General features: G+C 37.9%; 4 protein-coding genes and 1 long non-coding RNA gene across 5 annotated transcripts in view; 3 read left to right on the top strand and 2 right to left on the bottom strand.

Moving 5' to 3' along the window:
• The first annotated feature begins 8913 nt into the window (after positions 1 to 8913).
• Positions 8914 to 17580, top strand: LOC140139334 (chymotrypsin-like protease CTRL-1). Its single transcript, XM_072161114.1, has 7 exons — positions 8914 to 9086; positions 10953 to 11184; positions 11786 to 11899; positions 13639 to 13837; positions 14779 to 15068; positions 16690 to 16826; positions 17240 to 17580. The coding sequence occupies exons 1-7, from the start codon at positions 9060 to 9062 to the stop codon at positions 17429 to 17431; spliced, it is 1191 nt and encodes a 396-aa protein (XP_072017215.1). The 5' UTR covers positions 8914 to 9059; the 3' UTR covers positions 17432 to 17580.
• A 19561-nt stretch (positions 17581 to 37141) lies between these two features.
• LOC140139661 (uncharacterized) lies at positions 37142 to 38197 on the bottom strand. The gene has a single exon (XM_072161363.1). It carries the CDS (start codon positions 38195 to 38197, stop codon positions 37142 to 37144), a length of 1056 nt encoding a protein of 351 aa, XP_072017464.1.
• An 8247-nt stretch (positions 38198 to 46444) lies between these two features.
• On the top strand, positions 46445 to 47983 carry LOC140139660 (uncharacterized). Its single transcript, XM_072161362.1, has one exon. It carries the CDS (start codon positions 46445 to 46447, stop codon positions 47981 to 47983), a length of 1539 nt encoding a protein of 512 aa, XP_072017463.1.
• Positions 47984 to 49053: 1070 nt separating this feature from the next.
• LOC140139658 (uncharacterized) lies at positions 49054 to 139102 on the bottom strand. Its single transcript, XM_072161361.1, has 40 exons — positions 138951 to 139102; positions 134817 to 135020; positions 133562 to 134199; positions 131266 to 131462; positions 128769 to 128888; positions 125531 to 125607; positions 124496 to 124633; positions 121089 to 121168; positions 116898 to 117063; positions 115657 to 115863; positions 112970 to 113131; positions 111109 to 111216; positions 96326 to 96515; positions 95230 to 95304; positions 93428 to 93580; positions 92380 to 92582; positions 91599 to 91753; positions 89592 to 89642; positions 87918 to 88000; positions 83540 to 83620; positions 82683 to 82830; positions 81963 to 82123; positions 80121 to 80214; positions 79332 to 79513; positions 73473 to 73496; positions 70665 to 70700; positions 69474 to 69668; positions 68736 to 68906; positions 68361 to 68534; positions 67619 to 67789; positions 64271 to 64511; positions 61687 to 62304; positions 60095 to 60159; positions 59864 to 59916; positions 58843 to 58923; positions 56127 to 56287; positions 53770 to 53935; positions 52262 to 52406; positions 51250 to 51356; positions 49054 to 50165 (listed from the first exon to the last, which is right to left on the bottom strand). Exons 2-40 carry the CDS (start codon positions 134906 to 134908, stop codon positions 49964 to 49966), a joined length of 6171 nt encoding a protein of 2056 aa, XP_072017462.1. The 5' UTR covers positions 134909 to 135020; positions 138951 to 139102; the 3' UTR covers positions 49054 to 49963.
• Positions 139103 to 140840: 1738 nt separating this feature from the next.
• LOC140139333 (uncharacterized) overlaps positions 140841 to 144179 on the top strand; it is an 8424-nt gene continuing 5085 nt past the window's right edge. The window contains exon 1 of the long non-coding RNA XR_011857085.1: positions 140841 to 141028. This is a non-coding gene — a long non-coding RNA (uncharacterized lncRNA). The remainder of the gene's footprint in view (positions 141029 to 144179) is intronic.

Genomic DNA, 144179 nt, shown 5'->3' with positions numbered 1-144179 from the left:
TAAGGTGATTTTCAGAAATCAACCCTATTAGACCCCTGCATGACCTTGAACTCGAAATCTGTGTACACCCTATAGACACCACCTAATGTTGTTATTTTATCATCATGTTTTATTAAACAAAGTCTGGGGTCGGGCCTATTTTTAGGGTCGGTCGAGTTACGCCAATCAAACAATTTTTAGGCCTTAAATCGGATTTTAAAAACCAGCCCGCCCGCACTTTCAAAGCTGAGGAGGACAAACAAACGATAGTTTTGGCCTATAATTAAAGACCGAATTAAAAAGACTAGTTTGCGTCTGACCTCAGGGCAAAGGCGCGACCTGATTGGTTGCTGACCTGCGCAGTAAAGCAGTTTTGGTCTGGTTGATAAGACGTCACAGGCAAACTTTTTAATTCAGTCTTCAATTATAGTAATTTTCTTTCATTTCTTTCTTCTTTTAATCAAAAAAAAAAATTACATGTTTCCCTCCTTTGGGATAGCGATTGTTACATAAGCGGTTTCAAACTAAATTACAGTACCCCCTCAAAAGGATTATGGGATTTCAAAAATAACATTTTACTATCTAGTTCTCCCGGGCTGTTGTGGGAATACAAAATCTGTACACCATACATATGGAGCCCACCAACCAGGCCTCACATTTCCCAGAATAAGGAATACCGTAAAAACTTGATAGTTAGCATATGTGCTTACTATCGAGCTCTTTTGAAAACATAAAATTGTACCAAAGTCCGGCGCTTTACCAACTGAGCTAATGGGGTTGAGACACACATTTGCAGGTTTACTTGTTCGTATTTAGCTATGTGTATCGATGATTTGCTCAAAACCCTTTACCCTTTTGTGGACGGTGCTCTTCATGTTTGCATGTTTTAATAGTGCTCGATAGTAAGCACATATGCTAACTATCGCGTTTTTAGTGCATTATTTTATCTATTCATTCTTTAGATTATTTGTTTTCTACAGACCTGCCACATGAGAACTTGAAATTGAACCCCAAGTAGATGTTATGCTATCATTCATGTAAAGTATAATATTCAATACGTTACTCACCATTAATACATAATGCTTGTCGTACATTCAAAACAATAATTACAAAGCACATGGATCGCCATCCAGACGATACCATAGTGAAGGTAAATCTCTGTGTTTTATTCCGTGTGTCCCTTGTCCAATTTCTTTCGAAACAGGAACAATCCACCTTGTCGGTAAAACACCAAAGGCTGTGCCATTAGGCTATTCAAATTAAAATCCATACACCCCCTCAGTGTCGTCTGCTCCAAAATGGGCGATTCCAGTTGAAATCCATGCACCCCCTAATGGAGACATGACTTTAATCTCCCACACAGGGGGTGAGAATTTCAAATGGAGTCATCCATTCAGTGTCGTCAGCTCCAAAATGGGCTATTCCTGTTGAAATCCATACACCCCTAATGGAAACATGACTTTAATCTCCCACACAGGGGTAAGAATTTCAAATGGAGTCATCCATTCAGTGTCGTCAGCTCCAAAATGGGCTATTCCTGTTGAAATCCATACACCCCTATAGAAGACATGACTTTCATCTCCCACACAGGAAATATAAATTTCAAATGGAGCCTCACATTCAGTGTCGTCTGCTCCAAAATGGGTTATTCCAGTTGAAATCCATACACCCGCTATAGAAGACATGACCTACCACACACTGAGCACCAATTTCAAATGGAACCACTCATTGAAGTAACTCATTTGAAATTCGCACTCCTTATGTGGACGATTAAGGGTGTAAGGATTTCAACTGGAATCGACGAAAACTCAGGAAATGAGAATAAAAATATAAATATAAATATGGCAGAAACCCTGGGAGTTTATAAATAAGTATAAATTCAGCTTTGTTTATTAGTTATTGGCGAAATTTCCATCAAGATTATCGGAAAAATAGTTGAAAAAGTATTTTAAGCTTTTAAGCGTAGATTTGATTGAAAGGCGAATTAATTCGGATATGAAGTTTTCTGACTCTGCACTGTCTAAGCGGCAGGAAAGTATGCTGGAGGCTTAATGATCGATATATTAAATTGAATACATGAATACAAAACCCACCCAAGTCCATGGGAAGTGATTTTGAGAGAAAAACCTGTGTATCGTTTCAATTCCGTCAGTTAGATTTACCTGGTCAATATGTTAAGTTTTACGTACAAATGAGTGGATTAACCTGTATTAGGTATGACGATTAGCATTTCAGGGACTTCGTGGGGTTCATTTTAAATTTTGGACTTGGGTGGTTTTTTGAATCCTGTACAAAGACTACAATGTTAGAATGAGATTACCACTAGTAAGATAATACAAAATAAAGCACACAGGTATGTATAATGTTGATAAGCATTCTGCCATGTAATATAAACCACACACTTTCTTTTATTAATTTTTTTTTTTTCAAAAGTCACTCTCTAGCAATGAATGTGTTACAAGTGAACTTTTATACATACTGGATCAAATCATGGAATTGGGTGATTCTTTCATACATGTTATTTTTCACATGCTCAATAGACACAGAGAATGAATTTGAGTTGTTTTTTCATACATATGACAGGCCTATGTATAGCAACAATTTCCCATGCTTAACTCAATTTGGCTTAACTCAGTATGGACTTGGGTGGGTTTTGTATTCATATATTCAATTTGAGTCATGCGGTAGCTGTGGCAAACACGTTTTAAAAATAAATAATTGCTAAGATAAGCAACTATACCATGTATACTCTCAGAGAATTTTACTAGGATACATACTACTATTGTGCTAAACTATCAATAAGATCAGAGCATCTTTCGCCCAGGCAGTAGATTTTCACAAAATTCCTACTTATTTGCTATTTCTTACTGTATAACTCTACATAGAGCAACAGTTTGTGTAGACCCTCCAGAACGTCACCAAATTATTTTTTTGCTAAAGACATGTATTTAGATAAATATTGATGATATTTGAGTTGCTAAATTAAGGGGTAGGGGTAGCATTATGGAGCATTTCCCTAGTTCTACTGAGTCAAATTTCACAACCATGGTCTTGTTGGGTAGATATGATCTTGGTTGATTCTCATCCAGTATTCTCTTTTCGGTATATAACCAAATACCTTCAAAATGCTTCTTCTGCCACATATTACATAGCACAATGACGTCACTTACACATGTGCATCGGCTTTACTCAGTGCCCATACCTTGCACTCAGAATTGGGGTCAAAGGTCATTAAGGGGTAAAATCTTACAATTGCCTTATCTCAACATCTGTAAGGGGTGTGGGGCTCAAAATCAGTGACAACAAATCTCATGATCCGGGGAACATTTTACAGGGGTCAAGTCAAAGGTCATGCAGAGGTCATATTTTCGAAATGCATTTTCTGGACATCTGTAAGGGATACGGGGCTCAAACACTTGTGACAAGAAACTTACTGATTAGGGGAACACTTTGGAACGCTGTGTAGGGGTCAGGTCAAATGTTATCTGGGTCAAATCTTATAATTTAATTTTCTGGGCATCTGTAAGGAGTATGGGACTCAAACTCGGTGACAACAAATCTCATGAACAGGGGAACAGTTTGCAGGGGTCAGGTCAAAGGTCATGCAGATATCAAATTTTCGAAATGCATTTTCTGGACATCTGTAAGGGATATGGGGCTCAAACTCTTGTGACAAGAAACTTACTGACCAGGGGAACACTTTGGAACGCTGTGCAGGGGTCAGTTCAAAGGTTATCTGGGTCAAATCTTAGAATTTAATTTTCTGGGCGTCTGTAAGGAGTATGGGACTCAAACTCGGTGACGCCAAACCTCATGACCAGGGGAACATTTTTGGAACATTTTGCAGGGGTCAGATACCTCTAAAACACCAACATGCCCCAGCTAGGTTTGTGGTCTATGACCACCATTTGCCACTAGTTGTCTTTCATTTGTTTCACAGCCAATCATGATGCAGTCATGTCTACAGTAGAATTCATCTGGACCTTTGCAGGACTTAAACCCCATTAAAAGCTATTAAACCAAGATAACACTCATTGAAACAGCTCAACTGATTAAATCGGATCTTCTCTGGTTGTGCACATGTGTCTGTTTTTGCATGTGCGATATCGCAATAAAGCTGATTATAGCTTCAGTTGGGTAACCGATTATAAAGGAAACGGAAGGACACAATGGTATGTGGACCTTTGTTCACGAAATGAGACAATGCCCTGCTTTTTGTTAACCAGTATTCTTGAAAATGAGCAACATAATGATTGTTGACTTAACACAGTTTGGAAATAATTTCTTATTTTTGGTGTTATTTGTCGTTTACATATCCTTCCTAAATAAGTGCGACCCTCTCCAAACACCTAAATTAGCTAAAAATTTAGGACATGTTACAAAACTATATTTTCTAGAATTTCATAGAATAATTTAAATGTAGCTTGTACCGTTTTTTTGTGGCATCCTTCAGAAGTGAGCGGTCCGATACCAATATTTTCGGTCAAATCTCCATTCAATTAACACGGGGAGTTGACTAGCTATGCCTTGCCCTCACTCATATTTTACAAAAGTGCGACCATTTCTGAACATCTAACCTAGCTGTAATTTTAGGTCATGTTAGAGAAATATATAGAATGTTTGCAAAAGCAACTATACTATAACATAACTTGTCTTAAAAAGTAGCTAGACGACAGATCTTATATTCTAATCATACGTTTTTAGACTCTCCTATTTGCTAAATTATCAAGTGTAATCTGGTACCGTCATAGTACCGTAGTTTATTTTGCTTGTTAAGTGCATAACGTGTAGGTTAGATGCTATATAAATTGTTATTGTTATGTGTAACCATATCAATCCGTTACTTATTGTGTGTTATGTTATCTCAATGTTTTACAGTATATAGCATAGATGTTGCCTTTTAAGAAATATTTCACACCCAACTTCTAACAAAATATGCTTAAGTGAAACAAAGTTTCAGCGTAAGAGCATAACGTTGCATGTTTTTATTAACAGCTTTAAGGGAATAATGGTTCTCCCCGAAACTATCATAATAAGCATGATAAATGTGTATAACTATGGTAACTATGGTAACTTTAGAAGAAATAGCCAAAATTCTGCCCGTGGTAATTTTTTCACAATTTGCCGGTTTGTTGCGAATTTGTGATGTTATTAATGTTTAAAATATTGTCTGATATTATTTTTCAAGGTAATTCCTACTCTCAACATTGTCAATAATATTTTTAAAGGCCGATATCTCAATTTCCAATTTTATAATACTATATTTTATATACTCAATATCTTCGCTTAGGAATGTCCGATTTAATTGGAGGAAACGGCGTTGTGGAGCAAAATATCTCTTCATTTAAGATATGTAAAAACCTCAAAATTGATAACCTGCCCAAAAGTGTCTGTTTTTGACATGACACGTCACATATATCATAAAATGTGTGAATAAGTAAGTATGGTAACTTTGTATCAGTTTAAAATTATATTATTTCGACGTTTAATATATTATCTTTTAACCCGGGGCTTTTACATAACAGATGTAATAATTACAACTCGTGTAAACTATTAATTTACATTTCAAAAGTTTATTCAAAAAAGAATGGTTCAAATAAAATGTTCAATTATTTTATCATTGTGCTTCATAGTAAACTGGCCTCAAAAAAAACTTATAATTTTTCACAAGGTCATATCTTAAAATCCTCTCCATAAAATGAACAAAATTGCACACAGGATTACTTCAATACTCTACTCTAAACACATGTCAGTAGCCAAGCAGTTGTCCAACTGAAATCTGTTGGGATGTGAATTTTGGTCCAGAAAGGTGTTCCATGTCAGTGCATTTTGCTGTTGTGTCAGTTGGACAACTGCTTGGTTACTGACATGTGTTTAGAGTAGAGTATTGAAGTAATCCTGTGTACAATTTTTATTCATTTTTATGGAGAGGATTTTAAGATATGACCTTGCGAAAAATTATAAGTTTCTTTTTGAGGCCAGTTTATATTTGAGCGGAATACAATGATAAAACACTAGCGAGAACAATTGATCTACAAACGGAAAGAAACCGTTTTTTACAATATAGATTTGAGATTTGTGAAATGTCACACATTTTAGCGCAGAGCTATCCAATAAGATAATTGAGAATATATAACATAGAACTAATATAATAGAGCTACGTATCGTGAACCAGAACAAGCAAACATTGGCATTATTGGGAATCAATTTAAACAATAGGAAACTGAATATAAACAAAACAGCATGCATACAGAAAGAAAAGTTCCACAATTTTACAATTGAGATTTCGTGATCCTAGGATCCTCTTTTTATGACATTTTTCAGTAGATATCCACAAAAAAAGCTCATTCCCAAAATTTCAGTTGATTCCGATTTTGCGTTTACGAATGCAGACCCATCAAACTGTTTGCCAATTAAGCACCAATGGTTGGCTAATGGTGTTCGATAAGGTAAATCTACACAACTTTATTATTATATTCAAGCTACCTGAAGTATATCGCTTCCGTCATTTGTGATTAACCCATACGTCATCAAATTGGCCATACAATTGAAGAGGTTGGTTCCAAAAGGCTGCTCTATGTAAAATACATTTGAAGATATTCGTACATAGCAATAACCTTGTCAATCTGATAACATTTAACCCCTAGAATAGTTATAACAATCTTTTGGTTATCTTCAAAACTAAACAAATAATTGCAAATCTTTAACCTCCCACGTGCAAAGAAGAATGGAGCTAAATCCAATGGCAGCCATTTATAAACTTTGGATTGGAGAATTTTTAGGGAAGAAAATGATGTTGAAAATAGTTTACAAACAATAAGCTAGAGATACAAACATATCCATTCCAATAGTTAAATGTCATTTAAACTAAATTAAAAATGTTCAAATATACCAGAAAAAACGTGACACGAGGCAGCTATTGGATTTAGCGCCTTTTGGAAACAAACTCTTCTATACATGCTCGTCTTACATGGAGCTATAAGTAGGCTAGTCAAATTAAAAAATCACCCACCGCTAATTGTAACAGAATCCATTTTGCATGCGTACATCTCCCAAAAGCTCACACAAAAACACATCAAAACTCCCCAAAAATCCAAGTAGTGGAACAGTGCCTAATTTACATAAATCCAAGAAGGCCGCTTATGCAGGGGTGAAACATGTTAATGTATTGCTCTCGTCATAACGATTCAGAAAAAGTATAGTTTGACCTATGTCTGATATACATTTCTTGAGTTATATGAGAAAAGGTCAAATGTCAAAATTTGGACACCACAGGGGATAAAATGAGAAATTCTCTGATTTTGATTATAAAAAAATTGTCTCATATTGTTCCGCTTGCAAAAGCATTTAATAAAAAGAATAGTTTGCCATATGTCAGGTGTTTTGTAACCTTGGTAACACGGCAAAGAAGATCAAATTCCATTCAGCCGTGTTGACCTTGACCGATTTTGAGATGTTATCTGTGTGTAACAAAACATCCAAAACAATGCAACTTTTATCATTTTGATTTATTTTTGCCAAAGGAAGAATTTGAGACCGACTGGGTTAAAATTGGAGCATATTTCAATTGTAAACCCCCGTGGACCCAAATATTTGACCTTTGACCTTTTTGCCTATAACTCAAGAACTATATAATCTTTATGATGAGAGCAATACATTGGTATAGTTGTTAACAAGATTTTACCAATTTTGAAATTTCACCCCTGTATACGCAGCCATTTGGGATTTATGCAAATTAGGCACGGGTCCACTTCTTGGATTTTGTGGGACTTTTGATGTGCTATTAATGCTTTTCTGAAATGAATGGTGATAAAATGGATTCTGTTGCAATTAGTGGTGGGTTAACCCTCTATTTTTGTTAGAGGGGGCCTGATGAAAAAAGTGCTGACCAGTTTTATCCTCTGAAGGGGGTCTTTAAAAAAATCACCTTAATTTTCTATCACTATTTTCTATGAGGTTGAAGTACATTTTTCTTTGCCAAAATGGGCCCTGAAAATAATTTTAGGTCCAAGAGGGGGGCCCTGAAAAAATGTGAATTTTTCTTTGACATTAGGCTTCCCCAACAAGTGTTTGTGAATGGTCCCTTATTGAATTTGTCACTAAAGTGAGCGCATTTTTGGCTTATTGTGATACACTACCAGTACTAACACCCTATTCCAGAAAAATACAGCACTATTTTTTGGGATTACAAAAATATATCATCCGGTTTAGCCAAATGAAACATAGCTAAATCCTAATCCTTTAGTTAGTTCTAACTGGCAATGAATGTCAAATTTTAATATTTGGTCAATTTTAGGAAATAAGGGCTAAACACATGCGTTTTAAGGGCATTTTAGTATGCTGTTAAAATCAAGCCCAAAGAGTTGTACAAAGGCTACTTCAAGTTATGCATTCTAATATTTTTTGGAAAACACATTTCTAATCTTTTTCATAACCAATTATCAAAAATAACATAAAATATTAAAACTTATGAGCTAACTCTTATAGTCTTAGCCAATTTTCACGATTTTGAATGCTTAGACTTGTGCCAAGTCTCAGAATTTTGTGACTACACTAACTGTAAGAAAACATGCAAAATTTCCTCTCTTTGTTTTTTGCCAATTTTCCCTCAAATTGCAAAAAGATTTAATGGATTAGGATTTAGTTGTGTTTCATTTGGCAAAATTAAATGTTTTTAAATTCCAAAACATTAGTGCAGTATTTTCTGGAATCAGGAGTATTGCACTTGAATTGCGGGCAAGGTTGTCACGTTCGGATCAGGCAAGCGTTTTGCGTACTGACAAGCACCAATAGTTTTTGACAAAACGGTCAATAGTTTTCTTTAAAAAAAAAACTGGATCACTGGGTGAAGCGTTAACTGTGACGTTACTACACTGTATTAATGTACTACATGTATAACACTACACTAGTATTAATCAGCATTACCGTGCAATTTTCATTTACTCTAAAGAAAATTTTAAAAGTGTTCAATAAAGACAGGACAACGATTAGTGGATCATTCTCACCGGTATACTTGTATCGGTACTTTTAATATCTTGGTAAAAAAGTAAGTCATACAGTGACAATTCCGATCATAGTACATGATGACTTCGACGAACACCACAATGGTAAGTTTTTTCAATATTATAATTATAAGCAATAGCAATTTCAGATCAAAGTGCAAAGTGGGTAATATCCATGAGAGATAAATATTGTGGACTTACCAAAGTATTTCAATGAAGATAAACTTTTCACTAAGTAAGAACACTTCCTACCTGTGTTTTGCATATTTTGTGGTGTTGATGTCTTCTGGACACTTGCATAAGACAATGAAGGTATTGATGAGCTAGCTAGAAACTGCTAGTGTGAAAAACGGAAAGTAAAATCACGGGATCGAGAATCGCTTTCAGGCGCGGTTCACCACACGAATCGCCAATGTATGGCGGAGATTGGGTTGTTTATCTCTCAAACAGACCTTATGTTGATGCGCAGTCCAAGATTGTCGAAATTTAGTGCCATATAGTTAACCAAGCTATGGAAAAAGACAGTAACAAATTTTCAATGTTTTTATATGTTACAACCTTTTACCACGTGAGTCAAATAGAAAAGGTATCCCCAACCATCATGATGGCAAAGTGAGATTAAAAATATTGCTAATGATGTAAATAGAAGATATTCTTTATCTGTAATATTAGGCTAGGCGATCCAGAATTATATAAATACCACATACATAGATCCTTGTTGTTTGATTGGTTAAAATCGTGTCACGTGACATAAAATAGTTGAACTATTTTGAATTGAAATGTTGTTCCCATGGCAGCGGGAAATAGTAGTACTATTCCACGGGCAATAGTAGTACAATTTCCCGTTGCTGTACAATAACCAAACTGTCTCACGGGGCGCACAGCCTTACGCAGAGATGAAGCGCGTCATAGACACCCCAACTCAGTTGTGGCTTGTGTAACATTTCCGAAAATAGTGGGTTTTTTTATGTAGATATTTGCTAAAAAATCAATGTATGAGGTTTATAAAACAAATATTGACTGCCCTTTAGCCGGCAAAACTATTGCTCCTCGTGATCTCAAAACCGTACTAATTTCCCTCAGCTCCGTTCGGGAAAATAGTACGATTTTGAGATCACGAGGAGCAATAGTTTTGACCATTCACCGACTAAAGGGCAGTCAATATTTGTATACCATCCATGAAGAGATCTCAATTGTTTGAGTAGCACAGTACAACTTTGAAATCAACATATTTTTCATTCACAAGGCTCACTATTTGGTAGAAATTTTGGGCTATTATCACGAATGAAGTCTCATTTCAACTTATACTCTATTTCACTACCTCCAGTCAGCGGCACTAGCTTTGAAGTTTAGCGTGCTCTGCGTTAGCTTAGCGTTATTACTTTCGTGTACATATTCGCCACTTTGATCTTGCACTTAAAAGTATGTATTCGCACCAAGCAACGCTAAGCCAAAGCAGAACACGCTGAACTTTAAAGCTAGTGCCGTTGACTGGAGGTAGTGAAATAGAGTACCGATGTCTCCTTGCAAGCCCTAAAACGGTTTATATATTGAAGCCAGATATGAGATACGTGTTGATCTTGTGTATTGTTTTCTGGTTAGACATAATTTCCTAGATTACATGTCTTAAATTATATGTCTTAAAGCCACAGAATAAAGTGACAGATGAGCAAATGAGCGCATACACTGACCAGTAGATACCAGTACGTGGCATATTGGATGACCCAGGGAAAGCTAGCCCATATTTGAAAGACTATCCATGCCTTCAAGTTGAAATAAACATACTCGCCTCATTACCGTCTGGCCATGGTCTGTCCAGCCGTCTGCTAGTCCTTCTGCCTTTAAACTGTGTCTTGAACACATGTCTATTTGCACAAAAACTATTGCCAAAAGTTTGCCAAATAAGACACCCGTTACATAGTCACTGGGTAATATTATAATGCATTGACATAATTGTGATTTGCATTTCAGATGAATGTTGATCTCGAGAGTGGATTCAGTTTCCCGTCAACTATATCCAAACCACCTCCTACACAGGACACCAAAGTGCCACTATCGACAACGCCCGACGATATAGAAAAGCCTATCACCTGTTGCAGCCATAGCGGAAAGAGACTAATTGCAATATCTGCGTTGGTTCTATCAGCTTTACTAGTAGGAATGATTGTAGCGACAGTAGTGACATTTTCTTTGGGAATGCATCGTGAGTATAATTACAATTGTTTGACGTTGTTTGCTCGATGCATGTTTTCAGGAGGACTACGTCAGTCTTAGTTGCTTGAGGCTGCCAATGATTAGCGGCATGCTGCTAATCATGGACCGGACGCGTCATACATCATAGGTTATGAGTAGACCACGGTTCCTGGTTAAACAAAATCTGCGATCAAGATTTTCATAATTTCGTGCACGGAGGAGAAGAACCATTCGACCTGTTGCTCAAATCTGAGATGTGATTCCTCCATTTCGCCTGTTTACGATCAAAATGAATTAAATTTACCGCATTGAATGATATTGGTATATAAATGTTCAATTTGCGTTGATAAATTTCTGGAAATCTGGAAGTCTGTGAGGTCTTCAAGTCAAAATTTCCACCGGTAAAAAGTAATATTTTCGTGGGTACATTCACAAGTTTGTGCCCCCTCGTTCCCAAAACCAGGCTACGCCACTGCAATTCTCGAGGCATAGGTATATTAGCAAGTTCAGTTTCGCTTCCAACATATGATAATATGGCATGGTTCATTGATTTATCTATTACTGTTTCCCTTCTCATGACCGCGATTTTTTTATCGATGAACATGATGAAGGAAGACATATCACCACAGGCGTACATCATTATCATCATCACCAGAACCACGTCACAAACACCACAGAAGAGGATGTCAACAACGACGCGCCTCCACCTGTTCAATCAGGTAGTGGTAAGTATAATTTTAGCATTTATTTGTGTTATTCCATTTGATTATTGAAATCTGTGCATCCCATATGGAAGCCAAGACTTTAATCTTCCACACAACGTAGATTTCGAATGGGATGGGGTTACCTGAATTAGTGAGTCTATTTGAAATCTGCACCCCCTGTGCTTTTCTTTATTTTAATTAAAAAATATATAGAAATATGTTAAACAAGAATATGTTGCATTTTAAATAAAATAGATTTCTTCTTCTTCTTCTTCTTTGAACAAGTTCATCAGAATGTTGATTTCAACTGTGGATTTTGTTCGTTTCTAACAAAATGATGATGTTGTGCTCACATTTTAGTAATGACGTTTCACCACTACGCTAGTGGTGCATTAGACTGGCAAATCAGCACATCTGACTGTTTCCTTTTATGGATAACAGGAAGCACCGTAGAGGGCGTGATGAGTTGGTCAAAGATGTTGTTGATTGCGTAGGGTCGCCCCTCGTCATTGTTTAGAGTGTCACATATCAATTTGTAAGCACTCTTTAGCAAAGTCATAGTTCAGTGAATTTACAACCGTATGACAAAACAGGCGAAATCAGTAACTTTTTGCACAAGATTTGCAATTTAAAGAGAATTGGTCATTGCTCATTCTAGTGTAGCTAGTATATGGCTAATATAAGTGTGCTCTTTCATTTAATGACATAAAATTTGAAAAATATTGTAAGGAGCACTTGAGGTTTTGACTTTTAAAACCTATATTTTGGTCAAAAATGTGCTTGGATAGGTAGTTTTAACAGATTTACCACATTCGCCTTGCTATAAAATTGAATTGCGTTATCTGTTTACTTAATAAAGCGTTTTTAGGGGACGGTTTAGCTTTCTTTCGATATAAAAGAAATTTCTGATTAGATGAAGGGAACACTTGAGGTTTTGGCAAAAACCAATTACAGATGTCTATTTTCCACTAGATCTCACACAGCTCTTATGATGCTATGCACTCAACCGTGTAGTGTAACACAGACTGCGTGGAGACTAGAAGCTATTAGACTCACTGTGCTGGAAATATTTGTGTACTCGGGTGTATCGAGGTGGAAACTCTGCGTAGATGCATTTATAAGAGAATCGTTTTTGTAGTCAAACCTTTTCATAATATGTGTCCTTTTATTTTCTGAGGATCCAAATGGCTTCTTTTAGCCACCTGGTAGTCTTATCGGTTTTACGATCAATGACTTTGGAGTGCTTTGTAGAGGCCACGTGATCACTGATGGCAGATTTGTGAATGTCTGTGACAGAGGATTTGCGATTTTCACGCGTAAATGGTCTGGATTCAAATTTATCCACATCTTTCTGGTGCTCTTTAAGTCGTATACAAAGGGACGGCCAGTTAGGGAGTTTGTTGTTCAAATATGTCAAATCATTTTACAGAATCACAATTGGGAATTGATTCAGAAATGCATAATTTTGCATATTGATGTCACAACACGGGGGCACAACGTTATCGAAAAGGTGGTAAAAACTAGTACAGGGAACCTTAATACGTTGATATTCTTATCTAAGATAAAAATGAACTCGAGTAAATCAGACATCAATGTTGAACTATAGGGACAATCATACAGGCTGTAAAAAAAAAAAAAAAAAAAGACCGCGCAATCGCACTTTGTAATAACCGAAGTGCGATTCAACCGTTGTAAAGAAAATCGCGCTATTTAAAAAAAAACCGCCTAAATCGTACCTTAAAACTTATTAACTTTTACAGGTTTAACATGGGTCGAACTCCAATCAACATCTGGACGAGGAAATATCAGCCCATCAGACACCAGAATTGTCAATGGTGATACTGTGGCAAATGAAGCGGTGTGGCCCTGGGCAGCATACTTGTCTACCTTGAATGGGGAATATTTTTGTGGTGCTACGCTTATCAGTCCACAGTGGGCAGTGACCGCAGCTCATTGTGTGTAAGTCTCATCTCTACTACCGATTCCTGAAAAATATAAAACTAACTTTGTCAATATGTATGCAAAATTGTGTAATTTTACCCTATTTGGGTCAAAAACACAGTGTTTTTGGGATAGAATTTTAGGGGCGTCCCCTAAAGAAGAAAAATTGAGTGAGGGACACAGGAGGACACGTCCCACCCCGTACAGTGGCGTACCGTGGCCGCTCCTACCCCGCCCCTTGAAGCAACAGTCCGAAAAGGTTGACCCAATTTTTTTCCAGCCAGGACGGCTATCGAAAATCTAAAAATTGGGGTTTGGGGGGTGTGGGGGTGGTGGGAGATGAAATTTTTTTCACCAATTTCTTAAAAACGTTCAATTTAACAGGTGTTACACACACCCCTAATTACCGCAACCGCGCCTTGCCGCCCATTAAGTCCCGCCCTTTTTTACTTAGTTCATCTTTTTGCCGCCCCTTTATCTTCCGCCGCCCCTTCTTTTTTGCCGGCCCCTGCTTTTACCCCGGGGGGCTGGCGCCCCCAAAGCCCCCCACAAAAAAAAATACGTGCATGCCGTATAGAAAAAATGACATTAATGTGAATTTCAAATGGGGTTACCTTGGTTACCTGAATATCTTCCTGATGGGGTGTATGGATTACAACACTCTTGAAAACACATCTTTTTCAGGACGCGTAGCTCTTTCAATATACCCATTTTTCACAAAAAGCACCAAATTGCTCAAATTGGGTACTTTTAAGGGCACTTTTGCCCAAATTCGCGCATCGGTCTGTATTGAAAACCCACCCGTACACCAGGAAGAACCCCACGACTTTTTGGGCTTCATTGAGCGCCATCAGATCATGTATTATAATTTTGTCGATTATGAAGATAATTGATTGATTGATGAATATGTTTCGTTGATTTAAGTTAGCTAACAACCTCCTTTTTCCTTTGTTGCACAGGGAAGGAATCGCAGCCACTACGCCACTAAATCTCACCTTCGGACAATTAGACCAAAACGCACCACCCAGCAACACACGCGTAGAAGTAACTACAACCAACATTATCTCACATCCCGATTACAACAGTGTTACCACCAATAACGATATTGCCTTGTTGAAGCTGGGTACCTCCGTAGATATAACGCCCGTTTGTGTTAATTCTAATGTGTTAGAGCAACCTACATTCCGATCTACTGCGACGAATCCGAACCCTTGTTATGTGGTTGGATGGGGTGAAACAAGCTCTGGGGGTAAGTAAGCATGATGTGTGGCTTGATAATTTATATAACAATATTTTTATTATTCACACAATGACAATGATCAACACATTAATAGCGATCAAAATGACCAACACTTATTTTGGTCATTGACGATGTTTAAGGGTATACGATGTATTGTTGGTCGAAGCAGCAGAAAAAAAAAGTTCACATCATCTTGCGAATGGTAGTGAGCTTTAGCAAAAAATGCATTGCTCAATTCATAGCGAGCGTGTAGAAGAATTCCAATATCACAGATATACTTTTGTAGGTCCTGTGGTTCTTGAGTTATGTTGTAAAGAGGGCTGAAACAACAACACTTTTGTAAAACGTACGTAACTCATTAAATTAAGCAAGTTTTCAAAGTATATGATTTGTAGAATGAACTTTTGCAAAACATCAAAGTGTTTTAATAATATATTGATTCAGATAATGAACATCGACCAACAATACCTCGTATACCCTTAAGGGTGCGGTATGAACGTTTGGACAGTATTTATTGTGGGACCTTAGAGCACATCAGACATATCGTTTTGCATTCTGAATACGAAGAATGTCCTTCTGATATAAAATAATTTTGATTTTTTGAAATTCGCAATGTAATACACATTTTATGGCAAATGATTACAAATTGATATTTTTGATATTTAACGGTACTCGAAGTAAACTTTATAAATCTGATGATTTATACTTAAGGTGTAAGTAGGTGGGATGAAAAGCCGACGTTCAATTGAAAATTTTGACCATTAATATTGAAGATATAGATTTTTTCCCAAAACACAAAAACAAATTAGGTCTTTTGGGGGAAAAATCCATATCTTCAATATGAAAGGTCAAAATTTTCAATTGAACGTCGGCTTTTCCTTCCAGCTACATACACTTTAAGAATATGTCATTAGATTTCTAAAATGTACTTCGAGGACTGTTATATATCAAAAATGTGAAAAATATCAAATTTTAATAATTTGTCATAAAATTTGTATTATATCGTGAATTTCAAAAATGAAAATTATTTGATATCAGAAAGACATTCTTCGTATTCAGAATGCAATTGATATGTCTGATGTGCTGTCATGTCCCACAAAAAATACTGTCGAAACGCTCAAAACGCTCATTCCAGATCCCTTAACAAATCAAATAGGAATCACATATGACTTGGAACATGCTTGGAAGGATATTATATACATGTAGTTTAAAGGCCCGCTCAGTGATCCTATAATAACGAAAGTGTAAAAAAACTAATTGTGAATAACTTGCTTAAAAATGTGGATAAATCATTGAAATTGTCATTAGGTATTTCTGAAATTAAACATTTGGTAAAAAAAAATCAAAAAACAAACAAAACAAACAACAAAAAAAACACGAGGAAAACAGCATGTTAACAAAGTTCAATTCAAACATGTAGCTCTAGTAATTTCTCAGAGATATTACAGTCTGATGTCCTAGCAGCTTATTATGTTAGCACATCTATGCTACTAACAAATGTGTAAAACACTGAAGTTTGATGTTTTTACGATTTTACGAATGAGCAAACTGGTCACAGAATTGCATTATATTAAAGTTTTGAACTTTGAAGTTGTTCGTATTCATTTAACTCATAATGTTATAATTTCAGGTCCTTCATCCGGAACCCTACAACAGGTTGCTTCACAATTAGTTAGTAATGCAATATGCAAAGCTGCGTATGGAGCGAGCTATATTACAGACCAAATGATATGTACCGATACAAGCAACAATTCAGGATCATGTCAGGTAAGCTAATTCTCAACGTTTTCCTCAAATATTAACATAAGCAAGATGGCACTTACAGCCATAAAGTACGATCTTATAATATCTTTTGGCATATTTGTAATGTTTACACATGTCCCAACTTGCACCTAAATGGGTATGATAAAATTCCAAGTTAAATGGTCAAAATCAAGCCCGTGTGATTTATTTCACTTTACTTTGTTATTTCAGCTTAATATGGACAGAAAACCTTCCTGACAGTTTTCACGAATATTATTTCATCAATTTTTATAATTTTGGAAAAGAATAACAAAATTAAAATTTGACGGCAATCCTACATTATGATTTTAAGAAATGAAAACTTTAATGTTTATGCCTTTCAAAATGTTCTCCTTGCAATTTGTAATACACATTTCCCAATTGTGTGTGTTCCTCAGGGTGACAGTGGTGGTCCATTGATGTGCCGTAAGAGTACCAGCATCGTCACTGGCAACGGTGACGCGTGGGAGTTGGTCGGAATTACAAGTTACAAATTACTTGGCTGTGCAAATCCGGCATATCCTGATGTTCTGGCGCGAGTCTCTCAATTTCACTCGTGGATTCAGTCAAAGATTGAAAACGACCTGTAAAAGGAAAAAAAGAGTTGATAAGCGGAGAATGCCTATTATTTAAGGAAGCAAAAACCGTGCAACTTCAGCTTTATTTTCCTTTCCGCACAGCAATATTTCTAGAAATTTGGAATGACTTTTTTGATTTGAAATTATCATGCTTGCAGGGTAAAATCTTGTGATACAGATAATTTGAAAGGGCATTTCGTGATCCACAGCCTCACCCCCCCCCACTTTTCTCAAAAAAGTTGAAATTCTTATACCACTGGAAACCTCTGGCTACATAATGTTTAGGTACAAAAAATTTCTTGCAGATTAATTCGTTTAGCAAAAATATCGTAAAATTTGAATTATTATTATAATAACTGTGTGTGTCCGGCTAGCGTTATTTCTTTCTGCAACCATAATGGGCCGCAATGCGATAACACGTAGTACATACATGTAAATTATAGGCCTATGAGGCTAGATATAACACGAGTTTATTACCATTATTATTTCCTCTTACTTAATAAAATAAAAAGAAATCGATAGAATTAAAATTCTACAAAGGTTTACCTGGGGTTCGAACCCACAGCCTATGTATCCATAGTCTAATGCCTACACGACTGTGCTATATGATTCGTTGTGCCAGAAAGGTGTTTGTTTATGATACTTATTGATTACGGAATAAAGTGCATACACACAATATACTATTACTAGTATATTAGTACTAATAAATACGAATATAATCCTAACCCTAACCCTAACTCTAACCCTAACCCTAAACCCTAAACCCTAACCCTAACCCTAACCCTAACCCTAACTCTAACTCTAACCCTAACCCCTAACCCTAACCCTAACCATAAGACCCTAACCCTAACCCTGACAATAATGAACCTTGCCTCGGACGATGCGGTTAGTGATATATTGCGGCCCATTATGGTTGCAGAAAGAAATTAAGCGTCCGGCTATGCGTCCGGCAAAAGCATGTCCTTCGGGTGGTTTTTTCGTACACCAGAACGAAATTACAACACATTGTCAGTGGAGCAGTGTAATGCACATAATCATGCATAACTCTTAAAACGCAAAATCAGAATCAACTGACATTTTGGGAATAAGCTTTTTCATGGATATCTACTGAAAAATGTCATAAAAAGAGGATGCTAGGAACACGAAATACTCCTTTAGCTTGTCTCACCTTAGAAAAGGTATAATTCCGATCCAAACGTTTGAGGTTTTGAACCATTTTCACATGCATTGTTGCTTACTTAAATCATACCCGCGAGAAATGCACTATGCAATAATATAGCCCAACGTAAATCAAACTGGCATTTTCAAGTCATTTATTTCAATTTACATAATAATAATAATAATAATAATAATAATGATGATGATGATGAGTGAAGTGTGTGTGTGTGTATTACTGTGTGTGTCCGGCTATGCGTTTCGCCGCACTTTGATGCATCGATGCGATATTTCGGATATAGAGGTTATCCACTTTACTCATGCGTGACTTCTAACAAAAGGCGCTGATTCCCGTAGTATTCCTCATTCAAACCAATTCAATGCACGACCTCGGAGTTACCTGCATGACTTTGGCGGGCTATTTTGAAGCAGTCATGGTTGCACATGCAGGTACTTCTTTTGAAAGTCCTAAACAAGGTATAGCAGTCGCTGATGGGATATGCAACGTATAGAACACGGATAACCTCTATTGATAGGTACCGGGAAAAGCATGTCCTTCGGTTGGTTTTAAAGGTCATCGGAGGTCAAGGTCAAAGGTCGTGGATTTTGTCCGATCGGGCTCAAACTTGGTGGGTGGAATACTTGATACCAGGAAACATAATGTGCGAAATGAATTTGAGGTAAACCAAGGTCAAATGTCATCACGGAGGGTTCAAATTTTAAACTTTGCCCGAGCGGGCTTAAACTTGGTGGGTGGATAATTGTTTATTATTATTATTTTCAAACACGGTATAGATCATTCTGGGACATCCTGTATCTTAGAACTGTCCTCCATCAAGTCTGGCATTTCATTGTTATAACCCATTATGACATATCCTCATTTAGATCAAATTCTGGCCTCCGTAAGGTCATCATGTGGTTATTGTTAACTATGTGGCGGGACGGCCGATTGCCGAGACGAGAGCGTGAACGTCTCAATGTGTATCTAAATGAAAACCTGGTTAGCTGTAATTTGAATATGAACGTCAGGTGGCCGGGTTGACACCAGTTCCCAAAATGGGAACACGACAAATTTTGTACTGAGGCGTGGGCAAGTTGTGGGGGCAGAACCCCACCTTCGATATTTTTCACAAGCAGAAGTACATCTAAATAATCATCACGTAGTATTCTCTCGATTCCTCAACAATATTTTATTTGCATAACTCCAGACTACAGCATACAAGACTTAGTCACACCCATAACCTATACTTTAGCTTCCTACTCGTACAACTACCTCTGCAGTACTGCAGCAAAAGATGAGAATCAATAGGAAAAATGTGTTAATACAATTTAACATGAAAGGCCTACAAAAATCTAAGTTATTTTGGTACTAAATGAAAAATTGGGCATAGTAGCCCCCTGCTCAGCGCATGCTAATAGTAATGACACTTACGAACGCATGCAAGCATGTATTGGTAAAGTATCATCATAAAATCTATATACACATAATAAAACAATATGATTCCAACAGCATGTGCACTAATCACGTACATAATAAAAATAAACATGACTCACCAAATAAAATCCTCTCTTGTTTATAAAATATATAACTCACCAAAATAACCTCCTCCCAAATACCACAGTATTCCTCAGACTTAGTTGATGTAACTCTAAGGAACACTACTCTATATAGTTAATACTCCACTCAGGATTAACCCCGAACTTCTCACAGGGTCGGCGTTAATCCCTACTTCTCCATGTTGATAATCCACTCAGGATTAACCCCGAACTTCTCGCAGGGTCGGCGTTAATCCCTACTTCTCCATAGTAGTTGATAATCCACTCAGGATTAACCCCGAACTTCTCGCAGGGTCGGCGTTAATCCCTACTTCTCCATATTAGTTGATAATCCACTCAGGATTAACCCCGAACTTCTCACAGGGTCGGCGTTAATCCCTACTTCTCCATATTAGTTGATAATCCACTCAGGATTAACCTCGAACTTCTCGCAGGGTCGGCGTTAATCCCTACTTCTCCATATTAGTTGATAATCCACTCAGGATTAACCCCGAACTTCTCGCAGGGTCGGCGTTAATCCCTACTTCTCCATACTAGTTGATAATCCACTCAGGATTAACCCCGAACTTCTCGCAGGGTCGGCGTTAATCCCTACTTCTCCATATTAGTTGATAATCCTGACTCAGGATTAACCCCGAACTTCTCGCAGGGTCGGCGTTAATCCCTACTTCTCCATATAGTCGATACCTCCTTAGGCATAGAAGTCCTCCTGATGCACTGAAAAACAACATCACGTGCACGGGACCATAACACATGTCGGTTGGAATCAATAATAAAATAAATAATAAATACTACCCATCACTTACCACATCTTTCCGTGAACGCTAAACATTCACATAAAAAGATATATGCATATTTAAATATACTTTTCACACAACACATAGGCCTAAATAAGATTATAGGCCCTGAACATGACAATCTCCTAATAAAAACCTAATTATCTTGAAGTAGCATTTGGGTGTGACTTGTACATAAATACTATAATCTAAATGTTAAAGCCTCTATGATTTGAAACAAATTGTAATTTCGTTACAAGACTACTTTTGGTTGAGGCCTATGTCTGTATATTAGATAATAAGCATGAATAATGTCAACGGTCAGGCAACATTGCAACACATAATATTTGGTGAAATGTGAGAAAGAGAGTGTGAGTATTATTTTCCGAACGAAAATAATACAACGCGACAATATAATGATCCCTATTTAATTATGCACAACATGCCACGTCTAAAATAATTAAATAAATCTAAGATCCGAAAATATAAAACGGGGAACCCCCGTATTGCTGCAATTAGCACATGTACATTGTATATGCACTCCAGTAATGCACCTGTACTGTACACGCACCTTTGACCTCGAAGATAAGGCCAGCCATCACCTTCGCACGTAAGCACCCACACAATGATGGATCCCACATTCAATTACAAATATAAAATAATTCACAACACCAACTAATTCAGCTCTTTCTCACTTCCCACTTTACCTAGAAAGCTGAATTGCACACCATAGTAAGGGCAAAGGTATGCTGTCTGGTTTAGGACCTATGATGATAAAATACTAGAATGAGAAATCCTGAATTTGGAGGTGCATTTGAAACCATGAACGACAAGAAATTTGGATGCAGCGCTATGCACACCGCTTACACGTGCGAAACAACATAGCCAAAATCACTAAACTCATGCATGATGAAAATCATCCAAAACACACTTTAAAATTGATTTCACGATCCCAAAACCACCTCTCCGCGTTCTATACACGATACCTAACTTAATTTGGAACAATTTACTTCCGAAAACATAATAATGCTCTAAAAATAATGAAAATAAAAATACGACAAAGAAAAGCTGTATATATTCACCTGCAGCAAAAGATGAGAATGACACGAGGTCGCCCAGCCGTACGGCGCGCTGGTTGGCTGAGGAGATAATTGATTGGATACGTACGGCGCGCTAATTGGCTGAACGGTTAATTGATTGGATACGTACGCTAATTGGCTGACAGAGATAATTGATTGACTGAAAATTACAAGAAATCCAATTTAAAGGGATACACGCGATTTGGGGATAGGAAAATGAAATGGGAATTACCTAAAAATAATATTATGTGTTGGCTTGATTTACCAATACCGTTTCAACTACATGTATGCACACAACACAGGGTCACTCACAATAGGCAGTTGAACCCTACTGGTAGCGCTGTGTTGTAGCTATAGACGAATCCAACGAGCCAAGTCATGGTCAGGATTTGGTCGGCCATCTTTGGGTAGCCGCTAGCACCAACCTGGTGTTTTGAGCGCCCCATTGTGCAAATAAAAGCCGCCTAACACCTAGAGAAGATGCAAGGACGAGGAGGGTTAATCGTTAATAGAATAATATATACAATAGAGATATTAAATCCCGTCGCATCTATTCATACATAGTCCTTTTGTTCGCAAGTACATCCATTTGTAGCGTTTGATATGGTGTATTAAGGGCTGGGGTATGAACGTTTGCACAGTATTTATTTTGGGACATTAGAGCACATCAGACATATCGAATTGCATTCTGAATACGAAGAATGTCATTCTGATATCAAATAATTTTGATTTTTGAAATTCGCAATTTAATACACATTTTATGGCAAATCATTAAAATTGATATTTTGATATTTAACAGTACTTGAAGTAAACTTTATAAATCTGATGATTTATACTTAAAGTGTATGTAGGTGGGATGAAAAGCCGACGATCAATTGAAAATTTTGATCTTTCGTATTGAAAATTAGGTCTTTTTGGGAAACAAATCCATATCTTCAATATGAAAGGTCAAAATTTTCAGTTGACCGTCGGCTTTTCCTCCCTGCTACATACACTTTAAGAATATATCATTAGATTTATATAATTTACTTCGAGGACTGCTATATATCAAAAATTTGACAAATATCAAATTTTTATAATTTGTCATAAAATTTGCATTATATTGTGATTTTCAAAAAATTAAAATTATTTGATATCAGAAAGAGATGCTTCGTGTTCAGAATGCAATTCGATAGGTCTGAGGTGCTCTCATGTCCCACACAAAATACTGTCGAAACGCAATAAACGCTCATTTTAGATCCCTTAAAGACCCCCCAAAAAAAAAAAAGTGATGATTATTGATCATTTTTATTTTTTCTTCTGTATTTTCGGTGGTTTCCTGAAGCCTGATAATCAAGATATTCTGGTACAAGCACTACAAGCAGGTTGCACTCATCACCTGTGTATGTCTGCAATCACCTGTGTATGTCTACAATACCGCTTTTTTCAAAGATACTTATCGTACAGCTACGAGTGATCAGAATAATATGGCTCAATGCATAGATACCGCGTGTAGTTAATCCGATTATTATGTCACTTCAACAGCGAATAGACCATGTAGAAGCTGTGTGTTTTGCCGAAGGGAACTGTAGGGCCTATTGTGTTGTAAACTTTAATCATTCTTTTGTCTACCTGTGTTTTCGCGGAAGGTGTAAAACGGGTGATGGAATGCAGTTTAAAATTTCCGCCAAGGCCGAATCATTTCACATTTTTGGTGCATTGTAGCCGACGGGGACCCAACTAAAGGCTGCTAGTCAGGTGTAGGAATGCGTGAATTTGGATTCGTCTATATGGGATGAACTAGTTAGCATCATACATCAAGAAGTATAAAAGCTATGATTTTAGTACTTGGCTCTATGTTTCAATTACTTATTCTTTTCCAAATATCTGTCCAAACTCGCCGTGTTATTCCAATGCACATTTTGCTTCACTTTGGTGTCATAAAACCGTCATAGGTACAAATTTAGTACTTTCTGTCAGTCAAGTATGGCTTATTCTCTACATGTCAATCTTTAAATAATTGGCATAGTCCTTATAATAACGGTGGTCCGCCTTGATGAGTAAATGACAGCAAACAGCTGCCTCTCAGTAAAAAAATACCTCAAAACTCGGTCAGTGGAGCTCCGCTCGTACATGTCAATAGCGTCATTATCGATTGGATTAGTCGTCCGTAGCGGACAATTCGGTCGCTCATTGGATTAATATTATCAGGTGGTAATAAATTTGCATTGGACAATAGATTACTATATAATGGTTTAGTACTGCATATATCGATTTAATCTTCACTAAGCGGGTTTATGGCTGTAAAGGTCACGGTGAATTTGCCGTGGACGTAAATGCACTATGTAGCACGGGCCAAATCGCATAATAATACAATAAAACAGGAGATCGGTTTTAATTGTTGTGGAATCGAACAAGAGACCTGTCCCTTTGTCACCTTAGGGGCTGTGCAATAATTATGAGCCCGGGGTGGGGTCGTAAAATTGGGGGAAAACATTTTTGGCGAGCCGAAAGGGGGCAAGCAATTTTGGCAAGCCGACAGGAGGGGGAGGGGGGGGCAAGCGCAACATATATCTAGACCATTTAAGGTTTGCAAATTGGGATCCCAAAAATTTGGCATGTTCGGGGGGCAAAGGTTTTTTTGGCGGGCCGAGAGGGGGGGGGGCAAGCGATTTTTGGCGGCCCGAGGGGGGGGAGCAATTTTGGCGGGCTAGTGTTCGGAAATTTTACCCCCCCGGACTCATAATTATTGCACAGCCCCTTAGAACTGTCCCATATGCAATAAACCAACCGGAACGGTATAACAATTGAAATGCCATCCGTGTATAGAGGCCCTGCATTCTTTTATCGATTGGCTCCAAACAAAGGATTTGAACCAGTGTCCTTCACCGTAGTTATGGCGGAGTGCAGTCCATTCAATCAAATGTAAGTTGTCATCAACATATTTGATCGTAGTGCAGGGTTATGTGTGTGAGACGAACTGTCACGGTAGATTGCAATCATGCTTTTGTTGAATGCATTTGAGTAGTCCGCCATATTTACGGGATGATACGTCACATGCAAGGCCTCTATAGAAATGTACAATTTGGACACACCTCAGTGACCCGATTGCAATATTTGTGGAATATATATAGTATTGGCGAGTTGTCATTTACTTTGCAGAGTTTTTAAACTACATTTTAAAATACAGCAGCATATGCCATGCTGTGTGTGGTAGTATGTAGTGAGACGTAATATGGTGATGGATGTGTGGGCGGGGTGCTTGTTTTAGGGTGCCCTTATCTGCATGATGTATAGGCTTTGTGTAATAGCATCTGTGCGAAGTGGAGTACTTACATTTCATTTCGTGTTATTTTTCTATTAAGTTAGATTTATTGGTAAAGTACAAAGTGTCTGTTAGTTCGTTAAAAACATCAACCAACAATATTAAATTCAATAACAAAGACGTATAAAAGCAGGAACAGTTTCGCCTTCATTGGTCTTCCACATGATAACATGCCTATTGACATTTAACGCCTTAATGCTAAATAATTCCTTTCTAATTTTAATCTTTATCACAAATTACCAAAAAATTATGAAATTATATACGTAATGACCGTCAGGAAAGGCTTCTATCCATTTGAAGCCGAAATAACATGAATAATGAGGTAAAAAATTCAAGGTCATCTTGACCGTTTAACGTGGATTTGTGGCATATTCAAAATTGATCTGTTGTCCAATACAAAAACAGACAATTTGGCTGATTCCAATTAGAGCCAGCTGGGGGACGTGTAAAAATTACACAAATGTCAAAAAATTAGATTGGGAAATATTGTACGAATTGCACGTTAAAAAGCCATCAATTATCCCTCCGAATAATGTAGCCTACATTTTCCTGATTTTTCACCTTGCCTTGTGGCATAATTTTCGTAGAGTGATTAGGTTAAATGTTTGACTGAATGAAATATTCATGCAATATGAAGGTATATGCTGAAATATGCTTTGGAGAAGTCAGTAAGAACCACCGTTTCCACGTTGTTGACCCTGTCAGCACCTTGATGAAGAGTGTGAAGGAGGTTGACCAAGTAGTGGGAAGTTGAGATACCCTTGATGTTACCAAACTGTTGGGGGTCAATTTTGTCTTCGATGTCTTCCAAAATCCACTTCACAACAAATTCTTCACCTATTTTTGACAAAACATCTGTCAAGGAGACAGGTCTAAGTTTATCGACCTTGGGAGGTTTTGTTTTGGGAATCGGGGCAACGATGGCTTTTTTCCACTGTGTGGGGACCACTCTCTCATGATAAGAACAATTCAAAATGTCAGTAACAGGGATACTTAATTCGTATGCGAATTCCTTGATCAACCTTGGGGAAACCCCATCTGGGCCACATGCTCTACTTGCTTTCACTTTAATGAGTTCAGCATACACATCCCATGGGTAGAGCAATGGAGGGGGATCAATGGCCGAGGTCTCAAGATTGCAAAGATCCAAATGTGTCATATGGGAGGAGACCTGCACAAACTGATCATTGATTTTGTTCAACAATTTTGGCAACATGATCATCATCGTCTACCACTGAGACAGGTACGCTGATCGCCTTCAGATTTTGTATTTCCCGCCATGGTCTTGATTTGCTGATGCCACTTCCGTGGATTGGTAGCCTGAAGATTACGAACCCTGTTTGCATAATAGAATTGTTCAGCCCTCTTAATTTTACGTTGTACCTTGTTACGCAGCTTCTTGTACACCTGATTGTTACATGTTGAAAAGGCTAGCTGTCTTTTTTCAAGATTTTTGACTTTATCAGACATCCAGGGTTTATTATTATTATTATTATGAACCTTTACCTTTACTGTGGTTAGAGGGAAGAATGACTCTACAGCACCATGGAGAGACTCATAGAGAGCACCAGCTTTTTGCTGAGTGTTGCTGGCGTTAAGGACATTGGTCCAGTCTTTGTGCTGGATCCAGTTACCAAATTCTCTGATTTGGTGCTCTTTCACGGAACGATATGTCCTTTTGACATTTAAATTTTTGGCTACATTCTCTAATGATACTTATATGGTCACTCTTCCCAAGAGCAGATAATGGAACGGGCTCGTTGTAATGAGCGCCAAGGTTGGTCAGTACAAGGTCCAGAGTGGCTTGACCACGGGTGGGAAACTTGATCAATTGTTTCAAATTACAGTTATAAAGAATGTTGTTGACTTGCATTCTATTAAAGTCACCCATGATTACAAAGCCTACATCAGGATACTTGTTATGAAGTAAGTCTATTGATTCAAGTAAATGGAGTCTGAGAAGATCTTGATTCGGTGAATCGCGCGGAATGTAAACTGCACAAACCATAATGACGGAAACGTCTCTTGGTAGTCGCTTTGGCTGCAGTTGTACCCAGACACATTCCAATCCTCTGGCACTGACACTTCTGAAATTTCTCTGGCTGGAATCTGTGAGTTTACATAAATTGCAACCCTCCTCCTCTAAAGTGGGTATGGGAATTTGAAAAAAGTTCGTATCCATCAATTTTGCACATAAACTCAAAATGTTAAAGAAAAATGTGCTTGCGTCGCCCTTTAAAAAAACACCTTAAAAATGGACCCTTGTGAATTTTTCTTCTAAATTTGGACCATTTTGGGCAAATTTGATTACATCAAAAGTATATTTCCCAACGGTTGACCATTTAGATGATTTTTGTTGATCCCTGGCTAGGGGCATGCGAACATTACAAGGTTGTCTCAAAACAATAAAATTCCGTTATTCAGAATTTTGAGCCGGAAATTGTTAATTTCATTTGTCTTAATTAGTTTTAATTATTGTAAAAATGGGTGATTAAACTGTTCTTTCTGTTGTGATATTTCTATATTGAGCATCGATTTATGATTAAAAAAAACCAAAACTACAGAGTTTACGCCATTATACGCTTTCAGAAGTTTTGCCCGCTAATTTTAGTTCGTCTTCCTTATATACTAAGGCGGGTTACGAATTCCTATGGCTGGTACCAAGTATTTACTCATCCAAAGGTGAGCAACTAATTTTTTTTCCGTCAAATTCGTTATGACCAAATATGGTAAGCGTCATAATCAATCTATTAAGAAGCATATCGCCGACTTCATATTGTAACCCGATACGTACGTCATCAAATCAAGTCATCAAATCAGTCATATTTAGTATAGGCCCACTATTGTACCAATCATGCGTAAAAACACAATTTGATCAGTCCAGACCCAGTCAAACTGTCTGACATGCACCTTAGGTACCTAATGGTCTTCGATAAGGTATAACTACACTACTTTATTATTATATTCAAGCTACCTGAAGTATATCGTTTCCGTCGTACTATGGACCGCAATTCCAATTGCATAGTTCAATAACCTCAATTAAACAATCATAGTGCAAACCTCAAGTTGAAGAGTATGAGTTTTTGTACCCCAATTTTCAGAGGTTATTCAATGGATATACAAATGTATTGGGGTTAAAGAACTGTGCCCTGATAGAGATTATGTTGTGGATCCTAGTGGCATTTGTGATTAACCCGTCCATCATGACACAGTTCCTTAACCCCAATATGCGTGTACATTCATACAATGACCTTTGGTTATTTGGGTACTAAAACTCATACTCTGCAACTTGAGGTCAAAATTGGAACTATATAAGTTCTTTGCATACTGCAGTTACTGTCCGTTTTCCTATACACAATACACAGTGCTCTTACCATTGACGCGTGACCTCTACAAATAGCGTACGTTAGAAGTATGGGGATTTGCCTAGTTAACGTCGCTGTGTGAAAAATAACCGGCCAATATTAAAAGTACTCTTCTAAAATTCTAGAAAATATAGTTTTGTAACATGTCCTAAATTTTTATCTAATTTAGATGTTTGGAAATATGCGTACTTTAGTGTTTTAGTGTATGTTATAAGTAATAGTACATTGCCTAGTTAACGTCGCTGTGTGAAAAATAACCGGCCAATATTAAAAGTACTCTTCTAAAATTCTAGAAAATATAGTTTTGTAACATGTCCTAAAAATATCGTGAAAGTGTCCTTTTCACCTATTTGTCTTAAAGTTGATTGGTTGATAAGGACGCTTATTTTTTTTAGCGATAGTACGTAGTCTTCTTCACAACCGGTTTCTGCCGTTACTAACACTCGTCGATAGCCACATGCAGTATTAGACTCGCTCCCAGTCCTATAATACGTCTATGTCAATCTCCATAGGGATGGGCGATACCAGCTTTTTGGTACCGATTGTCGATCTAGAGCAGTCAGGGGGTGTGGGCCGAATATTTAGAAAAAATAAAATAAAATGAAAAAAAATGGCCGCGGAGCGCGCTTGCCCGACGCAGGGGGTTGTCTAAGGGGGGGTGTTCCCCTCAGAAGTAAGAAACTTGTGCAAAATGAAGATCTAATTGAGTGGTGGACAATTTTGGCACTATTAGGCCTAATAGTGTAACATTTTAGTTGAAAAAGCCGCAAATTTGTAAAATTAATGACGGTCCATGAAACCTTCCGTGGACAAGTTTTCCCTATAAATTGTGTTAACATAGGAAATATGCAAATGTCGAAAGAAGAGCGAAATTGGTCATATGTTTATCCACTACGCTGTCGGAGGACGGATGTTCCCTCTTGAGAAGTTTGAAAAATTTGCAAAATGACGGTCCAATTCAAGCCATTTTGTGCATCATTTTTACACCATTCAAAACAATTGCTAAAAAAAAGGGCCCGAACTCAATTTGCAAAATTCGAGATTCGTAAACATGGTAAAAGCCGTGCATAAATCGCCGGGATGAAGTCGGTAGGAATAATGACTTTGGTGGCAAAATGTGACGGACCCTGCATATCGGCGGGGCCGCACTAGTAATTTTCACATGCTTTTAGGATGCGGACCCGCCTTCAAGCCCAATGCCTAAAATAATCGCAGGCCATTAGGACCTACTTCCAATCGACCCGACTGTGCGGGTTTTTATTAAGCATAGCCCTACTCAATTACGTAAAATTTAACCTTCCTTTTCTCTCCTCCTTTTCTCCCTTTTCTCTTCTCCTTCCCCCTTTCTCTTTTCTTCTCTTCTCTTCTCGCCTTTCCTCTCTTTTTTTTGGGGGGGGGGGGCAGTCGGCGCTCCCCCCTGAATTCGCGCCTGAAATGAGTAGGATGTGTTTGTTCAGGGGATGCGGGGTACGTGTGGCTGTAGGCCTACCACATTAATGAACTAAACTTACTCTTCGTGGGATTACGAATCGTAGTCTTGGGCGGTACGTAACCAAATTCTCAGTGGCACATCGTACCCCTACTCAATTTCCAAACGGCATGCCAAAAATACTTGTTCCCCCCTCTCAGCCAACCAATAGTTGCTTCCCCCCCACGGCCAAAATCTTTTCCCCCTCCCCCATTTACACATGCCAAATTTCTGGGATCCCAATTTGCAAACTTTAAGTAAAGGCCTATTCAGTTATTTGCTCATCCGGACGATCGTAAAAATCATCAAAAGTCAGATTGTGGTACCTTTGTCATTGTCATAGATGTGCTAACATAGCCTGCTAGTGGTTCAGCCGAAAGCCGTGTATTCATGACAAAATAAGGCATTTAAATGAATCTGTAATTGATGTACTGACAGTACATAAATTAGCTATATGTATTTGATTGGGGCTTCAATTTCGTCAATACTGCTGTTTTCTTGCGTTCTTTTTGCCAATCTTTTCATTTCAAAAATACCAAATGAATATTTGGATGACTTATCCTTCACTTTTAAGCAATTTTTACACAACTTTAATTTTTCTTTACACTTGCGCTGGGATCACTGAATAGGCCTTTAAATGGTCTAGATACAGGGTTCAAAAGAAATAACTTCCCCCCCCCCTAAAATTACAAAACATTTCTTTGCATAACTTGACATTTATTTTGTTGATTTGATAATTCAAAAAGCTGTGATCGAACAGAGGAATTGCAAAAACAATATTTTTGGTCAAAAGTAATCACATTTTCTAAAAATGATGCTTTCAGAGAAAGTTGCACATTACCACATTATGTACAAAACGTTTTCAATATTAACGTTAAGGTTGATTTCATTCTTGTTTTTGTCTTTCGCCTTTCTGTCTCTGATCCTTCAGGCACCCATGCAACCATCATTCAGTGCAAAACAAAGATTTGTTGAGCTTAATTTTGGCGTAAAATGAGATTTTCTTTGATGTTTTTAATCAGAAGTTGTTTCAAAATGATAAAATCACTAGGAAGAAGAAATGAACTCTCCATGCATAAATTTGACCAAAAGGGTAAACATTTACCTGTATTGGGTCGGTTGAAGCATCTTGCATTTTGATTTAAAATGATGGCTTTCTTGGATAAAGGTGTAACACTCATGATGTGGCCACAAGAGATTGGCTGCATGCAGTAATTGGCTGGATGCAGACTTCCAACCTCCAATCTTTGTCGGCCATTTCTTAATCTTTGTTGGCCATTTCTTCTTTGTCATGTACGCCTTTATTCAAGAGAGTCGTTGCTATAGATCTTTGCAACTGTTTCAGTCTACCATTTGCAAGTAAATTTTTCATCTCTTCTAGCCAAAAAAACATCACACTACAAACCTTATTTCTACTCCTATAGTGATTTCACCATTTTTGAAACAACGACTGAAAACCCATTCATGTCAAAATTCATGTCAATAAATCATTGGTTTATACTGAAAGATGATTGCATGGGTGACTGAGTAATCGGATACACAAAACTTATGAAAATTAACTAACAATTAAATCAATCAAAACATTGATCATGTTGATATCGAGAACATTTTTGTACATTACATGTATAGATGAGGTGACACGTGTTTACATTTGATACGCCCTCTGTTGGTCTGTGATCAAATCTGTCAGGCAAAAAACACCATAGTTTACATGGAAGAAGTTGATTTTTATTCATTAACTTTGGTTTCAAAGCAAATAATAGAAAAAATGGTATCAATCTTGTTTATAAATGCATCAAGCTATATACATTATATCACACAAAACTTCAAAGGTTTTTAAAAGTTGAGTTTTAAAGAGATTAATGTTGTCTGTCATAGACACTTCTGTGTTATTTTGCCTGCTTTGAAACAACAGAGGGCGGTCTGAATGTAAACATGTGACATCATAGGTCACCTCATCTATAGGTTGTTGAAAAGTGAAACTTTTTCTGAAAGCATCATTTTTGGAAAATGTGATAATTTTTGACCAACAAAAAATGATTTTCAAAAAGAAGAATATTGGGAGGGTAGCAAAACGATTCCTCTATTTACAGGTTTTTAAATTTTTCAAATCAACCAAATGTATGTCAAGTTATGCAAAGAAATGTTTTGTAATTTTAAGGGGGGTTATTTCTTTTGAACCCTTTATATTGTGCAGAGCGCAGCGAGCAGCGTGCATATTTAAGCGTTTCTGTACTGTTTTTCTACGCCTTTTCAGGGCGTTTAATTTAAAAGGTACCCATGAATGTGTGCCCAAAATCGCCACCCCCTCTAGGCTGGCAAATAATTATTGCCCCCCCCCCGCCCCCAATTTTACCCTCCCCAGGGCTTATAATTATTGCACATTACAACAAAATGTTTTCAAATTTTGAGTTGTATTGCGCCATCCAGCGGTTTTGATATGAGAAGCAAAAACGTGCATAACAATGCCCCATAGGATAGAACATACTTCCGGTTGTGGTTATCTCGAGGGGTCAGAGACACAAAGACGTAACTCCATTTTTTGCAAAAATGAGATTTTGGTATTATAATTTTCAGAAAAATGAGCACTTTGCAGTAAACATAAAGACGTAACTCCATTCAAAACCATTTTCATGTCAGCGTAACAAAGACGTATCTCCAATGAATCGCCCTTTTCTGTGTTGTTCATAATTATTGGGCTATAATTAAATAAATGTTAGCTTATTTAAACACTACTTAATATGATCCTTTCATTATTCTATGTAATACAACATGACTATAAGCTAATCAAAATGGATAATTTTCTTTAAACTTGTTTTTCTCAAATGACCAAAATGGAGTTACGTCTTTGTGTCACTAACTCCTAGAATTCAAGTTCTCGTTCACACCCCAGAGGGGAAGCACATCATAAATTTTTGGTGGGTATGTTCCCCTGGAATTTTGAGGTGGTGGGTCTTTGGGAGCTGACGTCGCACAGGTTAAAGAGGTCTTTTGGAGCTGTGAACAGTCAAAATCAAGGGTCTTTCTTGGCTTTATGGTTGTAAATCACCTGAAAAAAACCCCAGAAATGTGAAAATCACCTGAAAAAACCCCAGAAATGTGAGGAATGAGCAATGAACGAAACATGTCTCGGGCATTACATTTTACTGCGGTAATGAGAAAAATGAGCTTTCTTCTGAATCAGAAGACTGATGGGAAAATCTCAGTTTTGATGAGGAAAAGTGAGGGATGAGGCTGTCGATTTGGTGATTGCAATGATATTATTTCTTTTGAGTCAATCCAAAAATCTCAATCCTGTGGAAATATGAATCTTATTTCTAATAAAAGCCATAAACCAAACACATTCCCATTTCCCACATTTAAATTGACCCAACACACCGGGCTCTACACCAATCACCCACAATATGGTATTTTCATAGCAACACTTGTATTACCCCCGGACCGATATAGGGTTAGGTACAATTTGGTTTGGTGGTTTGATTGATAAAGCATAAATAAGTTAATAAATATCTGCATAAACATATATCTGGTATGTGGGTACTTTTTAAGTACTTAAAACGTATTATACCGGGTTATTATAATATTAAGATATTATATGTGAATAATATGAAGCAGTATAGTACATAATATTGCATCAAGGAAGTAATATTTTGGTTTAATAATTTGATGCGAAAATAAATTGACTTTCTAAAGTTCACAAACAACTTGGAAATAAGAAATATTAGAATATTTGTATGTCAAAGTTACAAATTGTAGATATAATTTCAAATATCTCTGTACAAGTAGTATAAAGAATGAGAATAAAAATATATTTATCTTTGTATAATGTTAAAAAGTGTTTAATGAGTACAACATCCAAAATATGGGCAACATCCAAATTTTTGGAGCCTAAGCATCCCCTTTAAAAGTTAAAAACAGGTCAAGACAGGTGTAAATAAATTGGTTGTGTACACTTTTTGAATTTATTTTATTTTAGATCCATTTAGTACCGGTCAGTTGTACTGTTTCAGTCGGGTTTTTAACTGTCATTGTATAAGGAAAAAAAATTGAAAAAAAATGTATATGCAAATCATAGATTTAATTTCTACTTTAAGGTAATCGCGGTGTAAGTTTATAAGAATAAGGTAATCTTTGTATAAGTATAAGACTATGCTTACTATATCAATATATATTAAAAGGTTGCATCTATCATATCGAGCCGTAAGTGTCATTTTCAAATAATATCTATTACAATACAGGTTTAAACTCAATTGATCATAGTTTCAGAAAAGGGTAAAGGTACTTGTTCGCGTCGTTGATTGCCTAAGTAAGTTACAGAATTAGATATTTTCATGGATAATTTAAAGTTATTTAAGGGATGGGGTATGAACGTTTGGATAGTATTTATTGTGGGACATTAGAGCACATCAGATATATCGAATTGCATTCTGAATACGAAGAATGTCCTTCTGATATCAAATAATTTTGATTTTTTGAAATTCGCAATGTAATGTCATTTTATGGCAAATGATTAAAAATTGATATTTTTGATATTTAAAAAGTACTTGAAGTAAACTTTATAAATCTGATGATTTATACTTAAAGTGTATGTAGGTGGGATGAAAAGCCGACGATCAATTGAAAATTTTGACCTTTCGTATTGAAGATATGGATTTTTTTCCAAAACACCAACAAAAATTAGGTCTTTTGGGGAAAAAATCCATATCTTCAATATGAAAGGTCAAAATGTTCAATTGATCGTCGGCTTTTCCTCCCAGCTACATACACTTTAAGAATATATCATTAGATTTATATAATTTACTTCGAGGACTGTTATATATCAAAATGTGAAAAATGTCAAATTTTAATAATTTGTCATAAAATTTGTATTATATCTTGAATTTTAAAAAAAATCAAAATTATTTGATATCAGAAGGTTATTCTTCGTATTCAGAATGCAATTCGATATGTCTGATGTGCCCTCATGTCCCACAAAAATACTGTCGAAACGCTCAAAACGCTCATTCTAGATCCCTTAATTAAGTCTACATTTTCTCATTTGGACCATTCCAGTTGACATCCATGATACTCCCCCAATGGAAGACATGACGTTAATCTCCCACACAGGGAGTGTGAGTTTAAAATGAGATTACCTGAATGGGTGACCCCATTTGAAATCTACACTCCCTGTGTGAGATATTAAGGTCCATGTCTTACATGGGGTGTATTGATTTCAACTGGAATAACCTATTTTCCTGCTGTGAAGGCAATGAAGGTAGATAACATAATAATGATAATTTGTAATTAAATTGAACCTACAACAGTCTAGATAAAAAGCAAATACCACGATAAGCAAAGTCGTTACTTTAAACAATAAATTGTATAATTTCTGTGCAAGAAAAAGACCAAGATAGAGCCATTAAATCTTTTACCAATAATAGATGCAACAATTTACTGTCTCAGTACTCAGTTTGTCCAGTCTACAGTGTCCAATACCAAGATGTTTTGGTGTTCAGAAACGCTGAACATACGACTGGTTATAATAATAATAATAATTTAATCTTATATAGCGCATTACAAGCAAATCTCAATGAGCTTTACAAAGCATATATAAAAGCATAAACACATGGCAACAATATTTAAATATACAGCATTAAGATACGAACTAACATTTTAAAATTAATAAAGAAAATAAGTTGATGTATATTGCACAGTTACGTCAGAGGCGAGCAAAGGAGGACAGTAGCATGTGAAATATACAACAAAAAACATGCAAAACCAAAGCCAAAAGAACACAAGATGCATATTTCACACAAGGAGCAAAACAAAAAAGGCACACACAGAAGCAGCAAATTTGGAAAATGTGAAATAGGCACAAGTGCAAGAGGCAAGAAATTGGAAAACATACAATGCATATTGCACAGAAATGGTATGCTTTAAAGCACAAAAGAACAAAACAACAAACGTGGAATACGCATAGTAGGCTTTGACAGAGGAAATTCATAAATTTAACCTATACAAAAAACATCAAAATCAACTGAATCATTAAAATTAATTACTTGCATGCAAAAATTACATAGTAAAAACTGGTTTTCATAGCGCTTTACAAAAACAAACATAAGAGCGTAAACACATGGCAGCAATATCTAATATACATAATTAAAATACAAACCAGCTTTATAAAAATGACTGAGGTAAAACGTTAGGCATAGGCATGACACAGTCGGTGTTCTTAGCACCTTAACACATTTTCAGTGGCATACACAGGTTAACAGTCAAGTTTTAGCAGTCAAGTTAGCTCAATCGATAAGGCGTTCGACTATGGTGCGAGAGGTGACGGGTTCGAACCCTGGTTGTGCCTAGTACGCTCTCGTGGAAAAATTGAGTTAACTTGAAATTCCCCTGGACAAGGAACTTACTGCGTTTAAATATGTCTCGTTATAACCCGTACGAAACTCGGGGAGCTGATCCTGGTAGCGAAGGTTACATGTGGAATGTCTATGTACAAAACAACCATATTTTTCTAGGCATGAAACATTTGTATTTTCCAATGAAACTGATTTAATAGAGAGCAAAAGCAGTCATTAAATTATTTGGTCTAGTTTTATGAAATTACAAAAATCAGTTTACTATGAATAGTCCTTCTTATAATATACATTTCATCTTGTCAAAACCAAAAGTTATTTACTGACCTGACAGTTTCGACCATCTTGGACGATGATCATCTTCAGAGTGATGTTTTTCTCTCCCACCTTCTGTTTACCAACAGAGGGCGCACCAGCGCCCAGAAGTGGGTCGTATACGTGGCTAAGATAATGGGCCCCCTCGTCTCTGTTCATTGTGTTCGGTGCTCTCTTCCGTATCCAGATGGCTTCTCTTATACGGCGGGCTCCCGAATTACATTCCTTTTCAAGTACTTGAGCGTCTTTCCAGTTAATCACATGATTTTGTTGAACGGCATGGTCCGCGATAGCAGATTTGGACTGTTCGCTAGCCGACTGTTTTCTTGTTTGACGAGTAAATGTTCCTTTACTATGTGCTACTTTCTCAGTTTCTTTTTATGCTCTTTCAATCTTGTTTCAAAACGCCGCCCAGTTTCTCCAACATAAGTATTATCACAATTTGCACAAGGAATTTCATATATGCAGTCTGTGGTACTCATGGGGTCTCTTTTGTCCTTAGGATGCACCAACATTTTTCTTAAAGTGGTGTGTGGGCGTACTGCGGTGGCTATGCCGTGTTTTCTGAAAATGCGAGTGGCTGTTTCTGTCATTTTTTCAACATAAGGTATGATCACAAGTCCTTTGCTTCTTTCCGTGGAATTTTTGTTCTTACTTTGCTTTTTAGCCTGTTTACATTCCATCTTGCGCTTGACATGGTTAAAAGTCCACTCGGGATAGCCACATTTCTTGAGTGCGTGCTTGATTTTTCCTTCTTCTTGTTCTTTGTCCTCCTTTTCTGATACAACACTGTTCATCCTGTCCAAAAGTGTGCGGACCACGCCCAGTTTATGATGAACGGGGTGATGAGAAGCAAAATTTAAATACTGGTCTGTATGTGTGGCTTTCCTGTAGACCAGTAGCTTAACAGAACCATCAGGTTTGCGCACAATCAACGTGTCTAAAAACGGTATGGATCTTTCTTGCTCTTTCTCGAATGTAAATTTGATACTGTCCGTGGGGTCCGTTTGATTGAGGTGTGTGGTGAGATTTTCAACTTGATCTTCCTTTACAATTTCTAAAATATCATCCACATAACGTTTCCAGAGGCGCGGCTTACAGTCTAAAGGCGCTGTGGCTATCGCTTGCTGCTCCAGAAATTCCAAATACAAATTCGCGACAACTGGGGAAACCGGGCTACCCATAGCCGCACCAAATCGCTGCTTGTATATTTTTCCACGAAACAGAAAATATGTGGTGGTAAGTACAAACTTCAGAAGATCAATAATGTCTTCCACCGCGAGTAGAGTCCGTTTGTGCAGAGTCTTATCCTGTTGTAATCTAGCTTTGATGACATTAAGCGATTCGTCGATAGGCGTATTGGTAAAAAGCGAGACGACGTCATGCGAGTTAAAAATTTCTCCTTCCTCTATCATGACTTCTGCTAGACTTTCCGCTAAATCCTTTGAATTGGTGACATGATGTTCAGTTCCTCCCACCAAAGGCGACAGAATGTCCGCTAAGGCTCTCGATGTTTGATAGCCTATGGTCCCTGTATAGTCTACTATCGGTCTCACTTTATTACCGGGTTTGTGTATTTTTGGCGTGCCATAGATACGCGGTATATTCTCCGCCGTAGGAAACAGAAGATCATATTGATATTTTTCAATCTTCTTTTCTTTTTTTCAACTTAGTAAGTATAGCTACCAGTTCTTTTTTGTAGCGTTGAGTGGGATCAGAAGGCAACAGTTCGTATGTGCGCTCATCCGATAACATTGAATGAATTTTGTCCTCATATTCAGCTGTATCCATAAGCACCGTAGCCTTGCCTTTGTCTGCTGGCAGTATAAGTATTGATTCTTCCTTCTTAAGATCTTGGATTGCACCCCGGGGATTGCACGCCTTTCCTCTGCTGAAATGTTCGATTTCGGGGGGCGAGCATTGCGTAAAACACCAGCAATTTCGGATCTGAGAACCGTGGCTTCATTATTGGAAAGCTTATGACACGCTTGTTCAGTCGCTACAATGTATTCCTCGTATGGGATCTTGTTCGGCGCCGGCGAGAAATTCAAACCTTTCGCCAATACACTTTCCTGTGGTTTGGTAAGCTTATGCTTCGATAAATTAATAACCCATTTCTTGAGCTGTTCGCCGTTTAATTCAACATTGTCCGGTGTATTTCGCCGTCCTTTCGAAGTCGGAGCAAGTTGTAATTTTTCCAACTTTTGTTGATGCCGCCATTTTGTTTTGCAAAACTCAGTTTCTGTTTTGCGAGTCACGTGATCGGTCACCTGACCAAACAATGTTTCCGGAAACCGGGAATTTAATTCGGTCTCAAATTTCGTTTTCTGATCTTTAAAACTGTTAATTTTATTGGTGGTGACTCTGATTCTTTCGCGAACAAGCTGTTGTCGTGCGTTGTTCACTATATCTCGTGCTCTAGCGGTGTTGATGGGACATTTTAATCGTAGGCTCGGCGGTGTGATATTCAATTCCTTGCATCGTAATGTAAAGACGAGATGGTTACGATGTCTGGCGATTTTCTTGCCAATATTTTCATAATCACGTACAGTCTTGACATAGTTCTGTCCATAATTCTCACGTATATTCTTGAAGAGGTTCATTAGGTTTGTAGAAACTCATAATATACATTTCATCTTGTCAAAACCAAAAGTTATTTACTGACCTGACAGTTTCGACCATCTTGGACGATGATCATCTTCAGAGTGATCATCGTCCAAGATGGTCGAAACTGTCAGGTCAGTAAATAACTTTTGGTTTTGACAAGATGAAATGTATATTATGAGTTTCTACAAACCTAATGAACCTCTTCAAGAATGAATAGTCCTGATGAATATCTTCAAGAAATCACTATTTTTATAAGCAAGAAAAAAGTGTTTTTTTGGATAATGCCAAATTTTCTGGAACAATTGGGGTAAATTTATGAAGGTTTTGTCCCTCAAACCCCACCACTCTAACCAAATCAACCAACACCCCACCCTAACCTCACCATGCAGCCATGTACTGTCACTATATACTACCTTTGTTTTATAACCACTAAGGCATAGGCCCTAGGACATTTCTTTGTATTAGCTATATAGCCCCTCTCCAAAAGTATTTAATTATATTTTTACTTGCTCAAGTAGCATTCGATGCGAACTTTGTTACATAATTCGATGCGGTTATTTTTTTAAGTGCCTAAAACGGCCTAAAATGAGGCTATAGCGCCCTTTTCAGCCTACTTCCTGTAGCGCACACATTTCATTTTGACGGCTTATTGTGCGCATTTGATTTTTTTTTCACTTACAAAGAAAAAAAGAAGAAAAAAACCCGGAAAATCGCAAAAAAATAATATAAAACACTACTGGAGTAAACATTTAGACATTAGACAACAAACGAGCATAGTGAAAAACTACTGCAGGTTGAAAGGGGGTCATAAATATTCTTGAATATGATTTTTTTGTGTCTGAAATTCCCATTCCAATTTGCAGCGAAAGGGGTATTTTTTCCATTTCAAGACATGGATTTAAAAAAACTGCATTTCGCATTTGACTTTTTGGACCAGGAAACAAACATGTTTTTTTTTTGGCCTTAAGTATGGTCTTTCAAAAATAAAACGTCCATCTGAAACATAGGTGCCACACCACACTCCACTACAACTCGCAACCCTACCCCACCCAATTAATCAAGTAATTAATTAAATATTTATGAGTGGTGACCATCAGTGTTCGAAGTCACCCAGCAAACACAAAACGTTTAAATGTTGGGTTATATAAAGAGTACAAACATTTTAATAACATTCATAAAACATTATTGAAAACTTGATGCAAAACATTGTAGGCCTATATAAAATGTTATTTATACGTTTACAAAATATTTTGCAAAAATGTTTGCCCAAAATATTTTCCAATAATATTTAAAAAACGTTTTCATGACCTTTATATAATCCGACATTTAAATGTTATTAAAACGTTTTGAATCTTTTAGAACATTTTTGTGCTTGCTGGGCACATGGAGTGATTAAATACCATAGAGTACCGAAGTGATGACGTCACAGAAAACCTTTTTTGCATTTCAGCGTTTTGAATACCATGTATCGGTGGAGTATGATGAAAAACATCCACAGTCCAAATTTGGTGGGAATCGGATCATGAGGGCCCGAGATATGGCCGCATGAATACCTAATCCGATTCCCACCAAATTTGGACTGTGGGTGTTTTTCATCATGTTCTACTGAAATATGGTCATGAAAATGCTGAAATGCAAAAAAGATAATTTTATGACGTCACACTTCGGTACTCTATAGAGCCCAATCACTCTATTCATGCTCAGTGGCGTGTGCAGCACATTGAAAGTGTGGGGGGGGCAGGTTGTTCAGTTCCCCAGAATGGAGTCTGATCAGGAGCAATCCGAGCAAATATTGACGTTTTAACGTATTCCCCCCCCAATGACCAACAAAAGTGGGTGGCCATGCCCCCTCCCTTTCCACACGCCACTGTTCATGCTATTTTTAGTATCAAAGTCAAGTTCCCTGATATAACATCTCAGGCCCAGTTCCAGCACTCCATGTATCCGCGGGTACTCATGCTCATCAGAAATTTCACGAAATTAGGGGGTATTTGCAGTTAAAGAAACATGATTTGTGAAATACAATAAAAAGGGGTCATTTTTCATACGCTTGCTCGCAAAAATGAAAAAAATGGTGCTTCATTTACAAACCCCAGTTTCATCACAGTTAATCCTTTTGGCGCACATCTAATACATTAGATCATATAAATTATATATACGATGCATACAACCGCGGGTGCCATGCATTAATTTAATTTATGCATTTCCATCAAAAAGGGGTAGGCCCTATATAAGAAATATTGTTCACATTTAAGTGAAAAAAGGGGATTTGTAGAGGGGCAAAAACTTCTCAAAATCGCTAAAAATAGGGGTGTTTTATCCTGAAAAGTTCTAGAAATGAGATTTAAAAGGTGTGTTTTCAAAGTTCGCCGACAAGCATGAGTACCTGTGGATACATGGAGTATCTCAGGACATCAGAAAGTAACTGTATGTTAAAATTGGCAGCTGGTTTGTGTGGATTGAGGGGAAACGAATCAACTGTGGAGGAGACTACACCTGTGGCAATGAGGGCACCAATCAAATCATCCTCCTGTAAGGTTAGTAGTGCCAATAAACCACATATCAGTTTTGAAATAAAGACAATTTAATGGTATTTCCTTAAGTAGTGGCGTAGCCAGAGGGGTCCAGGGTGAAGGTACCCTCAGAAATTATGGGACTGTTGGCTAATGGCTTCTCTGCTGGCTGTATCAAAAGTATGCTTCTCCGTCCATTTGTGGCGTTTTTGAAAAGCCTGCCTCTTCCAAACGCATTGACAAGTCATTAATAATACAAAGTATAAAATCTGGTCATTTTAAGTTTGTGCCTCCCCCCCCCCCTCTGAACTGAAAACCTGGCTATGCCACTGCTCTGAGGGTAACAGTGGTAAGGACTTCACTACTGACTGTATCAATATGATTGGTCTCCGTCCATTTGTGGTGTTTTTGAAAAGCCTACCTCTTCCAAACAGATCCACTTAAAATGACAAGTCTTTCTAAATAATACAAAGTATGATGTCTGGTCATTTTAAGTGGACCCGTTGATGCATTTGGAAGAGTTTTTTTCAATAACACCACAAATGGATGGAGAACAATCATTTTGATACAACCTGTATAACCTACAATAATTATATGACATTGTGTAATTAAATATGACATTGTTTGGACAAGAGATGCCAGTCACCTGTTTTCATACATTTGTACAGGAAACTTAAATGTGTTAATTTTTATACTACATTCACTTTCTATTCGTGCTTTTCACGTTGCTACCACAAAAATAACAAAATATATTCCTTTTGTGCACAAGGCAATGTAAGGAAATCTAGAATCGCTAATTTAAAAACAAGGCACAGTTCAAAATTGCCAGAGCACAAAATATTAATCGCGGGAAAATGTCCACTTTTACAGAAATACCTCTGTTACTTGACAGATTGCCTGGTGGCTGTCCCCTCCCCCGCCCACTCCTCCGAATCCCTGGTTAACCCTGTATTGTACATAGAGTCACTAGTAGAATAGATATTTTTCTGTCATTGGGGGGAAAAAAAAAAAAAAAATTTCTTGAAGCACTTTTTGGCATCAGAATAAGTTTATGGTACAAATGCCCGTGAAGTGCGCAAAAATGTTGCCATATGTAATCTGGCGCAAAAGTGGGACAAAATGTGCATGAAGAGCATAAAATGAGGTTAATTTGGTCAGAAACCCACATACAGGCATCAACATTGGGGGATGATTGTATGGACCATCCCCCTTATCAAAATATTGGGGAGAGATTTATCACCCTATCTCCTCCTCCCCCCCCAGATTTGTGCCTATGGAGTCACATTATGATTCACACTGGTATCATAATAAACAGTAAACAAATAAAACAATATCAAATGCAAATGTACTATATGTTGCTAATTTTTAATTGGCAAGTAGAAAATTCTTTTAAACAATAAATAATCTATGATATCTTACATTTTTACAATTTGTGAAAACATGTTACAAAATTATATACATACACAATGCAGCATTTATCTGAAGCAGTTTACAGGAAAATGCTATTGCAATTTTCAAAAATACTATCAATAAATGCTGAACACAGGCAAGGTACAAAATCGGAAAGCCCAAGTTGTGAAAATCCACGTACAGCCAGCAAACGCACAAATTTAAATGCAATAAAAATGTTACAAACGTGTTATACAATATCACTAGCCCCGTGCTCAGTGTGTTTTCAACCCAGCTACATACACTTTAAGTACATATCATTAGATTTATACAATTTACTTCAAGGACTGTTAAATTTCAAAAATATCAATTTTTAATCATTTGCCATAAAATGTGTATTATATCACGAATTTCAAAAGATCAAAATTACTTAACATCAGAAGGACAATCCTCATTTTCATAATGCAATTCGATATGTCTGATGTGCTCTCAGGTGCCATAAAAAATATGTGAAAATGACGCTATCCTAACAATATAAACACAGCCAAATTAAAAAGTCGCCACTAGTTCCATCCCCATTTAATCAGAGTCTGCTGAGTTTATGGCAAAATAATTTATATAATAATTTTTTATACACTTTCCTTCTAAGGTTGATACCATATGCTCACGATGATTAAACTTTTGATATCAAATTTGGTATCAACCTTCGAAAGAAAGTGTATAGAAAATTATTATATAAATAATTTTGCCATAAACTCATCAGACTCTGATTAAATGGGGATGGAACTAGTGGCGACTTTTTAATTTGGCTGTGTTTACTATACATCCATGTCAGCTGTTGCTATATTACATTTCACAACTTGATGGACGGATGAAAATGGTCAAACAGGTATTTCAGTACTACAAAAATTAAATTCTACTCGCTCAACTGTCTTTGCAAAATGCACTTGCATGGTTAATAATCAGAGGAGATATCTACACTGCCCACAATGCATTTCTTCCATTTCAATTTTATTTACTGATTTGCTACCAAGGGCAGCATTGGGTTGATAGTTGAGACATCCAGATCTTGCAAAACATGTTTATTTCATGACTATCGAACCATGTTTAGCCAGTCTATTCTCAACATGAAAACAAAGGGAACTTGCACAATTAATCAAAATGTCATTTGATGAACTGAGGTGATGTATCATGTTGCAAAGGATTCTGGGAAGGGTAATATATCTTCTCTGATCGATAATATACAATCTAAATACTATTTTCAAGGTTGACAAGTTTTTAATAAATAATTGTCTAATATTGCTAAATTCCCATTTCTCAATATATTCTAACATCTTTTTACTCTTATTCTTTGCACTGGGCTATTCCAGTTGAAATCCATACACTCCCTATATAATTTGGTTCACTTCAAGTTCGGTAGTGACGTCAATGCTTTTTCGTGATTGCGCCGCAAGCGTGCCGACAAATTGCTTTTGTGTGCGTGAGTGTACACTTTGCGTAATTAACTTGACGCGCGCGATTCACAGCTTATGCTAACGAAATATGCACATACGTCACTACCAAACTTGAGGTGAACCAAATTATAGAAGACATAACCTTATCCTTCACACACTGAATGTGAATTTCACTGGGGTTACCTGAATGGATGATTCCATTTGAATTGTACACCCCCTGTGTGGGAGATTACAGTCAAGCATAAATCTTGCTTTGTTATAATGGTCCATTATGTGGTGACACATTGGGCTATTCCAGTTGAAATCCATACACCCTCTATGGAAGACATGACCTTAATCTTTCACACAGAGAGTGTGAAGTTTAATGGGGTTACCTGAATGTACACTCCCTGTGTGGGAGATTAAGGTCATGTCTTCCATAGGAGGTGTATGGATTTTGACTGGAATAGCCACATATGTGGGGCTTTCATGAGTGCCGCTCTGCGACGACCAACGCTTTGATGCATAATCAGCCAATCAGATTATTGGTTTAATGTTAAGATTGTCAGACTATTGAATCAGCCAATCAGAACGCCACTTCAGTGTTTACGCTGTGTAAGCTCTCAAAATGTAAACAAGTGCCGTTATTCTCTGCCAGCAAGTGTATGTTTTATAAATCTTCTTTCCTTCTGTGCAACCTCCTATCTTCATTCCAATCACATTATTCCCAGACAATCTATTACACAACAAAATCTGTTACACTAGCTACCCTGCTTACATTTGGTGCAGAATGCCTCCTAGGAACAGACTCCAAATCTTCAGGCTCTGTTAACAAGCACCTCCCTCCCTTCCCTCCTTATCACACATATTCACCAGGCAATGTATCACCAGAGAAGATGCAAGGAAGAGGAGGTTGATCCAGCTATCCTCAAACAAAATATGTGTGAGACCGCTTATTCAAAGTAAATGATGAATCACCCTATTTAGCTGCTTAACAATAGAATACTACAATGGGGTTTGAACCCGGCACGGGTGCGATACACGCAAATACTTTTAGGGATAGGTCAGTGATTGCATGTCATCGTACCATGCATACCATACATGCAGGCCCTGCCATCCGATCAGATTTCAGATAAAATATGACTGAGGTTCCATGGCAAATTATAATTTTCGTCGCTTGCTGTCACTTTCAGCCTCTATCATTTGTGATAGAGAATGTTTTCAATTATCGGAATATCTTTATTAGATTTACAGGAAATGACTGGAAAATGCATTAAAAAATAAAATAGAAATGATCAACAATCATTACTTCTCTAAAAAATCCTAAAAATGTCTTCTTTAGAAATTTATATATTAACAAAAAAGCCCGGATTTGGGGGGAAATTGTTACATCACTCGATTTCTTTCTTGTATTATCCACATGTGGTATCCCATCCAAGCAGCAGGTCCTTAATACACACGTTTCATACGTGTGAGACACGTGCTACCCAGCGTCTACAAGCCGATCATCACGTCATGTGACCCCGGGTTACCCATCAGTGTGTCACATGACTAGGTGTTTACCGCTCCACCTCACTTCTGATGAAATCCCATGGATGTGGGATGAAATATCAAGTAAGTCACAATATTTGTTGAGAGAACTGTTTTAAAATCTCTGTTTATCATGGATATACCTCAACAGTTTAACTTCCACAAACGTCTCGAACGCGATTTTGGCCGGATGGCCGTCAACAACGTAAGATCTTTGGAGAAATTAGAGCGAAAATCGGCGAGATTCGCCAACCATCTTCACTATACTTTGCACTGTAAACATCATGATGTCGTCCCGCCGAGTCTCCGAATTAAATCATCGGTGAAAGGCCCCAACGCTGCTCGTATTATTCGTAATACACAACTCATGCTTATGAATGAGAGGATCAGACAAATAATTGCCACCATTTCTTCTATCAAACGTAGTATTTCTGATGTCGACGAACTATTGTTTACCGAGTTACCAGCTGATGTTTACACGGAAGCCAAGATCTGGTGCACGCATGCGCGTGAGGCAACATGGAAAACATGTGAAACTCGTCAACGGAAGAAATTTGCACTTCTTCAAGAACGTTCTAAGTCACGTAAATTGGCTTCCACGTTGACCGCGGTTGATCATGCTGATCAGAAACGGATCAAGGAAAGGTGGGTGGTCAATAAATCTGACCGGTCGTTGAATGACAATGAACTTAGTGTGCTACAAAGAGGTCTGAATTTCAGTGTTGTACCGAGTACGGTACCGACTGCCGAATTCATCACCGGCATTGAAACAGCGTGTCATGTTTTGGGTCCGAACTCTGACACTTCCACCCTGCTTAGATCGGACTGTGTGCGTATCATTAAAGACTGTAAGCTTCCCAAGAGTAACATTTCTAAGGAAGAGAGAGCTGCCCTTCGCGATCTTAAGTCTGATAACTCCATCCTCATACTGCCTGCTGACAAGGGCAGAGCTACGGTAATTCTTAACAAAAAGACCTATTTGGAGAAATCTCAAGAACTTCTGGGTGATTCCAAGACCTACACTCCATTGAAAAGAGATCCTACACCCTCATACAGTAAGAAACTTGTTAGTGTTTTACAATCGTTGAGAGACAGTGGTGCCATTAATGTACCTACTTACCGTAGATTATATCCTACCTCTTCGGATGTTCCGAAATTTTACGGATTGCCTAAGATTCACAAGCCGTCGTGTCCCCTCCGCCCCATTGTTGCCAGTTGTGGGTCAATCACATACAACTCTGCCAAATTTGTTGCGGACCTTCTCGCTCCTTTAGTAGGAAAAACTGAGAGACATTTGAAAAACAGTGCTGATCTTGTTGATAAGCTTTCCAACATCATTGTCAGTGAGGATGAGTGCTTGTTGTCGTACGATGTGACTGCCCTTTTTACGAGCGTGCCCGTCGATGAAAGCTTACGCATCATCCATGATCGCTTAACTAATGACACCTCACTACCGGATCGCACTCAGTTGTCACCTCAACAGATTTCGGACTTGCTTGGTGTGTGTCTTAAGACTACTTACTTCATCCATAACGGCTCTTTCTATTCGCAATGTGAGGGCGCAGCGATGGGCTCCCCGGTTAGCCCCATTATCGCTAACTTATTTATGGAACATTTTGAAGAACTTGCTCTCTCCAGCTTCCCCACCCCCCTCGTGTTTTATGGTCGCTATGTCGACGATACTATGGTGATACTTAAGAGATCGGCCGTTGACAGCTTTACTGAGTGATCACTTGAACTCTATTCACCCAGCGATCAAATTCACTGTGGAACATGAACAAGATCGTCGCATTGCCATGTTGGACACTTTGATCCACAGGAACGAGGATGGTAGTTTATCATTCAGTGTCTATCGCAAGAGTACCCACACTGATCAATACCTCCATTTTGACAGTAATCAACCTCTTCAACATAAGCTTGGGGTCGTACGCACCTTAAAAACATCGCGCCCACACCATCTCTTCTGACAACGAGATTCTGGAGAAAGAACTTAGTCACATTCAACAGTCCCTCTCTGTGTGTGGATATACTAAGCAGGTATGGGACTCGCTCGCGAGCAACAAGATTACTCCCAAACCTAGGAGACCTGACTACACCGCCCCGGTAGGCAGTATAACCCTCCCCTACATACAGGGTGTCACCGAAGGCCTCAGTCGCAAAATACGCAAAGCGGGTGTGCAAGTACATGTTAAGCCCACCAACACAATCAGAAGCATGCTGGTAGCTCCGAAGGACAAACCCAAGAAATGCGACCGTTCTTGTGTAATCTACGGCATCTCATGTAACAACTGTTCTTCCCAGTATGTGGGTGAAACCGAAAGACCCTTGCGTAAGCGACTCACAGAACACAAAAGGCCGTCTTCCCCTGTGGGGGCGCCTTTGAACTCAGAAGGGCATGAATTCAGTTCGGAGAATGTCAAAGTTTTGGACTCAGACTCGCGATGGCTTCAAAGAGGCATCAAGGAAGCCTACTATATAGCCGCCTTGGAACCCGATCTTAACCAGGACAAAGGGAGACACGTGCTACCCAGCGTCTGCAAGCCGATCATCACGTCATGTGACCCCGGGTTACCCAGTGGGTCACATGACTAGGTGTTTACCGCTCCACCTCACTTCTGATGAAATCCCATGGATGTGGGATGAAATATCAAGTAAGTCACAATATTTGTTGAGAGAACTGTTTTAAAATCTCTGTTTATCACACGTTTCATACTTTTCAACAAACTCTATAGAAACATTCGAAATATTTCCAATTCTTGAGTGCAAATCGGTCGACCGTGAGCGGTCTCACATATCACATCAAAGGCTACTGCAAGTAGATGTCTAACTACTTGAGAATAAAGGACTCTGAATAGGTGCAATCGGATTACCTACGGGATTATCTCAAGTACATAATTCCGTTAACCCTCCTCTTCCTTACATCTTCTCTAGTATCACATAACAAAATCTGTTACACTAGCTACCCTGTTTACATTTGGTGTGGAATGTCTCCTTGAATCTTTTGGCTTCATTAACAAGCATTCATTGTCTTCCCCCTTCCTTCATATCACACACACTCCCCCCATCAGAGAATCCATCACATAACAAAATCTGCTACACTAGCTACCCTGCTCACATTTGGTGTGGAATGCCTCCTTGGAATAGACTACAAATCTTTTGGCTTCATTAACAAGCATTCATTTGTCTTATTAAATAAAACCTGCTTCCCCTTCCTTCATAACACACACACTCCCCATCAGAGAATCCATCACATAACAAAATCAGCTACACTAGCTACCCTGCTCACATTTGGTGTGGTATGCCTCCTTGAATCTTTTGGCTTCATTAACAAGCATTCATTTGTCTTCCCCCTTCCTTCATATCACACACACTCCCCCCATCAGACAATCTATCACATAACAAAATCTGCTACACTAGCTACCCTGCTCACATTTGGTGTGGAATGCCTCCTTGGAATAGACTACAAATCTTTTGGCTTCATTAACAAGCATTCATTTGTCTTATTAAATAAAACCTGCTTCCCCCCTTCCTTCATATCACACACACTCCCCATCAGAGAATCCATCACATAACAAAATCAGCTACACTAGCTACCCGGCTCACATTTGGTGTGGTATGCCTCCTTGAAATCGACTCCAAATCTTCAGGTTCTGTTAACAAGCACCTCCCTCAATTCCCTCCTTATCTCACATATTCACCAGGCAATCCATCACATAACAAAATCAGCTACACTAGCTACCCTGCTCACATTTGGTGTTGAATGTCGTCTTGGAACTGACTCCAAATCTTCTGGCTCCATCAGCAGGTGTTTCTTAGTCTTAGGGAATCTTGCTCTCAGTAACTGTCTCTCTAGGGGTGATGGAACTGGTCTGTGTGTCTGTGGGTGCTCCTGGGTGACAAGAACAAATCGCCTGTGAAGAAAAATCAGTATTTGGGTGAATTCCTAATACATTTGGGTGTATTCCTTACACATTTGGGTGTATTCCTTATACATTTGGGTGTATTCCTAGTACATTTGGGTGTATTCCTTATACAATTGGGTGTAATCCTAATACATTTGGGTGTATTCCTGATACATTTGGGCATATTCCTAATACATGTGGGTGTATTCCTTATAAAGTTGGGTGTATTCCTAATACATTTGGGTGTATTCCTAATACATTTGGATGTATTCCTACTACATTTGGGTATATTCCAAATAAAGTGCATGCTGAGCTTCTATTCCATTTGAAATCCATACACCCTTATGGAAGACATGACCTTAATCTTCCACACAGGGGGTAAAGATTTCAAATGGAGTCCCCCATTCATGTATAACCATTTGAAATTCATGCTCCCTTTGTGGAAGATTAAGGTCAAGTCTTCCATAGCGGGTGAATGGATTTCAACCTATTAAATATTACCATACTTATTTAATCCAACTGATGTTAAAATAAATTGAACTAGGGATTGCAGTTCATTCGTGCTTTGAGGAGGGGTGAGTATCCACTACGATAAAAATATTGGACCTGTCTGTCATCTATCGTTTATCCTCATTCTTAGTCCATTAATTATTATTGTGATAACTAAAACTAGTTTTATTTAGGAAAAAATAAGTTACAAAACTTACGGTTATGAAAACTCCCCTTATTCTAAAATGAACGAAACATGTTTACAAATTCAGTTGTGCATTGCGTATTACACACTATGCTTACAACGGCCTACTTTCGCGCAGCTAGTGCGCACATCGACAGCATGTTCCGTAACAACGTGAACCATATCCTCTGCCATGTGATAGACGACATGCAGGAACTAATGAAATTCGGCACTTACAAGCTAAACCACAGCCACTGACTAAGACTGATTCATCTTTGATTCAGTTTACATACCTTGTTTTACTTGGTATAGATTTACTGGTCTGTGTTCTTCTAACTAGTTTAGGTCTAGAGACTGATGAGTCATTTTCAAAGGCTTAAAAGATCTCAGACTGGTTCATCTTTGATTCAGTTTACATACCTTGTTTTACTTGGTATAGATTTACTGGCCTGTGTCCTTCTAACTAGTTTAGGTCTAGAGACTGATGAGTCATTTTCAAAGGCTTGAAAGATCTCTGACTGGTTCATCTTTGATTCAGTTTACATACCTTGTTTTACTTGGTATAGATTTACTGGCCTGTGTTCTTCTAACTAGTTTAGGTCTAGAGACTGAGGAGTCATTTTCAAAGGCTTGAAAGATTTCAGACTGGTTCATCTTTGATTCAGTTTACATACCTTGTTTTACTTGGTATAGATTTACTGGCCTGTGTTCTTCTAACTAGTTTAGGTCTAGAGACTGATGAGTCATTTTCAAAGGCTTGAAAGATCTCTGACTGGTTCATCTTTGATTCAGTTTACATACCTTGTTTTACTTGGTATAGATTTACTGGTCTGTGTTCTTCTAACTAGTTTAGGTCTAGAGACTGATGAGTCATTTTCAAAGGCTTGAAAGATCTCAGACTGGTTCATCTTTGATTCAGTTTACATACCTTGTTTTACTTGGTATAGATTTACTGGTCTGTGTTCTTCTAACTAGTTTAGGTCTAGAGACTGACGAGTCATTTTCAAAGGCTTGAAAGATCTCAGACTGGTTCATCTTTGATTCAGTTTACATACCTTGTTTTACTTGGTATAGATTTACTGGTCTGTGTTCTTCTAACTAGTTTAGGTCTAGAGACTGATGAGTCATTTTCAAAGGCTAGAAAGATCTCAGACTGGTTCATCTTTGATTCAGTTTACATACCTTGTTTTACTTGGTATAGATTTACTAGCCTGTGTTCTTCTAACTAGTTTAGGTCTAGAGACTGATGAGTCATTTTCAAAGGCTAGAAAGATCTCAGACTGGTTCATCTTTGATTCAGTTTACATACCTTGTTTTACTTGGTATAGATTTACTGGTCTGTGTTCTTCTAACTAGTTTAGGTCTCGAGACTGATGAGTCATTTTCAAAGGCTAGAAAGATTTCAGACTGGTTCATCTTTGGTTCAGTTTACATACCTTGTTTTACTTGGTATAGATTTACTGGTCTGTGTTCTTCTAACTAGTTTAGGTCTAGAGACTGATGAGTCATTTTCAAAGGCTTGAAAGATCTCTGACTGGTTCATCTTTGGTTTGTTTTGTTGCTGATTCAGCCGTAATCTGAGGGAGAATCATGGTTAAGACTGTTTTAGTTAAGGTAAAAAAAGGTAAAAAAAGGTTTGCCTCACACACCTTGGATGTCCTCACACCAAGATGAAGACCAAAGGTCTTGGTGAATGGCAGTAGTGCAGAGAAGATAGCTTGCCCTTCCCAGAATCCTTTGCAACATAATACATCACTTCATTTCATCAAATGACAATCCCATTACTTTATACAGGTTTCCTTTGTTTTCATGTTGAGAATAGATTGATATATAGTCAAGAAATAAACATAATTTGCAAGATCTGGATGTGTTCTGTTCACTGATGTACATTTCGTCATTATTGACCTATGTTGCACTAGATAGCAAATCAGTACAGGAAATTAAGATGTGAGAAATGCATTATGGGAAGTGTAAGATATCCTTTCTCGCAGTAGTTACCAAATCTGGAATGAATTTGGGAGATATGGTCTGGATTCTGTTGGATAGCAATATTAAGAAGATTATTAAAATGTATAAAGTGTATTGGATTTTCATTTTTAACAGCTGTGATTTGTGTAATATGATTTCTGAATAGAGAAAATGTTTCCAATGTCTAGTAATTTTTTGTAAATCCATTACTTTTTTTCTTGATATTAAACAAATGCATAAGATATGACTTTTTGCAGGTTTTCCATTAGGCCAAAAAAAAATTGTTTGTTTGTCCACGTCCGACCGACCCTGTACTCTGGTCCCGACCGTGTCTTTTTTTTTTTTTTTTTTTTTATTTGCGTTGAATGTGCTAGTAAAACAGAGGTTAGTATCAATTTAAAGAAAGAAAATGTAAAGAAAATGAACAGTATAACATGCAGAACCATCTCAAGAGTTAAACCAGTAAAGTGCTGTGTGTTTTGACTTATTTACCAGTCTTCAAATTGTCAGTTTCAAGTGCAATATCTGTAAAAAAAAAAAATCTGACCTACCGACCCAACTGTTTCATAAGCCTCTATGGACAAACAAACAATTTATTTTTTTTTGGCCTTACTATGGGAACCCTGTGCTAATGCTGTCTGGCCAACATATTCCTTTAAAATAAATAGATAAGATATCTTACCCTTCCCAGAATCCTTTGCAACATGATGTATCACCTCACTACATCAAATGACACTGAGATTACATGTACTTTGTACAGGTTCCCTTTGTTTTCATGTTGAGAATAGACTGGCTAAACATGGTTCGATAGTCAAGAAATAAACATATTTTGCAAGATCTGGATGTGCTTTGCTCATTGAGGTACTTTTTGCCACTATTGACCCATGTTATACTAGACAGCAAATCAGTACAGAAAACTGAAATGGAAGAAATGCATTGTGGGAAGTGTAAATATCTCTGATAAACACTCACCTGTATGGTTTTTCAGCACCATTTTGTTCCTTGTAAGTTGCACTGGAAGTTTGTCTCATTGAGTTCTTGGAATGCGAACGTTCAAACTGCATTCTACCAGCGGGGGCGCTCTGGGCACGTTGCAGCTGTTTGGATTGATGGGAGGACTGGGACAAGGCAGCTGGAGCTGTAGAGAGATGAAACAACATTTGTAATTGCTTAATTATGTAATCTATTCACAGGAGTGACCAATTAAAATACAGCTTCTAAAAGAGAAGATGAAAGGCTTTTAAAATCTAAATTAACCCTGGAACTACTGTCTTTCATAGAGCATTCCTGATTGGTTCATTATGTGATATATTCATCTGAGTGACCAATTAAAATACAGCTTCTAAAAGAGAAGAAAGAATACTTTTTACTACTATATTTAACCCCATGGAAACTACTGCCTTTCTTACAGCATATCTGATTGGTTAATTACTTGGTCTATTAATCTCAGTGACCAATTAAAATACAGCTTCTAATATGTAAGCTCAATCCTCTTTAATCAAGAGTATACACTTAAAGTTTCAAGCATAAATCTTGCTTTGTGATAATGGTCCATTATGTGATGACACATTGGGTTATTTTGAAATAAGCATTGACATAATTTCCTGAAACTGCTTTAACATTTCCTGAAAATGTATATTTCCCTATACTTTGTACACTGAAGATCCAAGTAAAAATTCCTGAAATCAGGAAATATCCTGACGATTTACATCCCTGTGTACCTGAATGCTTATGGCCACTCAATATGAAGGTGTAAAACAACCAAGAGTGAGCTAGAAATGGAGGCTGAAAAGCGTCATCACATGCGTCAACAAACTCTACAATCACAGATTCTACAATGGGAACAGGTGTACTTTGCAAAAGAGATGGATCAAAGGAATCAAGCCCTGATGAAACAGAGATAAATGACCATGCTAATAATGACATCGATATTTTCAATTCTGTTGGTCCGCAACCATCATTCCCTCACTACTCTACACAAGTAACAGTATCAGGTAGTACAAACGGCCCAGCAAGTACATCACGTCCACCCCGTGCTCCACAACCAGCATTATTCCAGCCCTCTCCACGGGCTGATAGTAGACCTACAAGTGTGCCAGCAAGTACATCACACCCAACAAGTAAACCTGCTCCACCCCATGCTCCAAAACAAGCATTATTCCAGCCCTCTCCACAAGTGCCAAAAGACAAAAGATGGCCAAAGAGAAGGCAGCCAAGAACAGGAAAGAAACTTGCTTTGTTACATTGTGTTAAACCATATTTTAATGTTGATACTTTAAATATTCTTTATAAAATATGATACAACCTCACTTTGATTATTATATCTTAGCATGGTTTGTTCATTTCAAAGAAGATTGTCATAAACTTGATGTAATACAAAAGCGGTGTGCACGAGTGATCTTATGCATTAACTGCTACACTCCATCTGATTATATGTTTTAAGAGCTAAGCTGGCCACAGCTATTAGATATTATTATTTCAAAGCTCTCATGATTTACAAATGTCTTAATGGTCTTGCTCCACAGTATTTAAATAATAAGTTCAATAATGTGCTTGCAAATCATAAACGTGTTACGAGGCAAGCTGCAGCTGGCTTGCTAGCTCTTCCACCTCTTGTTCATGGTACTAACATTTTGTCTTAAATTTTTGTTTAGCTATAGTGGCATTGTTGTGGAACAATATTAACCCACCTATTAGAAATGCTGTTAATGTTCAGTCGTTTAAGATAATGTATAAAAGTAGCCAATTGAAGTAGATTTCATATTCACATGATTTGATGTTTTAAGTTGTATATACATATTATTACATGCATGTATGCACAATGATTGTTTGTATTTCCCAATGTGTTTATAATAACTATGTTTTATACAAGTGTCTTTTAACCCTAACACTCAACCCTGCTTTTTGCTATCACAAGTTAAAGAAGAAACAAAAAAGGAGAGAAGATGAAGAAATAAGTCACTTGGCACCCCTGGGATTAGAACCTTAGACCCCCTCCCCCCGCATGCCAAGCACACGATCACCGACCGGTAGCCACACAGGTTATGCTGCCCAAGGCAGCGATTCCGTGAGCATATAGCATTTAGGGTGATTGCATCATCGCAGACCCAGGCATTCACGCATGCCCAGTGGTTTTCATCATGGTCTTTTATGGTATCTGTGTGTGTTAGGGTTAATATTGTCTTAACTTTGATGACATCCTGAAAATCTTTTTTTTTTAATTATCAAAATTGTTTTTGTTTAATTTACATGCATCTCACAATCTGTTTTTTAGCAAACAAATATGTACAAACGGGACAAATATGCCCAAAACAGGACAGTATGCTAACCTGGTGATGATACCCTGTCCTTTGCATACAACAAGTCATCAGTGCATTGGTGATGTCCAACCATAGATTTGCGTCTCTGCCTCTGACGTAACTCAAGTAGATGTCTTCTCTTTGCAGCACTCTGTGCTCTCTGCTGCTTCTGGATCTTCATAAGGCGATTCCTAGTGGGTAAGGAACAGTAAAATTCAGTGTCGTCTGCTCCAGAATGGGTAAGGAACAGAGATTACAGTCATGTCTTCCATAGGAGGGTGTATGGATTTCAACTGGAATAGCCCATTTTGGAGCAGACAACACTGTGCAATCTGCTGCTTCTGGATCTTCATAAGGCGATTCCTAGTGGGTAAGGAACAGTAAAATTCAGTGTCGTCTGCTCCAGAATGGGTAAGGAACAGAGATTACAGTCATGTCTTCCATAGGAGGGTGTATGGATTTCAACTGGAATAGCCCATTTTGGAGCAGACAACACTGTGCAATCTGCTGCTTCTGGATCTTCATAAGGCGATTCCTAGTGGGTAAGGAACAGTAAAATTCAGTGTCGTCTGCTCCAGAATGGGTAAGGAACAGAGATTACAGTCATGTCTTCCATAGGAGGGTGTATGGATTTCAACTGGAATAGCCCATTTTGGAGCAGACAACACTGTGCAATCTGTTGCTTCTGTATTTTCATAAGACGATTCCTAGCAGGTAAGGAACAGTAAAATTCAGTGTCGTCTGCTCCAAAATGGGCTATTCCAGTTGAAATCCATACACCCCTATGGATGATATGACTTAAATCTCCCACACAGGGAGTGTGAATTTCAAATGGGGTTACCTGAATGAATGACTCTATTTGAAATCTAAACCCCCTGTGTGGAAGATTAAGGTCATGTCTTCCATAGGGGGTGTATGTATTTCAACTAGAATAGCCCAAGACAAGATGTAGGAGTGTAAATTACATTTGAAATTAACACTCCCTGTGTGGGAGATTAAGGTTATGTCTTTCATATGGGGTGTATGGATTTAAACTGGAATAGCCCACTTAATGTTTTGCTTGTTGGACATAAGTCCAAAATATCAATAGCTATATCAAGAACCGCTGAAACAATACTGAGCCTGTTTGTACTCATTTTAATGCATTTTTCATGGTAATTCAAAATATGGCCATTAAAATGTGCAAATCTGAATTATTTAATTTTTAAAGAAAATTTGGAACTAATTGTGTGCAGTTGACACATGTGTGCAGAGCATTAATGCAGATATGTAAACTGGGTATAAGACCAACATGCTGCAATCTGGCTACTAGCCAGACAGCCAAGTGTTTGCACACGGCATGGACCATTTATGGGAGCTCACCAACCTGGTCCACAAATAGCATACATAGGAGAATTTTTAAGGGAGAATCTACAGGCACTTACAATCAAGACAGACAACACATGTACACACTGGTTAGTCTGAACAAGAGAATTGTCTACTGATGAACTGAAAAACTAACTCAACATAAGCAAGATCAGACCTACCAAATGTGTAACAACCAGAAGTAAGAAGAAATAGCACACACTGCTTGTGTGTAGGTAAGCACAAAAGAAATGGTCAAATTCTTTTGTATATGCCTATTGTGATTGTGCAAGCGTGACCTTGTATGCAGATACACTAAGATGCACACTGCAATTTCAGCTTTTCCACCTATATCTATATGAAGAAATCTATGTTTTTGCTAACATGAAACCCTAGAATTGATAATTGAAGTTTAAATGTCATTTAAAAAAATCATAATGACAGCATTTAACCTAAGAAATATAATGTAGGCCTACAATACTACATGTTAACCATGTTGACTATAGAAATCTTACATGCTTTGTCTATTGGTCCATTGTTAAATATCTCTGAACAAGCATCTTTAAAAATGGACTGATGTTTGTAAAAATGGTGTCAAAAATTATTGGAAAGAGCTATCTACTTTGTTTTTTCAGTACTTACTACCAATCACATGTTCATTAGTATGTAAAAGTTTGAAGAACAACATTAGAAAAATACTGCTACTACAGGGGTTAATTTAAGCAGAACCCAAGCTTGTAATCACTGTTAAAGTCAATCTTAAAAAGTGGAATGATCATGGAAATCATCTCCTCTGAGCTCCTGGTGCATTTTTTGTCATCCTAAAGATGTTTATTTTGAACTATATCATTTGTTCATTTCATACGATAGAGTTTTGGCAGAATTTTTTACACTTTTCACATCCAGGGGTGAGTTTTACAAACTTTCATTCACTTTCTTAGGAAACCATTACATAACATTACTCAATATCAAAAACTTCATTCACACAAAAATAGATCCTTACACAACTTAATCTTTGCCTCAGGTATATTGCTGAGAATCTTAGCTTTTACATGATACCCTATTTGTTAGGAATTATCTTCAAATTCTCTTAGAAAATTAAAAATAAGTGAGGCTACATGAGCTCGGTTGTTACGCATTACAGGCCAATATGAGTGCCTCGTTAAGAAATTAAGTGCTAAATAAACAGTTAATTAAGAACTTTATTTTTGTTTTTTGGCTGAAATATATACCTTAATATCTTATTCATAAAAAGAAACAATTAGAATGATGTTAATAATAGTTTAGACTGAATTCTACCAATTAAAAGATCAGTGGTGGGTACACAATGCAATTGGTAGGTCTAATCTTGCTTATGACCAACTGCGGTCTGGGATGTTAACCAATCAAGATAGTTTCCTACCTCTCCAGCATTCTTTCCTGCCAATTGCCTTCTAATTGTAATCCATCATTCTTATAGCATCGCGACAGATCAGCTGGAGTCCTATTATTGAAAACACAAAGGATACAGTGAACAACAGCTAGCATGTGACATGCATGGGTGCTGACATGAGAGCGAGATGGCCGAGCGGTTATGGCATTGCGCTGCCGGCCGGGAGAATACGATTGGCGAGGGTTTGAGTCTTAGGCTTGCCTTAGGTGAAAAGTCACTCCCTCTCCCAAAATGTTTCTAAAGGTCTGAAATCCTGCAATTGCATTCAGTTACACCACATAATGTAATTGTAGAATTTCTTCTCACCCCCATACATTGTTTAGCATATGCGTGTATAGGCAGTGTATGTGTGATGTCTGTGGTTCAGAAAGTCACATAAAGCAGTTGGTCCCGTGTACAGGACGATGTCACCCCTGTGCATGTTAAAGTGTCTGAGCTATTCGAAAAGAGAAGGGGGTCCATCCCCGGTTCTGATACCTGTGCATGTACTCAAGCCTGTAGGTTCAAGAATACAAGATGGGCGTGATACAACTGTACAAAGTTGTCTACCCATAAAATCCTGTAGAATTACATAACAGTATCTAGACAGAATAGAAAGTGACCTTTGACACAGTGTTTGGTCTTCCTGTATGTTTTTTCCCGGGGGAGGGGGGCAGCGAGCCCCAGACAAAAAATGAAAGAAAAAGTGCCCCCTTTCAAAAAAAATGAAAGAGAAAATCTGGAGGGCAAAGGAAAAGAAAAGGGGCAAGGAGTCCCTTTTCCACCAAAACTCACCCCAATCATGGGCAAAAATAGTGTAAAATACAAGATTTTCGCGCAAATTTGACCTCACAGATGAATTCATTAAGTCATTTCCATTCTAAATAATTATGTATAGTTTTATGTACTTTAGACCAACAATTTAGAAGTTATGAGACCCCAAAGTTTCCATAATTCCAGGGTTAAGACCACCCTTAAGTCTATATCCCCATCCTATTTGATGTATACTTACACAGGGAAGCTCAAATACTTTGGAATTCCTTCCATCGCTATATCATCAAACTCCTGTGAAAAGAAAAAATAACATCATTATAATACATTAACAGAAAAATGAATATAAAAATATATTAGCTAATACTAAGTACCTTTTAAGTGTTTAAAAACACTTGCTGTGAGTTCTACTCAGATGATTATTATACATCATCTCCTATGAACAGAGATGAGGGGCACTATGTCATCTTACCTCATCTTGGAATGTAACATGCATCTCAGCACCAGCAGTCTGTGGTCGGCTTCTTCTCTCTCGTCCTACATACAAAAAAAATCCATTTACAACTTTGTTGAGCTAAAATTTCATATTAAGATTTTACCTTTTACTTTTTAATTTGATTCACACACTACATGATCACAGAGTCATGCAAAGTTCTTGGAATGAAATTCTTTCATTTTTTAGATAGCTAAAGAAATTGTTGCATAGCATAACATACATGGATATGAATGAAGCATATACAAAACTTTCACAGCAATATTATTTCTACAATTTGAGAATAAAATGACCAGTATAAAGGCCAACTTGAACAGTCTATTTGCTGCTCAAAGGATTAGCTTTATTCAGGGCTTCACATTTGGCTATTCCAGGTGAAATCCATACACCCCCTATTGAAGACATGACCTTAATCTCCCATATAGGGAATGTAAATTTCAAATGAGGTTACCTGAATGGGTGACTCCATTTGAATTTCACATTCCCTGTGTGGGGGATTAAGGTCATGTCTTCAATAGTGGGTGTATGGATTTCAACTGGAATCATAGCAACAAAAAAAAGTGGCAAATCATCAAAATACACGCTGATCCTAACAACAACAAAAACATCTTTTATACTCATGATAATTTGATCTACTCCAGATTCCAGAAATTAGTAAATAAATTTTGGGATTCAAAAATATTATCTTGTTTTGACAGATGAAATATGACACTGTCAGGCAGGACTGGAAAAACCTCCAGTGTACTTGTGGCCCTTGAATATGTTTAAAACACACTTTAAACATGTTCAATCCTAATCCTTTAGTTCAACCCAACTGGGACTAAAGGTTAAGATTCTATATTCCATAATGTTTGGGAAATAAGTGGCAAAAACACCTGTATTTTGCATATTTTCTTACAATAACCGTCACTGCATTTGCAGACTTTGCACACATCTAAGCATTTAAAATTATGCATATTGTCTAAAATGACCCTCTACACTGGGTTTCAGAGAAGAACGGCACTGCCTTGCTCAGATTGACGCGAGCGCCCAGTTAATGAGCGACATATACGCCGAGCTCTGTGTTCACTTCAAGGGCGCCGATCTTCGCAGACCAACGATTTGATGCACAATCGGCCAATCACATTATCGGTCTGTTGCTATGATTGTCAGACAATTGATTCAGCCAATCAGAACCCCACTTCAGTGTTTACGCTCTGCAAGCCCTCAAAATGTAAACAAATGCCGTTCTTCTCTGACAAAAACTTTAATTCACTCTTTGCTTTTATTTCAATAATTGATGATGACAGAAAATAAGCACATTTGCATAGAATGAAATTAGATGAAAATCCGTATTAGATTGCTCCAGCATTCCCACAAAGACCCTAAAATACCATGATTAAGATCTGGGTTTTTTTTCAATATGGAATTGTAAGTTTTATTTCCAAGTAGATCAAACTAAAGGATTGAGCTTTGTTCCATCTGGCAAAACAAGATAATATTTTATCATTTATTTATACATAATAATTTTTAAAAAATCAGTTCGCTATTATTCTGGAATCGGAAGTAATTTAATTTTGAGGATTTCCTACCTTCAGCAGTGTTAGGTCTGGCAAGTCTGCCAAACCACTCTGGTGAAACCGGCAACCCAACCTCACTAGCAATCATCTCTCCCTCCAACCCGCTCATCCTCCCTTGTAATAACTCCGCTTCAACATCACCCAGCACGCTTCCTAGTACACTCCTATTTCCCGCTCGCGATGACATCACACGGCCCGTCGCCTGCGACACCGATCTCATAAACGGTGAATCTGTTCTTGATGTCGCACTCCCTATATGTTCTACTCTACCATTTCTACTCAGCATGACCTCAAAGTTTGGTTGTTCGTACAGGCCAAGATCTATTTCCTCCAGTGGATAATAATCTTGATCTATGTCCCCACCTAAGTATGGAGTTCTATAACTACTCCCCGACAACGTAGACAGCGCAGATTGCGCCCTCATTCCACGACTGGATGATCGTTGGCTTTCTAGAAGCATATCTCGTTCTGTGTGATGAGACACGGCACTTGGGATCCTCACGTCATCATCGTTCATCTCATCGTCAACAACAGAGTCGTCATATATAGAAGCTGATTGGGCCCTATGTGACCCATATTTCTCTATAATAGCAGCTCTAGAAATAGTCTTAGCTATGGAGGATGATCCACCTACAATAAACACAGCCATGCAAGCATGCAATTAGTGCATTGGGCTATTCCAGTTGAAATCCATACACCCCCTATGGAAGACTTGACCTTAATCTTCCACAGGAATGTGAATTTCAACTTGAGTTACCTAAATGGGTGACTCTATTTGAAATCCACACCCCCTGTGCAGGAGATTAAGGTCATGCCTTCCACAGGAGTGTATGGATTTCAACTGGAATAGCCCAACGTGGTATAAGACACAGCAAGCCATACTGTTTGAAATCTTTGTTGAATAAGAAACATCTTCCATGCAATGAAATTCAGACAGTAAAAGAATTGGTACAATTACCGAATAGGGTGCAACTTGCTAGAATTGAGTCCAGTCCTCGTTTACGGAGTTTAGGGTTAGGGTTTAGGGTTGGGGTAAGGCAGTCTTGTAATAAGACTAGTAGAGTTGCACCCTATTCGGCAATCGCTCCAAAGAATTAAGGTACCAGTCATTTTCAGCCCTGTATATCCTAAACAAAGACAGTTTTTAATATCATAATCAGAACCATTAGCCAATAGTTGCATCATTTAGCTCTGGATTTATCAATCGTTGAAATCGGGCAAGAAATAAAGATGTGATGATCCAAAATCCCAAGGAAGATACAAATTTAAAAATCACGGATTGCTCAATTGGATGCCCTATTGATTTGTACACAAAGCATTCTCGAACAAGAGAATTAGTGCCATGCTTTCCATTGATTAGAATATTAAAGTGCAACTTTTGATTTTGTTCCTTCCTTGGGTTTTCGATCACTGTTTCTTTCATTATCAACAAATTTCAACAAATGAGGTCTGAAATCAGAGCTAAAGGGTACAAGTAATGGCTGCTCGTTTTAATATTGACATATTTCTGTGTGTTTCTACTGGGGAGCGGTTGGCAGGTAATGTGGTTTAGTTTAGAGTGTTACCGGTTAATGTGCTCAGTGGAAACAGATCGGTTCAGAGTGATGCGGTGTGGACACCCGGCAAACGTGATCCACCTCATGAGGTAGACCATGTGGTGTGACACCCGGTATTTCTGTCAGTGGAAACACAACAGTTAACGGTTGCTGGGTGTTGAAGATCTTTTATGTACATTTTATGTATCACATTGTGACCTTAAAAGCAGTTTGGGGGTCTGGAAAATATTTTCAGTACTTCCGGTACACACCAGATCCCTTATTTTAAGCATCAGTAGAAACGTGCTGGTTGTTGCCTGAATCGGATTGTGGGTTACCAAGTAATACCGGGTAAAAATACAGAATGCTTGGTGTAAACACGCAGTTTGTCTTTGTTTAGGATGTACAGTGGTGAATATAACTGGTACCTTATTCTTTTGCAGTCTGTAAAAGCAATAAGTTTACCATCTACAGCCACAGCACACCATGCTTTTTAAAATCACTTAGTCTGTAAACACTTTTCTAACATTTTTTTTAAAGAAAGTGATCAGTAGCTGTAGACAGGTCTTACACTTCCCACAATGCACTGCTTCCATTTCAATTTTCTGTACTGATTTGATGTCTAATGCAACATGGGTTGATAGTGATTAAAGGTACCGCAATGCACATCCAGATCTTGCAAATTATGTTTATTTTAAGAATACCCACCCATGTTTAGCCAGTCTATTCTCAACTTAAAAATAAATGGAACCTACGCAAAGTAATAGAAGTGTCAATTGATGGTCTGAGGCGATGCATCATGTTGCAAAGGATTCTGGGAAGGTAAGACAACTTCTCTGAGGTTGTCAAGCAAAACATTTTTATTTCTCTTTCTTTTTCCTTGTTTTCATTTTACAAGGTAATTTAGTTTGAAAAAATTTTTGCCTGCTAAAAGCATCAAATTTTGCCAGTTACGATGAAGGCGCCAACTAATCAATCACAGGCTGTGGGGAGTTGATCGTCACACACAAACTACTATTTTTCATATCTGGCTGCAATTATAGCAATACAAAGAGACAAACCTCTGCTTATATCATGTGCTGATGATTGAGTTGATCCCGGTCTAGATAGACCCTTTAACTCTACTTCCATTTCATCTCCATCATCATCAACATCATCTCCCGTTTCCTCTTTGACTCCATCTGTTTGGGGTGGTATCTCTTCACCTGCTTCATTGACACCATCTGTCTTCTCAGGGTCTTCTTCTTTGGTCATGTCGGCTGTCGTAGCATCACCAGCAGCAGGTGTCATGGTAGCAGAATCCTAAGATAGTAAAAGACAAGTTTTGTATCGGAGAGAAGTTATTCATTGGTAGAACATAAACTGGTGCATTCACCTTCAGAGCCTATTTCACCCATATTAAGATGAGCACTCCCATTATAATTTCCCTCTGAAGGTGGCTTGGGAAACTGTCACCGGATTCAAATCCCTTCTCAAAACATACCTTTTCTCATGATGTTGCTTTTGTTTGTTTTGTTTTTATTTTCTGTGTTTCTGCGCTTTGTATCCTCTGGCATTAGATGCATTATAAATGCTGTGTTACTTACCTCAAACTGCATATTCTCTCCTCGGCTTGGACTAGACATCAAAATTTGTCTCTGAGGTCTCTGGACTTTGGACCAAACTAGATTATGTGGGAGGCAGGAGCCATATAGTTCCTGTGGAACCTAAAACGGCTCCTGGTATGTGTCAACCAGTCTGAACCAGGAGACACTTTTTGGCAGAAAAGTGGCTCCTGGCTGTTGACCTCCATAACTTGTACCCATCATTTCAACACCTTGACATTATTCAACAGTGCCCATTTGGAACTAAACGTCCCCTTAATTTGATAAACAAGCTTAATTTATAAGTTTTGATTCTCAGTAAGCAGAAATATCTGGTACCATTGGTAAGTGCCACTTTGGTAACAAATGATAGAAGTTTGAATTGGATTGACCCCTCGTAGACTTGAAGTGGCCCCTGGTTTGCATGCAATCCCTGTGAACCAGGAGCTGCTTTGGGTAAAAAGTGCCTCCTGGTTTACATTATTTTTTTTACTCATTTATCAACTTACTTCCTTGTTTTCATCTTCATCTGCTTTTGCCCCATCCTCCTCCTGTTCTTCTTCTTCTTCCTCCTGATCTTTTGCAGTCTTCTTCTTTGACTTTGAAAATCCACCAAATATGGATTGTCGCTGTCCTGATGCCTTCTTAGATGCATCTTTATTAGCCTTAATCGTTGGCCCTGGTTTCACACCTTTCCTGACATCAGGTAGCTTTGGTAGCGGTTTGATATCAAGTTTAGTGGTATTAAGTTTAGGTTTTGGTTTCTCCTGGTTGGCGACATCCTCTTTAGAAGCAGTCTTTTTGATTGGTTCTGATGTCTTTGGTTCCTTTGATTTTGTTTTAGATGGTTTCTGTGTTGGCTGTGGTATTGAAGACATAATGAAATATATCTTTGAACAAGTTCATTAGGATTTTTGATGTTAACTGTGAATTTTGTTTTTTATGAACAATTCCATCTAAAAACGAAGGTGATTGGGAGGACTCTTAAGTCATTGATCGTGAAGCCGATAAGACTACCAGGTGGCTGAAAGAAGCCATTTGGATCCGCAGAAAAGGACATGACACTCTAAACAAGGAAGAGGGGGCCTACGCACTCAACAACAACTCATCACACCCTTCCTGTTGTCCATAAAGGAAACAGTCACATGTGATGAGTTGCCAGTCTGATGAAATCACTAGCGTAGTTGTGAAACGTCACTAAAATGTAAATCAACTTCGTTTTTTAAATGGAATTGTTCATAACAAACAAAATTCATATCATATCAAAATATACCTTGTCATTAAGAACGTCCCTGCAATCTTATTGGTTCTTACCCAGCTTTACCCGTGTGATATGACACGATATCACACGGGTCAGCGCGTGTGCATCACCGCGATACGCGTACTCGCTATCTGAACCAATCGGAGGCGCATCGCAATATCTGGACTGATCGATTTTATGCCCTAGGTAATTCCTTGCAAAATGTAGATTTAATTTGATTAAAATTTTTATTTGAATTGATGTGTTTAAGAATGAGAATAAAGGTATTGTTTTTAGCCGCTGTCATGCATCTATCGTCTCATATAACACAGGCGACATCATTATTTTTGGCGTAAAACAACTTCGCCTCATTGTTTTACTTAAAATAATGATGTCGCCTGTGTTATATGAGACGATAGATGCACTCCAGGGGCTAAAAACAATACCTTTATTCTCTAAGTTTTTAATGGATTCATTTCAATAAGATAAACCTACTTCTGGTGCTACTTTTGTCATTGCAAGAAAATCGCATCTGAATGAACATTAGCATAATCTTACAAAACATTGTAAAAGCGAATAATGTTATTCAATTATTATAAACAAAAACATAATTGCCTAACTTCACTCATATCTGTATTATTGCAGAAAGAAATTGGCGTATCTGCATATATCTGATTTCCTGTCAAGTGTAAGAAAGTCGTACGTGGCAGATACAACTTTCTTGCATCCATAAAAAGATCAACTTCTCATGCAAGAAAGTTGTATCTGCAGATAATTATCTTAAATACTCTGGAATTTATTAACATAATTATGCATTTCAAATAAATCTCAAAATATGTCTTTTGATTTACAGTTTAATAATTACTTGAAAGCTCAATTTCGTCAAAAATTTTGTCATTCACATGTTAAAATATCAATGGTTGACAAGCCGGATCCTGGCTTGAAGCAGCCTCCCAGAATGGGTGGCTCCATTCCAAATCTACACCCCCTGTGAGGGGATTAAGACCATGTCTTCCATAGGGGGTGTATGGATTTAAATTGAATAGCCCAATATATGGTAACTCCATGGTAATTCCATTTCAAATCTATACCCCCTGTGTGTGGGATTAAGATCATGTCTTCCACAGGGGTGAAATGATTTTAAATGGAATAGCCCAAAATATGGTAAAGAGTTTATTACCTTTGTTTCTTTGTCTCCTTGCACTTTCTCTTAGATCGCAGCAGCACCCTCTCTAAATGGGCGATTCCATTTGTAATCTACATCCCTTGTGTGGGGGATTAAGATCATGTCTTCCACATGGGGTGTATGTATTTTAGATGGAATACAGTTTATTACCTTTGTTTCTTTGACTTCTTTCTCCTGGCTTGCAGCTGCAGCAGCCTCCCTGTCAGCCTTGTCTTTAGCAGCAGATGCAGCTCTCTCCCCTACTCTTGCTCTGGGCCCTTTCAATCCTTTCTTACCTTTGTTTCTTTGACTTCTGTCTCCTGGCTTGCAGCAGCAGCAGCCTCCCTGTCAGCCTTGTCTTAAGCAGCAGATGCAGCTCTCTCCCCTACTCTTGCTCTGGGCCCTTTCAGCCCTTTCTTACCTTTGTTTCTTTGACTTCTTTCTCCTGGCTTGCAGCAGCAGCTTCCCTGTCAGCCTTGTCTTTAGCAGCAGATGCAGCTCTCTCCCCTACTCTTGCTCTGGGCCCTTTCAATCCTTTCTTACCTTTGTTTCTTTGACTTCTTTCTCCTGGCTTGCAGCTGCAGCAGCCTCCCTGTCAGCCTTGTCTTAAGCAGCAGATGCAGCTCTCTCCCCTACTCTTGCTCTGGGCCCTTTCAATCCTTTCTTACCTTTGTTTCTTTGACTTCTTTCTCCTGGCTTGCAGCAGCAGCAGCCTCCCTGTCAGCCTTGTCTTAAGCAGCAGATGCAGCTCTCTCCCTACTCTTGCTCTGGGCCCTTTCAATCCTTTCTTACCTTTGTTTCTTTGACTTCTTTCTCCTGGCTTGCAGCAGCAGCCTCCCTGTCAGCCTTGTCTTAAGCAGCAGATGCAGCTCTCTCCCTACTCTTGCTCTGGGCCCTTTCAATCCTTTCTTACCTTTGTTTCTTTGACTTCTTTCTCCTGGCTTGCAGCAGCAGCAGCCTCCCTGTCAGCCTTGTCTTAAGCAGCAGATGCAGCTCTCTCCCCTACTCTTGCTCTGGGCCCTTTCAATCCTTTCTTACCTTTGTTTCTTTGACTTCTTTCTCCTGGCTTGCAGCTGCAGCAGCCTCCCTGTCAGCCTTGTCTTTAGCAGCAGACGCAGCCCTCTCCCCTACTCTTGCTCTGGGTCCTTTCAGCCCTTTCTTACCTTTGTTTCTTTGACTTCTTTCTCCTGGCTTGCAGCAGCAGCAGCCTCCCTGTCAGCCTTGTCTTTAGCAGCAGATGCAGCCCTCTCCCCTACTCTTGCTCTGGGTCCTTTCAGCCCTTTCTTACCTTTGTTTCTTTGACTTCTGTCTCCTGGCTTGCAGCAGCAGCAGCCTCCCTGTCAGCCTTGTCTTTAGCAGCAGATGCAGCTCTCTCCCCTACTCTTGCTCTGGGCCCTTTCAGCCCTTTCTTACCTTTGTTTCTTTGACTTCTTTCTCCTGGCTTGCAGCTGCAGCAGCCTCCCTGTCAGCCTTGTCTTTAGCAGCAGATGCAGCTCTCTCCCCTACTCTTGCTCTGGGCCCTTTCAGCCCTTTCTTACCTTTGTTTCTTTGACTTCTTTCTCCTGGCTTGCAGCTGCAGCAGCCTCCCTGTCAGCCTTGTCTTTAGCAGCAGATGCAGCCCTCTCCCCTACTCTTGCTCTGGGCCCTTTCAGCCCTTTCTTACCTTTGTTTCTTTGACTTCTTTCTCCTGGCTTGCAGCAGCAGCCTCCCTGTCAGCCTTGTCTTAAGCAGCAGATGCAGCTCTCTCCCCTACTCTTGCTCTGGGCCCTTTCAATCCTTTCTTACCTTTGTTTCTTTGACTTCTTTCTCCTGGCTTGCAGCTGCAGCAGCCTCCCTGTCAGCCTTGTCTTAAGCAGCAGATGCAGCCCTCTCCCCTACTCTTGCTCTGGGCCCTTTCAGCCCTTTCTTACCTTTGTTTCTTTGACTTCTTTCTCCTGGCTTGCAGCTGCAGCAGCCTCCCTGTCAGCTTTGTCTTTAGCAGATGCAGCTCTCTCCCCTACTCTTGCTCTGGGCCCTTTCAGCCCTTTCTTACCTTTGTTTCTTTGACTTCTTTCTCCTGGCTTGCAGCTGCAGCAGCCTCCCTGTCCGCCTTGTCTTTAGCAGCAGACGCAGCTCTCTCTCCTACTCTTGCTCTGGGCCCTTTCAGCCCTTTCTTACCTTTGTTTCTTTGACTTCTTTCTCCTGGCTTGCAGCAGCAGCCTCCCTGTCCGCCTTGTCTTTAGCAGCAGATGCAGCCCTCTCCCCTACTCTTGCTCTGTGCCCTTTCAATCCTTTCTTACCTTTGTTTCTTTGACTTCTTTCTCCTGGCTTGCAGCTGCAGCAGCCTCCCTGTCAGCCTTGTCTTTAGCAGCAGACGCAGCTCTCTCCCCTACTCTTGCTCTGGGCCCTTTCAGCCCTTTCTTCTTGATGGGAGAATTTTTGGTTTGTTTCACTTTAGCTGAGTTTGGGTCTGCTTGCTCTCCAGCTGATTTCTGTTAAGTGAGATAGTTTTGAACAATTTATTAGGTAAGGGAGCGACAACATCATAACTGCCAGACTCGAATGAAATCACAGTTGCATACCGGTGAAAACCAGCTGCACATTGTAAATAACTTGGGCGTATTAGGGTAAATAAGGACTGCATTCAGTGCGCAGGAATTGTGCTTCATCAATGCAACACATTGCTAGCTAGGCCATCCAAACTTTTAGCAAGTGTAGTGCCCAGATGTCTTCCCTGGCCTATTGTTGTTGATTTTATCCACAAATTTAAAATTGATCTTAAACTGCTATAATAAGATATCAAACACTCACTTTTGGAACAAGCATATAAAATATACTAATGAAAGAACAGACTGCAAACATGAAAGCAATCTGAAAAAGACAATATCTTTGGTACTTTTATTAGTGAGGACTCCAAATTCTGGAACCTTTGTCTTCCTATTTACCCCCCGCCAAAAAAAATACTGGTACCACCACTGGCAACATCAGCAACAACAAGCACAACCACAGCATCGATAACAATTAAGAACAGACACAAATATCAAAACTGCACTTAGAGTGGATTTAAAAACTAATACGGCATGGGCTATTTCAGTTGAAATCCATACACCCCCTATGTAAGACATGACCTTAATCTCCCACACAGGGGGTGTAGATTTCAAATGGAGTTACCCATTCAGGTAACCCCATTTGAAATTCACTCTCCCTGTGTGGAAGACTAATTACATGTCTTCCATAGGGGGTGTATGGATTTCAACTGAAATAGCTTTTGAAGATTTTCCCACAACAATTTCCTGTCCCATAGAAACCAATGGTTAAGAAAAAATTGGGTGATTTTTCAACATTAGCTCCCACAACTTCCCATAGTGTTCTGTCCCATAGAAACCAATATAATAGTTAAGAGAAAAAATTGGGTGACTTTTGATTATTTGGATCACCATTTAGGGCTGAAATTTTTTGGCAACCCTTCCAATTTGGTGAGGACCTACCTGTTTTTGGTCTTCAATGGAGATAACTTTAGCAGGCTGTGAAATGATAAACAGATGAGTGATATGGAGTGCAATGATAAATATACGATCCACACCTTATAAGTTAACCCCTAACGCTTTATGAAATAATTTGAAAAATATTTAATGAACGTAAAAAGAAATGTGTAGACTTATTTGTTTTACACCAAAAAGAGCATCACACATCATTAGGTTCAGTCACAATGGTTCATTATGTAAAAAAGAGGCTGTTTTAATAGTTGCATCATATTGACTCATGATGCAACTTTTAAAATGGCCTCTTTTTTACATAATGAACCATGTGATTGAACGTAATGATGTGTGATGCTATACATTGGACCATGTGTGCAAAACAAACAAGGCTACCATTTCTTTTTACATTTTTACATATAATATTTTTTAATTAATTTTGGTGTTAGGGGGTAACTTGCAAGTTGTGGATCATATGAATGAGTGATATTGAGTGGGATGAGTGATAATACGCTGGCGAAGTTACGTAATTACGGTAATCGGATTAACTACCATAGCAATAGGTCAAAACAATTTTGAACATATCGCTCTGCACTACAGGCAGGTTGAACTAATCCCCTGTGTATGTCTGCAATCATAGATTGAATACAATACTGGTCTTTTCAAAGATACTAATCTTACAGGTGCAGTGATCAGCATGATATGGTTCAATGCAGAGGTACCGCGTGAACGTATCAGTGCAGCGCTCTATATTCAAAAATTGTTTTGACCTATTGCTATGGTAGTTAATCCGATCATTACGTAACTTCGCCAACGTATGGTAACTGGGCATAAACTGGAAGGCTCCCAATAAAATGCTATATCTTAGCAAGACACAAAACAACAAATGAAACCTGGTCCCACAAAATAAGAGGAAAGTTAAATTTGTTTATTTTTTTTAGTAATAGCCAGATTCATGATCTCTGGATCTTTAGAATTATGAAACATTAAAATTATATGCAACTTGCCAGGATTGCTCTCACTTGGTGTTCAAATGCCAATGTTAACAGACCATATCTCCTTTTCTTCCCTAGCTATTTAGCACTCATTTTGTGAGAACAGGTCTCAATAATAATGTTAAGAATTGTGACCACATGAAAAACGTTTTGACTGGTGTTAGATATCTGGTAGTTTGAAGGTGCTACAAATTATGAAAAGAGATGATTTTAAGGACTGTACTCTACATGACAGATAAAATGCTAATCAGTTACACTTTAATGAAAACACGTCTAACAAAATTGCTTTTGGAAGCAACTAAACTGAGCTCAAAAAGAAACTTATAATTTTTTACAACTTGTGAATCACAAGGTACTATCTTAAAATAGTGTCAATCAAAATGAACCAAAATTACACACATGATTACTTTAATACTCTACTCAAAACACATGTCAGTAACCAAGCAGTTGTCCAACTGACACAACAGCAAAATGAACTGTCATGGGACAGCTTCCTGGAAGTTCCTCCACTTTCACAGCCCAACATTTGGCACCCAGCACAAAAAATCTGTGAGAATACACACAAGATCCTTGCACAGATGATAAAACGGTGAGCTGCTTTCTGCTTTTCATACACTTTTTTCATGAAACAGGGCTGGGCTGTGAATGTGGTCCAGGAAGCTGTTCCATGTCAGTGCATTTTGCTGTTGTGTCAGTTGGATAACTGCTTGGTTACTGACATGTGTTAAGAGTAGAGTATTAAAGTAAACCTGTGTGTAATTTTGGTTCAATTTGATGGACAGGATTTCAAGATATGATCTTGTGAAAAATTATAAGTTTCTTTTTGAGCTCAGTTTACATTATTTGAAGTTAGAAATTTTACAAATGTCACCGTTCGTTCATTTTCTACTTCCAAGTCAACCAGCAAAGTAACCAACCCTTAACATCAAGATTTGACTGTTGTAAAAACCCAAAAATGTGCTACCTTCAGAAAAAGTACCCCCTTTTTCAAAAGATGTCGATGCCATTGTGTGGTTAAAATAGTCCCCTTTTCTATGTTTTTTTCTTAGACTTGAGTACTTAGCAAGACATGTGGTGGGTGACCTAATGGGCCATCCACCCATACAACAGGTGTTTTTTTTCATCCCATTACCTTGACACTTATTTTCTTCTTCATATCCAGTCCTCTAGGCTTTGATGCAGCCATTATAGCCATTGCGTCTATCTTACCTTGACACTTATTTTCTTCTTCATATCCAGTCCTCTAGGCTTTGATGCAGCCATTATTGCCATTGCGTCTATCTTACCTTTACACTTATTTTCTTCTTCATATCCAGTCCTCTAGGCTTAGATGCAGCCATTATAGCCATTGCGTCTATCTTACCTTGACACTTATTTTCTTCTTCATATCCAGTCCTCTAGGCTTTGATGCAGCCATTATAGCCATTGCATCTATCTTACCTTTACACTTATTTTCTTCTTCATATCCAGTCCTCTAGGCTTTGATGCAGCCATTATTGCCATTGCGTCTATCTTACCTTGACACTTATTCTCTTCTTCATATCCAGTCCTCTAGGCTTTGATGCAGCCATTATAGCCATTGCATCTATCTTACCTTTACACTTATTTTCTTCTTCATATCCAGTCCCCTAGGCTTTGATGCAGCCATTATTGCCATTGCGTCTATCTTACCTTGACACTTATTTTCTTCTTCATATCCAGTCCTCTAGGCTTTGATGCAGCCATTATAGCCATTGCATCTATCTTACCTTTACACTTATTTTCTTCTTCATATCCAGTCCTCTAGGCTTTGATGCAGCCATTATAGCCATTGCGTCTATCTTACCTTCACACTTATTTTCTTCTTCATATCCAGTCCCCTAGGCTTTGATGCAGCCATTATAGCCATTGCGTCTATCTTACCTTCATACTTATTTTCTTCTTCATATCCAGTCCTCTAGGCTTTGATGCAGCCATTATTGCCATTGCGTCTATCTTACCTTCACACTTATTTTCTTCTTCATATCCAGTCCTCTAGGCTTTGATGCAGCCATTATAGCCATTAGCATCTATCTTACCTTGACACTTATTTTCTTCTTCATATCCAGTCCTCTAGGCTTTGATGCAGCCATTATAGCCATTGCGTCTATCTTACCTTTACACTTATTTTCTTCTTCATATCCAGTCCTCTAGGCTTAGATGCAGCCATTATAGCCATTGCATCTATCTTACCTTCACACTTATTTTCTTCTTCATATCCAGTCCTCTAGGCTTTGATGCAGCCATTATAGCCATTGCGTCTATCTTACCTTCACACTTATTTTCTTCTTCATATCCAGTCCTCTAGGCTTTGATGCAGCCATTATTGCCATTGCGTCTATCTTACCTTCACACTTATTTTCTTCTTCATATCCAGTCCTCTAGGCTTAGATGCAGCCATTATAGCCATTAAGCGCTCTATCTTACCTTGACACTTATTTTCTTCTTCATATCCAGTCCTCTAGGCTTTGATGCAGCCATTATAGCCATTGCGTCTATCTTACCTTCACACTTATTTTCTTCTTCATATCCAGTCCCCTAGGCTTTGATGCAGCCATTATTGCCATTGCGTCTATCTTACCTTCACACTTATTTTCTTCTTCATATCCAGTCATCTAGGCTTTGATGCAGCCATTATAGCCATTGCGTCTATCTTACCTTGACACTTATTTTCTTCTTCTTCATATCCAGTCCTCTAGGCTTAGATGCAGCCATTATAGCCATTGCATCTATCTTACCTTGACACTTATTTTCTTCTTCATATCCAGTCCTCTAGGCTTAGATGCAGCCATTATAGCCATTGCGTCTATCTTACCTTGACACTTATTTTCTTCTTCATATCCAGTCCTCTAGGCTTTGATGCAGCCATTATAGCCATTGCGTCTATCTTACCTTGACACTTATTTTCTTCTTCATATCCAGTCCTCTAGGCTTTGACGCAGCCATTATAGCCATTGCGTCTATCTTACCTTGACACTTATTTTCTTCTTCATGTCCAGTCCTCTAGGCTTTGACGCAGCCATTATAGCCATTGCGTCTATCTTACCTTCACACTTATTTTCTTCTTCATATCCAGTCCTCTAGGCTTAGATGCAGCCATTATAGCCATTGCGTCTATCTTACCTTTACACTTATTTTCTTCTTCATATCCAGTCCTCTAGGCTTTGATGCAGCCATTATAGCCATTGCGTCTATCTTACCTTGACACTTATTTTCTTCTTCATATCCAGTCCTCTAGGCTTAGATGCAGCCATTATAGCCATTGCATCTATCTTACCTTGACACTTATTTTCTTCTTCATATCCAGTCCTCTAGGCTTAGATGCAGCCATTATAGCCATTGCGTCTATCTTACCTTGACACTTATTTTCTTCTTCATATCCAGTCCTCTAGGCTTTGATGCAGCCATTATTGCCATTGCGTCTATCTTACCTTTACACTTATTTTCTTCTTCATATCCAGTCCCCTAGGCTTTGATGCAGCCATTATTGCCATTGCGTCTATCTTACCTTGACACTTATTTTCTTCTTCATATCCAGTCCCCTAGGCTTTGATGCAGCCATTATTGCCATTGCGTCTATCTTACCTTGACACTTATTTTCTTCTTCATATCCAGTCCTCTAGGCTTTGATGCAGCCATTATAGCCATTGCGTCTATCTTACCTTCACACTTATTTTCTTCTTCATATCCAGTCCTCTAGGCTTTGACGCAGCCATTATTGCCATTGCGTCTATCTTACCTTCACACTTATTTTCTTCTTCATATCCAGTCCTCTAGGCTTTGATGCAGCCATTATAGCCATTGCGTCTATCTTACCTTGACACTTATTTTCTTCTTCATATCCAGTCCCCTAGGCTTTGATGCAGCCATTATAGCCATTGCATCTATCTTACCTTTACACTTATTTTCTTCTTCATATCCAGTCCTCTAGGCTTAGATGCAGCCATTATAGCCATTGCGTCTATCTTACCTTTACACTTATTTTCTTCTTCATATCCAGTCCCCTAGGCTTAGATGCAGCCATTATTGCCATTGCGTCTATCTTACCTTGACACTTATTTTCTTCTTCATATCCAGTCCTCTAGGCTTTGATGCAGCCATTATAGCCATTGCGTCTATCTTACCTTGACACTTATTTTCTTCTTCATATCCAGTCCTCTAGGCTTTGATGCAGCCATTATAGCCATTAACGCTCTATCTTACCTTGACACTTATTTTCTTCTTCATATCCAGTCCCCTAGGCTTTGATGCAGCCATTATAGCCATTGCGTCTATCTTACCTTGACACTTATTTTCTTCTTCATATCCAGTCCCCTAGGCTTAGATGCAGCCATTATAGCCATTGCGTCTATCTTACCTTGACACTTATTTTCTTCTTCATATCCAGTCCTCTAGGCTTTGACGCAGCCATTATAGCCATTGCGCTATCTTACCTTGACACTTATTTTCTTTTTCATATCCAGTCCTCTAGGCTTTGACGCAGCCATTATAGCCATTGCGTCTATCTTACCTTGACACTTATTTTCTTCTTCATATCCAGTCCTCTAGGCTTTGACGCAGCCATTATAGCCATTGCGTCTATCTTACCTTGACACTTATTTTCTTCTTCATATCCAGTCCTCTAGGCTTTGACGCAGCCATTATAGCCATTGCATCTATCTTACCTTTACACTTATTTTCTTCTTCATATCCAGTCCTCTAGGCTTTGACGCAGCCATTATAGCCATTGCGTCTATCTTACCTTGACACTTATTTTCTTCTTCATATCCAGTCCTCTAGGCTTTGATGCAGCCATTATAGCCATTGCATCTATCTTACCTTTACACTTATTTTCTTCTTCATATCCAGTCCTCTAGGCTTTGACGCAGCCATTATAGCCATTGCATCTATCTTACCTTGACACTTATTTTCTTCTTCATATCCAGTCCCCTAGGCTTTGACGCAGCCATTATAGCCATTGCATCTATCTTACCTTGACACTTATTTTCTTCTTCATATCCAGTCCTCTAGGCTTTGATGCAGCCATTATAGCCATTGCGTCTATCTTACCTTGACACTTATTTTCTTCTTCATATCCAGTCCTCTAGGCTTTGATGCAGCCATTATAGCCATTGCCTCTATCTTACCTTCACACTTATTTTCTTCTTCATATCCAGTCCTCTAGGCTTTGATGCAGCCATTATAGCCATTGCATCTATCTTACCTTTACACCTTTTTTCTTCTTCATATCCAGTCCTCTAGGCTTTGACGCAGCCATTATAGCCATTGCGTCTATCTTACCTTTACACTTATTTTCTTCTTCATATCCAGTCCCCTAGGCTTAGATGCAGCCATTATAGCCATTGCGTCTATCTTACCTTTACACTTATTTTCTTCTTCATATCCAGTCCCCTAGGCTTAGATACAGCCATTATAGCCATTGCGTCTATCTTACCTTGCACTTATTTTCTTCTTCATATCCAGTCCCCTAGGCTTAGATGCAGCCATTATAGCCATTGCGTCTATCTTACCTTCACACTTATTTTCTTCTTCATATCCAGTCCCCTAGGCTTTGATGCAGCCATTATAGCCATTATGCTCTATCTTACCTTGACACTTATTTTCTTCTTCATATCCAGTCCCCTAGGCTTTGATGCAGCCATTATAGCCATTGCGTCTATCTTACCTTGACACTTATTTTCTTCTTCATATCCAGTCCTCTAGGCTTTGATGCAGCCATTATAGCCATTGCGTCTATCTTACCTTCACACTTATTTTCTTCTTCATATCCAGTCCCCTAGGCTTTGATGCAGCCATTATTGCCATTGCGTCTATCTTACCTTGACACTTATTTTCTTCTTCATATCCAGTCCCCTAGGCTTTGATGCAGCCATTATAGCCATTGCATCTATCTTACCTTGACACCTTTTTTCTTCTTCATATCCAGTCCTCTAGACTTAGATGCAGCCATTATAGCCATTGCGTCTATCTTACCTTGACACTTATTTTCTTCTTCATATCCAGTCCCCTAGGCTTTGATGCAGCCATTATAGCCATTGCATCTATCTTACCTTGACACTTATTTTCTTCTTCATATCCAGTCCTCTAGGCTTAGATGCAGCCATTATTGCCATTGCGTCCATCTTACCTTCACACTTATTTTCTTCTTCATATCCAGTCCTCTAGGCTTTGATGCAGCCATTATAGCCATTGCGTCTATCTTACCTTGACACTTATTTTCTTCTTCATATCCAGTCCTCTAGGCTTAGATGCAGCCATTATAGCCATTGCGTCTATCTTACCTTGACACTTATTTTCTTCTTCATATCCAGTCCTCTAGGCTTTGATGCAGCCATTATAGCCATTGCGTCTATCTTACCTTGACACTTATTTTCTTCTTCATATCCAGTCCTCTAGGCTTTGATGCAGCCATTATTGCCATTGCGTCTATCTTACCTTGACGCTTATTTTCTTCTTCATATCCAGTCCTCTAGGCTTTGATGCAGCCATTATTGCCATTGCGTCTATCTTACCTTCACACTTATTTTCTTCTTCATATCCTGTCCCTAGGCTTTGACGCAGCCATTATAGCCATTGCATCTATCTTACCTTGACACTTATTTTCTTCTTCATATCCAGTCCTCTAGGCTTTGATGCAGCCATTATTGCCATTGCGTCTATCTTACCTTGACACTTATTTTCTTCTTCATATCCAGTCCCCTAGGCTTAGATGCAGCCATTATGGCCATTGCGTCTATCTTACCTTCACACTTATTTTCTTCTTCATATCCAGTCCTCTAGGCTTTGATGCAGCCATTATAGCCATTGCGTCTATCTTACCTTGACACTTATTTTCTTCTTCATATCCAGTCCTCTAGGCTTTGATGCAGCCATTATAGCCATTGCGTCTATCTTACCTTGACACTTATTTTCTTCTTCATATCCAGTCCTCTAGGCTTTGATGCAGCCATTATAGCCATTGTGTCTATCTTACCTTGACACTTATTTTCTTCTTCATATCCAGTCCTCTAGGCTTTGATGCAGCCATTATGGCCATTGCGTCTATCTTACCTTGACACTTATTTTCTTCTTCATATCCAGTCCTCTAGGCTTTGACGCAGCCATTATAGCCATTGCGTCTATCTTACCTTGACACTTATTTTCTTCTTCATATCCAGTCCCCTAGGCTTTGATGCAGCCATTATAGCCATTGCGTCTATCTTACCTTCACACTTATTTTCTTCTTCATATCCAGTCCTCTAGGCTTTGATGCAGCCATTATAGCCATTGCATCTATCTTACCTTGACACTTATTTTCTTCTTCATATCCAGTCCTCTAGGCTTTGATGCAGCCATTATAGCCATTGCGTCTATCTTACCTTGACACTTATTTTCTTCTTCATATCCAGTCCTCTAGGCTTTGATGCAGCCATTATGGCCATTGCGTCTATCTTACCTTGACGCTTATTTTCTTCTTCATATCCAGTCCCCTAGGCTTTGATGCAGCCATTATTGCCATTGCGTCTATCTTACCTTCATACTTATTTTCTTCTTCATATCCAGTCCTCTAGGCTTTGACGCAGCCATTATGGCCATTGCGTCTATCTTACCTTGACGCTTATTTTCTTCTTCATATCCAGTCCCCTAGGCTTTGATGCAGCCATTATTGCCATTGCATCTATCTTACCTTCACACTTATTTTCTTTTTCATATCCAGTCCTCTAGGCTTTGACGCAGCCATTATAGCCATTGCATCTATCTTCATGCGTGACATTCTGCCCTTTTCTTGTAAGTGATCCGGTAGACGGTAATCTTCTACTTTGGGTTCAGATTTCTTCGCTTTTTCGACCACTTTTGTAAAAGCTGTTTCTATGAATTAAAAATACACCCCAATATATTAGGAATATATCTAAGTGTATTAGGAATACACCCAAATGCATTAGGAATACACCCAAATGTATTAAGAATACACCCAAATGTATTAGGAATACACCCAAATGTATCAGAAATACACCCAAATGTATTAGGAATACACCCAAATACATTAGGAATACCTCCAAATGTATTAGGAATACACCCAAATGAAAGACCTGATAGATTCCATGTGCTTCGTAAGACAATTACAAAAACCTATTGCCATGCACAGGTTCAGTTGTGTTGGGTTTTTTCTACTGCAGCACTGGGTTTCTCCTTTTTTTCGTAACAATTAAATCACAATCACAATTAACAATCAAATTACAAAACAAATACTCAAAAGTGAATATTAAAATCTATAAGAATGCATGATGCATAATGGCATTCCAGTTAAAATCCATACAACGGAAGACATGCCCTTAATGGGATACGTAACCTGAACGGATGACACTATTTGAAACCTACACCCTGTGTGTGGAAGATTAAGGTCACAACTTCCAACAGGGGTGTATGGATTTCAACTGGCATATCCCATTGTGCATCCAGTGAGTTTACAGCTTACCTGGTTGTGTCTCAATAGGTTCAAATTCCTGCTCTTTTATATCACTTTCTACATCTTGTTCATCTTCTTCCAGTTCCTCCTCATCATCAGTATCCTATTTTGTAAACAAATACAAAAAAATACAACTAGAATTACACGGTTCGTAACTAAAGTGGCCCCCACACAAATGTGTATAAATAACAAAGGTTTGTGGATACAAATAATATACAATATGCAAAGAAGTTCATTAATATTCATAAATATGCAAACACAAAACTATATAGCACATCAGGCCACCATATCCTATCACCATACCAAGTGGATTGGTTATTGCATTTGAGCTGCACAATGGATTAATGAATTTGCTTCCGCATGGACAGCCAGCCAAGCAAACAAAGAAAGAACCACACAGCTAAATAACCAGGCAACCATTTGGATGATAACAAAAGTCCCACATATAAATTGAATACCTGATGAGTGGAAGAAGGGCCCAACTCCATCAAAACTGTTTCTGAGATATTAAGAAAAAACTTAATATTTAGAAAAGTTTTATAGGTAGAACGATTTTATCTTCAGGGGATCTTTATTACATGAAAATACAATATTACATACATTCGAAATTATATGTGATGTTTCCATAGCAACGGTACAGGTCTTAATACGAGCTGGAGTTGGGCCCTTCTTCCACTAATAATACTGCAAGTGCCAGTTCCATAAGCAGATGTGTTATAAATAGCTACAGAAATTAGTTAATTATCCATTAATTGCACAAGTAGAAGCATGTAAAATGTTAGCAAGAAAGTGTATTGTAGTGAAAAGCAGATTTCATGGATGAACAAAATTCCTCTTTAACCCAATATTTGTGGAATAAGGGCCCAACTCCATGGAGTTGGGCCTTTCTTCCGTGAAAACCATGATTAAGTGTATGTGGAAGACTATTGAGAGAGTGGATTTTGATTCATCTTTCACACACAAGGAAGAACAGTCTCCTTGCAATAAAATGCTGGGTCTAACTCATTTTTTTTTTTTTTTGGAGTTGGGCCCTTCTTCCACTCAGGTATTCAATTGTATAAACAAATAAAATACAATAATCTTCCAAACAGGGAGTGAGAATTTTACAGGATTACCTGACTAATTTAATTAATTACGCGAGCAAGTTAATTTCGCGAGCAACTCCAATTCGCGAAATTAAATTGCCGGGAAATTACATTTGTGAAAATACACTTGTAACTGGTGCCGAATTTGGCAACCCTAACTTAACCAATAAAATCTTGAATATTACTATTTTTAACCATAATATCGTAATGTTATGGCATAAATTATTATTTGTTAGTCATTTACCTTGTAACATCATTAACATAACTTCGCTTATCATGACAATGAAGGATCATATAAATTCCAAAAGACTTTTAATTTTCATGTATTTTGCTGGTGTGGAGGATTGATTTACTTATGTTGATACATTCAGTGCTTTGAAAATAGTGACTCTGACATGTTTGGCACAAGTTTCCTTTCCCTCGCATCATTTGTGTCAAAATAACTTCTGAATGTTTTTAAATATATTTTTCACACCTTAGAAATGATAAAAATATTATTGTTTAGTGTTGTTGGATGAAAAAATAAAGTTAAAAAAAAAACTATGTTTCCAGGATGTACAAAGGCATGGTGGGATATATCCAAAATGGCAGCCTCCATTGTAAAACGTGTTGGTCAAAGTTCGCAAATTAAATTATGACTAGGCTTTAATCTATTTATGGTCAAACTTGCATTTGCAGATGATCTTATTAATACTTGATTGGTTCAAAATTGGACACAATATACATTTTGGCCAATCAGTAGGTAGTTTTTATGGGGTTAACTCACCTCTGATTCGGACACTTCACTGGGCGTTGAGGGCGGTGTGCGGGTTGGAGACGGACCAGGTGAGATTCCAAATCTGGGCATTTCAAAATGAGGCTGCGTTCCATGTTGATCTTCTGTCCATTTCACTGTCCGAGCTTTCTTCCTTTTCTTTAATGCCAAGTCTAAAAAAACAGAGATTACGGTCAAGTTAATTTAAAGACACCATAAAGAAAATTTAATATTTCAGTTTTCATCACCCTACACTAAAGTCTACATGTATATGTTAAAAAAATGTGCAATTTGCATGTTTGAGACTTTAACCTAAGGATCTGGGTAAGTTAGTTAAGTCAAGTTATCATCTGAAAGGGATATTCAAATTGAAATCAATACACCAATATGTAAGACATGATCTTAATCTCCCACACAGGAAGTGTAGATTTTAAATAAAGTCACCCATTCATCAGTTAACCCCATTTGAAATCCACATTCCCTGTGTGAAAGATTAATGTAAAATCTTCCATAGGGGGTGTATGAATCGATCCTCTTGCTATGTAGTAGGTATAATGTTACAACATACCACAGACTTTGCCTAATCTTTGGCCTGGTCATGAAAATTTCCCCTGCACCTTAATAAACATCTGTTAGACTTACCCAAGGCTTTCTCTGTAATCTCTCCCTTTGTTGGCTCTCCTGTAGCCATTAGGAAGTCTACTACAGACAGCCTAGGTGTGTTAGACTTACCCAAGGCCTTCTCTGCAATCTCTCCCTTTGTTGGCTCTCCTGTAGCTGTTAAGAAGTCTACTACAGACAGCCTAGGTGTGCTGACTTGGGATCGGTATACATCAGTTTTAGCCATTGAGGCCTCACTCTCACTGCCTTCTTCACTGCCCTGTATCAAAATAAGGCAATAGAAACAAATTAGTTCGATCTTTCGATCGACCATCGATGCTTGGTCGATCCTTATTATTTATGAAAGCAATTAATTTACTGTTGTTAATTGTGATAAAATAGCAATTTGTGCCTGTAGTGATATTGACCAATATAAATTTAGCATCAATTCTGATTAGTTAGTTGATAGTTCATCAATAACAGGCATTGAAGCAGCATCGACGGTCGATCCATAGATCGAACGAATTTGTTTCTGGTGCCTAACAAAATCAGAATTGATGACAAATATGAACAGATAAATGCAGTGGCACATCCACTACTCCAACCACAAACAAAGGAAAGAGAGAGAGGGAGGAAAGGCTTTACTGGTATCATTGTTATTGCCACGGTTAAGCATATTAGTATCAAAAACTGATTTAAGTTGAATTATGTCACTCGGTGATAAACTGATCTTATCAGCTAAGATTTTCAAAGGGAGCCTTCAGCCTCTAGGATCACTGGTATTTATGCCCTCGGTACTTTGCAGTTCTGCATTCGCCCCTGAAATTGATAGTTTCATATTTAGTAAAAAACACCCAATATCATTTCCAAATGTCACAATATCCTTGGTAACACATATGAAATGGGTAAGTGCAATGGATGGAACAACCCCGATCAAGAGAATACCTCAGAACTCTCAAATCAAAATGATTCAAATCCTAGTGTATTACCTTGTCTGAGTCGTGTTCTGATTCTGCTGGTGAATTCTGTCCTCCGAGAAACTTCTCATTGAAGTCAATATCGAATGGTACCTGGAAAGAATGAGAGAAATACACCCAAATGTATTAGGACTACACCTAAATGTATTAGGACTACACCTAAATGTATTAGGAATACACCCAAATGTATTAGGACTACACCTAAATGTATTAGGAATACACCCAAATGTATTAGGACTACACCTAAATGTATTAGGAATACACCCAAATGTATTAGGACTACACCTAAATGTATTAGTAATACACCCAAATGTATTAGGACTACACCTAAATGTATTAGGAATACACCCAAATGTATTAGGACTACACCTAAATGTATTAGGAATACACCCAAATGTATTAGGAATACACCCAAATGTATTAGGGAATACACCCAAATGTATCAGGAATACACCCAAATGTATTAGGGAATACACCCAAATGTATTAGGAATACACCTAATGTATTAGGACTACACCCAAACTATATATGTCGTAATAGTAATACGAATGTTGTAATCAAAATAACCCATCCCAAATTGAATGATATTCTTCTGGCTTGCAAAATGGAACATATATATCTATTAATGAGGGGTGGAATATCTTGACTTATTTATTTTTTGCAGTATCCTGTAATCTGCATTTATGTATATTTATATGGGCATATCAATGTTGCCCTTTCAATGGGACAGATCGCATTGAGCAATTCCAGTTGAAATCTAATACATCCCATATGGGAGACATGGCATTAATCTCCCACACAGGGAGTGTAGATTTCAAATGGAGTCACACATTCAGGTAACCCCATTTGAAATTCACACTCCCTGTGTGGGAGATTATGGCCATGTCTTCCATAAGAGGTGTATTAAATAGGCACATTTCCCTCAAAATAAGCTTTACAATTAGAGAATAATCAATAGGAATTTTTATTTTGACTATCCTCTACCGTGTGATAGACAACAGGCAGGTCCAATATACGATAAAAATATTGGATCTGCCTGTCGTCTATCATAGGTAGAGGATAGTCAAAATAAAAATTCCTATCGTTTATTCTCATTCTTAGTCATTTAAATATTATTTTAATAACTGTAAACTATTTTTTAAAGCAAAACTTAAGTTACCGTCATAAAAACTCTCCTTTTTCTAAAATGAACGAAACTTGTTTACATCTTCACATCTATTATTGCGTGTACTGCTAGCCTCTGCGAGTATTCCGCACTGCGTCTACGCATACAACACGATACATATGCGCACCTCTATGAGCGTGTTACGTGTTATCAACACTTTCGTGATGACGTGGGGTGCGTCTACAGCCTGATAGACTACACCCAAACTCATCGCGATTGTCCAATCAGATTATGTGTCTACGTAATAGACCACTCCCACTACTAAGAATGATGTATTAGTATTACATCCCTGTTGCGTGTAAAATTGGTAGGATATCCTTTGTTTTCTATTGTTTTTTGAGATGTTCCATGGACCATATCTCAAAAACAAGCTCTGCTGACATTACAGCACATTCCTGGTAGATGGTCACATGTCATTCCTGGTAGATGGTCACATGTCAGATTCTGTATCTATGTATATATTTTATCCACTGACTATCAAATACTTACCAAATAGTTGTCAACACTGAGTGGCTCCGGGTTAGCTGCTGCACCCTCATAGCGTACCGCTGGATCAAATACTTACCAAGTAGTTGTCAACACTGAGTGGCTCAGGGTTTGCTGCAGCACCCTCATAGCATACCGCTGGATCAAATACTTACCAAGTAGTTGTCAACACTGAGTGGCTCCGGGTTAGCTGCAGCACCCTCATAGCGTACAGCTGGATCAAATACTTACCAAGTAGTTGTCAACACTGAGTGGCTCCGGGTTAGCTGCAGCACCCTCATAGCGTACCGCTGGATCAAATACTTACCAAGTAGTTGTCAACACTGAGTGGCTCAGGGTTTGCTGCAGCACCCTCATAGTGTACAGCTGGATCAAATACTTACCAAGTAGTTGTCAACACTGAGTGGCTCCGGGTTAGCTGCAGCACCCTCATAGCGTACCGCTGGATCAAATACTTACCAAGTAGTTGTCAACACTGAGTGGCTCAGGGTTTGCTGCAGCACCCTCATAGCGTGCATCGCTGGATCAAATACTTACCAAGTAGTTGTCAACACTGAGTGGCTCGGGTTAGCTGCAGCACCCTCATAGCGTACAGCTGGATCAAATACTTACCAAGTAGTTGTCAACACTGAGTGGCTCCGGTTAGCTGCAGCACCCTCATAGCGTACAGCTGGATCAAATACTTACCAAGTAGTTGTCAACACTGAGTGGCTCAGGGTTTGCTGCAGCACCCTCATAGCGTACAGCTGGATCAAATACTTACCAAGTAGTTGTCAACACTGAGTGGCTCCGGGTTAGCTGCAGCACCCTCATAGCGTACCGCTGGATCAAATACTTACCAAGTAGTTGTCAACACTGAGTGGCTCCGGGTTAGCTGCAGCACCCTCATAGCGTACCGCTGGATCAAATACTTACCAAGTAGTTGTCAACACTGAGTGGCTCAGGGTTTGCTGCAGCACCCTCATAGCATACCGCTGGATCAAATACTTACCAAGTAGTTGTCAACACTGAGTGGCTCCGGGTTAGCTGCAGCACCCTCATAGCGTACAGCTGGATCAAATACTTACCAAGTAGTTGTCAACACTGAGTGGCTCGGGTTAGCTGCAGCACCCTCATAGCGTACCGCTGGATCAAATACTTACCAAGTAGTTGTCAACACTGAGTGGCTCAGGGTTTGCTGCAGCACCCTCATAGTGTACAGCTGGATCAAATACTTACCAAGTAGTTGTCAACACTGAGTGGCTCCGGGTTAGCTGCAGCACCCTCATAGCGTACCGCTGGATCAAATACTTACCAAGTAGTTGTCAACACTGAGTGGCTCAGGGTTTGCTGCAGCACCCTCATAGCGTACCGCTGGATCAAATACTTACCAAGTAGTTGTCAACACCGAGTGGCTCCGGGTTAGCTGCAGCACCCTCATAGCGTACAGCTGGATCAAATACTTACCAAGTAGTTGTCAACACTGAGTGGCTCCGGGTTAGCTGCAGCACCCTCATAGCGTACAGCTGGATCAAATACTTACCAAGTAGTTGTCAACACTGAGTGGCTCAGGGTTTGCTGCAGCACCCTCATAGCGTACAGCTGGATCAAATACTTACCAAGTAGTTGTCAACACTGAGTGGCTCCGGGTTAGCTGCAGCACCCTCATAGCGTACCGCTGGATCAAATACTTACCAAGTAGTTGTCAACACTGAGTGGCTCAGGGTTAGCTGCAGCACCCTCATAGCGTACAGCTGGATCAAATACTTACCAAGTAGTTGTCAACACTGAGTGGCTCCGGGTTAGCTGCAGCACCCTCATAGCGTACAGCTGGAGCAAATACTTACCAAGTAGTTGTCAACACTGAGTGGCTCCGGGTTAGCTGCAGCACCCTCATAGCGTACAGCTGGATCAAATACTTACCAAGTAGTTGTCAACACTGAGTGGCTCCGGGTTAGCTGCAGCACCCTCATAGCGTACCGCTGGATCAAATACTTACCAAGTAGTTGTCAACACTGAGTGGCTCAGGGTTTGCTGCAGCACCCTCATAGCGTACCGCTGGATCAAATACTTACCAAGTAGTTGTCAACACTGAGTGGCTCCGGGTTAGCTGCAGCACCCTCATAGCGTACAGCTGGATCAAATACTTACCAAGTAGTTGTCAACACTGAGTGGCTCCGGGTTAGCTGCAGCACCCTCATAGCGTACAGCTGGATCAAATACTTACCAAGTAGTTGTCAACACTGAGTGGCTCAGGGTTTGCTGCAGCACCCTCATAGCGTACAGCTGGATCAAATACTTACCAAGTAGTTGTCAACACTGAGTGGCTCCGGGTTAGCTGCAGCACCCTCATAGCGTGCATCGCTGGATCAAATACTTACCAAGTAGTTGTCAACACTGAGTGGCTCGGGTTAGCTGAAGCACCCTCATAGCGTACCGCTGGATCAAATACTTACCAAGTAGTTGTCAACACTGAGTGGCTCCGGGTTAGCTGCAGCACCCTCATAGCGTACAGCTGGATCAAATACTTACCAAGTAGTTGTCAACACTGAGTGGCTCCGGGTTAGCTGCAGCACCCTCATAGCGTACAGCTGGATCAAATACTTACCAAGTAGTTGTCAACACTGAGTGGCTCCGGGTTAGCTGCAGCACCCTCATAGCGTACCGCTGGATCAAATACTTACCAAGTAGTTGTCAACACTGAGTGGCTCCGGGTTAGCTGCAGCACCCTCATAGCATACAGCTGGATCAAATACTTACCAAGTAGTTGTCAACACTGAGTGGCTCAGGGTTTGCTGCTGCACCCTCATAGCGTACCGCTGGATCCTCATATATTTCAGATTCTGTTGAAATAAAAGTTGTAAAACAAACAAATTTAGTATTCGTAGATTATAATCATCACTCGCTTGCATTCCAGTTGCCTTGTCTCAATCTGTAAAGCTTATTTAAAAGGTTGTAATCCCATGAGAACTACCTGCTGATTGGCCTAATTGAATATTGTGTCCAATTTTGAACCAATCAAGGAGGATATTCATAAGATCATCTGCAAAATGCAAGTTTGACCATAAAGAGTTTAAAAGCCTAGTCATAATTGGCAATTGAAATGAGCATTTCAAATTATCAACCAATCAGAAATGCTGTTAGATAACTCGTAGTATCCAGGATGTTAAACTGGGGCAAGAGCAGACTAGATATTACTAGAGAAGATCTTCTATAGTCTGTATACCTTCCTTGAGTCAGTAAAGTAAAATCAAATTTTGAGATTTTATCAGAAACTGTATATTTTTGCAGGAATCTGTTATGCTAGTTGAATTCCTTGCATTATTTCCTTTCTGAAAATGTATACTTTTTATATACTTCTCATCATTATATTTAAAGAAACAATAAAAAACAATATCTAAATTACTGACTTGAGAAAGCTATACCTAAACAGACTAGATTGCCTATCTATTGTGTATCAATCTTACTAGTTTCCTTGATGAGAGGAAAGAAAAAAAGGCGCAGTGGTTTATAGTGCGCTACGCACAGGCACAATGCCTAGACGTTGATCCACAAGCCTCAGCACACTTTACAGGAAGAATTTCGATCAATATTGTGTTTATTCTTATTAATTTTTTTCAATACATTTTTTGGTATTTGGTATGAAAAGCTTTTTAAGGTATGTCCTCATTTATGTCAAAAGGAAAATCTTACTTTGCTGACGAAATGATTCCAGTGTAAATCCATACACTCCCTACAAATCCCTCCACAAAGGGTGTGAATTTCAAATGGGGTTACCTGAATGGATGATTCCATTTGAAATCTACACCCCTATGTGAGAGATTAAAGCCATGTCTTCCATAGGTTGCATGGATTTTAACTGAAATAGTCCAATGATGTTCTCATAGATATAAACAGTCATTGATTTTTCACTTTCTCCCAGAATTGAACTTACAAAACATTACACCTATCATTAATGGGTAAACAAATTTGAAATCCACACTCCCTTTGTGGGAGATTTAGGTCATGTCTTCCATAGGGGTGTATGTATTTCAACTGGAATAGCCAATGATAGCAGCTTCTTAAGGGGGTAGTACACCCTGGCCAATTTTTTGCTTATTTTTGCGTTTTTCTCAAAAATTATAGCGCATTGGTGACAAGTGAGATATGTATATTATAGGGGCAAGGACTACAACTACTGCACTGAAAATTCAGCAACTCAAGGCAAGTAGTTATTGATTTATTGATCAAATATTGGTTTCTCCTCATTTTTGACTGTAACTCCACAACTGTTGTCTGTGCTGAAATAAAATTTCCAGTGTAGCAGTTGTAGTCCTTGCCCCTATAATATACATATCTTACTTGTCACCAATGCTCTATCATTTTTGAGAAAAATGCGAAAATAGGCACAAATTGGGCAGGGTGTAGTACCCCTTTAAAATAGATTTTTCTTACCTGTTTCATACATCTCATCAACTGCTTGCTGCTTAGTGATAGATGGAAGAACTGTAGTATCAAACAAAATGGTATCAATTAACTTTAATTTTAAACAAAACCAGGGTAACACAAGGTTTTGAATTAAATCAAATACTGGAACTTACATTTTTTTGCAACTTGCTATGTTGCATCTGAAACCAGACTTCATCAGGCAACTGACCCGCTGTGACACTTTGACCAGGGTAAGTTAAAATGATTTGTACCGTAATTCAGTAATTAAATTTAACCTACACTGTACTCCTATGTAGAGCACTGTTTTGTCCTCCACAGAAATTTTGAATTTTACAGATTTGTTATTTCAATCAAAAGACATGGCAAATTTTAAGTTTACTACCCATTTTCATGTTAACACAGAGAGTATGGGACCCATCACATTTAAACACTAGGATAAACTGCTGTTTTTAGCTTTAAAATGGCACCTTACTTGTTGATATAGTAAAAATGTTTTCTGAGACAAAACAAGCTCAAATTTCTTTTACTTTCTTTGTATTTTCTCATCTTCTTTCATTGTTATCTGAAAATGCAGCCAGCCACGAAGTGGTCAGTTTTGATGTGATGGGTCACAAATGGCAGTTCTAACATGGATATTGTGATCTCTACAAAACTGGTGCAAGTGATACTCAGATGATGTATGGTTCAAGGTCTATAACATAGGGTGCTTGATTAAGCTATTTTTATTATTCTAAAGAACACTAAAACAACTTCTCACTGTCCAGAATGTTTCTTTATCGACCATGCAAACCTGGCTATAAAGGTCAACTCCCTTGTAGTCTATTAACTATGAGACCATGACCTATTTTGCGATGTTTTCTAGGTAACAAAATAGCTTAGATGGTGATAACTATTTCTTATATTTGACTTGTTTTCACGTGACAAGCAATTTGAGACCAATTTCGTTGATATTTCATTTAGAGCATTTTTCATTTTTGACCTGCGTGGCCTAAAAACTTCTTTATAGCTAAAGGACTCTATGTTGTAGGTACGTCAATCTATACTTTTTCTGAATCCTTGAGACATGAGAAATACTCTGGCGTAGTTTTTAACCAAATTTGAGCAAGTTTGAAATTTGGCCCTTGTGTTGACATTTACTTGACTCTTACACGGCTTCAAACCACTTTCTCTAATTTTGGGAAGCTGTCAAATTTGGTAATAGATACACTTAATTAGCACTTTAAAAATAGGTATCATTAAAGCCTGCAAACTGGGTCTTCTTACATCCCCAACTATAACAAAAATAATTGAAACTTGAGCAAGGACTGTATATGCAAACTGTATTCTTGCATATTTGACAATGTGATTTCTTCTCCATTACAGGGTGATTTGAAATGAACTGTACCCAACTGTACCCATTTTTTATATATATTTGCGGGGATTGTACATATCAAAAACCTATCATAGAAAGCAGTGATAAGTGTTCTGTAGTAGAAATTTTGAATTTTGATAATAAGTGGTTTTAGTCAGAAGATATCGCATTTTCAATTCATCATTCCATTTTTAGACCAACACATGGAACTAAGTTTATCCGTGTTCTCTACCGCAGTAACAAAATTGGTGTGTTTTATAAAAATGTACTTTTCTTCAAAACTATTTGAGGTAAAGACATGATTTTTTTCACCAATAATAGGAAATATACTATCCTGTTACAGCTTACAAACACAAATTATTTAAATGTCGGTAAGTATTTTATTTTAATATTTGAATTTGGGTACAGTTCATTTTAAATCACCCTGTACATGTATGTGCAATTCACATGAACCAAGAAGACAAAACAATCAGAAACATGATGCAACTTTAGATATTGGTTAATGCATTTTGATGGTATTTAGATAGGCAAAGGTCTATTCTTTATAGCTTCACCCTTACATTAATGTAATCAACATTTAGTTTTACCCCCTACAGTACATCACTGTAGCTCACTCCTTAAATTTCAGATCATGTTAAATATTATCAGGAAAAGTAACTTACTTTTTGTGTGACTTATCACAAAGATATGATTCTTATATCCAATCATGAGATCTCCTTGGTTTGTAAGAAAGCACGCTGATGACAGTGATTCATCTAGAGCTATTTCAGTCATCAATGTCTTTTGTTCATCCCATATCTTCACTGCACCATCAGAGCTGTAACAAATAACACATGAATGTATACACTGAACACTGCCACAACACATTAACTCATTTTTTGTAATTTTGAAGAAAAAAAAAATTGTTCAAGCATGTATAATAAACACATCTATTCACCAATCTTTGGACAAAAACAATTGATATTGAGCCAAATTAAAAGGAATATTCAGACAGGATTTGGGTGATTACATATGCACCAGACTTAGGTAAACATTAGATCAAAATCTTCAGACAAAAAGCTGAGTTAGGCAAAAATTCATGTTAAAATACCCAACTCACCATTTGTCACCTGTAAAAATGCCTTCCCCAAAATCTCCTATGTGATTGCTGTTATTAAGCAGATGCATGTGCTAATAGAGTCATGATTTATAGTTTATGTTACACTTCCCAGAATCCTTTGCAACATGATGTATCACCTCATTACATCAAATGACACTTCTATTACCAGTACTTTGTACAGATTCCCTTTGAATGTATTCATGTTGAAAATAGACTGTGGATGTGCTCTATTCATTGAGGTACCTTTTGTCACTATCGACCCATGTTGCACTGTTGCAAATCATTACAAATGATCAAAATTGAAGAAATGCATTGTGGGAAGTGTGCGATATCTTGATCCTTACCTGCATGTAGCAACAATGCCTAGTATAGGACATGAATCCACAGCTACTATGGGTGCTTGGTGTTCCTTACGTCGTATACACACACTAGTACTGGTATCCACCGTGTAGCCTCCATGCTGGAATCGGTTCTTTGATGTGTCAACTTGTTCTAGTGTGAACATAATGAGGGCGCCATCCGTATGACCGGTAAAGAACGATAGGCCCTGTGAAAGTAGGGACACAAATTTGAATTTTAGTCAAGAAGTCAATGTAATAAATAGCTACAATTATATCTAAAATATTTCTAATTATTATGAATTAGGCCAACAAAAATATGCTGGGCTGCCCTACTCGACTAATAGCAAAATTAGACATCTTGTGTCAGATTTTTTTTGACAGTGTCAAGGACATGTTATATTTGTTATTCATTCATTTTATTCATTAAAAGCATATTTGATTAAAAACAAGAAGTAGAAGCAACCAAACTATTTTTTTTTGGCCTTATATAATCATTGTAATTGTCGTGCATGGGACATTTGCTTTTTTTTTTAATTTTTAACATTCAGAACAGCGGTTCCCAAACTGTGGGTCACAACATTTTTAACCCATTCGTGTAACCCCACAGCAGCTGAAAGGAGTATCCCATCATGCATTGCAGTATATCTGCTTGCTCCATAGCAATGTATAATAGCAAAATATAAACAAGAGCCGCTTAGATCCCGGGCTTAGATATTGAGAGCTATTGATAGATTCACATTACTCTATGGGTGATATTTTTTCAAACAAAAGTCTTAAGCTTCGCTGATTTAAGAGAGTAATTGAAAGTTGAAGTGTGGGATTTTGTGTACATTTTCTATGGCACAGTCAGTTCTATAATGGTACCGCAAAGCATAATGGGATACTCCCTTCAGCTGCTGTGGTGTAACCCCATTTGAATTAATGTCCCAGACATAAAAATACTGCTGCAAGTGGATGCTCATTGTGTACTATGTTCTGAGTCAAGGCTTCCAAAAAGGTTTTTTTTTCCTGTGAACCAAACTTACAAATGGATCTTTTAATTAAAACATACCAGTCTTGCATAGCTGGTGACATCTTGTGTTACCAGGACCTCATGTCTTAATTCCAGGCTTGGTATGGACCAGAACTGGAATAAATCTTCTTCTCTTAGGCTAGATTTGACAATAAGATTACTGTGAGCTCTGTCAAACGTCATGTCCAGGATCTGAAAGAAGTAAACGAATTAGAGAATAAACGACAGGAATTTTTGTTTTTACTATCCTCTACCTTGTGATAGACGACAGGCAGGTCCAATATTTTGAGTAGTGGATACCTGTCGTTTATTCCCATTCTTAGTCAATTAAATGTTATTTTAATAACTGTAAACTATTTTTTAAGCAAAAACTAACTCCCCTTATTATAAAATGAACGAAACTTGATTACAACTTCACGTATTCTGTCGCATGTGCGCACTAGTCTACACATACAACGCGCACCTCTACAAGCGTGTTACGAGTTATCAACACCCATGATCACGTGGGGTCGTCTACGGCCTGATAGACGGCACCCAATAAATAAAGAAAGAATAAACTAAACTAACAAAATCATGCAATTGTCCAATCCGATTATGTGTCTACAAACTAGACCACTCCCACTGACTAAGAATATGAGATAGTCGAGTATTTGAAGAAAGTACAGAAAGACTACTATATCTCATTCAAAAAATAAAAGGTAAAGGAGTCGAACCTGCATTTTTGTTAGTGATTAGGCCAGACTCGACTGTGAAATTTTGCTGTGGAGGATCGCCACACCTCCTCCACAGCGGGTCTGTTACCTTCCCAGCATTTAAGAATGCTGGCACCCATTTATACACCTGGGTGGAGAGGGGTAATCTAGATAAAGCGCCTTACTCAAAGGCACAACACGATGGCGTTGCGGAGGCTCGAACCCGCAACCTTCAAATTATGAGTAACAAATCTCATAGGTCACAAAATATGCTAATGTACAGGGAGAAATACAATGAGTCAGCTCAAATGTTTGATTTTGTATTTGGTTTGGTTTGGAATAGAACAATTTTCTGTGATTTCATTCAAAGTGATTTTTGGTAGGGAATGCATGTTATGAATACATTGGGCTATTCCAGTTGCAATCCTTACACCCCATGGAAGACATAACCTTAATCTCACACACAGGGATGGTGAATTTCAAATGGGGTTAACTGAATGGTCAACTCCATTAGAAATATACAACCTGCTGTGTAGGAGATTAAGGTCAAGTCTTCCATAGGGGGTGTATGGATTTCAACTGAAATAACCCATGGGGACAAAATCCGGAAAAAGCAGGCACGAGGCCAGGATTTTATTTGGGGGGTTGCTAGACATTTAAAAAATTTCACAAAAAGGTTGACCCTACCAAAAGAATGAGTGTTGACATGTTGAAGAAATGGGGGAAAAAAGTATAAAAGATCTTCAAACAAACTCATTGATATGAATGTGACAAAAAATCCCTATCCAACACCTACAGAGATTAATTTTTTCAAAAAAGGTTGTCATAACAACAGATCTTGGTGGAGTATCGTAACCTCCACAGTCCACAAACCCCTTGGTTATGTGCTTAGGTATAAGAGTAAAATTTTAGCATTATACTCAAGATTTTGGATGCCTTGACTTGCGCCAAATATTTTAATTTTATGACTGTTATTGCAAAAAACATGATGCAAAATAGGGCTTTTAATTTGCCTAATTTTTCCAAACATTGACCAAACACTGACATTAATTACCATTCTGGATTAGGTAAAAACTTCATCTCGCATAGGGTCATTTTTATAAATAAAAAACAGCCAACTTTAATTGTCTGCAGTCAGTAATAGCTTACCGCATCTTTAGTTGCTTGCAGCTCACAGTATCGATGGCCTTGTTTCATTGGGTCCAAGAACAGAATTCTACCATCCTGTCAACAGAAAAAGTCAAGAAAAACAAACACATTATAATTATAATTATCAGACACTATAATCTGTCCAGTATATAAACTGTTAACTGTGCGGATCAGGCATTCGCAAATAGCGGGGTTCTAAGAGGCCCTACCTCACTTTCAAAACCAGTATAATACCTGTAATACCCTTGTTATAATTTATCGGAGACATGTTGAAGTATAATTAAAAACTGTTTAAATCCCAGGGCCTTCCAGAAAGCTAAAATCCAAGAGCGTCCGGGGGGCTCTTCCCCCTGGTACCTTAAGGTAGCCCCTATACATAGTGGATAGTGACACTTCAGGTTTATTTCATTTCAGACAGAGACACTTCATATCCATTTGAGAATGCCTGGTGTCATTGGATCTTACACAAATGGGGGAGTGGTCATGATGCCAAGAAAGTTGGAACATGACTATAGGGGTACTCAATGTCTATATATAAAAACTACTTACCGACACTTGTCGACACAAAACCTTCATCAGTGCAATACATGATATGTGTGTTAATGGTAGCCTGAGCTGAGCATAGACTTGGTATGTTACTTTTACCCTAAAGCATAGCCCCCACCCTCCTCCCCCCCCCCCCCCTGATACGCCAGATACATTAAAACTGCTCACCTGGAGACCAAAGAGTACAAAGTTATCACTCAATGTCGACACAAAACCTTCATCAGTCCAATACATGACATGGGTGTTAATGGTAGCCAGAGCTGAGCATAGGCTTGGTATATTACTCTTACCCTGTAGTGTAGCCCCCTTCCTCCACCCCACCCCACTCCTGATATGCCAGATACATTAAAACTACTCACCTGTAGACCAAAGAGTACAAAGTTATCACTCAATGTCGACACAAACCCTTCATCGGTCCAATACATCACATGTGTGTTAATGGTAGCCAGAGCTGAGCATAGGCTTGGTATATTACTCTTACCCTGTAGTGTTTCCCCCTTCCTCCACCCCACCCCACTCCTGATATGCCAGATACATTAAAACTACTCACCTGTAGACCAAAGAGTACAAAGTTATCACTCAATGTCGACACAAACCCTTCATCGGTCCAATACATGACATGTGTGTTAATGGTAGCCAGGGCTGAGCATAGGCTTGGTATATTACTCTTACCCTGTAGGGTAGCTCGTTGATTTGGAAGATTTAATTGCGAGGTAGGGCCTCTGGATGGCGGTCGTGGCCTGCAGGTAAGAAAACAAACAAGCACAAGATGAATATTATTGGCAAATTTGAATACAGCAAGAATGACATTATGAAACTTGTAAAAGTAAAATGACAAATCATTTTGAAAAAAAAAATATTAGCAACTTGGGGAACAAATTAAAAGTTTGATGATGTTCTAGACTCTGTGTATTCAACGTAGAATATTTGATGTAATTTGATATTTAATCTATTCTCATTCGATTCCCAGTAATATTTTTCTAAGGAATGTTTGATGACGTAATATTGATAATAATAATGTTAAGTAGAATATCTGGTAGAAATACATTATCAATTTTACGTCATCAAACATTTGTTAGAACATTACTGAAAATAGAACGGGAATATATCAAATAACAACGATATGTTACATCAAATATTCTACATCCACTGAAAAATCCACTTAAGGTCCTGTAATCCACACAGTTTGTTTGACGCGCAACAGGGCGCGCTGAGGTTACTAATATTTAAGATTGAAACAATTACGCACTTTGCGGTCATATTGTGAAATATTAATGACCTCTATTTCCGTTCGCATTTTTGCAAATATTAAATATGATTGGATCGTATGTATCACATATATTCATGAGGTTATGAATAAATATTTATCACTGAAGTTATCTTAATTAAGCCACTTGTGAGTATTGAGATTCTGATTAAAATGAGGATAATCCGTGGGCTTAAGACATCTTAAGTTTTTAATGGACATGTTGTATAGGTTTAAATTGCCCATTTCTTTTCAGATCAGACAGGGATTGAAAAAACTCACCAGAAAATATGTAGTGTGCGATGCTTGCTTATATGTATACAGGGTGATGAAAATTTTCTTTGTTATCATACCTAATAAACTATTCACAAATCTTAATTAATGCTAATTAGCTGCTTAAAATACTTTCAGTAACTGGTTTAAATCACAAATTATCTCTTCATTTGACACTTTCAGACTTATTACAAGCAATTCTGAAAACTAAATAATCATGGATTTTATTTTGTAAATCAACACTCAAACGGAAAACAACCATGTCATGTGCTGGACCATTTCCTTGCAGTTTATATGGCTCCGTGTCCACACCTCCATGTCCACACCTCCTCCAACCAAAGACTTTGTCAGCTTAATTAATCATATAAGTAATTACTCCCCGTTCCAGAAAAATACATAACTATTTTTTTTTGGATTAAAAAAATATTATCCTGTTACGCCAAATGAAACATAGCTAAATCCTAATCCTTTAGTTAATCCTAACTGGCAATGAAAGTAAAATTTTAATATTTGGTAAGTTTTGGAATTACGGGCTAAAAACATGCATTTTTAGGGCATTTTTCGACCTTTTTCACATTCTGTGACAATCAAGCCCAAAGACTTGAACAAAGGCTAATTTCAAGTTAGGCATTCTAATTTTTGGCAAATACATTTTCCAATCTCTTTCATAACCAATTAGCAAAAATAACATATAATATTAAAATTATGAGTTAACTCTTGCCCTATACTCAAGATTATGAATGCTTAGACTTGTGCCAAGTCTTACAATTTTGTGACTACAATTGTAAGAAAAGAGTAGCAACAATTTATAGACCATAATTACGTAAAATGTCACAACTCCAATCTATTGGGGTACCCAACTTCAGTAGTAGTATTTATTTATTGATTGATTGATTGATTGATTGATTGATTGATTGATTGATTGATTGATTGATTGATTGATTGATTGATTGATTGATCTTGATCTCCACATGTAGAGTTTGTTTTAATATTCGGGATATCCCCATTGTATTTATAGGTTGGAACTGTCCTTGCAATACAAATAGTGAACCCACAATGCTCTGGATTTTCCACCAACGGAATTGATAAATTAACTTCGCGAGGTAGTTTACGTGTGTGGCCGCACTCATACCATGAGGTGTTTTAGTTGTTATGAAATGTGTATGTATGTATTCAGGGCTGAGATGAGATGTACATTTCATACAGTTTTAACATAATTATTGTTATATTGCTCACATTGTTAAAACTTGTTGAACACTTTCACACTTCACTGAACATGTTGAACTATATACTTGGCGCCATGACTCTGTCCTTCGTATCATCCATGACACTCTTCAGGAAATAGCTGCCCCATCATGGACCTTCTATTGTGACCTAGCTGGTACAACCAAAGTTGCGGGACTACTATCCCTCCTGATATTTTGGCAACTCAACAGAGACCAGACCTGGTCCTCGTCAACCGCGACTCAAAAAAGATCATTGTCGTCTATTCCGTTCGAACAAAACATCAGAAATTCTCACGACCGCAAGGTAAACAAATACTCAAGTTTGATCATGGATCTTCAGGGACAGAGTTATGACGCCGGGTTATTTTGTATTGAAATTGGCAGCAGAGGCCTCATTACTGACGACAATAAGTGCAATATTCAAAACATTTTCACCTCTGTTTCATTGGGTAATAAACCCCACAAAATACTGTGCAAGAAATTTCAAGCCAACCTCAGTAAGCGTGCAATACTGGCTTCATATGCAATCTTTTACTCCAAATATGACCAGGACTGGTCAATCTCCTAGGTGCTTTTGTAATCTGTACATATCCTGAAATGTTTATTGTTTTTAATATATTTTGTTTACTGTCTTTCATCCATTTTACTCCTGCAGAGATATGGCAACTGAATTCTTTCTGATGCCATACTCTTGTCTGGATTTGTATGTCTACTTTTCGATCTGTTTTGATGTAATTGTTTATAATAAAGATTGAAATGAATAAATAAAAAAATTGTGCAATTCCATACAGTATATTTAGCATGTCACTGCTACCACACAATTATAATTCTGGCCAAGTTGCAGAAACCATAGACCTGAGGCTATACTTATAGGGTCTAAGCTGAACCGTATCAAGCAGTTTAGTCCAGAGTGTTTATCTTCCAACAACAGAGCTGTAAAACACATTAATTTAAAGCTGAAATCGGTAAGTATCAGAAATTTTGAAAAGAAATGTCAGAAACATGACAGAAATATTATATTATGCACCTCTATGAACAATGGCACCCATTGTTCCCCAAAATGTTACATGATCAAGGGAAATGAGCCTAATGTCACAAATAATTAATTTTGAGTTCTAGACAAAAAGTGCTCAAAATCAAATGTTTTTGTTTCTTATTGCTTTATTTCAGCAACTAAGAAGTTACATTTCCATGTGCTTTGCATACATAGAGACTGTTATGTGTTTTTTAACAAAAAGTAAAAATGTGATTTGGACTTATATTCACAGTCAAATTCAGTACCATATATTTTATGTTGGTGTGTTTGTTTGTTTGTGTGTTTAGGGGTTTGTTTGTTTCTTTGATCATGTGTTGGGGTGTTTGCTTGTTTGTTGTCACTGTCCCTTTTGTTTCAATTTCGAAATTATATTGCTTCATGCACGTTTGTCAAAAAACTTGCTTGTACATTCACAGATATCCTGCTGAGTGAGTTGGATATCCTGCTGAGTGACACCAATACATAATTTAAGGTAAGGAGATATACAAAAGTCTGTATTTTTTTAAGACTCAAATTGAACTTTGTCCTTTCTCAAATTCATGCGCAAACATGATCCCAATAATTTTTCAAGTGATAATTGTTTTGGAGCATCTAAATAAACCGAACATGAACTATGAAGTAACTTTGTTAGGATCTTGTTGACGTATAAATCTACAACTTGAAAAGTACATGGTACTCCATGCGACAAACCTTTTTAGAACAAATGCTGGCTAATAGAGAATTAAAAACAAAACAAATAAAAACACTAAATAAAGGGCCTTATATTTGTACACAAATATTTGACACGATCTGGTCCATGGGGGCCAAAGGAGGCAAATTTGAAATTGAGATAAAGGCAAAAATATAGAGTAAAAAATAAGAAAATACATAAGAAAATAGACATTACAAAACTTCATAACTTTAGAACCAAGTATGCTAGACCTTTGGTGCTTTCAGTATATGATAGCCTAATGTTTGTATAAGGTAATAATTATAGTAACTCAATTTTCAAAAATGCCTCCTTTAGCCCCATGGAACACATCATGTCACATATGGCTACACTAGCGTGTTATCGGTAAAGAAATAGTAAAAGTCACCCAAGTGGGCGGAAAATGAGTAAAAAGTTAATTTCCAAGTCAAAAGCTTGAATTTGATGTAGGTTGCACTCCCATGTAACTAAAGAAATTGTAAAAAAGTTGCCCAAAAAAAAAAAAAATATGTCAAAAGTGAAATCCAATTTACAAGCTTTAATTTAATATAGGTTGAACTCTCGTATCAATAAAGAAAATATTGTAAAAAGTCACCCAATTGGGCGGAAAATGTGTCAAAAGTGAATGTCCAATTTACAAGCTTTAATTTAATGTAGTTTGCACTCACGTAGCGCTTAAAATAAAGCAATTGTAAAAAGTCACCCAATTGGGCGAAAAAAGTTTCAAAAGTGAAAGATTGTTGTGGGAGTAAAAACACACACAAAATTACATTATGGGTGTAAAATACTTGACATGTTGTAAATATACACCCACATTGCAATATAGAGGGGGAAGGTAGTCTCAAAAATACACCCACAGAGAGTTTTAACACAATTATCCTTGCTTGTAGGTTTGAATTGGAACCGTTCTACAGAGCGAGTCGGATATCCTGCTGTGTGATATCAATACCTACATGTAGCTGTATACAGGTAAGGAGATATAAGATTTTGTCCATCAATCTACCTATATTGTATATGAAGCTCTCAATGGCCGCAATATAGATGAGGTGACATATGACATCAATGCTATTGTTGCCTGTCAGTATGCGCACGCACATTGACAGGCAAACAGCAGGGCTCGTGCTTTTAAAACTCCCGCACAAATGAAAAATATTTATTGAACCATTGCGGTAGCTACATAAAAGTGTGTTGATGCATATCAATACATTTTGATAGCTGTAACAGTGTCCGGGTGCTAATTCGACCATAACAAACCAAGTAAACAATTGTCACCTCATTTATATAGTACCATTATATGAGCAGAATACTAGCGTACTTTGTACATGCTACTTAAAGGCAAATCATTTTATGCGTCAATTGGCATGAAGTATCAACTTTTACCCCCAACTTTGACCTCTATAGATACTTGCACCCACATGATCCCACCTTTTTTCTGTATATGCTATCAGTTATACATGTACCAGTGGCGTACCGTGGCCCCTCCTACCCCAGGGGGCTAAGAAAATGTAAATTTTGCCACCCCTTGCAGCAACAGCCCAAAAAGGTTGACCCAAATTTTTTCCAGCCAGGACAGCTCTCGAAAATCTAAAAAGTGGGGGGGTGGAGCAAAAAATATTTTCACCAAATTTTTTACAGTTACATTTTACAGGTGTTACACCCCCTCCTAATACCCACACAGCTTAGAGCTGTCGCCCTGTTGACAGTCAAAAAAGGTATACTTTTATTAATTTTCAATAATGTTTCACCCTTTTTTAATTATAAAAAATAATAATAAATAATAATAATTATTCTTGCCGCCCCTTAAGGCCCGCCTTTTTTCTTTTCTTACTCTTTTTGCCGCCCTTTATCTTCCGCCGCCCTTCTTTTTTGCCGCCTACTTTTACCCCAAGGGCTGGCGACCCCAATGCCCCCCAAAATACGCATGTGTACAGAAGCCCCTTTAACCTATCATCCAGAGATAAATGTGATCTTGTTAGTGTACATTTTTATTGTGGATCAAAGTTTCCATTATTATGAGATTTAAAGTTTATGTGAGGGTGCTTTTCATCAAAACATGGGATTTTGTTTTTGTATCACAGTTGGGTACAAAATTATCAAAACTAGTTCTAAATACAACCTCAACTTATCTATAACAGGTGTAATTCAGGCATCAACCCATCCCCAGCAACATGAATCGCTACAACACACTCGTGACCATACATCACAATGTGGTTGCCCAGTACTTAAGATGCGTCTTTAACAGAGAATGGGACATAGCTTATCCTGGAATGCCATGGAATGACGATGCTGTAAGCTTGAACAACTTCATCGGTCTTGAAAAGAACAAGAAGAAAGCACAGAATAGACTGAAGAGTGGAGATCGCAATGTTTGGGATCTAACAGCTCTATTTTATGTCCTTCTTTACTCCGATTCTATTGGGCAGAGACTTAAAGCCTTGCCAAGTGTGTTGTCATTTTATCAAGAGATTGATAAATTAAGACAAAGTAGGAATGCAGTTTCCCATCCTAGTCCCAGTACATTTATAAATGAAACAGATTATCAAGACAGATATGATGAAATCAAGAGAAGCTTACAAGCTTTGGGATTTCCTAATGCACACAAAGATATGGAAGATATTGTACAACAAACTAATCCACTCAAAGATGATGATGAAATCTGTTGTGGGGACACCGAAGTGGATTGTGCACTGATTGGATTGAAGGTCCACCAAAAGAATCGCTTGAGCTTTCCTCAAATTCTTAAGATTCTAAAAGCTTCTGCAGTTTTTGTTATCATCATTGCTGTGTTGCTCATATCAAACTCTGTCATACAAAGTTTGCTAGGCAATCGTCCAAGTTTTAACAGCACCAAACCTACCACTAAGAAAGCACATCTACAACTCATTCCTGGTAACTTCTTTTTCCCAGAACCCATGCAGCCAAGTTTCTTTGTAGGGCGTGAGAATGATTTGAGCCAAATAACACGCTACATAACTTATGACAACATACCTATAATTAGCATAGTGGGTCCTCCAGGATATGGAAAAACTGCTTTACTAATGCATCTAGGGTATCATCTACAAGAATATTCTGGATATGATGTGGCTTACGCAAACTTGAAACATGCAAAATCAATGTCTGCCGCCGAGGACATGATCATGTCATCTCTCGGTTGTCCCGATATAAAGAAAATGAATGTTTACAATATCTACACAAGAAACAAAGTGCTGGTAATACTCGATGACATTGACTTAGCTCTTAAATTATATAGACGGGAGTTGCATACTTTCCTTAAAACAAGGATGGACTTGCAGAAAGTTACATTTATAACGACCTCTCAGAAGAAATGGGTACAAAATGGCAGGTTCATTTCCCATAATATGCAGCTGTTAAGTCAAGAGGATGCAGTGAAATTGTTACTTTTGCTACATCCAAAAATCAAACCAGAGCATGCTCATTACATTGCAAATGTCACAAAAGGCCTACCATTATTGCTTGAAATCATTGGTCGTCAGTTATATTCAGGCTTACATACAATTGAACACTTCACACGTCATGTAGATGTAACCATTTCCATAAATCCTACTACTTCCTCAACCATCTTTCCATTATTAGACACACTACTTGATAAGTTAGACATCAATACAAAGACAAACTTAGTGACCTTTGGTCTAGAAATCGATGACAGCAAAGCAGGGAATGAAAGTCGTTTTAAAATGGTAGAGCTAGGTTTATTGAAGTCTTCGTCTCCGAGCAACATTAAATTTGACATGCACGATATCATAAAAGAATATGCAAGATACTTATGTAAAAACGACAATAGATTTTTACCATTTGACAAGTTCATACCCACAGAGCCTTTGCCGGTTATATTAGGTTTAGTACTACTGATTAACTTACTTGTCAGAACGGTTGTCAACATCACAAACAAAGCTATAATGAATGTCATATTCAAACGAATATATATATCATCTGTCGGAATAATAAGCTATGTTATACTAAAATGCATTTTTATTCATTGTACATACAACCCAACAGAAATGCCAAAATCTATATTGACGCCGGATGTTATATTCTTCTGTTTCATTTGTGGCTTACTTGTGATATCATCAAAGACTCTTTTTAAAAAAAAAAAACCAAAGCGGATGTTGATTATTTTCCTTCATTGGTCATATTCTATTTTAGTTTTGATGGTAGTGTACTATACTACATATTTCATGCTTAAGTACCTCTTGTCTTCTTATGAAATTGAAAAGGCAAAACATTGTTTTACATTATTCCATCCAATGCAACAGTACTTCATTTTTTGTTGTGTAGTAGGACTGATGACATTACTGACCCCCTGGCAATATACTTACGGCTAAGTGACAGAAGGCTTGTTATCTTTCACCATAGGACTGGGATTGATGTCTTTGAATTGACACAATTTTTGAGCAACTTCCTCCTTGTATCAATTATGTTCATGCCCTTCTTCCAATCTTTACACATCCATACGTTCCTGATGCTATTTGACAAGGGACAATCTCCATTTGATTCTGGTTATTTGTTATATGATCCCATACATTTATCCATTTTGCTAGTTTTTGTAATATACATATACCCAAAGAGTCTCATACTGCTGGCAATTGTCTTGTATGCTGCTGCATTTATGTCAATTTTTACTGCATATATTACACCATATATGGTGCTCATTATTCTGACATTACTGTCAGTTTGTTTTAAAATTTTGGATAAAACTAATATACTCTCTCTGGGAAGGAATGATGTTGCAAACATTGCATTGTCATTATGGTCATTATGGTCATTTTATTCATTGCTTTTTTTTTCTACCATTTGCCAAGATGTGAACATACCAAGCATGAAAGTACAGTCTTATTTTTATATTTGTTATGTTACCTCTCTAAAGATGTGTACACACAGAGGGTTTGCGTTTGTCTATATCAGTCATCAAGCATTGTACATCGCATATTCTTTCCTGGCAAAATATAATATGATTGTTTCTGCAATTGACAAGTCTATTGTATCTGCTTACTTTCTACCTGTTATCACAGGGTCAATTGCATTATCAAATATCTTCATTACGAATGATCATCCCTATAAAAACACTATTACTCTCACTTTAAATTGGTTGATTGGTTTTCAAAGGAACTTGATAATGTTTACCTTCATGTATGTTGAGCATTATGACGAGACAGGTGAACACATTTTCTTAGCCAAAACCGAACACATATCTACTTGGGCATACAATGAGCTTCCCTGGTCATTTTTTAAAAGGTCTGCTTTGCTGTACATTATTGTGCCAAGTATAAAGTTCGTTATACTGAACCAAATGAGTTTGTTAGGATCTCAATTAAGGTCAGTAATCTTGGAGTATCTTCTACTTATTGTTTCATACTATATGACTTATCTATCTGCTGCATGGTATGAAGCATTTGTTGCTGGTGATGAATTTCTGGGCTTAAGTATGAAGACTATTCATGTTATCTGTTGTATTGCATCTTCTTGGGCAAAGGCACCATACTATTCAGTTATTCTCCTCTGTTATTGTGCATTGCACTACTTGGTTTACATCAGTACCGGAAGTAATGTCTTTTTTACATCATTTGAGAAAGTTGTTGGATACATTGCATTACCTCTTGCTGTTATATATTACCTGCTATGGCCCAACATAATATCATCTTCCATCTACAAACATAAAGTCCATGTGAAAAATGTAATGAATTGGCTGTTTTGGATATCTATCACAATAATTCCATCTTACATCCTGCATTTTGCTCATTACATAATAACTGGCACTGATATACTTCTTACTACTGAAGATGAAACTGTAACATACAGGTCATTTCCTCTACCTTACTTCTCTGTTGGTCTATTGATTTGTGGCATGCTATTGCCAGGCCTAACAATGAAGATTAAAAAAGACCTCAGATCTGCACTACATAAAATCTGCTTTAATGTAGTTATTTCCATTCTTTCGTATTACCTGGCCTATCTATCTTCTGCATGGTATGAAGCATTAATTGTTGAGAAGGAATTTTTGAACCTCGATATAAAGACAATTCATGTTGTTTGTTGTATTGTTTCCACCGACGTAATGCTGAACTCTACTAATCAATTAAATTTCTCTGGCTTCATAACTTATTTTGCCACTCTAAGTTGCTATCTTATTTTGTACAACTTATTTTCTTTATTTGCTAGTGGAGAAAACCTGTTTATTGCAATAGAATACATCAGCTTGGAGTACCTTTCACTGCCACTTGCTATTGGTTATTTTATACTGTCCATGTCATGGCTTCTATCCCACCCATATATAGTGAGGTTTAAGCTCTGGCTAGATGAGGTTCCCAGTGTATTTATCTTGTTTTGCATCCCACATTTTATTTACCATGCTGTTACTGGCAATGACATACTCCTACATACTACAGATAATATGACATTTGCATACAAGTCCTTTCCACTTTCATTTTTTTTTCTAGGTCTGTTTTTCATGATGTGTTACCATGGTTACAAAGGACTCCACAACAACACAGCATATCCTGCATGGTGGAGAGTGATTATTTCTTTCTTTACATTATTATTTATACCATATTACCTGGCATATCTATCTGCTGCATGGTACAAGGCATTACTTGTTGGGAAGGAATTTTTGAATCTCAATATAAAGACAATTCATGTTGTTTGTTGCATTTCTTCCACCGATGTAATGCTGAACTCTGCTAATCAATTCAATTTCTCTGGCTTCCTAAGTTATTTAATCATTCTAAGTTGCTATTTCGTTTTGTACAATTTATTATCTTTCTTTACAAGTGGAGAAAACCTGTTTATTGCAATAGAATACATCAGCTTGGAGTACCTTTCACTGCCGCTTGCTATTGGTTATTTTATACTGTCCACGTCATGGCTTCCATCCCACCCATATATAGTGAGGTTTAAGCTCTGGCTAGATAAAGTTTCCAGTGTATTTATCTTGTTTTGCATTACAAATTTTATTTACCATGCTGTTACTGGCAATGACATACTCCTATATGTCGCAGATGATATGACAGTAACATACAAGTCATTTCCACTTTCTTTCTTTTTTCTCGGGCTGTCTTCCGCGATGTATTGTGAAGGACTCCATAACAACACAGCATATTGTACATGGTTGACAGAGATTATTTCTTTATTTATGTGTTTATTTATACCATATTACCTGGCATATTTATCTGCTGCATGGTACGAAGCATTACTTGCTAGAAAGGAAATTCTGAGCCTCAATATAAAGACAGTACATGTTGTTTGTTGTATTTCTTCCACCCATATAATGTTCAACTCTCTTAATCAATTCAATTTCTCTGGCTTCATAAGTTATTTAGTCATTCTAAGTTGCTATTTCGTTTTGTACAATTTATTATCTTTCTTTCCAAGTGGAGAAAACCTGTTTATTGCAATAGAATACATCAGCTTGGAGTACCTTTCACTGCCGCTTGCTATTGGTTATTTTATACTGTCCACGTCATGGCTTCCATCCCACCCATATATAGCGAGGTTTAAGCTCTGGCTAGATCATGTTTCCATTGTATTTATCTTGTTTTGCATTACACATTTTATTTACCATGCTGTTACTGGCAATGACATACTCCTATATACTACAGATGACATGACATTTGCATACAAATCCTTTCCCATTTCATTCTTTCTATGTTTCATTAGTATTGTTTTTTTGGATTGTTATATAAGCAACAACCTGAGAATCTCAACACATATATTGTATAAAAGAGTGGCATCACAACTTTTGCCTTTTTTGTCATATTACCTGGCCTACCTCTCTGCTGCATTGTATGAGGCATTTTTGCTGGGAATAAATGAGCCTTAACAATATGAAGATTGTGTATATTAAACAAAATATTAAATCTGTTTAGCTTAACTAATTACTTTTATGGGACAGGGGTAGGGACCCCCGAACTTGCAGAAAATCTGAAAGTAGGGGACCTGTAATAGAGTTTGGTGAGTCAGAGTTGCACAAATGCAGCATAAATAGCATGTATGCGGTAGCACTAGATTGAAATAGGGGGTCTGAACTGTATTTTGGTGAGTCCGGAACCCCAAAAAGCAGCTTAGCGCTACCCTTGTTGGGGGATGGCTACAGTATCATGTCTCATCTGTGATGCATCTTCAGACTGAATGGTCTGGTGGTCTGTTGACCTGTGCAAGGGTTAGAGAGATGTCACTGAAAAGCCGCTGCTCAGGGTTTTTGGAATGGGTGTGGGGTGCATTAGAAGAATCCTGATCTGAAAGACAGACCCATCGCCACAGCCCTGTTTTATCAGTTGTACTGAATATGGGACTGAATTACCACCGCCCCACCTCACCTGGGCTGAGAAATTTTTCTGAAGACTGCATCATAGGTCATGGATGGAAGGTTGTGCTGTGGGGTCCTTAAATATTTCCATGGTCAAACATAGCACATCCTAATTCTCACAGGTATAGTTTGCAAATTTCAGGTGCAAACATGCAAGGGTTGTATTGTTACCCCTTTATAGGAATCTCAAGAGTTAGCTTTGCTCTGTTTGGCATGAATTACATCTTTAGCATTGTTTAGGTTCTCAGAAATGCCTGCTATATGAGATTGTAAAGTTTCTAGGGAACCAAGTTACACCACACTACCGCTAAGAAAGCACAGCTACAGCTCATTCCTGGCAACTTCTTTTTCCCAGCACCCATGCAGCCAAATTTCTTTGTAGGGCATGAGAATGATTCAAGCCAAATAACACGCTAGCTGATGAAAAATTCCAATGCTTAGCATAGTACCGGTATCTAAATTAGACATATACCCATATTTCTGTCTCATCTTACTTGGTTCACCTTGTTGTGTTATAGCTGCATATATTTTTATGCTTCACATCCATGCCTTGAGACCAACTTGTTGCAGGAGGGTGGGAGTTCATGTGGGGAATGTCGGGTCGATCAGTTACAACAATGCTATTATTACTAACACATGCATGTTCATTAGCTATAGCTTTAGTCTCCTCTGCCTTGGAGGCACGCCAGTTGGTTTTCTCTCACTATATGGAGTGAGTGGATGATTACACTGACGGCAGAGCAGAATACTAGCTGGTCAGACAGTCTAATTCTATCAAGCATATAATACCTCAACAATCACCGTCATATTCCATCGATTTACTGCAGAATATATTTCATGCTCAACTTCAAAACTAAAACTGTAAAAATGTATTTTTATACCAAAGAATACAACACATGAATAATATCATGTAGGAACCGAAATGATCGCTAATGGCGCCTATTGTCGAAAAATTCGGATACGTATTCTTAAATCGTGACGTAGTTGCCATTCCCATAATTCAAAGTTCCCTGCTTGTGGCTATAAGTCACATGTTACAACCCCTGCACTTATACTTAGGAATAAAGATCAGCATGTTAGTGCAAGAGAGTCGTATGGGGAATAGCTGCCTTTTGTCTTTTAACCCATGAGAACTACCTGCCAATTGGCCGAAATGAATAATGTGTCCAATTTTGAACCAATCAAGGAGGGTATTAATAAGATCAACTACAAATTCAAGTTTTACCATAAATAATTTAAAGCCTGCCTAGTGATAATATTCATAAATACTAGTCATAATTGGCAACTGAAATGAGCATTTTAAGTTATCAACCAATCAGAAATGCTGTTAGATGACCAGTAGTGTCCGAGGGGGGGTTAAAATTTGGAAGCATTGTTAAGGTATCAAGTCTGAGGGTTACAGGACTTGGGATGCTTCCAGGAGCAACTTTAATTTTTTTAATCATATGAGGAGCAATCTCAAAACATTTATAGGTTAATGAATGTATATTACTTGTTGGGAGAGAAATTAGACAAAATAATGCATGCACGCTGATGTTGATGCGTCTATTGAATGAGCACTGAAGGATTGTGATTTTTGCTTAATTTATAGGTTAATGAACGCGTATTATTTGTTGGGAGAGAAATTAGACACAAAAAAAACGCGCTGATGTTGATGCGTCTTATGCACAAGCCCAGAAGGATTGTGATTTTTGCTGTTTTTATAACAAATTTATTACTCTAAATGTTGGAAAATAGAACCAAATAATGCATCAACCTACCCGAAAAATGAATCAAACCTACGCGATGTGGATGTGTGCGAAAGCACTACACGTAGTACGTGGAATGCACATTAGACACAATCCATGCATGGTTTGGATTTGGACGCTTGCTCTAATTGGTTCTTGCTATCTAAGAGTGTATGAAAATACCCTAATGATCAATATATTTATCAGGTTTTTGGATTCCTCTACATCTAACATGAGAGCAAACATTCCACATATGACTTTCTTGACAAGATGACTTACGTTGGTGAGGGTGACCTAATCCTAGTACTACATGCTGATTGCTCTCGGTACCATCTTTCCTGGATCTGTTTTACATCCCACATGGGGGTGTATATATATATATATACAACATACAGGCATATATATATATACATAAATAGTCACTCGATAGTCGTTTCACAGTGCTCAATACCAATTTTTAACGAGGTAGAGCAAATTTAATAAAACAATTTTGGCTCAATATTATTCAGCATAGTAACTAGTAGTTTCACGCCTCACGGCGATCGTCAGACTATACATATAGGTGACATGATCAAGGGAAATGAGTCATATGTCACTAATATTGATTTTGAGATAATGGCAAAGAAAGTGTTAAAATTCTTTTGTTCTATATTGTTTTCAGCAATTGATACATTTGTAAATTAACGTAACTTTGCTCAGTTTCTGAAAGCTCTAAATGTCCTCTTTAGAAACATGTTAAACTCATTTTCGTCCAGGGTCGACATGTGACTCATTCCCCTTGATCATGTCACATATATAAGAAATAAAGATGACTTACGTTGGTGAGGGTGACCTGGTCCGAGTACTGCATGCTGATTGCCCTCGGTACCATCTTTCCTGGATCCGCTTTACATCCCATACAGAGGTACGACATGCTGGATCAGTCCTGCATGGAAGAGTGTATTAAAATAGTATAAATAGTTAGACATAATACTATATTATTTCTTATTAAAGTCCCCCCCCCCACTCTTAATAAGATCTAGTTAGAGATGTATATTGGACAATAATATTAAGAAATATCAGGACAACATCTTTAAAAATAAAACAAACAATCAGATTTTTGTATCGTGATAAAGACCTTTTAAACAGCTTTGAATAGATGAAAACCCATGGCAATGGGCTATTCCAGTTGATTCATACACCCCCTATGAAAGACATGACCTTAATCTCCGACACAGGGGGTGTAAATTTCAAATGGAATCACCCATTTAGGTCAATCCCTCTGAAATGTACACTCCCTGTGTGGGACATTAAGGTCATGTCTTTCATAGGGGTGTAAGGATTTCAAAAAGATCGACAAGCTGCAGTTGAAAGCATTGGTATTTAATAATGATTATGCGAATCTGAACGATAAATCAGCTCATTACTCAAAAACAATGTCGGTGCCAATTAGTAATGTATACAGAATATCTATGAATTAGACAATTATAACTGTGCACCATCTAAAGTCTGCACAAAAAGAAACTCAGCTGTTATAAACACGACTATAGCTTCAGAACTAATAATTGTTTTCACAATATTTTAACATAGAGGAAGGATGAATTATTTACACAATTTTGATACCACATTTGTCAAATGTTGTTCAATATTAACAACACAGTAGTGTTTTGAAAGAAAAATACCCGATTTTAAAAGTTGCAGTTTACAGCGATCAATGGTTATTATGTCAGCACGGTAGCACGTAAAGCCCGCCATTATCTTCACGCTCACTTCAAAATCAATACAAATAGCTGCAACTTTTATATTTGGCTATTTTTCTTCCAAAACAATGCTGCATTGTTAATATTGATATAAAATTGGATCGGTTGAGCCCATATTTATTGGTCGAGCTATGAGTTGTAAAATATTGGACGAGATGTAGTCGAGTCCAATATTTTACAACTCATAGCTTAGACCAATAAATATTGGGCGTAAGCATCAATTTTATCATTATTATGTTTTGGATCCAATATTATCACAACTTGGATCCATCAAAACATAATAAAATCTTCTACAGGGGTAGTGTGGATTTTAAATGGAACAGCCCATTTGAGCCATCAACTCATATGTGACCTGCTCCCACCAAATGAGCGTAAAGTCGCAAGTTGGGAGTCAAGAGATGTTCAACTGTTGAGTTGATATTCTTTGTTTGAAGACACCTGTATTGGTACAAGTGGCATATGTCCTTTGTGAACTCAAGATTTTGAATGCTTAGACTTGTACCAAGTCTTTGATTTTATGACACTAATATTGTTAGCAAAATAAAGGTTTAAATCATTCTTTTCAAACATTGTTTCAAATATTGAAAGTAATCTTTAATTAGGTCAAACTAACAGAATAGGATTGAGCCAAGTTTTATCTGGCAATAGAATAATACTGATTCTTTTCAAAACATTTAGGGTTTTTTTTTCCAGACACCATGGCTAGGTTTCCGCTTGTTCCTTACCTCATATTATAACTCAAGAGTTTGAATGCTTAGACTTGTACCAAGTGTATAAACCCAGACCTCAGATTTTGAATGCTTAGACTTGTATCAAGTCTTTGATTCTATGTCACTGTTATTGTTGGCAAATTAAAGAATTAAACCAGTTTTTCCAAACATTACATTTGCTTGAGTGCTTTTTTCAGACTCCATGGCTAGGTTTTCACTTATAACTTACCTCATAGTATAAACCCAGACCTCAGAGGGATCAACTAACACAAAGACAAGACTACACTCTCTGTTGTATGTAACTGACTGTACTTGTTGTAGGGGTGAGATGCTAGGAGGAGGTAACACTGTGGACAGATTCCTCTGTTCTTTGACAGACACCATCCTCACGCTGCAGGATGAAACATACATTGGCACATGTTAACAGATAGTAATGCATCCCATGGAAATCATACAAGAACCTCCCACCTATGTCTTACACAAATAAGGCCAAATATGACATAATAAATACCATATTTGCTCTATTAAACGTCCTGTATTTGTGTGTATCCATACCAAAAGGATGCACTTGTCACCTGCCATATGTGTCTTGAAACAAATGGTGGTGGCAGTTATTTAGAGGGGCATTCAATAGAACAAAAATGTGACCCATTCTAACAAACCAGGAACAAGTCGCATTTTTGACATTACAGGATTTGAATAAAAATGTAAGTATGAGATAATAAGCTTTAAAATGATACAAAAATTATATTAATAGCATCAATACTTTTGTAAATGATGCCTTGATATTTTTGCCAAATTGCTATTCTGAGTAATGGGCCAATTAGTTCCCTGCCTTACACAGGATTGCATAGGGATTATCATAGTTCAATTGTTAGTTATTGATTAAATAAACCTCTTTTTAATAAGTACTTCCAAGGATTTGAAAGTCCACTTGCCCCAAGGTCAAATACCATGAAATTAATAATTCGAAAATTATAGGAATGTGATCTTTAAAGGCCTATAACTCAAAAACATGTCTGGCGACTTGTTCCACGTTTTTTGGAGCTGGTCACATATGTTAACTGGGTTTTTGTACAGCCATACAACCTGTGGTATACCTTAAATTTAAAGGTTATAGGTAAAAGTGATATTACCGTATTCATTCCAATAAGCGCCCAATCCCTAATAAGCGCCCACCAAGGGTATTTTCAATTTGCTAAAGGGTACCATTAATGTTGAAGTGACGGATAGATGTCGATACAGTGAAATAGCTGGGATTAGAAGTCCTGTTTATTAGAAGGACTTGCAATACATTTTCTGTATCAGAAAAGCTACTAGAACATCTCAGGACCCTTTTATAATGTACCGGTACATAAATTTGTCTCTAATAAATGCCCGACGCCCCTTACTAAAAAATTAGGTAAACCGAAATAAGCGCCTACCCAAAATGACTTTGTTAAGCACCCTGGGAGCTTATTGGAATGACTACAGTAACTATTTATGAGTGTGATGGTCAAAATATAATCACAAGGTGAAAGATTGATGTTCCATTCCATGAGCCAGAACAGCAAGTGGAATGGAACAATACATCTTCACCGAATGATCATATTTTGACCATTACACACATATAAAACAGAAATAATTTTTTCTCATCAACATGACACTGCACATTTTGTGGTCCACCCCATAACTAAATCAGTGAGTCTAAGAGTCAGCGCATGGCCTGGTGCATGCATACTTTGGCGCAACACTGTGATGGTATACAAATACAACATGTTTTGAGGGGAAGTAGTCAAAACTACTGGCCCCGAGGTGTTGGATGATTTGACTACTTCCCGACGCCCAGCGGAGGGAAGTAGTCAAATCATCCAACACCGAGGGACCAGTAGTTTTGACTACTTCCCAAATAAAACATGTTGTATTTGTTTTACTATACCTCATAAATATTTTCACTATCACGGTAAAATCGTAAACAAAAGTCAAAACACACACCAGTCAACTTGCCGGCCGTTATGGTATATAAGCTTAATTTTTTGCTCACTTGATTTTATTGCAGGATTTCTGTTCAATCAATATTTACATTTTGACCTATATTATTCAGATTTTCTTTTTAACTTTCCAAAAATAACATTTTGTTTCATAAAACGTCAAATTCACGTGTTATTATCCATCGGTAATCTCGGCAAAATAACTGCAGCAGACGCCATTTTCACGATAAACGCATCTGCAGAATCGCTGTTGTGTAGCATACTGCTACGTCGGAAGGAACGATGACGCGGGTCGAGACACAGTGTGGTAGTAGGGTGCGGAAGTTTTACTACTTCCCGCGTTCACGTAATTGCACAGGCGCGGGAAGTAGTCAAAATACCGTACTCGGACGCTAGCGTTATTAACCAATAAGATGTCTGAATTACCTAATAAATATTTATGAGGTATAGTAATAAAAACTATCACATGGGGAGGCTGATGGTAATAATCATAAATGGCAAGAAAACAATGAATTTAGGTGTGAGTGACATGAACCCAAATTGAGCAATCAAGGGAGCATGATTGCTATACCATATTGGATGAAATGCACATAAAATCATGTGCACTTACCCGTATATCATGGAACATGGAGAAATTAGCCCCAAGGACTCCAACTCAAAGATATCTTACACTTCCCACAATGCATTGCTTACATTTCAATTTTCTGTACCGATTCGCTATCCAGCGCAGCATGGGTCGATAGTGACAATATACAGAGCACATCCAGATCTTGCAAATTACATTTATATGTATGACTATTGACCCATGTGTAGCCAGTCTATGCTCAACTTGAAAACAAATGCAACCTGTACAAAGTCATAGAAGTGTTATTTGATGAACTGAGGTGATGATGTATCATGTTGCAAAGGATTCTGGGAAGGGTAACATATATCTTCTCTAACGCACCTGCTATCTTCACCAATAGCCACAACTCTACTAGTCTTCCCTGCCCCATGGGCTATCTGTAGTGATGTCGTCTTACATCTTGCTAGAGCAAAGAATCGTACCGCCTGATTTAACTGCCAAACGCTTGCATCACGACATGTAGCTGTCCATAGGTATTTCTCTCCTGTGAGTCCCATCCATTGGATGCCTTCGGTAGAGATCACTATCCTGTAGATTTAGAAATGGGCATATTAAAGGAGTATTTCGTGATCCTAGCATCCTCTTTTTATGACATTTTCAGTACATATCCACGAAAAAGCTTATTCCCAAAATTTCAGTTGATTCCGATTTTATGCGTTATGCGAGTTATGCATGATTATGTGTATTACACTGCTCCATAGACAATGCGTTGTAATTTCGTTCTGGTGCACCAGAACGAAATTCAAATTTCACGATATCTTTGCTAAACGGATTAATCTGCAAGAAATATTTTGTAAATAAACATTATGTAGCCAGAGGTTTCCAGTGGTATAAAAATCTCAACTTTTTTTTCAGAAAAGTGGGGGATGAGGCTGTGGATCACGAAATGCCCTTTTAATGCTCTGCATGCTAGCCATTGGATTCAACATAAAAAGGCCAAGTTTTGAGATATTTACTCAAAATATCAAGAACTATCTTAAGAACCACTGAACCAATACTAGGCTTGTTTGTACTCATTTTAATGCATTTTTTATGCTAATTCCAATTATGGTCATGAAATCCATCAGTGATGCACTATACTAAACTCTATTCAATCAGGAGTTATGGGTGCCATAATGTAGTACTTCTACAGCAGAAGTGTCATTGAAAGCAATGGGCCATTCCAGTTGAAATCCATACACCCTCTATGGAGGACATGACCTTAATCTCCCACACAGGGAGTGTAGATTTCAAATGGAAACACCAATTCAGGTAACCCCATTTGAAATTCACACACCCTGTGTGGAATATTAAGGTCATGTCTTCCAATAAGGGGTGTATGGATTTCAACTGGAATAGCCCAATTTTCAACCAACATGTACATAAGTTCCATGAATGCTAGCCATAGGCTTCAACATAAAAGATATTTTCTCAAAATATCAAGAACTATCTTAAGAACCACTGAACCAATACTAGGCTTGTTTGTACTGATTTTAATGCAGTTTTCATGCTGATTCCTGATATGGTTATGAAACTTTTAAATTCTGACATTTTTGTATTTTTAAAAACAAAATGCAACTTACGAGTACATGAGTTCCATGACATCTAAAGACCACAGCTTAACAGAGCCATCTAGGGATGAGGACAACACAAGACTGGAATCATCTGGATGTAGTAATAGGTTGGTGACAGATCTAGAGTGACCTCTGAATGTGTGCACCATGCCACCAGTCATACTCCATACCTTAACTGTGTGGGTATAGAATGGGTGAAAATATGCGAGTCAAATTTTATAAAATTCCAACTGTTTTGTCATCCGTTGCATTCTTTTGGGTCTATCTGTTGTACCCTTTGGATCTGTATAGAATTTTCTAGTTTTTATGTTTTTTAGAAAGCAGGAAACAGGTAAATGGATTATGCCCAGGAATCAAAGACCTGTTCCTTAGACCACTTGGCCACAGGAGCCTCATGATTTAGGAAACTGAAAATTTAATATAATGGCAGTCATTCAACCCTTCCTCCGTGTTGCAAGCTTTACCACAGAAGCTAGGACTTGAACAAGCAACAAATATGCCAATCCTTGCTGCAGAGGAACACAACATCACTTTTCCTGTTTCGTCCTTTAATAAACTGCCAAAATTGCACAAAATTGCATCATTCCAGCTGATTAAAAGTTCTTTACCTTGATGCAAAAAATAAAATTTAGCTCTTCACAACAATCTCACAAATATGGCATATCATTGTACATGTACATGTATACAAATAAGAGCACCTATGATGAAGTAGCTCAGCGTAATAATACATTTCATCTGGCCAAAACCAAAATGTAAATAATAATAATAATAATAATAAAAACGCATTTATGGGGCGCCTTATGCCAGAACTGACCTCAAGGCGCCTTACAATGATATACTAAACTACAAATATAAAATATCTTAAAAGTACTATCTTAAGCTACAACAATGATAACAATATTGGCGAGCATATAATATATATATATATATACAAAAGTAAAAGACAGATCATATTGGCAACCATATAAAAGACACAGGCCTACCACAAAAAGGCAAGCATAAGCATGATAAGTAAATTACACAATAAATCAAAATAGACAAATCAGAGAATAACGTGAGTCCAGCAAACAATGAATTAAACGAGCCAGTCCGTGATGGTTAACCGAAACAGATGAGTCTTGAGTAAGCCCTTGAACTGCGAGATGGTGGCAGCATTCTTAATGTTCAAGGGCAATTGATTCCACAATCTCGGGCCGCGACAGCAAAAGACCGAAGTCCGTAAGAAATGGTGGCATATCGCGGGACACAGAGAAGGTTTTGATCTGCAGATCGAAGACCACTGCGGCTTGGAATATGCGGTTGAATAAGTTCACTGATGTAAAGTGGTGCAAGACCGTGAAGTGCTTTATATGTAAGTAAAAGGCATTTGTAAATGACACGCTTCTTTACAGGAAGCCAGTGCAATGAGTCTAGGATTGGGGTTATGTGATCGTACTTTCTCTTCCTGGTAACAAGTCTGGCGGCCATGTTCAATACGCTGCAGCTTACAGATCTCTCGAAACTGGAAGGCGAATAACAAACTGTTACAGTTGTCCAGACGCGAAGTGATAAATGCGTGGACAAGTCTTTCTGCAGCACATTGGTCGAGATAATCGCGTATTTGACCGATTTTCCGTATCGACATGGACGCAACACGGCAGATGTTGTTAACGTGCTTTGTCATTTGAAGAGAGTCATCCATAAAAACTCCAAGGTTCCTGGCGTTAGAGACGGTGTTTACAGAAGCGGAAGCAATTGTGACTTGCGAGAGAGTAGATGATTGCCGAAATCTTGACGAGATGTGCATAACTTCGGTTTTTTCATCATTCAGCAGGAGTCTATTTTCAACTGTCCACGCTTTGATGTCTCTTATGCACTGTTCCAGCTGTGAAAGCTTTGTTGATCTTTCAGACGTTTTGGACACAATGTATATCTGGGTATCATCAGCGTATTTCATACATTCAAGTCCGTGCATGTTGATAATGTCCTGCAAAGGCCCGGCGTACATAGCAAAGCAGAGTGGGCCAACTACGAGCCTTGAGGAACACCTTGATGTAACTGTTGCAGTTCCGAGACTTGATTGCCGATTATAACTTCTTGCGTTCGCCCAGATATATACTGATGCAAACCAGTCGTGCACTTTTCCGCCGATACCATACCTTCGGGTGAGCCGATTAAGAAATTTCTGATGGTTGATGATATCAAAGGCGCTCGAAAAGTCAAGCAGGACAAGAATACCTTCTTTCCCTTCATCAAGAGCTCTCAGGAGATCATTGTGAACTCTTACAAGGGCAGTTTCGGTGCTATGACACCTACGGTAGGCCGATTGCCTACTTGCATACTGTCCATTAGTTTCCAGGTAATTTTGAAGTGCAGACCCGACAACTCTCTCAGTGACCTTTGAGATAAAGCTCAAGTTCGATATAGGACGATAGTTTTTGAGATCGTTACGGTCTGCATTGGGTTTCTTGATGAGAAAACCAAAACCAAAATGTAACATACTGACCATATAAAAAGACAGCACAGAACACATGAACAGAGATGAGGGGCACATAACCTTTGCCACATAATCTGTTCACTTGTGGGTGTGCTAGTGAACAGAGGATAGATCAGCATAAATTACTCAAATGATGGCCATCACCCAAAACTGTTATGTAAATAAATAACTTTTGGTATTTATTAATTCAATTAAAAACTGAATAAACCTCTTTGAGAATGAGCTATTTTAGTTGAAATCCATACACCCCTATGGAAGACATAACCTTATTCTCCCATACAGGTGAATATTTCAAATGGAATCACCCATTCAGGTAACCCCATTTGAAATTCACACTCCCTGTGTGGAAGATTACAGTCATGACTTCCACAGAGGGTGTATGGATTACTACTGGAATAGCCCAATAGTGGCACAACTTGAGGAATTAAGAGTCAGAAGACCATATCTGCAATAGCTGCCCTATAGACATTTTGACAATTTCTTCATTTTATATTGTACACATGACACATGACAGCTATTATAGATAGGGCAATCTTTGCACAAAACCTTTGATATTGAGGTGTTAGAGCACGAGGCCTACCTGCAATAGCTGCCCTATAGACATTTGACAATTTCTTCATTTTATATTGTACACATGACACATGACAGCTATTATAGATGGGGCAATCTTTGCACAAAACCTTTGATATTGAGGTGTTAGAGCAAGAGGCCTACCTGCAATAGCTGCCCTATAGGCATTTGACAATGTCCTCATTTTATATTGTACACATGACACGTACATGACAGCTATTATAGATAGGGCAATCTTTGCACAAAACCTTTGATATTGAGGTGTTAGAGCACGAGGCCTACCTGCAATAGCTGCCCTATAGGCATTTGACAATGTCCTCATTTTATATTGTACACATGACACGTACATGACAGCTATTATAGATAGGGCAATCTTTGCACAAAACCTTTGATATTGAGGTGTTAGAGCACGAGGCCTACCTGCAATAGCTGCCCTATAGGCATTTGACAATGTCCTCATTTTATATTGTACACATGACACGTACATGACAGCTATTATAGATAGGGCAATCTTTGCACAAAACCTTTGATATTGAGGTGTTAGAGCACGAGGCCTACCTGCAATAGCTGCCCTATAGGCATTTGACAATGTCTTCATTCTATATTGCACATGTACACATCTAAAAATATGACTCCTGGCAGCTATTAGAGATATGGCATTCTTGCCCTAAACGCCTAAATTTACCATCACAGCCATTAGCACATTAACAAGCAGCTTGGCACTTGGGACTAAAACTAAATCACCTTTTTGGTAAATCCCATAAATTCTGACGTTGTCATGCTGATGCGCACATTGTTACTGTGTACTTCACATCTTTAACATACGCAGTAACGAATACGATGTTCGTTAAATAAACTATGTGCACATCTATGTGATGTCAAATGACGACATCTCAGGACTACCCGCAAAGGATTATGGGAAATAACAAAAAGGTGAATCCTGCATAATCTTACTTTAAACAGACAACTTAAAAAGGAGTCTTCCCTCCATACTGTAGCATTGTGTGTCAGAGAGAGTGAACCAATACTAGGCTTGTTTGTACTCATTTTATTGCATTTTTCATGCTGTTTCCAAATGTGTTATGAAATGTACAATTCTGAAATATTTGAATTGTTAAAAAAATCTGAAACTGAAATCTGGCAGCTATACTTACCGTCACAGTCATTAGCACATGTAACAAGCAGCTTGGCACTTGGGGAATACTTGCAGCCATTAATCTGTGACTTGTGAGCTCTAAACAAATAGCAAATAAAATCACTGGGATAACATATATGGCAGCAAAAGGCAACTCAAAGAAGAATAATAAAATAACATTACTACATGGGTGAGGGGCACTTAAAGAGGAAACGCCACCAGCAGTTCTTCTGGGGTGAACCAAACCTGCCTGTTTATCAAATTAATCAGTGACAAGGTTATCTCTAAATTTGACAGGTGCTAATTGATGCAATAACATTAAAACATCAATTATCACCTGTCAAATTCAGAGATTACCTTGTCATTGATTAATTTGATAAACAGGCAGGTTTGGTTCACCCCAGAAGAACTGCTCTGGCAGGGCTTCCTGTTTAACTTTGGCACTTCGGGAATACTTGCAACCATTAATCTTGAGACTTGTGAGCTCTATACAAATAGCAAATACAAAATCACTGGGATAACAAATATAGCAGCACCCGGGTCTCAACTTTGGTTTGGGTAGAGATTGGCTGAACTATGACAAATGAATCAACTTTAAACTCAAATTTGACGAAAAAGTCACCCGAAATGATATCAATTTTCACAAATTTTGCTTAAAAAAACATTAAAAATTTACACTGTTTTGAGAAAATTTGTAAATTTGTAAAAAATACTCTTTCTTAAATCAAATTTTCAAGAAATTTAGGGCTATCAATAAAACAAAAAGGCTAAAAATGCACCAGAATCTAAACTAAATGGCAGAAAATGCGCCCCAAATCTGCAGCACATCCTCGTAGCCTCATTTCCACTACCCCCACCCCCGGAGCAGTAAAAAGCAACTCGCAAATCATAAGAAGAAAATAGCATTACTACATTGGGATATTCAACTTGAAATCCATACATCCCCATGGAAGACATGACCTAAATCTCCTACACAGGGATTGTAATTTTCAAATGGGGTTACCTGAATAGGTGACTCCATTTGAAATCTACACCCTATCATGATTAAGGTTAAGTCTTACAAAGGGATTGTATGAATTTCACATGGAATAGCATTGGTAACACAATATTACAGCATTTGGGTAACTTTCAAAATCATATTTTCAAAATAAGCTGCACAATGTTACATAATGCTGCTTAAGCTACACTTAGAATAGTTGAACACAAATAAAATAAAAAAGAAATAAAAGGTTTGCCAGCTTATTAAAACAACACAAGGTACATGGGAAATTTTTGAGGGGGTTTAATTGCTTTATTGATACAGTGCTTTTCGCAGTAGAACAGGCAGCCGCGAAATTTTAACCCCGCAAAACTATTTATTACACAGAGTATTTATTGTGAATATATTTGGAAATGCCAATTAATTTAAGCTTACACTCTCCCCTTCCCCACCCGCCATATTTCAATGTTGGGAGACTGTAATGTAGAAATGATGACAATGTTGTCCCACATTGGAATAGGGGAGTGGGGAAGGATGTTGGCCAATTAATGCTTTTTTGCCAGGATTGCAGCTTCAACAATACAGACCATGTTTGAACACACTATTTTGTAAAATAAGTCAGCAGATAAGCTTTCTCAATGGGAATTTATAACAGGTTTTAATGAGTATACTATCGATTATCACAGTGAGTCAACCTTTCCCCAGACGTAGGTAGTTCTGACTTCATCATCTTTAACCTGATGAAGTCAGAGCCACGTCTGACGAAAGCTTGACCACTAAACACAGTGACCGGCTGCACCAGTACTGTGATAACCAACAGTGTAATCATAAAACACTGTTTGTAAAACTTAAGAGAATATAAGCGATGAAGTGTGTATTTCACATGGTTGATTTTTAACATCTTGACCCAATATACTGCAAGCTGTCTTTTAGACTCAATTTTGATTAATCGCTACAACATGGAAAGAGTTCAAATTTTACTTCTACAATGACTGTCGGTCTGAATATGTTTTACCAATGAGGTGTGTAAAATGCATACATTCTACATTCCTCATTAGTAAAATGCAGTATTGAATATTACTTCAACAACTCTTCCTATACCTTTGTACAGGAGCCAACCGTTGTTAATCCGTGATGAATCCACAGTTCAGTAGCGTATACGCTGAACGAAGGTTACGCTGGCGTCGCCGTCTGGCGTTACGCATGAGCGTAAAATTTGTCATGCCTGGAACATATACTGTGTAAACATGAACTCTCCTATGTTGGCGGTAGCAGCTAAATATTACCGCTTTATTCTTTAGTTTTATTGCTGATATCAACAGAGAAATAACGCGATCTTTTTGTAAGGTTGAGTGGCAATAACAAACGGACATTCAGAATGAAAGAATCATGTGAATTAGACATCTTTAGCTTGTTTACGTTGTTGAAAGGATTCAATCATGTTTCATCGTTGTTCATCACCGATTAATCAACTCGCGTCCGGCGCCGTGGTTTACCACTCAGACGACGCGGACGCATCGTTGTTAATCGGTGATGAACAACGGTGAAACATGATTGAATCCCTAAATGTACCGGCAGCAAACACAATCAAACCATCAAAGTCCTTATGCAACGGAGGCAGATTAGGCATATCATGTGGACTAAAACTAATTCACCTTTTCGATCAATCCCATAAGCCTCTCTCTGCGGGTATACATCTGATGTTGTCACACTGATGCACACATTCTTACTGCATATTTCACAGCTTTCAACTGTGCAGAAACAATGTTCGCTAAACGATGTACACATCGATGTGATATCAACTGATGACATCTCAAGTCTATCCGCAAAGGATTATGGGAAATACCAAACATGTGAATCCTACGTTATCTTACTTAGTCAACTTAAAGAGTCTTCCCTCCATATCGTAGCAATGTATGTCAGTGTCAAAGTGAACCAATACTAGGCTTGTTTGTACTCATTATATTGCATTTTTCATGCTGATTCCAAATATGGTCATCAAAATGTACAATTCTGACAATTTTGAATTTAAAAAAACATTTGAAACTTGTTGTCTGCAGTCAACACCCGGGTGAAGACAGTTGAGTTAACTAGCCTTCCTTCCATTCTCTTGGTCGGGCTGACGTCACACAAGGGAAATAGCCTTGCAAAACCACTTTGCGCATGTGTAGTTCCCCTTCGTTGAGTTAGTTGCTATGCGCGCGCTTGTGCAAATGGGACAAAGGGGACAACTTTCCCGGATGTCCGACTGAGTGAATATCATAACAATGTATGTCAGTGTCAGGGTGAACCAATACTAGGCTTGTTTGTACTCATTTTATTGCATTTTTCATGCTACTTCCAAATATGGTCATGAAAATGTACAATTCTGAAATTATTGTATTTTTAATTAAAAAAATTAAATTTTATGTTTGCAGTTGCCACCGGTGTGGAGAGAATTAACTTACTTAGTCAACTTAAAGAGAAGTCTTCCCTCCATATCATAGCATTGTATGTCAGTGTCAGAGCAGCAGTAAAGATGCTGTAAGGTTTGATCCAACTCTACCTTCCGAACCCAACTTCCACCAACAGCCTTCAACTCCCTCCTGGTGAAGTAAAAATGAAGTCAAATTTGGTAAATAAACAAAATATAGTACATCAAATTGGCAGCAATATAATGTGACACGATCAGTTCCATGGGCCCCAAAGGAGGCATTTTTGTAAATTGACCATGTTACTAGTATTACTTTATAAAAATATTTAGCTATCCTATATTGAAAACACCACTGGACTAGCATACTTGGTTCTAAAGTTCTGAAGTTTTGTAACATATATTATTTTATTGTTTTTACTCCATATTTTTGCCTTTATCTCAATTTCAAATTTGCTGCTGTTGGCCCCCATGGACCAGATCATGTCACAAATTACTCTCATCTTATTATCACTAGGTATGAATCGACAATTCTATATGTATAATGTTTTTTATTACTGAAAAGACAATAATCTGTGACACAATCTGGTCCATTGATCAATTTGAAATTGAGATAAAGGCAAAACTATGGAGTAAAAAACAATAAAATACATGAGAAAATTCACAGAGCCTGCGATTTGTTCTATTGTTGTGAACAATAGAAACCACAGTAGAAAGCAAATCAAATTGTCACTTCTACTAGGACAGCAGCGGTTGACTGGTGGTTGGGTTTTGCATCTATCCCTAAAGAGGATAAAGCCATATGTGCGATTTGCTGCAACGTCGCCCTCAAGTTGTCAAGAATTTCTACTTTTTGCATGATTCTGTAATGCCCAATGGTGTACTAAAATACCATGTAAAAAACTAAGCTGGACCGAAGTGCTTTAGTTACAGTAAAATTAAGAGCTTTTATAATATCCTCGCCAGTTTTATTCTCCAATTCCTCCAATAGAACAAATCACCGGTTCTGTCAGAGCACCGGCAGTCAACCAGCAGTTGGGTATTGACACCATCCCTTAAATATTTAACTTACTTTAGAAAGAGGGAATAGTTGGCCATAGGTTTAATTTCAGTCCACACACGGTCTGACATCTGTTTGTATTCCCACACCTGCAGAGGATTGGAAAATTAATATATACATTTTTTATTCAATTCTTTAAGGGATCCAGAATGAAGCGTTTATTATGTTTTACGACAGTATTTTTTTTTAGGGACATGAGAGCACCTCAGACCTATCGAATTGCATTCTGAATCTGAAGCATGTCTTTCTGATATCAAATAATTTTCATTTTTGAAAATCGCAATATAATACAAATTTTATGACAAATTATAAAAATTTGATATTTTTCAAATTTTTGATATATAACAGTCCTCGAAGTAAATTATATAAATCTAATGATATATTCTTAAAGTGTATGTAGCAGGAAGGAAAAGCCGACGGTCAATTGACAATTTTGACCTTTCATATTGAAGATATGGATTTTTTCCCAAAAAGACCTAATTTTTTTTTGGTGTTTTGGGAAAAAAATACATATCTTCAATACGAAAGGTCAAAATTTTCAATTGATCGTCGGCTTTTCAACCCACCTACATACACTTTAAGTATAAATCATCAGATTTATAAAGTTTACTTCAAGTACTGTTAAATATCAAAAATATCAATTTTTAATGATTTGCCATAAAATGTGTATTCAATTGCGAATTTCAAAAATTCAAAATGATTTGATATCAGAATGACATTCTTAGTATTCAGAATGCAATTCGATATGTCTGATGTGCTCTAATGTCCCAAAATAAATACTGTCCAAACGTTCATACCCCAGCCCTTAAGGAAGGTGACTTGATATATTTGCAAAATGGAATCTTTAAAATTGACATATATATAACATAAAATGTTGTCCCTTTCAATCATTCATGCAAAAAGAACTTGTAAATATTTCTTGTAAATGGGACTAATTCCTTATGGAATTACTGACATTTATACAGTGTGATAATCATGATAATCTACAGCGTTTTTATTAATAATATTCATGTAATAAATTGATATCAAATGAGAGATCCTATTTTTCTCAAACATGTTGAAATTCCGAATCAGTGTATTTCCGAAGATATCATCAAAAATGTCAAATTAGTCTCAAACATGGTATACCACAATTAAGATTAATTCAACAGTTTTTTGATGATTTCTTCAGAAATATACCAATTTGGAATGCCTAATTTCATTATGTTAATGAGAAAAATTCACCTGATACCAATATCTGCATTTTGATGGGGTAGAGTGGAGGGATGATGCAGTCAATCAGATTACACACCTTTAAAAGCTCAAATCTTGAACTGCAATGAATCGGACATCAGCTACATTACATGTACATATTCAAAACAGTATAGTGGACAATTTTACTTTTGACATCACCTGTGCTCAGTTGCTACACCAGGATTTTTCTTTCTATCAGGGGTGTGAGTGACCTCTACATAGCCGCTTTCGCCAAACGTTTGACAAACATTTAGCGATCAAAACGCTTGCCAAACGTTTATGGGCGTTTTAAAATGTTTGACAAACGCTTGTGCTCGCAATTGTTTGACAAACGTTAAAACGGCTGTGTATTGAAAAAAGAGGAACTTTGTTCAAAAAAGAAGAAAAAAGAGGAAAAGCATGCTCAAAATGGGCTGAAAATGAAAGAAAAAGCTAAAATTTTGCCTCAAAGAAATTTCCAAAAAAGAGAAATTCAGCTTAAAAGAGGAGATTTCACACCCCTGTTCTATGAGGGAGCAATGGGAGTGGCAAAGTGAAATTGGAGGGAAATTTGGCCAAAATATGGTAATTTTGACTCAAAAAAGTAGATTTCTGTGATTTGTTATCCTGACCCTCAGAAATACGGTCTCAAACAGTCCTACTTTGACACAAGTGTTCGAACTACTTATGTCCGGAATTGTAGAACAACTAGCAATCTCACAGATCTCTTACAATGACATACCTTAGTGCCTTTCACACCGCCTGTAATCAGCTCATCTCTGATTGGGTTGAATAGAAGGAACATAACAAAACTATAAAGTCATAAGCTAGATATCTTACAATGACATACCTTAGTGCCTTTCACACCACCAGTTATTAGCTCATCTCTGATTGGGTTGAATAGAAGGAACATCACAGAACTATAAAGTCATAAGCTAGATATCTTACAATGACATACCTTAGTGCCTTTCACACCGCCTGTAATTAGCTCATCTCTGATTGGGTTGAATAGAAGGAACATCACTGAACTATAAAGTCATAAGCTAGATATCTTACAATGACATACCTTAGTGCCTTTCACACCGCCTGTAATCAGCTCATCTCTGATTGGGTTGAATAGAAGGAACATAACAGAACTATAAAGTCATAAGCTAGATATCTTACAATGACATACCTTAGTGCCTTTCACACCACCTGTAATCAGCTCATCTCTGATTGGGTTGAATAGAAGGAACATAACAAAACTATAAAGTCATAAGCTAGATATCTTACAATGACATACCTTAGTGCCTTTCACACCGCCTGTAATCAGCTCATCTCTGATTGGGTTGAATAGAAGGAACATCACTGAACTATAAAGTCATAAGCTAGATATCTTACAATGACATACCTTAGTGCCTTTCACACCGCCTGTAATCAGCTCATCTCTGATTGGGTTGAATAGAAGGAACATCACTGAACTATAAAGTCATAAGCTAGATATCTTACAATGACATACCTTAGTGCCTTTCACACCGCCTGTAATCAGCTCATCTCTGATTGGGTTGAATAGAAGGAACATCACAGAACTATAAAGTCATAAGCTAGATCTCTTACAATGACATACCTTAGTGCCTTTTACACCGCCTGTAATCAGCTCATCTCTGATTGGGTTGAATAGAAGGAACATCACAGAACTATAAAGTCATAAGCTAGATATCTTACAATGACATACCTTAGTGCCTTTCACACCGCCAGTAATCAGCTCATCTCTGATTGGGTTGAATAGAAGGAACATCACTGAACTATAAAGTCATAAGCTAGATATCTTACAATGACATACCTTAGTGCCTTTCACACCGCCAGTAATCAGCTCATCTCTGATTGGGTTGAATAGAAGGAACATCACAGAACTATAAAGTCATCAGCTAGATATCTTACAATGACATACCTTAGTGCCTTTCACACCACCTGTAATCAGCTCATCTCTGATTGGGTTGAATAGAAGGAACATCACAGAACTATAAAGTCATCAGCTAGATATCTTACAATGACATACCTTAGTGCCTTTCACACCGCCTGTAATCAGCTCATCTCTGATTGGGTTGAATAGAAGGAACATCACTGAACTAAGGTCAAAAGCTACTTGGCATGTTTCATCAAAATCTTTGTTTAACACCTGCAAGTATTTCAACAACAAAACATGTTCATTACGGAATGTATATGGAAATGGATGAGACTGCGTGATGAGCTGAACAGTTTTAATGACCTCATGAGCTCTAGTTTATGGTGACAATTGGCTATTCCAGTAAAAATCCATACACCCCTATGGAAGACATGACTTTAATCTTCAACACAGTGCGGGAGATTAAGGTCATGTCTTCCATAGGATGTGTGTGGCTGTCAAATGGAGTGGTCTAATACATCTACCTGTATAGCTTCAAAGAAAATTGATTACTGCAGAATTCTAGTATCTGCTCATTATGGTATGAAGCTGTACATGTGAAATACCAGATATAGAAAAAAGTTTATAATTTGAAATATTTAGGACAGTATTGATACAAATTTGGTAATGACATCAGAGCTTTTACACTGTTGCACTATGCCAACGAACAGCTGTTGTACAAATATATAGAAATTCATTGGGATTAGGTAATTTGGAAATGACAGTAGAGGTTATCCACTTCACTCATGTGTGACTTCTAACAAAAGGCACTGGTTCCCGTAGTATTCCTCATTCAAACTAATTCAATGCACGACCTCGGAGTTACCTGCATGACTTTGGCGGGCTATTTTGAAACAGTCATGGTTGCACCTACAGGCACTTCTTTAGAATGTCCTAAACAAGGTATAGCAGTCGTTGATAGGACATGCAGCTTATAGAACATGGATAACCTCTATATTACACTGTTACACCGGACGTTGTGTTGACAAACAACTTTTGTACAGATGTATACACTCGGTGGGGTTAGGTTATGCATGCGCGATACGATACAAAATATGCACCACGTGAAAGATCACAAAAATATGCTCCATGTGCATAGCAGTTTCGATTGTTGCACTTTATGGAACAATCTGCCCTCATTAACAGGTGTTGCTGGGACTTAACCTGTTTGCATAATTCTCACAATTTTCATTGTGAGAATTATGTTCTTATGTTTCATCGCGCATTTAGATCAAATTTCAGTAGATTAAGACTCAGTGCTCACTCTTTGATGATTGAAAAGGGGCGTCCGATCATTTAATACCTAAACTAGATCCTCATAAGAGAATTTGTCATCTATGTACTTTAAATATGATTGAGGATGAATTTCATGTTATTATTAAATGCCCATTTTATGATACTTTATGTAGAGATATGTTGAAAATTTTAACTGATATGTATGATAACTTTGATAATCTGACTGACGATGTTAAATTTATAAAAATAATGAGTGTCACAGATTTTGATAGTATAAAACCTGTTCTTACTTTTGTAAACTCTGCTTTTCAAGCACGTAGTAACCTAGATGTTTAATAGTTTAGTTTTATAATTTACTTCTCTTTTATATTTTCTATATGTGTATCTTTTGTATAACTTGACTGTACCTATTTGTTTGGTGATGTCAATAAAATAACTTGAACTTGTAGTAGTCTGTGGTATTGACTCATTACATACAATATTTCAAAGCTTGTTTTGTCTTCTATATCAATGCCATATTACCATACTGACGCGAGTATAGTCCCACCTTTGAGTACAGTCCCACCCCCAAATTTTCGAAAAATTTCAGAAAAAAAAAAAAATTTCAATGCATTTTGAAATCATTAATAGAATATGACATGAATACAAATTATCAATTTTCATATTAAAAATACAAAACATCTTGAAATTATTTTTTTTTTTTTTTTTTTTAGGTCAACCATGAATGATCATAGCATTTAGGTCTAGATCCAGGGACACTACAAAACCGAAAAAATTTAAAAAAATTAAAAAAATTTTAAAAAATATTTTTTTTTTTTTTTTTTTTTTAAATTTGAGTATAGTCCCACCCCCCAATTTTGAAAAATGTTCACCCAAAAACGAGGTGGGACTATACTCGCGTCAGTAGGGTATAACATTTGCTGAGGAGGACGCCTAAATATCTTTCAAAATTCTATTTTTACACAATTGTTATGTACTTTAGTAAACTAACATACCCTGCAAAAATCAAGACTTGAGGTGCTGTGGTTTTGTCAAAATCCGAGATTTTGAATAAACCGTCTTAATAAGACGGTTTATTATTACGATGGAAATATTAGTCGAACGTGTACACAATGTGCATAACACAGTACGTACATGGCATGCGGGCAGTCATGGCATATCAAAAGAACCGACACGACTCGCGTTCGAATGAGTGGCTTGTATTGGCGACATACATGTATGCGCTGGTATTAAATAGCGATTTTCTTTGTATTTCCTCGTCTGTTTGGGCCCAAGACATATCTGACAGTGAAAACTAACATTTTATACCAACAAATACAATTCTATTTCTTATGGAAATGTTATACCGGTAATATGGCTTAAAATAAACTCTTACCTTAAGTGAGAAATCTTTGGCAAGACAAAAGTACACATTATACTTCCTAGCATAGATAATGTTACGTAGCAGTTTGTTTTGATACTTTGGAAAGTTGAGGCTTCGAGTGATAGCGTGTTCAATACCATCCTTGTCCCAGGTTGTGATGCCTCGTGTGTCTAGGAATATGAACTGCCTGGTACGGGGGTTAAAGGTCACTACAATGGAAACAAAAGAAATGTAAGAAGTATGTAAGAAATAAAAATCAACTTTTACAAACAGGGCAGGGGGCTACGACCACTTTCAAAAAACATATGTCTGTGCAGGGTACTAGTATTGGTCATGTAACCCAATTTTGACCCATTTTAGCATTTTAATGCTAAAATTTACAACTTAAAAGTTGTAAATTTGTGTGTGCATCGTGCACGTTTTTCCTAGACTTGCTCAAGCCCTTTCGGACCTGATGTCTCTGTGATATGATATCTTATTCTTTTTTCAGCTATGGCCCTTGTCACTCTATGACCAAGCCCTGGTTCTTAAACATGTCCTCCCTCCCCTTAAACATGCTAAAAGAACTAGCATACTAATATATAGGCCTACAGCAAAGTACTAAGTATTCAAGCCACTGGTATACCACAGAACTCTCACTTCCCTGTATCATGCTGTAGGCCTATAATACCCTAGAGCCTAGTCCCATGTCAAAATAATCTTTACTAATTAATCTAATCCCTTAAGATTAATTGGTGTGATATTTTAAAAGTCCTCCCTCCCCTGTTGGCTGTTTAATAGTGACATGCCTTCAGGGAGTTCTTGCTGTTGTCCAAAACTAGAAAGAAGCAGGATTGACACTTGGTATCTCTAAACATGTGGTATTATAGTAGAAGTCAAATGAAGAAAAATACCACTATCCTAAAATGCACTACGGCTTGAATCAAGGCTAGTTTTTCCCAGTAAAGTCAGGACGACTTGGTAATTGTGATCCCTTTGGAAATTTTGTCCAGTATGCGGCTGTTAAGTTTTGTTAAGTAACAGCATTTGTATTATGCTGTGGGTCATGCCATATTATTTTTTTAATCTATGAGATTTGGGTCATGGCCTCACCAGAAAAAAAGTTTGAGAAGCCCTGAAACAGGGTGTTCACAGGGGTTTATTCTCCATTGTGAAACTACTTCAATAGCATTACAGGATCATTACAATTAGTTCAACTACAGCATAAAGGCTATTACTGCTGAAATCCATACACCCCTGCTGAAATCCATACACCCCTATCATGAACAACATGACCTTAATCTTCCATACAGGGAGTGTAGATTTCAAATGGAGTCACCTATTTAGGTAACTCCATTTGAAATTCACACTCCCTGTGTGGGAGATTAAGGTGATGTCTTCCATCTAGGGGGAGTATGGATTAACTGAAATAGCTCATATATAGTTGATAGATACTGAGCATTGTTGTTATATTATATGAATGGTCTCAACAATATGCAGACCTGGAACAGGGTCTTTATAAAAAAGAGGAAAAACGCTGACAATATTCAAAAAACGCTGAAAAACAGCGTAAAATTGGGGTAAAATGGCTCAAATTGGGCTGAAAACGCATAAATTTCAGGAATAAAAAAAGAGGAAAAGTTTCAGGTCTGCTATGGCAATAATACCTCACCCCTATAAAGTTTTTTAATATAAAATATTTAGATGAAGCAAGTCAACATATAAAAAGTTAAATACACAAATTTGTGACACAACAACAATTGAAAATTGACCCTTTACACGAATAGTCTATCATGGATCTGCCATCTTGCTCCAAATTTGAGGTTCTTCCTGCAAAAACATCTGCAAAAAGGACATTTTTGTTTCTTACGCTTTTCTACCAAAGCGCCAAAAGGCTTTTGCAAGTGTATGCAGCAATTACATGTGTGCATGAAAGGCGTACGCACACGCACAACACACACTATAGGGGTAGAACCTCATTGTAAGATGACCATACAAAGGGTCTACCACAAAAGATATGCCCAAAGTATTTACCATGGACCTACTTCCCATAATGCATTTCTCCCATTTCAATTTCTGTACTGATTTGCTGTCTAATGCAACATGGGTCGATACGATAGTGGCAAAATGTACCTCAATGAGTAGAGGGCATCCAGAGCTTGCAAAATATGTTTATTTCTTGACTATCAATCCATGCTTAATACCCAGTTTATTCTCAAAATGAAAACAAAGGGAACCTGTACAAAGTAACAGAAGTGACATTTGATGTAATGAGGCGATGTATCATAGTGCAAAGATTTCTGGGAAGGGTAAGATACCGCCTACTTACCATCTACCAAATCTGTTAGCTTCTTATTATGCTCATAACCACTCTTCTGCTGGAAACCATACGGGAAACTGATGTAATTTGAAGAAGTCCTTGGCCCATCATACTCTTTTGACTCACTATTACTCTCAGCATTCTCAAAAATATCATTCAAACCAGACTCTGATTTCAACGTCCTTTCTTCCGATTTCAACAACGATTCAGAAAACACCTCACTCTTTGACGCAAAACCTTCACTTCTTTGATCACCAGATCCCTCTGTTCTCTGATCATACCCTTGGGATATTGCATCATCAGCATCAGGTCCACCATCTGAATCTTGGAGTGTTTGCAAGAACTGATCGAAAGTAAAGTTATTATTGTTATCATTATCATCATCAGATAAGTAAGTAGGTGTGAAAGACTTCAGAGATGTCCTCAGTGATGACTTGGATCTGAATGTATCTATCTCATTATCGCCATGGTTACTGTCAAAATCTACCCCAGTTTCATCTTCATTTAGAGGAAGTGCTAATCGGACAGACTTCTCTCTTCCAGTGCCTGGAGTCTGCAATGGTTGCTCATGAAGGGAATCCAGTTCATTTAGATTGATCTTCAAATCAAGGTCGGGTGGAGCTTCATTGCTGTCTTCATCACCAGAGCTGTAAAGAGAAGAAACAGCATTACTGATTGGTGACTTATGTGATTTATTCATCTTAGAGACAAATTAAAATACAAAGCTCTTCTAAATATTTAAGCTCAATCCTCTTCAGCCTTACCACCATTCTTACCATGTTGCTGATTGGCTCAATAAATTATAGTACTCTTCTTATAACCAATCAGCAAGTAGCACTCATAGGGTTAAGCCTTTTCAGCCCTATACCACCATTCTTACCATGTTGCTGATTGGCTCAACAAAATCATAATAATCTTCTTGTAACCAATCAGCAGGTACATGTAGTACTCATAGGGTTAAGCCTCTTCAGCCCTATCCCCATTCTTACCATGTTGCTGATTGGCTCAATAAATCATAGTAGTCTTCTTATAACCAATCAGCAGGTAGTACTCATAGGGTTAAGCCTTTTCAGCCCTACCACCATTCTTACCATGTTGCTGATTGGCTCAATAAATCATAATAGTCTACTTGTAACAATCAGCAGGTAGTACTCATAGGGTTAAGCCTTTTCAGCTTTACCACCATTCTTACAGCATTTCTGATTGGTTAATTATGTGATATATTTATCTTAGTGACCAATTAAAATACAGCTTCTATACTGACCTGAAGGAGACAGCATCCAGGTCATCCAAGTCGTCCATGTAGTTTGATGGAGTGTAAACCCGGTCATCTGGTTCCTCTGACCCGTCATCCATTTTCAGACTTCAGTTACAGCATTTCTGATTGGCTAGTAATCTATTCATCTTATTGACCAATTAAAGTACAGCTTCCATTTTCAGCCTTCAGTAGTTCATCCCATCATTACTTCTAGTACAAAAACAATTAAAAAGAAAAAAATAGTTAGTGATACGGGTGAATACATCATAATAGATGGAACCCCAGCCCCATTTTTGGTTTAATTATAAACCATAAGTGCATAGTATAAAACTTGAAAAGACCTGTATGGATCTTTAATGAACAATCTTGATATGTGTTCAGAAATCACAGCCGATCTGGATTATCATCTGGTTTGTGTGGAAATTGGTGCAAGAGGACTTGCTCCATACTGTAAAAGTAGACAATTTTGTGAGGTTTTTATTTTTGCGAGATGCGAATTGTGCGAGTTGACATTCCTTTTGCAATAGAGATGCATTGCAATTAATGTAAATACCGCGAAATTAAATTCTCGCACATTTTCTGAAACTATTCTTCGACATGTACCAACAATTCTTTGCCCCCCTCACAAATGGCAGCCCCAATTTAAAACCTGAAATCGTCTAATCGTGTGAGCTACTCAGTGCTAGGCCACTGAAACAGGGTTTGCCATCACCTGCCCACATCATATGCAACATAAAACTGTCATTTTGCAGAAATAATTCTTTATTTTGCCATTTTATTGGAAGTTTGAATATTTCAGGGTTTTTTCTGCTTGTTATAGTTTTGATCGTCCACTGTATTTAGAAACAAATATCTCCCATGATAGAAGTCATTTTGTCACAAACCACCCAGCCATTAGGTGTACCGTATTCATTCCAATAAGCGCACATGCCCCAATAAGCGCCCACCCAGGGTATTTTCAATTTGCTAAAGGGTACCACTAATGTTGAAGTGATGGATAAATGTCGATACAGTGAAATAGCTGGGGGATAGAAGTCCTGTGTAAACTTGCAATACATTTTCTGCAGGACGTCTCAGGACCCTTTTATAACGTACGTCAAATTCGTCTCTAATAAACGCCTGTTAGGAAAATATTAGGTACATGTAAACCATATAAAAAAATTAGCGCCCATCCCAAATTACTTTGTTAAGCGCCCTGGGCGCTTATTCAGGGCGCTTATTGGAATGAATACGGTACATCAGAGTATCCTGCACTATCTTCAAGCTCTATACAGGTAAATGACTGTGCATCGGTTGTTTTGAGAGTATTGTGAAAAATCTTCACATTTCACTTTTGGAATTGAGGAATATTCTGAGGGCATGTTGTAATTGAGTTTTTAACATAGCCTATATTGCAGACCTGGCTACTTCAGCAATGTGACACAGTAAATGCCATACCTGAACCAACATGTGACAAAGATTAAGAAATCAATGTTCCGTATCGGTCAGTGGTGTAGCGTGGGTCATCATGTTGGAGGGGGCACCGACCATGATTGGGGGGCACAGGGTCTGATTGGGGGGCACAAGCTGTTTTCGGCCATTTTTCTATGGAATTTTTTTATTTCAGATCGATAGGGGGGCACGTGCCTATATCTGTGATATTTGAATTCTTCTACACACTCGCTATGAAATGATGCAATTTTTGCCAAAGCTTATTACCATTCACAAGATGCTGTGAAGTACCAAATCGCAACAGTTTAAAATAGTTGCTAACTTAAAATTGCATTAAATGTGTTTTTCTTGATGAGGAACAGTTTCAAATACGGTAGTTTAAAACTCTGAACTGAAACTTGACAAATATCAAATACTGAAATATTTGAAAATATCATAATGAATTATTTGAACGGCAATTTTACGGGACCGGCCAGGTAATGAGACATTGGGACTCAATTTTCATTAGCCTCAAATTTTAAATACCGATTACCTAATTATTTAGTAATAGGCGTTTATTAAAGACAAATTTATGTATGTTATAATTTTAGGGTCCTGAGACGTTCTAGTAGTTTCTCTGATGCAGAAAATATATTACAAGTTTGCACAGGACTTCTAGTACTCCAGCTATTTCAGGTATCAACATCTATCTGTCACTTCAACATTAATGGTACCCTTTAGCATGTTTAGCAAACTGAAAATACCCTGGGTGGGCGCTTATTGGAGCATGGGCGCTTATTGGAATGAATACGGTAATTTAATTTAAATTTAATTTGCTTTCATTTTCCCTACAAAGATATTTAATAACTTAGCATGCAAATGTCCAAATACCGGTACGGCCTGCGTAAATTGGGCAATTCCATTTAAAATCAACACTCCCCCTGTGGACGATTTTGGAAATATCATCCACAGGGGAAGTACCGTATTCATTCCAATAAGCGCCCATGCCCCAATAACGCCCATCCAGGGTATTTTCAACTAAAGGGTACCATCAATGTTGAAGTGACGGATAGACATCGATACAGTGAAATAGCTGGAGGACTAGAAGTCCTGTGTAAACTTCCAATACATTTTTTACATCAGAAAAGCTACTAGAACGTCTCAGGACCCATTTATAACATACATAAATTTGTCTCTAATAAACGCCCCTAACCAAAAAATTAGGTAAACCAGGTAGAAAATAAGCGCCCACCCAAAATGACTTTGTTAAGCGCCCTGGGCGCTTATTAGAATGAATACGGTATATGAGTTTTGATAGAATTTAGACAATTGGGTAACTTCTATTTGAAATACTTTTTACTCCAGTTGTTGAAGAGAATGAGATAGGCATAATCATATACGGCTTTCAAAATAAAATGAGTAACCCTGACTATTTACAGCTGAAAAACATACTCCCCCTGTGGGAGATATTTCCAAAATCTTCCACAGGGGGTGTGGATTTTAATTAGAATAACCCATTGTTTGAACCCATAACATGTGACAAAATATGGTAATTCTAAAGCGTATTTATGTACATTATACTTTTTCAATAACCAGATTCAGATGCCACTTGGTGTTGTTAAAATGTCCTGAAAAGGCTGAAATTTCCTGAAAATGCACTCACTTTTCCCCATTCTTTTGCATAGGAACGGTAGTGCAAAAATTTCTTGAAATCTGTAAAGTTTCTTTAAAATTTCCTGAAATCAGGAAATGTCCTGAAATTGCATCCATATATTTAACTGAAATTTATTATCTGTGGATTAAATCGGGGATTACACACATCGCGTCTATTCATGAGGTTCTATGAATTAGGCCAAATAAAAAAATAAACATGTTTCACGTCCCCTCCCGCTTCCTTTTTTGAGGTTTCTTCAATTTTATTTTTATTTTTTGAAATTCAGCTATAACTTTTCAAAAAATATGTCTAGGAAGTAGAGATGCTTTCTATAGCCTTGCTAATATACAAGGAATACTTTTATAAGGTTTTGTGATAGTTAGAGGGCGCCTATCTCTCAGAACAACAAATAAAAAGAGGCCTCCTCCTTTTTTCAAGCATTATTATATACGCTAAAACAGCTCTAATTTATGGGCATTTAGTCCTATTTACACCGATTTTGCGATAAAAAATAAAAAATAAAAAGGCCCCTCTTCCTCCTTTTTTTCAAAAAACCGGACGTGAAACATGTTTTTTTTATTTTACTTGGCCTTATATATACTGACAGATGCACTGCTCGCCAATAAGAAACAAAATACCCTGTATCCAGAACAGGATCCAGGATCATGTCAGAAATTAATATTTTGTTCTGGGTCTGATTTTTCGGACTACCCTGTATCGTTCATGCTTAAAAAAAATAATTCTAATATAGAAGGGGAGGGGGGCTCATAGGGGCTATTTAAAAGCCTATTTTATAATTTGTTGTATTCATGTTACATTTTTCTGGAACAACACATAAACATTTATATTAGTACACGAGTATTACTTTAACTTTAAGTTTGCAATTACCTGTGTACATAACGTTGTTGTGAATTGTAATCCACAATTGTAAACAACATTTTACTTGTCAAAACATTCACTGGCAGTGAATGGGTCAATACAATCATGCATTCAACAAGTGCATTCATGCACTGTGTGTGTGTAGCTGCACATGTGCAGGCACTACTGAACTCACAGAAAAGTCACTCAAAACTCACCCTGGACTTATGTATAGTCTTTGTGAATAAATCGGAACATGCAGACACATCTGTGACATTACATGAGTTATGTTGATCTCGAGTCACGGCTTCTGTCAGAGTAAAATTTCATTTTATTTTTTGTCTCGCAAAAACTGAACCAAGTTTCCGAATTTGTCAGCCATTAAAATTGGTAGAGAAAACCTCATCTCTCATGCGCTACAGCGTGGTAACAATGGTAATTGCCGTTGGCATTGTCGATTTGTTACAAATTGCGCCTCTGGGTATGAGTTAAAGGAGACCACCAATCATTTATGCAAATTACGGTCCCTAAGCTACCGCGTCTGATTGCGTAATCGATACAATCGTGCGGTGTTTTTGTTGTTATTGTTGTTTTGGCTGGTTTTGATATTAACACGCGTGGCTTTAATTGAACATGTTGAAGTTGTTCTAAAAATAAGAGGTGGGAATTCCTGGATTGATTGAGTGATTGCTCTGTCTTCCAAAGCCTCTAGGCCTATCTGGACTCTGGAGCGGGCTTTGGTAGGCCTATCATGATTTTGAAATAAAATATTTCCAGAGTGAAAAAAAAACTGTTTCTGCACTGAAATAAAAAGGGATTTTATTCATTCATTTATATTTTGGAAAACTGACATGATCTAAACCTATGGGTGTATCAAGAAAGGAAATAAAAGCCAAATTGAGAAAAAAAAAATCTAGGGCCTATGACTTGTTGTAGCTCTGGTTGTAGGCCTACTAGGCATGATCTGAGACGAATATACATAAAGGGATAGGAAGCAAGCACTTTTGTGTGTGCCACGTCTGTTATAGCAAAAATTGGCCCTTTTTTGTGTCTCAATTCATAAAAATGTGGTATACTTTAGAGATTTTTAAATTAAAACTCGATCTGGAGACACATTTAAACAAGGTCAAGTTTGCATTTTAAAATCTCAAAAGTTCACCATATTTTTCTGAATTGAGACACAAAAATAAGCATTTTTGGGCAATTTTAGCTGATTTTAACCAAATTGCCACTTTTTGGCATGAAAATTGTCAATTTTTCACATTTTTTTATTTTTTGGCCATGTTAAATGATTTGTTGATGTAGTTTAGTCAACCTACAATGATCTATAGTTGGTTACAGGCCAACAAAGTGGATTGGTGATTCCAAATAGATGCCATAACAGACGTGGAACACACATAGCAGCATCTAAAGTACACACAAATAGGCTCGCTTCCTATCCCTTTAGGTATATTCGTCTCAGGCATGATCGATGGGAATGAAATATAATAATATAAACCAAATTATGTTTGTAACATTTATATTTTATTCATCATCATGAAAAACACATTAATCATGATTCTATCGTTTTAATGACATAATATAAATAATAGCTAAATTGTACAATTACAATTGAATGAATGATAATTACAATATAGGCCTAGACATGTGCGTATTTTGGGGGGCTTTGGGTGCGCGAGCCCCCCGGGGTCAAAGTAGGGGGCGGCCAAAACAAATGGGCGGCGGAAGAAGAAGGGGCGGCAATAAGAAGGGCGGCAAAAAGAAGAAGGAGCGGCAAAAAGAATTAGTAAAGAAAAAGGGGTGGACAATTTTGAAAAAGTATAAAAAAAATAAAATAAATGGTACTATAGGCCTATATTTCTTTTAGGGCGCTAGCGCCTAAAATCCTTTTTTTTTTTTGCTCTCAACTTTTTCAAACCACTGAAAAAACAAACTTGGGTTAACCTTTTCAGGCTGTAGGCCTACGTTGAGAAAGGGACGCTAAAATTTTCTTCAGCCCCCCCCGGTAGGAGCGGTCACGGTACGCCACTGGGCCTAGGGACCGTTCGCAACAGACCCCTCTCATGAAGAAGTCGTAGTAGTGTATATGAATATTAATGAACTCTACGTCATACCATGGTCATACATTCGACTCGTACAGATCATGAATGATGGTATTAGATCTAGCTCGTCACCACAGTGAAATTGTTAAATAACACACACGGCGGTTGAATTAAACCACAGTATTATTGAAAAGTGTACACTTTTGTTCCAGTTTCTAACCAGTAATTTCGGAATTCAAGCATTTTAAACAACAGTAAGTGTACATTTCGTCCAGTTTCTTACCAGTTATTTCATGAGGTCAATGAATTATGGTAGTGATCTTAAATGTGTAAGCTTACCAATATTAGTATACCATGCTTTACCAAAAGCTGTTAGTTTCTGCACTGTACATACTGTACAACTCTGTACAGTGTGAGTATGTACGTGAGTATAACAACTTGAGCAAGTCACAATATTTTCTCAAGTTGATTTATCCTTTCTAAAAATAGCGATGTATACAGAAAAAATATACATAACCATGTTCTCCGAGTACTGTACAAACTACATATATAATTTAACTCTAGTCCGGGACTCTAGCGGGGTACACCCAGGCATCGTATGTGTACATGGATTGAATCCATGGGTTCCTACAAGGCTGATGACTGGACCGATGACACACATTCGGTGCCGATGGGTGTATCGTATATGTGTGAGTTAGGACTTTTGACAATTGGCTCCCTAGTCCTAGCCCGAGGTACTCACACCTCCGTCACTACGATTTCCACCAGGGGTAAGCGTTAACCTCCGACCGGGTTATTCACCCCGATCGGGGTGAATGACCCCTAAATTTAAAAATATTAATTTTTCACCCTCTATATTGGGAATATGTGCAAGCTCGGGGGTGAACACTGACCCTCTACTTTTAGACCTTACTCCTACCCCTGACTACACTGCAAAATATTTTTCACCCCCGAGATTTAATTTTCACCCCATGTATTTGGATTTTCTGCAAGCTCTGGAGTGAAAAACACTGGAAAACAACCCCCGACTTTTGGGCCTTACTGCTACCCCTGATTTCCACTGTCCTTCTCCGTACGAAGGTCTGAGACTCCTGAGCATATCTGGTCCAGGGTACACATAAAATACCACTTTTTCTCATAAATACCACTTCCTACCATTCCTCACGTGAAGATGAGACTTAAACAAAACATATTTGGTGCATGTTCAGTAAATTTTGAGCACATTTGAGGATGGAAAATGTTTTAATTCTTTCTATAAATTGATGCCGTAAGTGTGACGTCATCACCGCGACGTAAGTTCACGGCAGCGTTCGAAATAGGGCCGGTCAGCCGGCCATTGGCCTGTAACTTTTTGGCCTGGCCAGTAACTTTTCTGACTGGCATCTAGTTGCCGACCCGGCTGGCCGGTAACTTTTAAGGCCAAGCCATGGCTGGCCTGTAACTTTTTGAGGCATATTTCGAACACTGGTTCACGGTGCCCCGTTTTTACGTACATAGGGCATTCATGGCCCTAGTGAGGAAGGAACAGGGCCATGATGTTTTGGGCTACCCTAGTCCATACATTCGATATAATAGCGGGGACTCTAGTCGTTTCTACAAATATGTCAATGACAGCAAGAACATGATGAAGTCTAACTTGGAATTTGCACATCATCTTGATCTTGATACTGCCCAACAGTCCTAGAGGAGTAAAATGGTTAGGTTGATATGCGCATGCATGCAAATTTTAGTCTATAGATTTCTTGTAGATGTTGGGTTATGTTGGTTTTAAATTGTGTGTGATCTATTATGTTTAAGGGGGTACTCCCGGGGGTACTACACCCCTAGCCAATTTTTTGCTTATTTTTGTGTTTTTCTCAAAAATTATAGTGCATTGGTGACAAGTAAGATGTATATTATAGAGGCAAGGACTATAACTACTGCACTGAAATTCAGCAACTCAAGGCAAGTAGTTATTGATTTATTGATCAAATATTGGTTTTCCCTCATTTTTGACTGTAACTCCACAACTGTTGTCTGTGCTGAAATAAAATTTCCAGTGTAGCAGTTGTAGTCCTTGCCCCAGTATAATATACATATCTTACTTGTCACCAATGCTCTATAATTTTGAGAAAAATGTAAAATAGGCACAAAATTGGGCAGGTGTAAAATACTATATCAAATGATTTGATCGAGTAATTTATCAACTTATCGAGTAACATGTATCCACGACAACACAATACTATATAGGGACTGTGCAATAATTATGTCTACACCCAGGGTGATGTCTACACCCTGGGCCCTTAATTACTTATTCATAACCTCATTAATAAACGCGATGCGTGCGATCCAATCATATTTTATTATTTGCGGCGAACGCAAATCGAGGTCATTAATATCTCACAATTGACCGCAAAATGCGTAATTGTTCCAATGTCGCATTTAATTGACTTCTGCGTGCGCGGTATTGTGCGTCCAACAAACTGCGCTTGCTGCGCTGGCTGCGTATTTGGATTGCGCGCTACCATATTTGCACAGATTGTGATCGCACTTTTATTATTGGTCGTTCTGTTTTAGCCTGATCGATTTTTGGCAAGGGAAGATGTAAAAATCATCTATTTTATAAACTTTTGAGCAAAATTTTGTGTAATTTTGTAAGGTGAAGAGATTAAAGTGAGCGGTTATGAATGAGGTTAATAACTTTGCATCGGTAATATATGGGCATTGTGAAAATCTAAACATTTTGCTTTGGACCTCGGAATATCCTCGGGCTCGCCCTCGGGATATTCCTCGGTTCCAAAGGCAAAATGTTTAGATTTTTCACAATGCCTCCAAATAACCGATCGCAGTTATTAACCTCTAAGTAACTTGGGGTCTGAAACAGTAACACGGACCCCGAGATAGTAACTCGACTTTAAGTAACTCGGGCCCCGACTTAGTAACTCTGGGTCTGAGCTAGTAACTTGGGGCCACGACTTATTAACTCGGGGTCCAAGATTGTAACTCGGGCCTCGACTTAGTAACTCGGGTCTGAGATAGTAACACGGACCCCGAGATAGTAACCCGGGTCCGAGATAGTAACTTCGGGCCTCGACTTAGTAACTCGGGTCTGAGATAGTAACTTGGGGCCTCAACTTAGTAACTTGGTATCTGAGATAGTAACACGGACCCCAAGATAGTAACTTCGGGTCCGAGATAGTAATCGGGCCCCGACTTTATAACTCAGGGTCCGGGATAGTAACTCAGGGTCCGAGATAGTAAGTCGGGGCCCCGACTTAGTAACTCCGAGTCCGAGATAGTAACTTCGGGGCCCGATATACTAATTGGGGGTCCGATAGTAGCTCAGGGTCCCGAGATACTAATTCAGGGTCTGATATAGTAACTCGGGCCCCAAGCTACTATCTCGGACCCCCAATTAGTATCTCG

The sequence above is a fragment of the Amphiura filiformis genome, chromosome 18 (genome assembly GCF_039555335.1).
Source record: "Amphiura filiformis chromosome 18, Afil_fr2py, whole genome shotgun sequence".
In the NCBI taxonomy this organism is placed as follows: domain Eukaryota; kingdom Metazoa; phylum Echinodermata; class Ophiuroidea; order Amphilepidida; family Amphiuridae; genus Amphiura; species Amphiura filiformis.
Note: the sequence above shows the minus strand (reverse complement) of the source record. Positions and strands in the feature narration are given on the sequence as shown.

Coding starts and splice junctions, on each gene's coding strand:
- LOC140139334 (XM_072161114.1), top strand. CDS start 9,060: ATGATGACTTCGACGAACACCACAATG. Junction 15,069..16,689: donor GGGTGAAACAAGCTCTGGGG/GTAAGTAAGCAT, acceptor TTATAATTTCAG/GTCCTTCATCCGGAACCCTA. Junction 16,827..17,239: donor ACAATTCAGGATCATGTCAG/GTAAGCTAATTC, acceptor TGTGTTCCTCAG/GGTGACAGTGGTGGTCCATT.
- LOC140139661 (XM_072161363.1), bottom strand. CDS start 38,197: ATGATAGAGGAAGGAGAAATTTTTAACTCGCATGACGTCGTCTCGCTT.
- LOC140139660 (XM_072161362.1), top strand. CDS start 46,445: ATGGCCGTCAACAACGTAAGATCTTTGGAGAAATTAGAGCGAAAATCG.
- LOC140139658 (XM_072161361.1), bottom strand. CDS start 134,908: ATGGATGACGGGTCAGAGGAACCAGATGACCGGGTTTACACTCCATCA. Junction 96,516..111,108: donor ACCAGGTCACCCTCACCAAC/GTAAGTCATCTT, acceptor TCTTACCTGCAG/GCCACGACCGCCATCCAGAG. Junction 92,583..93,427: donor TCACCAGCTATGCAAGACTG/GTATGTTTTAAT, acceptor CTACTTTCACAG/GGCCTATCGTTCTTTACCGG.